Source organism: Dendrobates tinctorius, unplaced genomic scaffold, assembly GCF_039654945.1.
Source record: "Dendrobates tinctorius isolate UK_male_01 unplaced genomic scaffold, ASM3965494v1 ptg000114l, whole genome shotgun sequence".
Taxonomy (NCBI): Eukaryota; Metazoa; Chordata; class Amphibia; order Anura; family Dendrobatidae; genus Dendrobates; species Dendrobates tinctorius.
This window is the reverse complement of record NW_027361782.1, coordinates 1254773-1398951: the sequence shown is the minus strand read 5'-3', so window position 1 is coordinate 1398951 and position 144179 is coordinate 1254773. Positions and strand designations below refer to the sequence as shown.

Sequence of the window (144179 nt, the reverse complement as noted above, 5' to 3'; positions counted from 1 at the left end):
CAACCTGGGAGAAGACAATCTTACTCTCTCGTCCAAGAGTGTAGTGGCACAGGTGCTGGGCATGCCGGAAGAAGTGATGCAACTGGGGTCCATCCAGCTGGCAGTAAAACAAGGAGACCCATGGACTGTAGCTGTTACCATGACCCCGGAGCACTCGCCTGGAAGTATGAAGGAAGGGCTTCAGCTCCTGGAGCAGATGCGGGCTGATTTAAGATAGTAACATAGTAAAATAGTTAGCAAGGCCGAAAAAAGACATTTGTCCATCCAGTTCAGCCTATATTCCATCAGAATTAATCCCCAGATCTACGTCCTTCTAAAGAACCTAATCACTGTAAGATACAATATTGTTATGCTCCAGGAAGACATCCAGGCCTCTCTTGAACCCCTCGACTGAGTTCGCCATCACCATCTCCTCAGGCGAGGAATTCCAGATTCTCACTGCCCTAACAGTAAAGAATCCTCTTCTATGTTGGTGGAAAAACCTTCTCTCCTCCAGACGCAGAGTATGCCCCGTTGTGACTGTCATCTTCCTTGGTATAAACAGATCCTCGGAGAGATATTTTTATTGTCTCCTTATATACACATGGTTATTAGATCGCCCCTTAGTCGCTTTTCTAGACAAAATAATCCTAGTTTTCCTAGTCTCTCTGGGTATTGTAGTTCACTCATCCCCTTTATTAATTTTGTTGCCCTCCTTTGTACTCGCTCTAGTTCCATTATATCCTTCCTGAGCACCGGTGCCCAAAACTGTACACAGTACTCCATGTGCGGTCTAACCAGGGATTTGTACAGAGGCAGTATAATGCTCTCATGTGTATCCAGACCTCTGCTAATGCACCTCATGATCCTGTTTGCCTCAGCAGCTGCTGCCTAGCTCTGGCTGCTCCAAGTAAGTTTATCATTAACTAGGATCCCCAAATCCTCTGTGTCAGATTTACCCAGTGGTTTACCGTTCAGTGTGTAATGGTGATATTGATTCCTTCTTCTCATGTATAACCTTACATTTATCAATGTTAAACCGCATGTGCCACCTTTCGGCCCAAGTTTCCAACTTATCCAGATCCATCTGTAGCAGAATACTATCTTTTGTATTGACTGCTTTACATAGTTTTGTATCATCTGCAAATATCGATATTTTACTGTGTAAACCTGCTACCTAATCGTTAATAAATAGATTGAAGAGAATAGGTCCCAACACCGACCCCTGCGGTACCCCACTGGTCATAGCGATCCAGTTAGAGAATATACCATTTATAACCATCCTCTTCTTTCTATCACTAAGGCTGGTTTCACATTTGCGTTTTTTTGTCCTTGAAAAAAACGCATACGTGCGCATGCGTTTTTTCCCCCTATATTAAACATGGGTGCGCATACCTGCGCGCTGGCATGCGCACGTATGCGATTTACATGCGCTGCGTTTTTTTGGGGTGTGCGTTTGTATTTTACAGACGCTACATGTTGCATTTTTTGGTCCTGCAAAAAAGCGCATGCGCACGTATGCGCACGTTTTGCGCTAAAAATGGCTATTATAGCCTATGGATGCGCATACGTCCACTATTTCATCCTTCTTCTCCACTAGATATCTGAAACTCAACATGGACAAAACAGAATTCATCATCTTTCCCCCATCTCACGTGACCCCCCCTACGAACCTATCAATTACAGTAAATGACTGCCCACTCTCCCCAGTCCCACAAGCTCGCTGCCTCGGAGTAATCCTTGACGCTGATCTCTCCTTCAAACCACACATCCAAACCCATTCCACTTCATGCCGACTTCAACTCAAAAATATTTCACGCATCCGTTCATTCCTCACCCAAGAATCTGCAAAAACCCTAGTCCATGCCCTCATCATCTCTCGCCTTGACTACTGCAACCTCATGCTCTGTGGCCTCCCCTCAAACACTCTCGCACCCCTCCAATCTATTCTAAATTCTGCTGCCCGACTAATCCACCTGTCCCCCCGCTATTCCCCAGCTTCTCCCCTCTGTCAATCCCTTCACTGGCTCCCAATTGCCCAGAGACTCCATTACAAAACCCTAACCATGACATACAAAGCCATCCACAACTTGTCTCCTCCATACATCTGTGACCTCGTCTCCCGGTACTTTCCTGCACGCAACCTCCGATCCTCACAAGATCTCCTTCTCTACTCCCCTCTTATCTCCTCTTCCCACAATCGCATACAAGATTTCTCTCGCGCATCACCCCTACTCTGGAACTCTCTACCACAACATATCAGACTCTCACCTACCATCGAAACCTTCAAAAAGAGCCTGAAGACCCACCTCTTCCGACAAGCCTATAACCTGCAGTAACCACCGATCGACCAAACCGCTGCACGACCAGCTCTACCCTCGCCTACTGTATTATCACCCATCCCTTGAAGATTGTGAGCCCTCGCGGGCAGGGTCCTCTCTCCTCCTGTACCAGTTATGACTTGTATTGTTTAAGATTATTGTACTTGTTTTTATGTATACCCCTCCTCACATGTAAAGCGCCATGGAATAAATGGCGCTATAACAATAAATAATAATAATAATAATAATAATAATACGTGCGCACTGGCATGCGCATGTATGCGTTTTTTTAGCGCTGCGTTTTTTTGGTGGTGTCCACTTGTTGTACTAGTTATAAACTTCTAAAGTCAAAAAAAAAAAGTCTATATAAAGGAGGTGCCTGCCAAAACTCTGCCACTACTACACTGACAGATTGGAGAGTAGACAGTCACCAAGGAACCCATCTTCTATCAGCGTCAAGAATGTGAGTATATTACATTATATGCCTGTCCTTTTAAATTATGTATGTACTAATGATTTTTATTATTTTTACATGCAGTATGTCTTCAGAATCCGAATATTCCCCATCGCGGCAGGAATTGGCGCAAGCAAACCGTGAGGTGATTATTTTCGTGCATCTGGTAAGTATATCTGCTGCTACTCCAAATCTCTTACGTTTTTTTCAACTTTTTTAAGACATCATCATCATCATCTTCTGCGGACGGGACTACTGAGGGCGAAGAGCAGGAGCAGCGAAGCCAAGTCCCGGTGGTGATACGGAATGTATGTATCAAATGATTTGTAATGTTCTTTATTTTTTATCTTCTATTTTTACTCTTTTTTATGTTTCTTTTTTTTGTAACTTTTTATTCAATTTAAATTTGATTATTCTAATGAATGTGTTTTGTCTAGGTTCCACAACGGGATGAAGACGTCTACCTGGATTATGAGCAGCTCATCAGCCTGGTCCAGGAGCGTGCGCCGTTGTGGGACAGCCGTGACCGGCTGTACAAGGACAATGTGGTGACCCGGCGGCCGCGGTGGGACAGCGCCACAGCATCCTCCAAAAAGGCGTTTAGTGAGTATTTCCCTGCTCTGTATTGTGCCGCAGTGACTGTTGTCCTTGACGGCACTGTTGGGTTTCGTGCTAGGTATATTCTAGCAGGAAACCCAACAGTGTCATCGGGCTCTACAGTGACTGCTTTGAGTATTGTATTGCTATATTGTGCCGCAGTGACTGTTGTCCTTGACGGCACTGTTGGGTTTCGTGCTAGGTATATTCTAGCAGGAAACCCAACAGTGTCATCGGGCTCTACAGTGACTGCTTTGAGTATTGTATTGCTATATTGTGACGCAGTGACTGTTGTCCTTGACGGCACTGTTGGGTTTCGTGCTAGGTATATTCTAGCAGGAAACCCAACAGTGTCATCGGGCTCTACAGTGACTGCTTTGAGTATTGTATTGCTATATTGTGCCGCAGTGACTGTTGTCCTTGACGGCACTGTTTTTTTTTTCCCAACAGTGGACAAAGTCCGAACACGTTGGCGTTCGATCAAGGACCGCTTCAACAGTGATGTTCGTGCTGAGGGCCAGGTTCGCAGTGGATCTGCGTCAAGGACCAGAACTAGATACCGTCACTATCACGCGTTGCAGTTCCTAAGACCGGTCCTTGCCACGAGATCGTAAGTATTATAAATTTTGGGTTTTTATTTTTATTAATCTGTGTTTTTCTAATCCACAGCTGATGCTTCTTGTAAAGGCATGGTAGTAATGATTTTCCTTTCTTCCACAGCACCTGGAGCAGCACCCTGCAACCTGGCCCTGGAGCGGTCCTTCCTCGGACGTCCTCTGACCCGTCCCAGCCATCCGACAGCCAGGAAGCACCTTGCAGGTCAGCCACACACACAGCTGGTGACCAGGAAGCTGGGCCATCAGGTGTTCCCCTGTCCCAGGTCTCTGCCACTGGTTATGCGGGCACTACCCGCCAGCGGCAGAGGGCCTTGGACAGGAATGTCTTGCCCGAGTTTATGCATTTGAGCGAGGCCTTTAATTCCAGCCTCAAGTCGCTGTCCGACAGAATTGAAAGCGGTTTTGCACTCATGGAACGTGGTTTTAACCACTTTGAACACCGCTTCAATTCTGTAGAACAGCGCCTTGACCGTCTGGAGGCCGACCTCAACAGACCAGCACACCATTTTTTTAGTAAGATTGAAAAGGGCATGGCGGAACACCTTAGTCCTGAGCAACAGCTGAATGTGCTGCAGGCCTGCAACAATGCTTTCTTGCAGGCTATGCAGCATAATCGGTACGGTCAGCAGTCAGTGGTGTCATTTCCACCTGTGCCACCATTGACTCGCTTCACCTCACTACCGACTTGTGCTGCATACCACTGCACGGACACCTCTATTCAAAGCCAGGACACCCACCGTTACACCACCACAAGTCTGAGTGCAGCTGGTCACTTCACCGACACCACCATGGCAAGCGCTGCTCCTGTCTGGAGCACCACCGCCACTCCCATGCATGCGTGGAGCTCAGCCACCACTAGGCAAACATGGAACAGCCCTGCCGCTACAACAACATGTAGTAGCCCTGCCACCACCACTCCGCAAACCTGGACCATCACTGCCGCCACCAGTCCTCCTGCAAGGACGAGCACTGCCAACCAAGAGCAGCAGCAGCAGCCACCTCAGCAGCAACAGCAGCCACCTCAGCAGCAGCCACCTCAGCAGCAGCCACCTCAGCAGCAGCCACCTCAGCAGCAGCAGCAGCCACCTCAGCAGCAGCAGCCACCTCAGCAGCAGCAGCAGCCACCTCAGCAGCAGCAGCCACCTCAGCAGCAGCAGCAGCCACCCCAGCAGACGGGGGACCTACACTCAATATTTGCCCCAAGTTCAAGGCGAAATCAATCAAGGCGGGCATTGGGCCAAAGTCGGTCCAGGCACACAAGCCTACGGCGACATGCCATTACAACAAATGTACCTGAACAGATTTCCTCTCCTCCAAGTGTTCCTAGTTTAATTCCCTTAACTGGACTACCTTCCCCCACAAGTTTTGTTTCCCCTTCCCCTCAAACACCGTCTTCAACTGCAAGTGTTGCATATTCCCTGCACACCCCCAAATTGAAACCATCTGCCCCCAAACGCCGGAAAAAATAATTTTTTGGTTTATTTTTGTGATTAAAAATAAATTTACATTTGTGGTTCACCATTACACCATTACCATTTCATTAATGTTGTTTGCGCCGCTCACACACACTGATGGGTAAATACATGTTAAAAACCAACCCAAGGCCTAGTATAGTCATATGTGAAATAACACGGACTAGTATAGTCATACCAAGGCCTAGTGTAATAACTCGAGTTTTACCAACTTGGATCTGGTTTCATGAAAAACAAACTGTTGAAACTTGTCTAAAAAATAAGTTTCTTTCTTAAAAAGTTTCACCAGTTTGTTTTTTGTGAAACAAGATGCTAGTTGGTAAAAATCGAGTTATTACAGTAGGCCTTGGTATGACTATACTAGGCCGTGGTATTTCACATATGACTATACTAGTAGGCCCAAGGCCTACTATACTTATATTTGAAATACCACGGCCTAGTATAGTCATTCCAAGGCCTAGTGTAATAACTCTAGTTTTACCAACTAGAATCTGGTTTAGAATCTGGTTTCATGAAAAACAAACTGTTGAAACTTGTCAAGTTTCACCAGTTTGTTTTTCGTGAAACAAGCTCCTAGTTGGTAAAAATCGAGTTATTACAGTAGGCCTTGGTATGACTATACTAGGCCGTGGTATTTCACATATGACTATACTAGTAGGCCCAAGGCCTACTATACTCATATTTGAAATACCACGGCCTAGTATAGTCATTCCAAGGCCTAGTGTAATAACTCTAGAAACTTGTCTACACTACCACAATTTTAAATAAAAGTTGGAATTGAGCTGATTACATTCATCCACTCAATGCTGACTTGTATTCCCCATTGACTTTCATTGGGGTTGGGTTTTGAGGGTTGGGTTTTGAAAAAATCACATACTTTTTTATCAACTAGTTGGACAATTTTCTCTTGAAAAAAATTGGTTTCCTGATTCATGGCCTGCAGCTTTGCTCGTTCCAATATATTTCACGCAGACTAGCAATGCTGCATTTTAACTCATATGTGTATTTACCTGCCCAGGTGTGTGAACATCAAAAAATTCAGTTATACATGGGAAGTTTTTTATTTAATTGGAGTTTAAAAAATATAGTGCACTCAGTAATGGTATCAAATAAGGTTTTTTATTACCATAAACAAACAAAAACATTACACCATTTCATCTTGCCAGTGCACCCGTCCTACATCAGAAATAAAGTAGGCCGCAAATTGGTCCCTCATTTGGCCAACTTCAACGGATGACCTGAGAGTGTGCTGAGTGAATTCAGGCAATGGGTTAGGAGCATCATCGTCCAGTTCAAAGGTCGGGTGCTCTTTAGCCATCACAAAGTTATGTAGAACCACACAGGCCTTCACCACCTCATCGACTGTTTCAAGTTTAAGATTAATGGCCGTGCCCAGAATTCGCCATCTGGAGACAAGAATCCCAAAAGCACACTCGACAGTTCTTCTGGCCCTGGTCAGCCTGTAATTAAATATTTTTTTGGTGTGGTCCAAGTCCCGGCTGGAGTAGGGTTTCAGTAAGTTTCTGCACATTTGAAAAGCCTCATCGCCAACCATTACAAAGGGCAGTGGCGGAGCTTCGGTGTGAGGAAGAGGCCGTGGCATAGGGAAATTAAATTGGTTGCCATACAACCTCCGGCCCATGTCTGAGTTTTTAAAAGCCTGTGAGTCATTACCACGGCCAAATGCTCCAATGTCCACTGCTACAAACATACATCCGGCATCCGCAATGGCCATGAGTACTATTGAAAAGTACTTTTTGTAATTATAGTACTCAGATCCCGTTCTTTTGGGTTTGATGATCCGTATGTGTTTACCATCAACAGCTCCCAAACAGTTGGGAAAATTGCATACTGTCCAGAATTTGTCAGCAATTTCCATCCACTTTTCAGCGGTGGGCAGGGGCATAAATTCTGGACAAAGAACATTCCAGAGAGCCCGGCAGGTGTCAGCAACAATTCCAGACAAGGTAGAGATTCCAATACGGTACTGGAAGTGTAGTGAGGATAGGGTTTCTCCAGTCGCCAGGAATCTGTGAACAGACAAAGAAGTAAAATTAATATTTATGTATATTATTTTAAAAAACTATAAAATAAAATATTAGTACATTCACGAAAACTAATTACCCAAGCTTTTGAATCCTAAATTTAAAAAAAAACCATCAGACCGCACCCCTTGGTTTTTAAATATTACATACCGTAATGTCACCTGTAGCCGTTCCTCAGGAGGAATCGCACGACGGAGCTGTGTGTCCTGTCTCCGGATGGATTGTTGGACACGAGCAAGCAAATCCCTGAAACTTTCTGGGGACATCCGGATATAATCTGTAAATTTCTCCAGGTTTGCCTGGAGCTCGCTGTAGAGGGTGTGGTATGCCCCACGGCTCTCCCGGAGTTCAACAATCGGATGTATCCACATACGCCGCCGCTGCCGTCTTCGCTGCCTCTCTCTCTTCCTTTGTTCATGGCAAGCAACTGCATACGCCTGAGCCATCGCGATGTCCAAATCCAAGCTGAAGTGAAAACTCTTCCAGCGCAGATCCATGGTCACGAGAAGAATCAAGCAAATGTGAAGAATACTGTAGACAGGGTCTATATATTAACATACCACACCCACAATGAAGTCCCATTGGTCTTGTGTGTTGTTGAATGTTTTTTTTTTCTTTTTTGGGGGGTTTTTCCAAAATCTGTAAAAAAACGCAAACGCACAAAAAACGCATACAAACGCACAAAAACGCTGCGTTTTTTTCCTGCATGCGCATAAAATGCTTGAAAAAAACGCAGCGTTTGTATGCATTTGTATGCGTTTTTTCAATGCGTTTTTTTGCGCTAAAAACGCGCTGGAAAAAAAAGCAAGTGTGAAATTAGCCTAAACCAGTTACTTACCCATTTACACACATTTTACCCCAGACCCAGCATTCTCATTTTGTGTACCAACCTCTTGTGTGGCACGGTATCAAACGCTTTTGAAAAATCAAGATATAACACGTCCAATGACTCACCTTGGTCCAGTCTATCGCTTACCTCTTTATAAATGCAGATTAGATTTGTTTATGAGGAATCGCTCCTGTCAAACCAATGCTGATAAGGCGTTAAACAATTATTTTCATTGAGATAATCCAAATAATATATATGGCCTATAATTTCCAGGTTCACTTTTAGAGCCCTTTTTGAATTTTGGTACCACATTTGCTATGCGCCAGTCCTGTGGAACAGACCCCGTTGCTATAGAGTCCCTAAATACAGTCATATGTTAAAGTTTGGGCACCCCTATTAATGTTAACCTTTTTTCTTTATAACAATTTTGGTTTTTACAACAGCTATTTCAGTTTCATATATCTAATAACTGATTCACTCAGTTATATTTCTGGATTCAAATGAGGTTTATTGTACTAACAGAAAATGTGCAATCTGCATTTAAACAAAATTTGACCGGTGCAAAAGTATGGGCACCTCAACATAAAAGTGACATTAATATTTCGTAGATCCTCCTTTTGCAAAAATAACAGCCTCTAGTCGCTTCCTGTAGCTATTAATGAGTTCCTGGATCCTGGATGAAGGTATTTGTGACCATTCCTGTTTACAAAACAATTCCAGGTCAATTAAGTTTGATTGTCGCCGATCATGGACAGCCCGCTTCAAATCATCCCACAGATGTTCAATGATATTCAGGTCTGGGGACTGGGATGGCCATTCCGGAACATTGTAATTGTTCCTCTGCATGAATGCCTGAGTAGATTTGGGGCGGTGTTTTGGATCATTGTCTTGCTGAAATATCCATCCCCTGCGTAACTTCAACTTCGTCACTGATTCTTGCACATTATTGTCAAGAATCTGCTGATACTGAGTTGAATCCATGCGACCCTCAACTTTAACAAGATTCCCGGTGCCGGCATTGGCCACACAGCCCCAAAGCATGATGGAACCTCCACCAAATTTTACTGTGGGTAGCAAGTGTTTTTCTTGGAATGCTGTGTTTTTTAGCCTCCATGCATAGCGCCTTTTTGTATGACCAAACAACTCAATCTTTGTTTCATCAGTCCACAGGACCTTCTTCCAAAATGTAACTGGCTTGTCCAAATGTGCTTTTGCATACCTCAGGTGACTCTGTTTGTGGCGTGCTTGCAGAAACTGCTTCTTTCGCATCACTCTTCCATACAGCTTCTCCTTGTGCAAAGTGTGCTGTATTGTTGACCGATGCACAGTGACACCATCTGCAGCAAGATGATGCTGCAGGTCTTTGGAGGTGGTCTGTGGATTGTCCTTGACTCTTCTCACGATTCTTCTTCTCTGCCTTTCTGATATTTTTCTTGGCCTGCCACTTCTGGGCTTTACAAGAACTGTACCTTTGTTCTTCCATTTCCTTACTATGTTCCTCACAATGGAAACTGACAGGATAAATCTCTGAGACAACTTTTTGTATCCTTCCCCTGAAAAGCTATGTTGAATAATCTTTGTTTTCAGATCATTTGAGAGTTGTTTTGAGGAGCCCATGATGCCACTCTTCATAGGAGAATCAAATAGGAGAACTACTTGCAAGTGGCCACCTTAAATACCTTTTCTCATGATTTGATACACCTGGCTATGAAGTTCAAAGCTCAATGAGGTTACAAAACCAATTTAGTGCTTCAGGAAGTCAGTAAAAAGTAGTTAGGAGTGTTCAAATCAAGAAAATAAGGGTGCCCATACTTTTGCACCGGTCAAATTTTGTTTAAATGCAGACTGCACATTTTCTGTTAGTACAATAAACCTCATTTGAATCCAGAAATATAACTGAGTCCATCAGTTATTAGATATATGAAACTGAAATAGCTGTTGCAAAAACCAAAATTGTTATAAAGAAAAAAGGTTAACATTAATAGGGGTGCCCAAACTTTAACATATGACTGTATAAGAAATAATGGTTTGTCTATTACATTACTTAGTTTTCTTAGTACTCATGGGTGTATGCCATGTGGACCCGAAGATTTATCTATTTTAATCTTATTTAGCCGGTTTCGCACCTCTTCTGGGGTTAGATTGGTGACCCTTAATATAGGGTTTTCTTTTTCTCTTGGCATTTTATCTAGCATTTTATTTTCCACTGTGAATACCGTGGAGAAGAAGGTGCTTTCCTCGTCATCTACAACCATTCTTTCCTCACAATTTTTTAAGGGGCCTACACTTTCTCTTTTGATTCTTTTACTATTGATATAGTTGAAAATCAGTTTGGGATTAGTCTTACTCTCCTTTGCAATGTGTTTCTATTTTTCCTTTTTTGGCAGCTTTAATTAGTTTTTTAGATAAATTATTTTTCTCCCTATAGTTTTTTTTAGAGCTTCAATGGTGCCATGCTTTCTTTTTACTGTTAATTGCCCCTCTTACTTCTTTGTTTAGCCACATTGGGTTTTTCCTATTGCTTGTCCTTTTATTCCCACAAAGTATAAACCGCTTACAGTGCCTATTTAGGATGTTCTTAAACATTTCCCATTTATTTTCTGTATTCTTATTTCTGAGGACATTGTCCCAGTCAACCAGATTAAGGGCATCTCTAAGCTGGAGATACTTTGCCTTCCTAAAGTTCAGTGTTTTTGTGACTCCCTGACAATTCCCCCTTGCGAAAGACAAGTGAAACTGCACAATATTGTGGTCGCTATTTCCTAGATGCCCGACGACCTGCAGATTTGTTATTCTGTCAGGTCTATTAGATAGTATTAGGTCTAAAAGTGCTGCTCCTTTGGTTGGATTCTGCACCAATTGTGAAAGATATTTTTTCTTGGTTATTAGCAGAAACCTGTTGCCTTTATGGGTTTCGCAGGTCTCTTGTTTCTCAGTTAGTATCCGGGTAGTTAAAGTCCCCCATAACAAGGACCTCATTATGGGTTGCAGCTTGATCTATCTGCCTTAGTAGTAGACTTTCCATGATTTCTGTTATATTTGGGTGTTTGTGACAGACCCCAATAAGAATTTTGTTACTATTTTTGCCTCCATGTATTTCGAACCTTTATGGACTTGACATCCTCATTCCCTTTACTAATATCCTCACTTAAAGAGGACTTTAGACAAGACTTTACATAAAGACAAACCCCTCCTCCTCTCTGATTTTTACGATCCTTTCTAAACAGACTGTAACCCTGTAAGCTAACTGCCCAGTCATAGCTTTCATTTAACCATGTCTTGGTTATTCCCACTATGTCATAGTTACCTGTAGATATCTGATGGGACTCTCACCGCAACAGGTGCAACTTGTGGAAGTTGCACTGGACCGTTACCAGGGTTTCATCGCCCGTCATGAAGATGACTTAGGGTGCACTACAGCCATAACTCATGAGATACCCACTGCACCAATCCGGGAGAGATATCGGCAGATCCCACCTCAGATGAACAAGGAGGTGAAGGAAATGTTGGCACACATGCTGCAGGGTGGAGTCATACAGGAGACTTAGAGCCATGGGCAGCTCCCATCGTTCTAATTCGAAAGAAGGACGGGACCATGCATTTTTGTGTTAACTATAGGTGACTGAATGCCTGAACGGTGTGTCAGACTCCTATCCCCTATCTAGAATTGAAGAGTCGCTTTCTCATCTCTGGATCTGGCCAGCGGCTATTGGCAGGTGCCCATGACTGAACACGATCAGCCGAAGACAGCGTTCATATTGCCCATGTGATTGTTTGAATATAATCAAAGGCCCTTTTCCTGACCAACGCTCCTGGGACGTTTCAGCGATTGATGGAAAGATGCTTGGGGGATCTGAACTTTAAAGCTCATCTAGTTGCACGATAACATTGTCTACAGCCACCTTTGAAGAACACCTCCAGCGGTTGGAACAAGTGTTGAGTCGATTACAGAAGCACAGCCTGAAAGTGAAGCCACAAAAATGTCACCTGTGAAGACAGTGAAGGACGTTCGGGTCTTTCAGGGGCTTACTGGATACTACCGAAGGTTCATGAAGAATTTCACTCGCATCACTAATCCGCTGCAGGAGCTGTTAAAAAGAGTACTGTCTGGCTCAAGAATCGGACCATTCAGTGGGAATAGCCAGGAAGAATTCTGAACCCTGAAGATGGCCTTGACTGAGGCCCCAAAACTTGCCTATGCAGACTTCTCCCAGCCCTTAATTCTACACACTGATGGAAGTCTACACAGTCTGGGGGCCGTGCTATCACAAATGCAGGAAGGGAAGGAACGAGTGATTGCCTACACGAGCCTGTCCCTTCATGACTCGTAACGGAACCTGGACAACTACAGTTCCTTCAAGCTGGAATTGCTGGCATTAGTGTAGGCGATGACCGCAAAGTTGACCGAATACTTGTCAGGATCCGAAGTCTTGGTTTGCACAGCTAACAATCCCCTGGCCCACCTGGAAAATGCAAAACTGGGGGCCTTGGAGCAAAAATCGGTGGCCCGCATGGCAAAGTATCACTACAAGATTGCATATCGGGTACGAGCCGAGAACACGCATGCTGATGCTCTGTCAAGAGTAACCCATGAGCAACCTGGACCTGACCGAAACAGAGTTGGAGGCAGAAGATATTCCTGGTTTTCGGGACCTCGCAAGGTCTTTGGCCGTGATGCAGGGACAGATTGGAGAGGCGTCTGAAGAGCAGGTGCTGGGTCGTCTGGGTGCAACTTCAACAGGAAAATAGGGAACTTGCCCAATTGAGACAGTGGGTGGCCTTGAAGTGACTCCCCAGCCAGAGTGAAAGAGACACTCTGTCTCAGGGAACTCTGCAGATTCTCAGGCAGTGGGAGAGACTCCAGTTAGAGGACATCTTGCTGCATAGAAAAGTGCAGTTGGTACTAGAGTTGGGGGTCACCTGGTGACCCAGAGAAGTTGATCTGTGCAGTGGCTACGGAGGCCCATGAGAGAGGAGCTCACTTTGGCCCGGAGACGACGTTCCAGTCGTTATAGAAGTTGGTATACCACCCCTGATTGAAGACTGCAGTCGAAGAGGCCTGTCAGCAATGTTGGAGCTGTGAACTGGTTAAACCTCCGGAGCAGAGAGCTCCCACACAGACCATCGCGACTTCTGCCCCCTTGAAGTTATTGATGATTGACTACTTGGCCGTGGGACCAACTCATGTCAGGAATGAACACTGGTGATGACCGACCACTTTACCAAGTTCGCTGTGGTAACTAAAACTCGAGATCAGATTGCCGAGTCAGCCGCAGAGGCTATCTGCCAAGACTTCATCCGGGTGTACGGTTGACCGAAGGGAATTCATTCCGACCAAGGTGCTTGTTTTCAAGGTCGAGTGATGGAGGAGTTTCATTGTCTGTCCCAGATTGAGAAGTCCAGAATGACACCCTATCATCTTCAGGGGAATGGAGCCTGTGAACGCTTCAACCGGATGCTAATTCAGATGTTGAGAACATTGGAAGAAGATCGGAAAGTACGATGGCCTGAGTACGTGGCTGAATTGGTCTGGGTGTACAATAACCGAATGCACAGTACAAACCGGATACACTCTGTATACCCTACTGTTTTGGTGAAAAGGACAGGAGCTTACAGGCTGGAATTGGATCTAGAAGAAGACTACCCACAGAAGTGGGTCCACGAACATAGAGATTGGCTGCAGACTCTCCACCAGCTAGTTAAGACTAAGTTCCGGGAACTCGAACATCATGAAGCGGCACCCATTCGAGGGACAGCTCGTAAGTATAAACTTGAAAAAATAGGAAAAGGGGAAATGGATTTGTGCTCAACAAAAATAGTCCTGTAAGCCGGTCATGCCTATGGATCAAATGGCTGACAACCATGTGTAGCAAATATAAGAAGAGAAGGAAGATCTGGTACTGAAGACTTGCTAAAATCCACAGGATTTTATCAAGCCTTCAGTGCCAGATCTTCTTTCTCTTCTTATGACAGCTCGTAAGGCCGGAGATCGAGTGTTAGTTCGAGACATGCAATTTAAAACATTGATGGGGAAAAACTCTGTATCGAGTTAAATGGCGAGTTGGATCCAATGGGCCAGTGCATGAAGTTCAACCAGAAGGGGAAGTGGCGCCTACTCGAATAGTCAACTGTAGCATGTTGCTTGTCACAGGATCCTGAAGAAGAGACACCACTGAAACGCTCACTCCCACGGGCCCCGACTGTGATGAAGAAGAACCACTTGCCTCGTTCTCAGACTTGGATAGTCTGCTGCCTGCCAGTCCAAGTGAAGTGCGTAGGCCTGAAACTCCAGAGGTGGCTGATTCATTGGGCCCAGACATGCTCCGGTCTTCTAACCCTCAACGTGAACTACACCGTACTGAGCGGACAACATCTGGAATACCTCCCAATAGTTATGAACAAGACCATTTATTTGGCAGCGAATTGTTCAAGAAATGGAAGAGTGTCAATGTCTGTTGAAATAACTCTTGCCCGTGGAATGGCGAGAAGGGGAGTGTAAGGAGGAAGACCAGGCTGTGGGTACCTGTATTGAGCCGGGTCCAGAATTGTTGAGGCTGCGTCCCATATTGCCCAGGGGAAATAGGGGACCGGACAGGCCCCATGACCTGGGAAGAGGGGGTGTGTTTAAACCGGAAGCAGAGCTGAAAGCGCGTGAAGCCGCATTCAGTTTCCCGCCATCAGGGAAAGTGCAGGAGGGTTAGCAGTGAGCTCCACACCCAGAACAGCAGCGCCATGACGTACTGCAGCCGAGATCTCCTGGACACTCCAGCGGGGCAAGAGTAAGACCGCACTCGTGCAGGGAAATGTGAGTCGGTTACAGGACATTAACCCCTTCCTGACATCCGACGTACTATCCCGTCCACGGTACCCGGGCCCGTATGACCGTGGACGGGATAGTACGTCGGGCCCTTTAATGCGATACCACGACTAGTGTTGAGCATTCCGATACCGCAAGTATCGGGTATCGGCCGATACTTGCTGTATCGGAATTCCGATACCGACTTCCGATATTTTTTCAATATCGGAATTCGGCATCGGAATCGGAAGTTCAAAGTTGATTGACAGACTGACGTCATCATGATGCGCGGTGTGTGCGCATCATGATGCGCCGTCATTTCGGGCCTTCCGGGGGTCTCTGCCGGCCTGCCGGGGGGCTGTGCCGGCCTGCCGGGGGGCTGTGTGGACTGCCCGGGGTCTGTACCGGCCTGCTGGGGGGCTGTGCTGGCCTGCCGGTGGTCTGTGCACCCTGTGGGGGTCTGTACCGGCCTGCCGGGGGGCTGTGCCGGCCTGCCGGTGGTCTGTGCACCCTGTGGGGGTCTGTACCGGCCTGCCGGGGGGCTGTGCCGGCCTGCCGGGGGGCTGTGCACCCTGTGGGGGTCTGTACCGGCCTGCCGGGGGGCTGTGCCGGCCTGCCGGGGGGCTGTGCTGATGTCCGGGGGTCTGTGCAAGCATCGTCCGATGGGACTACAAGTCCCATCGGGCGATGCCTGCTACCATGACAGTGATTGACACATTAGCCAATGATGGGACAGTAGTAGTCCCATCATCCGGCTAATGTGTTAAATGTTAAAAAATAAAAATAAAAAAAAATAAAAAATACTACATACATACTACATGCATGCTACATACATACTACATGCTACATACATACTACATATATACTACATACATGCTACATACATACTACATGCATGCTACATACATACTACATGCATGCTACATACATGCTACATACATACTACATGCTACATACATACCACATACATACTACATATATACTACATGCATGCTACATACATACTACATGCTACATACATACCACATACATACTACATACATGCTACATGCTACATACATACTACATACATGCTACATACTACATACATACTACATACATACTACATGCATACTACATGCATGCTACATACATACTACATGCTACATACATACCACATACATACTACATACATACTACATACATACTACATGCTACATACATACTACATATATACTACATGCATGCTACATACATACTACATGCTACATACATACCACATACATACTACATACATGCTACATACATACTACATATATACTACATGCATGCTACATACATACTACATATATACTACATGCATGCTACATACATACTACATATATACTACATGCATGCTACATACATACTGCATGCTACATGCATGCTACATACATACTACATACATACTACATGCTACATACATACCACATATATACTACATACATACAATACATTCATACAATACATACATAGACATACAGTACATATAACATAGAGTAACATACTTACCAATACTTGTCACATTGTTCCCCGAAGCCATTGTGTTTTCCGGAATAAATATTAACATAACAAACCACAAAAATACTCACCCACGATCCGAAGCAGTCCACGAGTGTGTCCCACGACGATCTTGGGTAGAGAACTGCAGCATCAGATGATGCTGCCGTTCTCTACGGGCTGCAGGAATCCAATGACGGAAGGTAGGTATCCTTCCGCACTGTATTCCTCCGCCACTTAAAAAAAAAAAAAGTCCCTAGTCTCACTTTATGCCATTGCTGCGTGGGAAATTCCCACACAGCAATGGCATAAAGTGAGACTAGGGACTTTTTTTTTTAAGTGGCGGAGGAATACAGTGCGGAAGGATACCTACCTTCCGTCATTGGATTCCTGCAGCCCGTAGAGAACGGCAGCATCAGCTGATGCTGCAGTTCTCTACCCAAGATCGTCGTGGGACACACTCGTGGACTGCTTCGGATCGTGGGTGAGTATTTTTGTGGTTTGTTATGTTAATATTTATTCCGGAAAAGACAATGGCTTTGGGGAACAATGTGACAAGTATTGGTAAGTATGTTACTCTATGTTATATGTACTGTATGTCTATGTATGTAGTATGTATGTAGTATATATGTGGTATGTATGTAGCATGTAGTATGTATGTAGTATGTATGTAGCATGCAGTATGTATGTAGCATGCATGTAGTATGTATGTAGTATGTATGTAGCATGTAGTATGTATGTAGTATGTATGTAGTATGTATGTAGCATGCATGTAGTATATATGTAGTATGTATGTAGCATGTAGTATGTATGTAGCATGCATGTAGTATATATGTAGTATGTATCATGTAGTATGTATGTAGCATGCATGTAGTATATATGTAGTATGTAGCATGTAGTATGTATGTAGCATGCATGTAGTATGTATGTGGTATGTATGTAGCATGTAGTATGTATGTAGCATGCATGTAGTATATATGTGTTATGTATGTAGCATGTAGTATGTATGTAGTATGTATGTAGTATATATGTGGTATGTATGTAGCATGTAGTATGTATGTAGCATGCAGTATGTATGTAGCATGCATGTAGTATATATGTAGTATGTATGTAGTATATATGTAGTATGTATGTTGCATGTAGTATTTATGTAGTATGAATGTAGCATGTATGTAGTATGTAGTATGAATGTAGCATGTATGTAGTATGCATGTTGTATGTATGTAGCATGTAATTTTTTTTTTTTTTTTACATTTAACACATTAGCCGGATGATGGGACTACTACTGTCCCATCATTGGCTAATGTGTCAATCACTGTCATGGTAGCAGGCATCGCCCGATGGGACTTGTAGTCCCATCGGACGATGCCTGCACAGACCCCCGAAGCCTGCACAGACCACCGGCAGGCCGGCACAGCCCCCCGGCAGGCCGGCACAGCCCCCCGGAGCCTGCACAGCCCCCCGGCAGGCCGGCACAGCCCCCCGGCAGGCCGGCACAGCCCCCCGGAGCCTGCACAGCCCCCCGGCAGGCCGGCACAGCCCCCCGGCAGGCCGGCACAGCCCACCGGAGCCTGCACAGACCACCGGCAGGCCGGCACAGACCACCGGAGCCTGCACAGACCCCCTGGCAGGCCGGCACAGCCCCCCGAAAGGCCCGTACAGACCCCAGAGAGGCCCGTACAGACCCCAGAGAGGCTGTACAAGGGCAGGAAAGGGTTTTTCTTATTCCGATACCGGAAGTCCCATAGACTTGAATGGGACTTCCGGTATCGGAATCGGCGATACCGATACTTTTTTTAAAGATCGGCCGATACCATCCGATACGATACTTTGAAGTATCGGACGGTATCGCTCAACTCTAACCACGACTAAAGTCGCGGTGATCGCATTAAAATTCCGACGCCATCTCACCTTACAAAAGATGGCGTCGGCATCCCGGGCTGCGATCCCGCCCCCCCGGCATCCAGAGCGCTGTGATTGGCTGTTCAATTCTGAACAGCCAATCGCAGCGTTTCTCATTGTTTCAGCCAATCAGCTTGGCTGAAACAATGATGTCCTAGGCTGGGATCGAGTACTGATGTACTCGATCCTAGAGCCGGTGCCTGATCGATCGCGCCAATCGCAGTGCACAGTGGCGCTATATCGCCGCTGTGCCCTGCCAGTACCGGCCGGATCGGTGCTATATTAGCACCGATCCTAGGCTGGAGCCTGATGCAGGCCCAGCAGGGCCTGCAGGAGTTGGCTGGCACGATCGATTAGATCGGCGATCGCGACAACCACAGGGCACAGCTGCGGTCACCATGTGACCGCTCTGTGCCCTGCTAGTGACCTGGGCATGACCTGCCTAGTAATCGGAGCGGTGAGCTCCGATTCTAGGCAGTTGCCATGGTCACCAGGCAGATCAGGGATTGGTAGGATCGATGTAATCATTCGATCCCACCAATGACAGGTCACAGCAGCGATGTGACCGCTCTGTGACCTGCCCCCTGACCTGCCTCTGACCTGTCTGCAGGGGTCCTCACTCTAGCTGAGGATTCCTGCAGAGAGGTCGGACGCAGCAAGAGCTCCTGTGCTGGGTATTGTGGTGCCACAGCTTGTAGCATCACAATCCCTGCAGAAGAAAGAAGAAAGAAGAAAGAAAACTACAACTGTAAGTGCTAATTGATCCCTGATCCCCTGCCCAATCTATCTTCACCCCCCAATCTATCTTCACCCCCCTCTTACCCCCCTTCACCCCCCTTTTACCCCCCTCCACCCCACTTTTGCGCCACCTCCATGTTCGCAGTTCACCGATCAACACTCGAGCTCGCTTTTTTTTCTTAGCCCCCTTTGCGCCACTTCCGTACACCCATCCCGCAGCCGCAAAAGTTGGATAAGTGACACACGTCACTTATCCAAGCTTGTGCCTGCCATTTTTCATTTTTTTCACCCCCCTTTGTGCCACCTAACTACAACCCTAACTGTTGATCCCTGCCCAATCTCTCTTCATCCACCCCAATCCCCCCATCCCCCTTCCCCCTATTTTTACCCCCCTCATCCCACTTTTGCGCCACCTCCGTGCGCAGCCCCCGAGCGTTGATTGGTGACGCAGTTCACCGATCAACACTCGAGCTCGCTTTTTTTTCCTTAGCCTCTCCGTACACACATCCCGCAGCTGCGAAACTTGGATAAGTGACACAGTTCACTTATCAGAGTTTGTGCCTGCCGTTTTCCTTTTTCTTTTTTTTTTTTGCACACCCCCCTTGCGCCACCCCGTGCGCACATCCAGCAGCCTAGTTTTGATAAGTGACACTTATCAGCTAGGGCCTGCTGTTTTAGACTTTTTTCCACAGCTTTTTCTTTACAGAAAGTTTACACCAATCACTCCCCCCCTCACGTACACATACAGTTTTCAATAAAGTGTACACCCAAGCACCATATTTACACAAAAATGTCATCAAATTCATCCCAACAGCGCTATTCAGTGGAGGAGGCATATGCTTTACTTGCCTCTGACACTGATAGCGATTTGGATGGCGATCCGACTTTTCTTTATTTTTCGGATTCTTCATCCTCTTCTTCTTCCTCTTCCCCCTCCTCATCTTCCTCCTCAGGTCCTGCGGAACAGCCATGCAGACGCTCCAGGACAGAAGATGAGGCAGCACCCACCATGCCCGCAGCTGACCCAGTGCTCCCCGTATGGACCTCGCCCCCCGAAAATTACGAGCCACTGATTCCTGATTTTGTGGCAGAATCAGGAATCAAGTTTGACACCACCGGCCTCACAGAAATTGACTTTTTCAAAGTCTTTTTCTCTGAGGATTTTGTTAACCTCATGGTGGAGCAAACTAATTTGTACGCTCATCAATTTTTGGAGCAAAACCCGCGTTCAACATTTTCAAACTGGTCTCCTGTAGACGCAGTTGAAATGACGCAGTTTTGGGGCCTGGTCCTCCATATGGGGATACTGAAGAAGCCGGAAATTCGGCAATATTGGAGTGATGATATTTTATACAACACTCCAGTGTTCCGAATGGTCATGGCCCGGACGCGTTTTGAGGCCATCCACAAGTTTCTGCATTATACTGATAATGCAGAGTGTCCCGCACAAGATGACCCCAACTTTGACCGTCTGTTCAAAGTTCGGCCGGTCATCGAACACTTCAACAAAAAGTTTGCTGAAGTGTACGTGCTCCAAAGGGAAATCTGCGTGGATGAGTCCTTGGTTCACTTCAAGGGAAGGCTGCGATTCCGTCAATACCTGCCCAGTAAGAGGGCCAGGTACGGAATCAAACTCTATAAGTTGTGTGAGAGTACCTCAGGGTACACCCACAAGTTTAGAGTTTACGAAGGGAAGGACACCCGGATTGAACCCCCTGAGTGTCCTCCTTTCCTGGGAGTGAGTGGGAAAATTGTGTGGGATTTGGTGCACCCACTGCTGGATAAAGGTTATCACCTCTACACTGATAACTTTTATACCAGCATCCCACTCTACAAATCCCTCTCTGAGCGACGTACCGCAGCTTGCGGTACTGTCCGCAAAAATCAGAGAGGCCTCCCGAAGACGCTACTTGGGCAGATGCTCCGAAAAGGTGAGAGCAGAGCCCAATGTAGCGACCACCTGCTGGTGGTCAAGTACAAGGACAAGAGAGATGTCCATCTCTTGACCACCATACACAGTGATGGCAGTACCCTCTGCACTGTACGGGGTACCTCTACACAGGTCCTCAAACCAACATGTGTAGTGGGGTACAACAAAAACATGGGGGGAGTTGATCTCTCCGATCAACTCCTCCAACCGTACAATGCATTGAGGAAGGCCAAGGCGTGGTACAAAAAGCTGGCCGTGCACATCGTCCAAATGGCAATGCTCAACGCATTCCTGCTGTCACAATGTGCATGCCCCAGCGATACGGCGTACCTTCATTTCCAGGAGGTAGTGGTTAAGGCCCTGATGTTTGGCGCTCAGGAAGGAGCGGGCCCCAGTACTTCTGGTACTGAAGGTGCTCGTATTGTCCCAGGTCAGCATTTTCCGGGGGTGGTCCCGCCAACCCCAAGAAAAGGTAAGCCGCAAAAAAGGTGTCGAGTGTGTTACAAAAAAGGAATACGCAGGGACACCTCTTATCATTGCGACACCTGCCCCGAAAAACCTGGCCTGTGCATGAAGGATTGCTTCAAATTGTACCACACCTCCATGCGCTACTAATTTACATTAGATTAGTTGGGGGCACATCTAGATTTGTTCTTTGGGGGTCTAGTATCCAAAATGATGTCATATGTGGGTTTTTTTTCCTGTTTAGGCACATCAGGGACTCTGCAAATGGAACATGACGCCAGCAGACCATCAAAGTCTGCATTCCAAAACAACACTACTTCCCTTTCGAGCCCCGACGTGTGCCTAAACAGTTTTTTCCCCACATGTGGGGTACCAGAGTACCCAGGACAAATTGGACAACGACTTTTGGGGTCCAATTTCTCCTGTTACTCTTGGGAAAATTAAAAATTGGGGACTAAATGATCATTTATGTGGGAACAAAACAGGATTTTATATTTTCACGCCTGGGCATTATAATCTTTAGTGAAACACTTGGGGGTTCAAAGTGCTCACCAGTCACCACACATCTAGATAAGTTCCTTAGGGGGTCTAGTTTCCAAAATGGGGTCACTTATGGGGGTTTCTACTGTTTAGGAACATCAAGGGCTTTGCAAATGGAACATGACGCCCGCAGACCATTCCATCAAAGTCTGCTTTCCAAAACGTCATTACTTCCCTTTCGAGCCCTGACGTGTGCCCAAACAGTAGTTTTCTCCGACATGTGGGGTATCAGGGTACTCAGGACAAATTGGACAACAATTTTTGGGGTCCAATTTCTCCTGTTACTCTTGGGAAAATTAAAAATTGGGGACTAAATGATCATTTATGTGGGAACAAAACAGGATTTTATATTTTCACGCCTGGGCATTATAATCTTTAGTGAAACACTTGGGGGTTCAAAGTGCTCACCACACATCTAGATAAGTTCCTTAGGGGGTCTAGTTTCCAAAATGGGGTCACTTGTGGGGGGTTTCTACTGTTTAGGAACATCAAGGGCTCTGCAAATGGAACATGACGCCCGCAGACCATTCCATCAAAGTCTGCTTTCCAAAACGTCATTACTTCCCTTTCGAGCCCTGACGTGTGCCCAAACAGTAGTTTTCTCCCACATGTGGGGTATCAGGGTACTCAGGGCAAATTGGAGAACAACTTTTGGGGTCCAATTTCTCCTGTTACTATTGGGAAAATTAAAAATTGGTGACTAAATGATCATTTATGTGGGAACAAAACAGGATTTTATATTTTCACGCCTGGGCATTATAATCTTTAGTGAAACACTTGGGGGTTCAAAGTGCTCACCACACATCTAGATAAGTTCCTTAGGGGGTCTAGTTTCCAAAATGGGGTCACTTGTGGGGGGTTTCTATTGTTTAGGAACATCAAGGGCTCTGCAAATGGAACATGACGCCCGCAGACCATTCCATCAAAGTCTGCTTTCCAAAATGTCATTACTTCCCTTTCGAGCCCTGACGTGTGCCCAAACAGTAGTTTTCTCCCACATGTGGGGTATCATGGTACTCAGGACAAATTGGACAACAACTTTTGGGGGTCCAATTTCTCCTGTTACTCTTGGGAAAATTAAAAATTGGGGACTAAATGATCATTTATGTGGGAACAAAACAGGATTTTATATTTTCACGCCTGGGCATTATAATCTTTAGTGAAACACTTGGGGGTTCAAAGTGGTCACCACACATCTAGACAAGTTCCCTAGGGGGTCTAGTTTCCAAAATGGGGTCACTTGTGGGGGGGTTTCCACTGTTTAGGCACATCAGACACTCGTCAAATGCGACATGGCGTCTGATCTCAATTCCAGCCAATTTTAGGTTGAAAAAGTCAAACGGGGCTCCTTCCCTTCTGAGCCCTGTCATGTGCCCAAACAGTGGTTCCCCCCCACATATTGGGTATCAGCGTACTCAGGACAAATTTGACAACAACCTTTGGAGTCCAATTTCTCCTTTTACCCTTGGGAAAACAAAATATTGGGGACTAAATGATCATGTTTGTGGAAAAAATATGATTTTTTATTTTCACGCCCGGGTGTTATAAACTTCTGTGAAGCCCTTGGGGGTTCAAAGTGGTCACCACACATCTAGATAAGTTCCTTAGGGGGTCTAGTTTCCAAAATGGGGTCACTTGTGGGGGGTTTCCACTGTTTAGGCACATCAGACGCTCGTCAAACGCGACATGGCGTCCGATCTCAATTCCAGCCAATTTTAGGTTGAAAAAGTTAAACGGGGCTCCTTCCCTTCTGAGCCCTGCCATGTGCCCAAACAGTGGTTCCCCCCACATATTGGGTATCAGCGTACTCAGGACAAATTTGACAACAACCTTTGGAGTCCAATTTCTCCTGTTACCCTTGGGAAAACAAAATATTGAGGACTAAATGATCATGTTTGTGGAAAAAAATATGATTTTTTATTTTCATGCCCGGGTGTTATGAACTTCTATGAAGCCCTTGGGGGTTCAAAGTGGTCACCACACATCTAGATAAGTTTCTTAGGGGGTCTAGTTTCCAAAATAGGGTCACTTGTGGGGGGTTTCCACTGTTTAGGCACATCAGACGCTCGTCAAACGCGACATGGCATCCGATCTCAATTCCAGCCAATTTTAGGTTGAAAAAGTCAAATGGGGCTCCTTCCCTTCTGAGCCCTGCCATGTGCCCAAACAGTGGTTCCCCCCCACATATTGGGTATCAGCGTACTCAGGACAAATTTGACAACAACTTTTGGGGTCCAATTTCTCCTGTTACCCTTGGGAAAATAAAAAAATTGTTTCTAAAATATTATTTTTGTGACTAAAAAGTTAAGTGTTAATTTTTTCCTTCCACGTTGCTTCTGCTCCTGTGAAGCACCTGAAGGGTTAATAATCTACTTGAATGTGGTTTTGAGTAGCTTCAGGGATGCAGTTTTTAGAATGGTGTCACTTTTGGGTATTTTCTGCCATATAGACCCCTCAAAGTGACTTCAAATGTGAGGTGGTCCCTAAAAAAAATGGTTTTGTAAGTTTTGTTGTAAAAATTAGAAATCGCTGGTCAAATTTTAACCCTTATAACTTCCTAACAAAAAAAAATGTTATTTCCCAAATTGTGCTGATGTAAAGTAGACATGTGGGAAATGTTATTTAGTAACTATTTTGTGTCACATATTTCTCTGTTTTAAGGGCATACAAATTCAAAGTCTGAAAATTGCAAAATTTTCAAAATTTTCGCCATATTTCTGTTTTTTTCATAAATAAACGCAAGTTATAGCGAAAAATTTTTACCACTAAAGTGAAGTACAATATGTCACGAGAAAACAATATCAGAATTGCCTAGATCCGTTGAAGCGTTCCAGAGTTATAACCTCATAAAGGTACAGTGGTCAGAATTGTAAAAATTGGCTCGGTCATGAACGTGCAAACCACCCTTGGGGGTGAAGGGGTTAAGTTGCAGTCCCCTCTGCTGGACAGCCTGCACCAGCCCACGCTTGATAATGGGATCTCTGCAGCTCTTTGCTTTAGCTGCACAGGCTTATGGACTAGGGGCTCAACTGGCATAACCAGAGACCGCCCGTTGCCACCAGAAGTTGGACCGTTAGTTGTGGGACTCCATCTGAGGACACTACGCTTGCCGTTGCCGATACTACAACCCCCAAAGGATCATTTGCGGCTGCGAAACCTAAGGACACAATAAGTTTGATAACTGGACTGCTGTTATATTATAATTTTCTCTTGCAATTTAACTGTTGTCTCTCTGCAAGGAGTCTCTTTTGTTCCAAATTAAATTGTTAATCTGTTAACCCTTGCTCTGCCTCCATTGCATTACTGCATCCCGCAACCTGCTTACAACCGGATCATACCTATAGAGATCCTGGCTAATGACATGTACAAATACAGATACTGGTTGATGACCGGATCATACATGTACATATACAGATACTGGCTGATGACCAGATCATACATGTTGTAACGTTCCACACTGCCTGTGGATGGGGATTACTCACTTTGCAGGTCTTGGAGGTAAACTCTGGCACACTCAGGGTTAAAACGAGTCCATGCGGTTTATTATTCATCAGTATGCAGCAGCCATTATACTGTCTCTTACACATTCAGCTTTACCAAAATGAACACAGTCTCTCACTGACCCCAGTCAGCATAACACGAACTCCGTTCTATTACCTGTTGGTGTCAGCCACACAGGTTCTCGACTGCCTCTTATCCGCAGAGGTATCCCATAAAAATCAATACACAGTCTCTTCCTCACAAATACTTCTCACTGACCCTGGTCACCATAACTCACGGTTGTCAAGACCGTTACCTGTTGGATCGGCCACACAGGTTCTCGGATCCCTCTTATCAGAGGTATCCCATAAGCATCACTTCAAACACAGTCTCTTTCCAACCCCGATCAGCATAACATGGACTCCATTCCGTTACCTGTTGGCCATGCAGGTTCTCGGATCCCTCTTATCTGCAGAGGTATCCCATAAATCTCTCTCACTGACCCCGGTCAGCATAACTCATGGTTTTCAAGACCGTCTACTCCTCTGGCTCAGACTCGTCAGCTCTGCTTCCCCAGGCTATGCGATGTCCAGCCTGGAAACATGGGAGCTCTGTGCTGACAGACTCCCAACACACTCGCTCACATGTGCAACACACCTTCCTTAGATAGTTGTAACCACTCCTATCACATGGCGAGTTACATGATCATGAACTCATCACAGGTCCTCAAAATTCACAACCACACACATACCTTCAGGTAAAATGGGGTACAGTGAGCCCTCCTCACCCCGGAAGGAGGTAAATGGGTAGCACGACCCTCCCAACTCTCAGAGCTACCCGTAGCCCAGACCCAAATGTGAACAAAAACTGCTTAGAACTTACAGTGCCTTGCAAAAGTATTCGGCCCCCTGGAACTTTTCAACTTTTTCCCACATATCATGCTTCAAACATAAAGATACTAAATGTAAATTTTTGGTGAAGAATCAACAACAAGTGGCACACAATTGTAAAGTTGAATGAAATGTATTGGTTATTTAAAATTTTTGTGGAAATTCAAAAACTGAAAAGTGGAGAGTAGAAACGAGTCGAAAAAATTCAAAAGTCGCCGACTTTCGCCAAAGTCGCGTTTCAAAAGATGCTTTTGCGCCCTTTTTCAGCCAATCAGGAAGAATGGACACTGTGGGCAACGTGATGACATAGGCAGCGGTTACCACCATGTTTGTGAAGGGCATGCAAGTGATTGGCTTGCTTTGTGTGGCGTCACAGGGGGTATAAAAGGGCGTGCATGCCGACCGCCATGTTACTTATGCTGATCTCAGAATAGGGAGAGCTGCTGCTGATTCTGTAGGGAGAGCGTTAGGCAGGGAAGATGATACCAAAAACTACTTCTGCTGCTAGCGATTTTGCCTGTACAACACCAGTTACTGTGCAGTGCAAGGGGAGGCTATATTTTGGTGCATCAGCTCTGTTGGTTATTAAGCTGCCTTTTAAGGCTCCCTGATAGCTGTATTGCTGTTTTCACACTGCTGAGCAAGCTGCTTTTTTCAAAGCAATCCAAATTTTATTGTTTTGTTCTGGTGAGTTACTGAGCGTTCATTTTTTCACACACCGTACAGCAGTGTACGCTCCTCACACAGTAGCGTGTACCAGCTGTTATCACGGCCAAATTGAAGCTGTGTGTGACTCTATAAGGAAAAGCCGAGGAGTTTGTCCGTTCTTACAGACCTGCACACTAGGGAGATTCCAATTCTGCCCAATTCTACAGTCATATGTAAAAGTTTGGGCACCCCTATTAATGTTATCCTTTTTTCTTTATAACAATTTTGGTTTTTGCAACAGCTATTTCAGTTTCATATATCTAATAACTGATGGACTCAGTTATATTTCTGGATTCAAATGAGGTTTATTGTACTAACAGAAAATGTGCAATCTGCATTTAAACAAAATTTGACCGGTGCAAAAGTATGGGCACCCTTATCATTTTCTTGATTTGAACACTCCTAACTACTTTTTACTGACTTCCTGAATCACTAAATTGGTTTTGTAACCTCATTGAGCTTTGAACTTCATAGCCAGGTGTATCAAATCATGAGAAAAGGTATTTAAAGTGGCCACTTGCAAGTAGTTCTCCTATTTGATTCTCCTATGAAGAGTGGCATCATGGGCTCCTCAAAACAACTCTCAAATGATCTGAAAACAAAGATTATTCAACAAAGCTTTTCAGGGGAAGGATACAAAAAGTTGTCTCAGAGATTTAACCTGTCAGTTTCCACTGTGAGGAACATAGTAAGGAAATGGAAGAACACAGGTACAGTTCTTGTTAAGCCCAGAAGTGGCAGGCCAAGAAAAATATCAGAAAAGCAGAGAAGAAGAATGGTGAGAACAGTCGAGGACAATCCACAGACCACCTCCAAAGACCTGCAGCATCATCTTGCTGCAGATGGTGTCACTGTGCATCGGTCAACAATAGAGCGCACTTTGCACAAGGAGAAGCTGTATGGGAGAGTGATGCGAAAGAAGCCGTTTCTGCAAGCACGCCACAAGCAGAGTCGCCTGAGGTCTGCAAAAGCACATTTGGACAAGCCAGTAACATTTTGGAAGAAGGTCCTGTGGACTGATGAAACAAAGATTGAGTTGTTTGGTCATACAAAAAGGCATTCTGCATGCGCTGTATTGTTGACCGATGCACAGTGACACCATCTGCAGCAAGATGATGCTGCAGGTCTTTGGAGGTGGTCTGTGGATTGTCCTTGACTGTTCTCACCATTCTTCTTCTCTGCCTTTCTGATATTTTTCTTGGCCTGCCACTTCTGGGCTTAACAAGAACTGTACCTGTGTTCTTCCATTTCCTTACTATGTTCCTCACAGTGGAAACTGACAGGTTAAATCTCTGAGACAACTTTTTGTATCCTTCCCCTGAAAAGCTATGTTGAATAATCTTTGTTTTCAGATCATTTGAGAGTTGTTTTGAGGAGCCCATGATGCCACTCTTCATAGGAGAATCAAATAGGAGAACTTCTTGCAAGTGGCCACTTTAAATACCTTTTCTCATGATTTGATACACCTGGCTATGAAGTTCAAAGCTCAATGAGGTTACAAAACCAATTTAGTGCTTCAGGAAGTCAGTAAAAAGTAGTTAGGAGTGTTCAGATCAAGAAAATGATAAGGGTGCCCATACTTTTGCACCGGTCAAATTTTGTTTAAATGCAGATTGCACATTTTCTGTTAGTACAATAAACCTCATTTGAATCCAGAAATATAACTGAGTCCATCAGTTATTAGATATATGAAACTGAAATAGCTGTTGCAAAAACCAAAATTGTTATAAAGAAAAAAGGTTAACATTAATAGGGGTGCCCAAACTTTTACATATGACTGTATATACACCTTGTAGTTAGTCATACACTAGGCAATTTATGCCTGTCATATTGCGGTGTAATCTGTCCTGGGCCAGAGACAATAGTTCAGCGGCCAAATTGAAGCTGTGTGTGACTCTGTAAGAAAAAGCCGAGGAGTTTGTCCGTTCTTACAGACCTACACTCTAGGGAGATTCCAATTCTACCCAATTCTATATACACCTTGTAGTTAGTCATACACTAGGCAATTTCTGCCTGTCACATTGCGGTGTAATCTGTCCTGGGCCTGAGACAATAGTTCAGCGTCCTCCAATCTACAGTGAGCTTCAAATTCTCACCAATACTATATACATCTTCTGCCTTCTCATACACCAGCCAATTTCTGCCTGTCACATTGCGGTGTAATCTCTACTGGGCCTGAGACAATAGTTCAGTGTCCTCCAATCTACAGTGAGATTCAAATTCTCACCAATACTATATACAGCTTCTGCCTTCTCATACACCAGCCAATTTCTGCCTGTCACATTGCGGTGTAATCTCTACTGGGCCTGAGACAATAGTTCAGCGTCCTCCAATCTACACTGAGTTTCAAATTCTCACCAATAGTCTATAGACCCATACCTTGTTTTACAGTACCATATAGCTGTTGTTATTTCGGGTACCTTTTTCAAAAAAATGAAGAAGCATGGTGGAAGAGGCCATGGAAGTGGGCAGGGGTTGCCAGCTGGTCCTGATGGTGGTGTTGGTCGTGGTGCTTCTGCTGGTTGTGGCAAAAGCACAATAGCACGTAAGGCAGGAGGTGGCTCCACAAGGCCTCGTAGGCTCCCTTTTCTGGGAGTAGGTAAACCGCTTTTAAAGCCGGAGCTTCAGGAACAAGTTTTGGCTTACATTGCTGACACAGCCTCCAGCTCTATCGCCTCCTCTTCTGAAGTTTCAAAAAATAAAAGCACTGCGTCGTCAGTGGAGGCTCCTGGTCAGGAACAACACCTTTCCTTGTGTTCTTCACCCCTACCAAAAGTGAAGGATGCGGCAGGCCACACTACAAATTACTCCATGGAGCTCTTTTCTCATATCATGCCTGGGTTATCAAGTCAAATCGTGAATTCCCCAGTCCAAGATGAATCTAACATGGAGTGCACTGATGCACAGACACTGCTAGATTTATCTGCTGGTACATTCACTCAGAGGACTACATTATCCTCGAGTGTACTGAGCCAGAATCTGACCCTGATGAAACTCAGGTGCCCCTTCCCGCATACTATACCACCATACACGGTGACACAGAGGAAGGTGCACATGACATTGAAGAGGAGGTGATGGATGACCCAGTTGTTGACCCAGATTGGCATCCATTGGGGGAAGAGGGTGCCGCTGACAATAGCTCAGAAGAGGAGGAGCATCCGCAGCAGGCATCGACATCGCAACAGCTGTTATCTGGCAGGCCCGGAGCAGTCCAAAAACGGGTTACAAAAACCAAAAGAGTTGCAGGACAGCTTGGCCAGACGGTCAAAATAGCACAGCGTGTAAGGCCTCAAAATGTCTTCCATAGTAGGAAGAGTGCAGTGTGGCACTTTTTTGAACAAAATCCTAATGATCAGGCAAAGGTCATCTGTAAGAAGTGCCAAAGACCTTTAGCCGAGGGAAAAATCTGAGAAATTTGAATACCAGTTGCATGCTTAGACATTTAACCACCATGCACTTGCAAGCGTGGACGGACTACCAAACCTCACGTACCATATGTGCAACTGCTCCCAAAGAAGGTAGTCAGCAATGCTACATTGTTTCCCCCACTGTAAGCCCACCGGTTAGCACACCACCAGCAGCAAATGTTGAGGTGTCGTCGCAAGGCCAAAGCAGTCAGGGAATCACAATGTTATATCAACGAAAACCGGATTACTTACCGGTAATACTCTTTTGTAGAGTCCACGACAGCACCCACTGAGAGAGGGGATCCGCCCCCGGAACAGGAAACCTACAGAGAGATAAATGGGGCGGTCCCCCTCGCTCCCTCAGTTCGTGTTACCGAGAACAACGGAGGAACCGCCATACATGTTTTAGTCAATTTGTTTGGGCGATTCATCTATCTTACCCCTATGTAGCTTTTTTTTTTTTTTTTTTGTGTTTACTAAGTTTAATCACATATCTAACTTAACTCATAATCTCCACCACCAAGGAGACCCATGTGTGAAAAATTTATACGGGAGGGAAGTGAGCGGGTGCTGTCGTGGACTCTACAAAAGAGTATTACCGGTAAGTAATCCGGTTTTTCCTCTTCGCCACGACAGCACCCACTGAGAGATTTTCAGAGATAATCACTTGGGAGGGCACACAGTGTTAAGGACTGATCTACCAAAGGTTAGATCCTCGGTAGAGGACAAATCTAGTCTATAGTGACTATAGAAGGTAGATGGAGAAGACTAGGTTGCAGCCTTACATATTTGTTCAATTGGGACGTTTGCTCTCTCGGCCCAGGAGGATGATATGGCTCTAGTAGAGTGCGCCTTAATCCCCAGTGGAGGGTCTTCTCCTTTTGCCAAGTATGCCATTGTGATCGCATCTCTAATCCATCTGGATATCGTGCCTGATGTAACCGCAGACCCCTTCCTGTTGCCCTGGAAGGAGACAAAAAGAGACCTACTCTGCCTCCAGGGACTGGTCCTATCTAGGTAGGCTAGCACTACTCTTTTCACATCTAAAGTGTGATATTTCACCTCGTCTTGTGTTGACGGGTTCTCATAGAAGGAAGGTAGGTATATCTCCTGAGATCTATGGAATTTCGTTGCTCGTTTTGGAAGGTAGGACGGGTCTGTCTTTAAAATCAGACTGTCTCGTGTTATTGACAGGAATGGAGGGTCTACTGACAGAGCGTGAAGGTCACTCACTCTTCTAGCCGATACTAAGGCTACTAGCGTGGCAGTTTTTAAAGTGAGGCACTTAATTGATGCTGTGTTTATGGGCTCAAATGGTGCCTGAGTGAAAGCATCCAAAACTAGAGTAAGGTTCCATGCTGGTAGCTGAGGAATATGCACCGGTTCCGAGCGTTGACAAGCCGAAATGAAACGGGTCACCCATCTATTTGCTGCCACGTTATAGTTAAATAGGGCTCCTAGGGCTGACACATGGACCTTTAGAGTGCTAACCGAGAGCCTTAATTCTCGGCCTCTCTGCAGAAATTCTAGAATGGCCGTAATAGGTATTTTCCCGGCTAGTTTTGCTGGGTGAAAGGCCAGGAACTTTCTCCACACTTTAGCATATATTTTCGTTGTGGATTCTTTCCTACTTTGCAGCAGGGTATTGATTAGGTTCTTTGAGAAACCTTTCTGCCTTAGTAGCTCCCTTTCAAATTCCAGGCCGCTAGGTGCAGGGCTTTGGCCTGTGGATGGTAGCAGGGTCCCTGCGAGAGAAGATTCTGGTGCAGCGGCAGGATCCACGGGTCGGTTACTGACATGGCTCTCAGCCATGAAAACCACGGCCTCTTGGGCCAAAACGGGGCTATCAAGATGACCCTCGCCCTTTCCTGCCTTATCTTCCTGACTACTGTTGGTAGTAGAACCATTGGAGGGAAGGCATAGGCTAGCTGGAATGTCCAGGGTGCTTGGAGGGCATCTAGAATGTCTATCTCTGGTCTGCCCCATTCTGACGCTATCATTTCGAAGACGTGCCTGCTGAGGACCCACTCGCCCTGATATAGGGCTTGGCGACTGAGATAGTCTGCTCGGGAGTTGTCTACTCCTCTTATATGGAGTGCTGACAAGGAGAGAAGATGTACCTCGGCTATTTCCAGGATCTTTCTCGCGATAGACATCAGTGGCACTGACCGCGTGCCTCCTTGTCGGTTTATATAGGCCACTGTGGTGGTATTGTCTGTCTGGATTCTTACGTGGGCGCCCCTTAACTGCGGGAGAAAATGGGATATCGCATAGAAAATTGCTGTTAGCTCCTTTACATTAGAGGAGAACTCTATTTCATCATTACGCCACCAGCCTTGTACCATGTGCTCCTCTAGGTGGGCCCCCCAACCTAAGGGGCTTGCATCCGTGGTGAGTATTTTGGAGGGAGTCACCCACCATTGCACCCCCTTCGATAAATTGGAAGGATTTAACCACCATCTTAGGGATTCAACCACCTCGGGCGATAGGGACATCTTCCCCTCCAACCGCCCCTGCAGTCTATCTGTTTCCTGCAGAATAGCCCACTGTAGTTCTCTGGAGTGGAACTGGGCCCATTGCACCGCTGGAATGCATGATATCAAGGACCCCAGCAAGGACATACCCTGTCTTAATGATATTACCGGTTTTCCTGTAGTATTCCGTATCTTATTGATTATGGATATCACTTTGGCGTGCGGCAGAAAACACTCCTCAGCCACGGAGTCTACTTGTAGGCCTAGAAACCTCTGACAGGTTACTGGTTCTAGCCTAGATTTCTCCCAGTTAATTAGCCAGCCTAGTATTTTTAGGGATGAGATAATCTTAGTTATTCTGGCTTCGCACTGTGAAACAGACTTTCCTACTATGAGTAGGTCGTCCAAGTAAGGGATCACTAGGGTGTCATTCAGCCTTACATACGACATCACCTCCAGCATCAATTTTGTAAATACCCGAGGAGCCATGGATAGCCCAAATGGCATTGCCGCAAACTGGAAATGCTGAATCCGACCTCTGAACCAGACTGCTACCCGCAGGAACCTCTGGTGCCCCCGATATATGGGGAGATGGTAATAGGCGTCCTTTAGGTCCAAGACTGCCATATAACACCTGGGGAGCAAAAGTTTTATTGCAGACTTTATCGACTCCATCTTAAACGACCTCAGCTTTAAGAAGGTATTAAGCTTCTTTAAATTTATTATGGTCCTAAAAGAGCCATCTGGTTTGGGGACTAAAAATAGAGGAGAATAAAAGCCCATTCCTATTTCGTCCTCTGGGACCTCTACCAGGACCTGTTTAGTTAGCAGTACTGCAATCTCCATCTCCAGTGCTTCCTGCTGTGTCCCGGACTTCATAGAAGTCAATAGGAAGGAGTTCGGTGGATGCCGAACAAATTCTAATTTTAGGCCTGATGACACAATATCTATGGCCCATGGGTTTGATGTCACCTTCTCCCATTGGCGGCTGAACTTCAATAGCCTGCCACCTACCGGTGTAATGGTTTTATCGGGATCTGTCTCCCCTGAAGGGACGTTTCCCGAATAGGTTGCCCCTTTGTTTGGGGTCTTTATTTCCCCAGCGGTCCTGGGGCCTAAAGTCCTTCTTTTTACCAAATGGCGGCTTCCTGTAGGCCCTCCTGTTGAACGGAACATACGGGTTAGGAAAACCCTTCTTCCTCTCCCCCGCTTTTGTCAAAATCTCATCCAGTTCCGTGCCAAACAGGTACTTACCCTGGCAGGGTATAGCACACAGTCTAGTTTTTGTTTGTGTGTCTCCTTTCCACCCCTTCAACCATAAGGCCCGCCTGCCAGCATTGGTCAGTCCTGCCGCTCTAGCCGATAACCGGAGGGAGTCTGCGGAGGAGTCGGAGAGGAAAGCCACTGCTCCCTTAATGAGGGGCATAGAGGAAAGGAGTCTGTTCCTAGCTAATCCATTCTTAATATTGTCCTCTAAGTCATTCAGCCACACCAACATTGATCTAGCCGTGCACGTGGCTGCTATTGCGGGCTTAAAGGCTGCCGTGCATGCTTCCCAGGATCTTTTAAGGAATGTATCGGTTTTACGATCCAAAGAATCAGCCAAAGTTCCCGAATCCTCTACCGGTAAGGAGGATCTACGAGAGGTAGAGGCCACTGCCGCATCCACCTTGGTGGCTCTCGACCAGGCTGTTAAGTCCTCATCGTCAAAGGGATACTTACGCTTTGACGTTAAGGGGAGGAAGGTTCTCTGACCTTGTTTCTCCCACTCCCTTTTCACTAGCTCTTTTACAGCTGGGACCACTAGGAATGCCCGGACCTTTCTACGGGAAATGCCGGCAAACATTATGTCTTGAGGGTTCTTGGGGTCCTTACTCTCTGGCAACCCCATGGTATTCCGGACAGACTTCACTAAATTACTGACACTGTCCGTGGGGAAGCACGTCTGGTCCTCGTCCTCTGAGGAAAGGTATTCCTGGGACTTATCGGAATCTAGATCCCCGGTTTCTGATGGCGACTTTGACGCCAGTGAGACTCCTCCTCTTGGCGAACACATTTCTCTCACAGAGGAGTGGCCCCCCAAACTACTGGTACCGCCTAAGGCCCGTAGCTCCTCTCTTATCATTGCCCGGATATCCTCCTTTTTCCATGAGGATTCCTCCTGTAAGGCCTCCTCAATACAGGATTGGCATAATCTCTTAGGGTGGCCGTCTGGGAGGGGCTGAGAACATAAGGCACACTCTCTATGTTTCGCCTTCTCCGTTCTTTTAGCCTAAAGGGGTATGGACCAGAAAAGAAGGCCATCAATTATTTATTCTGACCAAAAACACTCACCAGTGAGTCTCGTCAGTAACTACCGGCTGCGGTGTCCGCGATCCAGGCTGAGGCGAGGCATGGGACGATTTCTTCTCTTTGCGTTTTTTCCTCTAAGGGCTCATCCTGCCTGGAAGGACCACTGGATTCCTTCCTGGAACTGCCACTTTTCCTGGTGCTATTGCTTCTCCTTGTAACGCTGCTCTGTCTACTGCCATGTAGGGATTCCACTGGCTGACCTAACGGGAGTGAAGCTGGGTCATCTAAGGACGACATGACTGTGCACTAGCGCTGTGTCTGTGGCTTCCTCTTAAAGCCTCGCTATAGCTGCTCCACTCTATTTTTTTTTTTTGTCCACCATTTTTTTTTTTCCTCTCACTGCGCATGCGCGGGCGCTGTCCCGCGGTCTCTGCCTGCTGTCCTGACCCCGGAAGTCCTCTACCGCTTCCGGGTTGCCTCACCTGGGGAACGCTTGGTCGCACGGCCGGCGCTGCTCACCGCACATCTGCGCCCCGCCATCCACGGGGTCCTGGTCCATTAACCCCTGCCGCAGGTACGATTCCCGGTGGCGCTGCTCAGCACAGCGCTCGAGCTCTTCTGCCTCGGGGGGGGCGTGCGGCCCAATATGCCCATATGGCACTTTGTAATGCGCCTGCTCCCTCGGGGGGGTATAGCCATGTCCCTCTCCCCTATTGAGCCTTGGCACCACTGTCACCTCCGGCCTCACCTGCATTATCAGCTGTGGGGGGGGACATACACCTCTCTGCCCGATGCTGCCTCCAGTCCTGGGGCCCCTGCTGCTCATATTCTGCACGCAGGCGGCTACCAGACCAGGAATCCTCTTCTGCGGGTTCCTATCCAGGAACAGGAAACCAAAACTGAGGGAGCGAGGGGGACCGCCCCATTTATCTCTCTGTAGGTTTCCTGTTCCGGGGGCGGATCCCCTCTCTCAGTGGGTGCTGTCGTGGCGAAGAGGAAAAGACTGAATCTAGGCCATCAAAAAGAACACCAACTCCATCACCATCATCAACCCTCTCTCAGTCCGCCATGTCCACCGCTAGTTCCACGATATGCAGCTCTCAAGTCCAGCTCACCTTACCAGAGACTATGAGTAGGATAAGAAAGTACTCATCCTCTCATCCGCGTACACTGGGTTTGAACGCCCACATTGCCAAACTAATCTCGTTAGAGATGATGCCCTACCTGTTGGTTGAAAGCGCAGCTTTCCGCCAACTTATGGCCTACGCAGTACCACGCTATGACCTAATTTTGTGGCAGCCATAACCCTTTCAAAACTCAGACACATACCTTGCTTGGCTCACACCTTGAACCTGGTGGTGCAGTGCTTCCTCAATAATTATCCAGAGTTAAAAGGCCTGCTCCATAAGGTTCGAAGACTGTGCTCGCACATCCGCCGGTCGCCGGTACACTCCAGTCGTATGCAGAAGCTGCAGCGATTGCTCCACCTTCCCAAGCACCGCCTAATTATCGACGTTGCAACAAGATGGAACTCCACCCTGCACATGGTTGAGCGGCTGTGCGAACAGAGGCAGGCCATAATGCATTTGTGGGAGGATACACGGGCAGGCACTTTGAGGGCAGACATAGAGTTGACAGGTGTGCAGTGGTCGAAGCTGAAAGACCTCTGTAAAGTCCTTCAGTGTTTTGAGGAATGCACATGGCTGATAAGCACAGACGATGCCATCATAAGCATGAGCATCCCACTTATGCGTCTGCTCATGCAAACTTTGATGCACATTAAGGAGCAGGCGTCTGCAGCCGAGGTACATGAGGAGGAAGAGGAGGAGGGAAGCCTTGATGACAGTCAGCCATTGTCTGCCCCGGGACCTCTCCTGGACGAGGTGGAGGAAGAAGAGGAAGAGGAGGAGGAGGAGGAGGATGATGATGGGGATGATTATTTAAGGGAGGAGGATGCTTCTCGTGGGGCAAGAGAAAATGTTGGCGTGGCAAGGTCTGGTACAGGGTTTGTGCGTGACTGGAGGGATGTGGATTTGCCTGAAAGTGCTCCTCCACCCAGCACTCGCAGTGCATCATTGATACCGGGAACATTGGCCCACATGTCAGATTATGCCTTGCAGATCCTAAAAAGGGACCCCCGCATTGCCAAAATGATGAACGATGACTACTACTGGTTGGCCAGCATCCTGGATCCACGCTATAAAGGCAAATTCCAAAACATAATGCCACAGGAGAACCTTGACCTAATATTGGCTAACAAACAAGCAACTCTGTTAAACCGGTTGGTTGAGGCATTCCCAGCACACAGCAGCGGTGATGGTTCTCACACGAGCTGTAGGGGCCGGGGGCAGCTTGGAAGAGGTGTTCGTGGTGCACACATCAGAAGTGGCGTTGGAGACAGGGGTTTCATGACCATGTTGTGGACTGATTTTTCAAGTCCCGCTCACACGACTGGTAATACTGCATTGATTGAAAGTGACAGGAGACAGCAGTTGTCAACTATGGTTACAAACTACTTCTCGTCCCATATCGATGTTCTTCCTCACAGGTCATTCCCATTTGACTATTGGGCCGCTAAACTGGACACCTGGCCTGAATTGGCACAATATGCCTTACAGGAGCTCGCTTGCCCAGCTGCAAGTGTGCTATCAGAAAGAGTCTTCAGTGCAGCTGGATCAATCCTGAAAGAAAAAAGGACCCGTCTGTCGACCCAAAATGTCGATGATCTAGCCTACATTAAAATGAACCATGCATGGGTTTCCAAGGATTTTGTCCCACCTTACCCTGATGACACATAGGTTGCCAGAAAAATGGCTTGTTTTGGTCCACTACTTCCTCGGACTTGACCAATTTCGCCTTTAGCAGCAGCTGAATGTCCCAGATCAACATATGCCATTTTGTAAACCTCCCTAACTGGGCTGCCTCCCCCCCATGGCCGGGGTCACCACCTAGCGCACACAACCGTGCGAGTGCTGTTGCCCTGGACAGGTGGGTAGGCAGACTCTTGGGCGCGGGCACTGGCACAGGGTCCCTCACAGTGCAATCAAGTGTCTCTGACGGTCGGGGTGCACACCCGCCATCAGACACACCGCCGTACTATGAGGGGCCCAGTGCCAGTACCGACACCCACGAGTGTGCCCCCCTTGCTTGGGCAGGGCCACAGCATTTGCAATGTTTACCTCTCTCTGCTCCTCCGCTGTGTAGTCTGGGCTGTCAAATCCTTCACTGGGACTGCCACTACAAATTTGTTGAACTGATAGATGATGGTTAAGACGTAGCTATGCCCTGTCCCGCTGGCAGGGATCTATCTTCAGATGATCAATGGCTTCCATTTCTTATGGACGTCGACTCACAATGACATGCAGTAGTGGTTTATCATCAGCTTTCACAGTTTTCCTACTCACAGACGTGTGACATTCCGGCGCACATTTTTAAATGTGCCCTCTCATGCCAATCCCATAGAATCACCTACGGCCTGTGGCTTCTGTCTTTTGCACTCCAAAGTTACGTGACAGATCATGATAGGCAGTGAGCAACATGTTTACATCTCTCCCTGTGATAAAAATTTGATGGAGATGAGTAACGCTGATGGGATCAACGGTACTGCGATACAGCAACACTTTCTTCACAAAGTTATGTTTTCACTGTCTCCACACACAAATTAATTGAGGGTCAGCATCGCCTCTGAGAATTGTGACGGAAGTTTTTCCCGTGATTATTAATTCCTAGATTTCTGCAATCACTAGACTTTATGTCAGTAATTGTATGCATCTCATTTCCTATTGCGGAGAGGCTGGACTGTCTTACTGAGACAGAAATATATATGAAGATTTAAAAATACCACCAAAAGTGTATACTGGTGTACGCTTCAAATACATTTCCTTTTTTCTACTTTTTAGATTGTTGTCTAATCCATACTGAGAACACGGAGATTTTAAATGTTTAAACTATGCTATATATACCTGCTATCCAGTGATAATGTACCCTTTCTCACCTTTGTCCAATCACGTCTAATCCATACTGGGCCTGAGACCGTCTGAGCCTGCCTCCTGATCTATAGACATAGGTTTTTAATGTGTAAACTATGCTACATATATACGTGTTATCCGGTGAAACTGTACCCTTTATCAACTTTCTACAATGTTGTCAAATCCATACTGGGCCTGAGAATGGCTGCCGAGCTGTTAAGCAAGCTACAGCACCAGTGGTTTGGACACGTAATTTTTTCATTTTGTCAGGAATGCTGGTTAGGCCTAATTCCGTATTTGCGGTTGACCTGCACTTACTGGGAAATCATCGTTCGCGGGGAATAATTGGAATCCCAGATCCCCATCACTAACGGTGTTCAGCGGGTTATCAGCACCTGTAAGCGACAAAAGCTGGTCCTTTCAGTGTAGAGCGCATGTAGTCCCGGACATGTAAGGGCATGATAGACCTGTTATTGCTCGATCTCATGTGCCAGAGCCTCGCGTATCCCTCTAGTAAGCTTGACGCGTACCGCGGGGGCATGCCGGAGTCTCGGTTGTTAACGGAATAAAGCTGAGAAATCACTAGCACAACTACAAACGGACATACCACACCACACACAGAATCGACAAAGCTTGCAATCTGTCCATCTTTTCTGTAGCTTGTATGGTTGTGGTTTCCCGGGTGGAGTCCAATTAAGCCACAGGCTCCACTCCTGGTGGTGCCCTTCTGGACATTCATTTAAGGTTCAGCTTTGCAATCATACAGCCCCCGGAAACCAAACACTTTGCCTTCATGGACGCAGTTTGGAGGTTCGTGGGAATAACGCCGCCCCATCGGCAGTTGGCATAATTTATTGGTGGGAAGTCCGACTGTATAAGATCTTGTTCGATATCAGAATTTTTTTTTTTTTGGTTTGTATTTTACATTTTTATTCCAGCCTTTCTTGACTTCATAAGGGCATGACAAGCCTATATCTGTGTCTCCTCCACCTCCTCCTTTTACTCCTCCACCTCTTTTCTAAATATAGTTGCCCTTTTCCATATGTTATTTTTGTCTTCTGAGCATTTTGTCTGCTTTGGGACACCTTTAAAGGTGTTTGGTAATTGTTTTCTATGTGTTTGTATGTGTTTGTCTGCCATTGTTTCAATGGGGTTCGACAGTGTTCTTCGAACGTTCGACGAACATTCAACGAACTTGCCTCCTGTGCAACGAACCAAAACACTAGCGGGGTGGCTCAACACTACTCCTGATATATAGAAGTACATTGTTAATGTTTAAACTATGCTATATATACCTGGTATCTGGTGATACTGTACCCTTTCTGCCAGGAAGTCCTCCTCCAACCAACACTCTAAGTGTATCATTGACACCTGGAACATTGTCCCACATGTGTGATTATTTCTTGCGGATCTTCTTGTTATATTGTGGTGTGATCCATCCTGAGCATGTGAGTGTCTATGGGTTACTCCTGCAATTTAGATGTACATTTAAAAATTACCCCAACACTGTTTACAGCTCTACGCTTGTGATACATTACCCATTTACTACTTGTTATATTCTGGTCTAATCCAAACTGACCAAGTGAGAGTTATTTTCTGACTGTGGAAATAAATACTGAAATTGACAACAATGACACCTACACTGTGTACAGCTGTAGTCTTGAGATCCATTACCATTTTACGGCTTTTTAGATTGTGTTGTAATCTAATACTGAGCCAGAGAGTGTCTGTGTGTGCCTCCTCAAATATCTACGGAGATTTAGAATGTTTAAACTATACTATATATACTTGCTATCTGATGATACTGTACACTTTGTCTAATTTTTATATTTTTGTCTAATCCATACTGAGCCTGTGAGCGTCTCTGTGTGACTGATGGAATATATTGGGAGATTGACAATTATCCTTTGACTGAATAGAGCTGTACGCTTCTGATACACTGCCATATATCTGATGTTATTTTGGGTCTATTTTCTGAAAAATTTTGAAGTTTGGTGGAAGAGGCCGCGGACGTGGGGGGGCCAGCTGGTGCTGATGGTGGTGGTGCATCTGCTGGTAGTGGCAAAAGCACAATAGCAGCTAAGGTGTTGAGACTGCGTCATGGTCTGGCTCAGGAACGCCTGGAAGGCTACCTTTTCTGGGAGTAAGTTAACCGCTTTTGAAGGCGGAGCATGAGGAACTGGTTTTGGCTTACATTGCCGAAACAGATTCCAGCAAATATGCCCTCCTCTTCTGAAGTTTCAAAAAATGCAAGCACCGAGTCATCAAGTGCTGGCTCCTGGTCAGGAAGAACCCCTTTCCTTGTGTCCTTCACCCCCACCAAAAGTGAATGATGCAGCAGGCCACACTTCACATTAGTCCATGTAGCTCTTTCTATCATACCATGCCTGGGTTATCAAGTCAAATCGTTGTATACTATGAGTTATTTTTAATGGTTTCAACACTCCAATTAATTAATACCAACTATTGATATAGTTTCAATCAGTTATACTCAGCTCTTTGAACCTTCCTAGAAGGTCATTGAAACTTGTTTCAACAAGATGGTCAAATTGTCCAAGCAGAGCAAATAACTGGCTTACACTTATCTACCAACAAAGGACCTTCATTGCCATAATTAGGTTATCTTGTGCTCCAAAGCCCCTCCTCAAGCTTGCTGTATTTTTGCTATGTGGCACACAGGATGCCCCCTCTAGCTTCTTGTATTATATACTGGTTAAAACAGGTATTGAGGGGAAGTGTCTATAGCCAATGGACAATAGTCTTGTGACATCATTCCCCACATGGTGGGGCTGGACACACCTTTTTAGCTGGACATTTTAAAAGAACTAGGACACATGTGCTCAATCTCTCTCTTGGCTCATGGAGGATGACTGGTCGACGTCTATCTGAATAATGTAACGTATGAATAATGCTTGTTTCTGATTAATGCATTTGTATTTATAGTTTTATATTGTTTATTATTTAATCTTATCATTAAGTAAATCAATTTAGTAAATTCAATTCTTGTGTGAGCATTTTCTTATTCATCACAATCCATTGGAACCCTTACAATACAAATTGGTGTCAGAAGCGAGATTGTTTTGAATAAAAATGTTTGCAAAATTGAATAAGTTTGTTAAGAGTAGGAAAGCAGTTGAGAGTAGTGTCAGATCTTTGCCAGAATGGGTGTTACCAGGAAAGTGGACCCCAATGGCACAGGAATGTAACAAGTATATGGAGGGACAGCAGTTATCAAATCCCCAGGAAGTGGCTGCAAAATTTGATCTCTCAAGTTTTGATGCAAAAGAGCAGAAAGCTGCAGCAGCTGTTGGATGGATTTTTGTGCAAGTGTGTCAAAGCTTACAGATGGAGATAGATGATTTGCGTTTAGAGCTGCATACAGCTATAGAGCAAAGGATTAGCTTGCAATCAGCCTTGAGAGACCAATTGAAACAGCATGACAATATGCAAAGGAATATTGAAGCTTATGTAATGAAAAATGTGAATAAGAATAGGCGCAGGAGGAGACAGCGGCCAGTGTCAGATAATTGTACTGCACAGATTAGAACCATGATTGCACATGAGAAATGGTCAGATTTGCTAGAATGTGATTTCTGTAACAGTGAGACAGATGAGGAAGAAAAGCAAGCCAGACCGATTGTGACTACTAAAACTAGGAGAGAAGTCACACAGCGTAGTGGAGATAGGATGGATGCAGGAAACACAGCTACAGGAGCAGAAGCTTCAATGACCGAAGTAACTAGGAATTATACAGCTGGAGAATTAACAGAATTAGCTACCAGGTACAGGCAGCAAGCAGGAGAACCTTTGTTAGCATGGATTCTCAGATTATGGGATCAGGGAGCCGATACTATAATCTTGAACCGTCTTGAGGCAGTAGGACTTTGTAGTATTTGTACTGATCCTATGGTGCGTCTAAAAATGAGACGTGCAAGGGACTCTACAGAGACTTTCTCTTTGTTGCATTTGGTGAGGGATTCTGTGGCACAAGTGTGTGACTCTCCCATGGAATTAATACCACAGACACGATGGGAGACTCTTGCAGATGGAGTTCAGAGATTGAGAGAAATTGCATGCATAGGTGGCATAACTCGCAATCCTGTGCCAGATCTGAATGATCACTTTGCTGTTGTTGAGGATTGGAAGGGACCAGATGCTGCAGTATTGACAGTATTGATGAAGAATAAGTTCATAGAAGGTGCCCCAGCGTCATACAAAGCCCCATTGTTCACTATGTTCAGTGCACTTATGGGAAATTCCACTACTGTCTACACAGCATGCAATCTAATCTCCCAGCTATCAGCTCTAGAGAGAGCAAAAAATAGTACAGTAAAGAGAGTAGATCAAGAAAGGAGAAAAGAGGATGATACTCAAATTAGAAAGAGCAGGACGGAGTTGTTTTGTGACCTGATAGCTAGTGGGGTTCCATTCCAGGAGATAGATGGGATCTCTACAAGTGACCTGTTGAGGAGATGGCAAGATCTGAGGAGGAAAGGTAAATTGCAACTCGCCAGACCCAAGAGGGTGGCGACAAATGAGACAGGGGGTTGGAAAGATAGAGGTGGGACACCTGATGGAGGCATGCAAAGCCCCCACTGTAACCGCCCCTTGCACTCTTCCAATACCATGGCATACTACACCCCCAGCCAAGATTCCCTCCTGGACTAATTATAAAAGTAATTGAATATCCCTGAAAATTGTTGTTTGAACAGTTTTGCCATTTTTTGATGTCTAATGATGTTTGTTTTTATTCTAGAGTTTTTTTATGAGAAATACTCCTGTGAGCATACTGTGACGTATGCGCTGGCTGATATATGAATTGGGTTTGATCTTGGTGATGCATAAATGTGCATTCCTCACCTGAGGGTTTGTAATAGACCTTGATGTTTTAAAAGGCAAAAGACCACAGCAGATATAAGATGATTCTGTATGTGGGAGCCATTGTGAGAGAAATCTACAAGGCAAAGATGGAGTGACCGTACAGACAATGAATTTAAGACTGACCTAAAGTTAGATGACTGATAATATACTGGGGGGTTGACAAGATAAATAGATGACTTATTTGTACTGTGTTTGTCTTTGTCACTGTATGTGCTTTGTGTATTTGTCATGGATATCCCTTGATAAAATTGGTTCACAACCAAAGAAAAAAATCCATGTGGTATTTTTATTTTTATTTTTTATTTGGTATATTTTTATGAGCTCATTTTCTGAATTCATTCTTGGTTTTTAAAGGAATTGTTTTTCCTCTTTTCAGTCAACTACATGTTGGATTGGGGTGTGGGGTGTGTAATTAACCTTTTGTTTGTTTGCAGGAGTGAAAGAAGAAACCTTGGCCATTTAATTAACATGTAAATACAGTGCACAGTAAATTGTTCATTCCTGCAGTAGTAAAAAAGGAGTCCATCCACCTAATATAAGATTATATTTTATGACTTATTTTTGAGTTTTAACATTTTTTATTTTTTGGGAGCTCCCATGCAAATTGGGTTTTGAAGAATATACATGTTAAATGATTTCAATGAATGCTAGTTTGTTAATGTCTTGATATAGCTTTGTTCACCTTAACCTGAGTCATACAATGCAAATGTGTGGGTACCCAAAGTGTGTGTTTGTCTATATATAAATGAGAATCTCTCCTGCTTACTGAATGAGTGCATTAGGTTTAGCCAGAGTATGTGTTGATGTAATGTGTATATTATTATGTAAAAATAATAATTTGCTAGAATTGGGTTAATAGCAAATTGGTTTGGGTTCGGTTTTCCTTAACGTGTAATTGTACTGATTCTGATTAGTAGTAACATTATTTTGTGATCTCCATGAACATAATTGTACTTGTAATTATGATCATCGTTCTTATGCAAATGTGATTGACATGAATTTGATGTGTTTGATCGGTGTATAAGTCCATACAAATATGATATATATTTTATGTAGTATTATTATCTAGAGTAGAAATATTTGCTACAGTAGAAAATTTCAATGGTCATTCTGGGCACAATTTGGACCAACAAACCTACGGTAATTTTGTTTGATTCATTTGATCAAGGGGTGGAAAACAAGCCACCAGGACTGAGTTAATTTGGACTGTTGCTTTGGACTGAGTTAGCTCTGCCAAGACTTTGGAACTTCACTTTCCCTCAGTGCAGGCTGTGTCTTGTGTGTAGACTGAAGATGTCCAATTGAGCGATGAGACTGAGCCCAGATGCTGCTAAAGCGTCACCAGGGTGAATAAGGTCCTGACCAGCGGCAGCAATAGAAGATAAAGGTACTCTTATGCTCAGCCATGGACACCTGCATTTCCCTCACCCATTGCTTTGGAGAAACGAGGGGTTAATGTCATGAAGGGCAGGGACAGATTGCTCTTTAGAGTCTGTTCTTTTGCTAACCAGGGAAAGTAGTGAAGTCACCCCAAAGTGATGAGGGCATAATAATCCCCGTGCTTCCCTGCAACAGAGACCCATTTAAAAATTGCGGTCAAGAAGATCCGAAGAAAGAAGATTTCTACAGACATTTGATATTTCAGTACCTGTTGGTCCAATGTTGTTTTTGTTCCGTTTTAAGCCCAGGATGTTATTTTTTACCAAAGCGGTTTTCTATTGGTAGCAAATAAATAAAATATATATATAAATGAGCAATGCAAATAATGAAAAAATGGTATAGTTTAGTGGCAGGTTAATTAATTAAAGTGATTGAAACCAAGGGGTGGAATGTATACTATGAGTTATTTTTAATGGTTTCAACACTCCAATTAATTAATACCAACTATTGATATAGTTTCAATCAGTTATACTCAGCTCTTTGAACCTTCCTAGAAGGTCATTGAAACTTGTTTCAACAAGATGGTCAAATTGTCCAAGCAGAGCAAATAACTGGCTTACACTTATCTACCAACAAAGGACCTTCATTGCCATAATTAGGTTATCTTGTGCTCCAAAGCCCCTCCTCAAGCTTGCTGTATTTTTGCTATGTGGCACACAGGATGCCCCCTCCTCTAGCTTCTTGTATTATATACTGGTTAAAACAGGTATTGAGGGGAAGTGTCTATAGCCAATGGACAATAGTCTTGTGACATCATTCCCCACATGGTGGGGCTGGACACACCTTTTTAGCTGGACATTTTAAAAGAACTAGGACACATGTGCTCAATCTCTCTCTTGGCTCATGGAGGATGACTGGTCGACGTCTATCTGAATAATGTAACGTATGAATAATGCTTGTTTCTGATTAATGCATTTGTATTTATAGTTTTATATTGTTTATTATTTTATCTTATAATTAGTGTTGAGCATTCCGATACCGCAAGTATCGGGTATCGGCCGATACTTGCTGTATCGGAATTCCGATACCGACTTCCGATATTTTTTCAATATCGGAATTCGGCATCGGAATCGGAAGTTCAGTTGATTGACGGACTGACGTCATCATGATGCGCGGTGTGTGCGCATCATGATGCGCCGTCATTTCGGGCCTTCCGGGGGTCTCTGCCGGCCTGCCGGGGGGCTGTGCCGGCCTGCCGGGGGGCTGTGTGGACTGCCCGGGGTCTGTACCGGCCTGCCGGGGGGCTGTGCCGGCCTGCCGGTGGTCTGTGCACCCTGTGGGGGTCTGTACCGGCCTGCCGGGGGGCTGTGCCGGCCTGCCGGGGGGCTGTGCTGATGTCCGGGGGTCTGTGCAAGCATCGTCCGATGGGACTACAAGTCCCATCGGGCGATGCCTGCTACCATGACAGTGATTGACACATTAGCCAATGATGGGACAGTAGTAGTCCCATCATCCGGCTAATGTGTTAAATGTTAAAAAAAAAAAAAAAAAAAAATACTACATACATACTACATGCATGCTACATACATACTACATGCATGCTACATACATACTACATGCATGCTACATACATACTACATATATACTACATACATACTACATACATACTGCATGCTACATACATACTACATACATACTACATGCATGCTACATACATACTACATATATACTACATACATACTACATACATGCTACATACATACTGCATGCTACATACATACTACATACATACTACATGCATGCTACATACATACTACATATATACTACATACATACTACATACATGCTACATACATACTGCATGCTACATACATACTACATACATACTACATGCATGCTACATACATACTACATACATACTACATACATACTACATGCATGCTACATACATACTACATGCATGCTACATACATACTACATATATACTACATACATACTGCATGCTACATACATACTACATGCATGCTACATGCATGCTACATACATACTACATGCTACATACATACCACATATATACTACATACATACAATACATTCATACAATACATACATAGACATACAGTACATATAACATAGAGTAACATACTTACCAATACTTGTCACATTGTTCCCCGAAGCCATTGTCTTTTCCGGGATAAATATTAACATAACAAACCACAAAAATACTCACCCACGATCCGAAGCAGTCCACGAGTGTGTCCCACGACGATCTTGGGTAGAGAACGGCAGCATCAGATGATGCTGCCGTTCTCTACGGGCTGCAGGAATCCAATGACGGAAGGTAGGTATCCTTCCGCACTGTATTCCTCCGCCACTTAAAAAAAAAAAGTCCCTAGTCTCACTTTATGCCATTGCTGTGTGGGAAATTCCCACACAGCAATGGCATAAAGTGAGACTAGGGACTTTTTTTTTTTAAGTGGCAGAGGAATACAGTGCGGAAGGATACCTACCTTCCGTCATTGGATTCCTGCAGCCCGTAGAGAACGGCAGCATCATCTGATGCTGCCGTTCTCTACCCAAGATCGTCGTGGGACACACTCGTGGACTGCTTCGGATCGTGGGTGAGTATTTTTGTGGTTTGTTATGTTAATATTTATCCCGGAAAAGACAATGGCTTCGGGGAACAATGTGACAAGTATTGGTAAGTATGTTACTCTATGTTATATGTACTGTATGTCTATGTATGTATTGTATGAATGTATTGTATGTATGTAGTATATATGTGGTATGTATGTAGCATGTAGTATGTATGTAGCATGCATGTAGTATGTATGTAGCATGCATGTAGTATGTATGTAGCATGTATGTAGCATGTAGTATGTAGCATGCATGTAGTATATATGTAGCATGCATGTAGTATATATGTAGTATGTATGTAGCATGTAGTATGTATGTAGCATGCATGTAGTATATATGTAGTATGTATGTAGCATGTATGTAGCATGCATGTAGTATATATGTAGTATGTATGTAGCATGTAGTATGTATGTAGCATGCATGTAGTATATATGTAGTATGTATGTAGCATGTATGTAGCATGCATGTAGTATATATGTAGTATGTATGTAGCATGCATGTAGTATATATGTAGTATGTATGTTGCATGTAGTATTTATGTAGTATGAATGTAGCATGTATGTAGTATGTAGTATGAATGTAGCATGTATGTAGTATGCATGTTGTATGTATGTAGCATGTAATTTTTTTTTTTTTTTTACATTTAACACATTAGCCGGATGATGGGACTACTACTGTCCCATCATTGGCTAATGTGTCAATCACTGTCATGGTAGCAGGCATCGCCCGATGGGACTTGTAGTCCCATCGGACGATGCCTGCACAGACCCCCGGAGCCTGCACAGACCACCGGCAGGCCGGCACAGCCCCCCGGCAGGCCGGCACAGCCCCCCGGAGCCTGCACAGCCCCCCGGCAGGCCGGCACAGCCCCCCGGCAGGCCGGCACAGCCCCCCGGAGCCTGCACAGACCACCGGCAGGCCGGCACAGACCACCGGAGCCTGCACAGACCCCCTGGCAGGCCGGCACAGCCCCCCGAAAGGCCCGTACAGACCCCAGAGAGGCTGTACAAGGGCAGGAAAGGGTTTTTCTTATTCCGATACCGGAAGTCCCATAGACTTGAATGGGACTTCCGGTATCGGAATCGGCGATACCGATACTTTTTTTAAAGATCGGCCGATACCATCCGATACGATACTTTGAAGTATCGGACGGTATCGCTCAACTCTACTTATAATTTATTAAGTAAATCAATTTAGTAAATTCAATTCTTGTGTGAGCATTTTCTTATTCATCACAATCCATTGGAACCCTTACAATACAATCGTGAATTCCCAAGTCCAAGATGAATCAGACATGGAGTGTGGGTGGCCAGCCAGGGCAGTGGGGTTAATCGGTACCGGGCCGGTGTCTCACAAGGATGTGTCACGGTGGTGGTGACCCGTTCCGTGGCCCTGGGCGTCCATGCAAAGGGGTGAATTACATTTATAGGTCAATGATACGTGACGCCACCTGTGGTTTCTGATTAGATTGACCAGCGCTGCAGTGTCGCTTCTCTGGGACAGATGTTGTGGTGCAGCTAAGATGTAGAAGCCCTGCACAGGTAGGACCATAGTCGCAGGGCAGATGAAAGAGTTGGTAGATGGTGTGCAGTGCAGGATGTAGCAGAGCCGTGCGCCAGGCGCAGGAGAAAGATGACAGACACAGTCGTGCAGTTCCTTTACCTGTACTTGGTAAGTGCCATCCAGGACCCAGAGTACAGATGGAGAAGGAGTTGGTCAGCCTGGAAGCCAATTTCGAATTCTCTCTCTGCAGATAGGTAGTGTGGCCTCCGTTCTAGCGTTTATCTGAGGTACTCGCAGTGCTGAGTTCAATGAAGTTCCCCCTGTTGACTCTCTTTTGGAACTTTCTCGTATGGCAGGCAGCCATAGCCTTTTCCTTCTGGCTCCCACACATCGATGCTGGGGCCTCCGAGCCTTAGTTGGGTACAGAGCATTAACAGCTGCTACTTCCTCTGGTTTCTGCTGCAGGAACGTCAGTGTCCCTACAAACTCGGAGACCGGAATCCGGACCATGCGCTCCAGCTAGGAGTGAGCCTTAACTCTGCTCATCCTCCAGCTCCCCTTCTCACGTCCACACACTTCCCCTTCCCTGCACAGAGTGCCCTAACTTACCTCCTCCCGACCACAGAGAGCAGCTCCTCAGCAGTCAGGTTCAGAGGTATCCCTGCTGGCCTGGAGTGGGAAATGTGTTGTGTGTTTGTTGAACTGCTAGAGAGATCCTTCGTTGCTCCCAAGCATGACATCACACTCCCTAGGAGGAAGGTAATGCCACTGTGGCGACCGTACTCCTGGGGACACCACAAGTGCACTGATGCCCAGCCACTGCTAGATGATTCTGCTGGTACATTGACCCAGACTACTACATTCCCCTCACACTCTACACAGCCAGAATCTGACCCTGAGGAAACTCAGGTTCCCCTTCCCGCATACTATACCACCTTACAAGGTGACAAAGAGGAAGGTGCAGGTTCCTTGAGCAGGTGGGGGGCATACTCATGGGCAGCGGCAAGTGTTTCTGCTGGTGGGAGGGCCCACCCCGGGCCCCCCACCCACCATCAGACACACCGCCACACACCGCCGTACTAGGAGGGGCCCTGTGCCAGTGCCGTCGCCAACGAGTGGGCCCCCCCTGCTTGCTCCGGATCACAGCACTTGCAAAGTTGAAATACTTATCTCTCCCTGCTCCACCGCCATGACATCTTCTGCATGTCCTGACAGTGATATTCTGACCAGTGAGCGCAATGACATCACGTCTGTACGCCCTCTGCCTAAACAGCCAAGTGCAGTGAGATGGAAGATGGGGACGACGAGAAGTCCAGACTAGTACAGGGATTCCCTAGCGAGGAGACTTATTTGAGGAGACTTATTTAATTGTTTTCAATGTTGGGACAGCAATTTTTGGGGAGCACTATACTCTGGAGAATGATATATGGGGCCCACCATACACTGGAGCATTCCAAAGGTGGACATCGGACACTGAAGCAGCATTTACAGGGCCCATTATACACTGGAGCATTAGAAATGGGGCCCATTATATATGGAGCATTATTTGGGCCCATAAGACAGTGGAGCTTCATCCATGAGGACCAACATATACTGCAGCATTATGTGGAGCTCATCATATACTGTTTCAAACATTATATGGGACCAATGATTCTGTATGGAGAAATATATGGGCCTCATTACTCTGTATAGCGCACTATGCGGTGCCCATAATACTGTATGGAGTAATATACTGTCCGTTTTTGGAGCTATTGGAGAATTTAAAATCGATATCAGTCATGAGATGTAAAAAGTGCAGTATTTTTCATTGTACTATACCGCTATTTCTCTACCGTATCGGAGCATCACGAGTTGTGGTATGTGTTAAAGGGGCGCTCTTTGGCCCAGGGCACATGAAAACCTGGAGGCAGCCCTACCCCTCCACAACGTTAGCCAAATAACCCCCAGTTTTCAGTGCGTAACTATTATTATGAAGTAAATTAAGGTTGACAAGCTTCAGTAATAAAAATTGATGTTTTTGCCATTCAAATGGGCACTGTAGGTGTGTTTAATGTCCTCCACTCCCTGCTGACTTTGCTTCCCCATTGACTTGCATTGGGTTTCGTGTTTCAGTCGGCCTTCGACTTTTCACTATAATCGGCCGATTTCGTTCGACCCGACTTTTGAGAAAGTCGGGTTTCATGAAACCCGACTCGACCCGAAAAAAGGCAAAGTCGCTCATCTCTAGTGGGGAGTGCAATATTATTCGGACGCTTTACTCTCAGTGCAGCAAACTCACTCCAGAAGTTCATTTTGGATCGCTGGATGATCCAATGTTGTCCTCAATGACTAATGATGATAAATATAATCGACCTGTGTTTAATCAAGTCTCTGTATAAATGCACCTGCTCTGTGATAGTCTCAGAGTTCTGTTTGAAGCACAGAGAGCATCATGAAGACCAAGGAACACAACAGGCAGGTCCGTGATACTGTTGTGGAGAAGTTTAAAGCCGGAATTGGATATAAAATGATTTCCAAAACTTTAAACATCCCAAGGAGCACTGTGCAAGTGATCATATTGAAATGGAAGGAGTATCATACCACTGCAAATCTACCAAGACCCGGCCATCCCTCTAAACTTTCATCTCAAACAAGGAGAAGACTGATCAGAGATGCAGCCAAGAGGCCCATGATCACTCTGGATGAACTGCAGAGATCTACAGCTGAGGTGGGACAGTCTGTCCATAGGACAACAATCAGTCATACACTGCACAAATCTGGCCTTTATGAAAGAGTGGCAAGAAGAAAGCCTTTTCTCAAAGATATCCATAAAAAGTGTTGTTTAAAGTTTGCAACAAACCACCTGGGAGACACACCAAACATGTGGGAGAAGGTGCTCTGGTCACATGAAACCAAAATCGAACTTTTTGGCAACAATGCCAAATGATATGTTTGGAGTAAAGGCAACACAGCTCATCACCCTGAACACACCATCCCCACTGTCAAACATGGTGGTCACAGCATCATGGTTTGGGCCTGCTTTTCTTCAGCAATGACATGGAAGATGGTTAAAATTGATGGGAAGATGGATGGAGCCAAATACAAGACCATTCTTGAAGAAAACCTGGTGGAGTCTGCAAAAGACCTGAGACTGGAACAGAGATTTGTCTTCCAACAAGACAATGATCCCAAGCATAAAGCAAAATCTACAATGGAATGGTTCACAAATAAACATATCCAGGTGTTAGAATGGCCAAGTCAAAGTCCAGACCTGAATCCAATCGAGAATCTGTGGAAAGAGCTGAAAACTGCTGTCCACAAACGATCTCCATCAAACCTCTCTGAGCTCGAGCTGTTTGCCAAGGAAGAATGGGCAAGAATTTCAGTCTCTCGATGCACAAAACTGATAGAGACATACCCCAAGCGACTTGCAGCTGTAATTGCAGCAAAAGGTGGCGCAACAAAGTATTAAGTTAAAGGGGCTGAATTATATTGCACGCCCCACTTTTCAGTTTTTGAATTACCACAAAAATTTAAAATAACCAATAAATTTCATTCAACTTCACAATTTTGTCCCACTTGCTGATTCTTCACCAAAAATGTACATTTGGTATCTTTATGTTTGAAGCATGATATGTGGGAAAAAGTTGAAAGTATTAAGTTACGTACCGGTAACGGTATTTTTTGGAAGCCCATGACAGCACCACGAGAGAGGGGATCCGCCCTTCAGGAACAGGAAACCTACAGATACAAAAGGACGGCACCTCTCCCACGCATCAGTTGGATTACAGAGCTTGAGAGGCTACCATGGTTAGTACACAACATATAATATATACAACCTATCTATCCTATTTACCAAAAAAATATTTTTATACCATCTCCCACATACGGTAAATTCGTGATCTTCTGAAGGAGTGCACCCCTATATGTGAACAAGGGAGGGAACTAAGGGTGCTGTCAAGGGCTTCCGAAAAATACCGTTACCGGTACGTAACTTAATACTTTATTCGGACTCCCATGACAGCACAACGAGAGAATTACAGAGATGTAAACTAATTTAGGGAGGGACTACAGCCTGCAGCACCGTTAGCCTAAAGGTGAGATCTGATGAGGCACCCATGTCTAACTGATAGTGGTTAAAAAAGGTGGAAGGAGATGACCAGGTGGCCGCCTTACATATCTGGTCAATTGACACTCCCGATCTCTCTGCCTCAAGATGATGCCATGGCACGAGTGGAATACGCCCTCAGGTTCTGTGGAGCCGGACCGCCACCTGCTGTGTAGGCAAGAGAGATAGCCTCCCTAATCCACCTCGCTAATGTGCGCTTTGACACTCTACACCCTTTCCTGGGACCTTGGAAGGATAAAAATAATGTGTTCTCCCTCCTCCAAGGATCCGTGGCTGCTAAATATTTAAGTAGGCATCTCTTAACTTCTAGAGGCTGATGTTTTTGTTCTTTAGGATTGGGTGGATTAGGGAGGAAGGAAGGCAGAACTATCTCTTGTGTCCTATGAAAATCAGATGCTACCTTGGGAAGGTATGCCGGGTCTGGCCTTAGGATTACTCTATCCTGTAAGAATTCTGTGTAAGGGGGCAATCTGGAAAGTGCCTGTATGTCGCTTATTCTACGTGCAGATGTTATTGCTACCAAAAAGGCTGTCTTAAGTGATATCATCTTTAGTGAAGCAGAATCCAGAGGTTCAAACGGTTTTTCTGTCATGGCTGTCAGGACTAAATTTAAGTCCCAAGGTATACACCTATCCTTGAGTATGGGTCTCGATCTTGTAACTGCCTTAATGAATCTCGCCACCCAAAGGTTGCCGGCAATGTCGCATGCAAATAGGGCCCCTAAAGCTGAAACCTGTACTTTTAATGTACTAGTGGAAAGGCCCAACTCGAGACCCCTCTGGAGGAATTCCAGAATCTGTTTTATGGGTATTCCATCCCTGACATTAAACTCAAAAGGTGGACAGGAATCGCCTCCAGGTTCTAGCATAGATATCTGTGGTGGTTTCTTTCCTGCTTTTTAGGAGGGTATCAATTACATTTTTTGACAATCCTCTATCCTTCAATAGTGTCCTCTCAAACACCATGCCGTGAAACGGAGTCCCGCTACTTGTGGGTGGTTGACTGGCCCCTGGCAGAGGAGATCTGGAAGGTTCGGCAGTACCCAGGGATCGCTTACTGACATGGTCCTCAACCATGCAAACCAGGTCCTTCTGGGCCAGAAGGGGGCAATTAATATGACCCTTGCCCAATCTTCCCTGATCTTCCTCACTACCAGAGGTAGAAGGTTCAAAGGTGGGAAGGCATATGCCAGCGAGAAGTCCCATTTTATTAGGAGGGCGTCCACTGCCAGTGGATTTTCCCTGGGATTTAGGGAGCAGAAAGTTTTTTCCTTCCTGTTTTCTTTGGTGGCAAAGAGATCCACCTCCGGTTGACCCCATATGTGGACAATCTGGTTGTAGATATCTGAGTTTAAAGCCCATTCTCCTTGCTTTAGGGCCCTGCGGCTTAGAAAGTCTGCCTTCATGTTGTCTTTTCCCCTGATGTGGAGCGCAGTTAAAGATAGAAAAAAATGTTTCCGCTATTTGAAGGAGACGTTCCATTATCCGCATCAGGGCGTCGGAGCGGGTTCCACCTTGGTGGTTGACATAGACTACTGCTACCTGGCTGTCCGAGAGTATCCTCACATGATGGCCCTGTAGATACATAATGAGTTTTATAACGGCCAACTCAATCGCCAGCAGCTCCCTCTGGTTAGATGAGGTCTCAGCATCGGAGTCCCACTGTCCCTGTACCACTATGTCCCCCATATGGGCCCCCCAACCCAAAGGACTAGCGTCTGTGGTTACTACGCGGGCTATCTGCATCACCCAGGGCACCCCTGAGGCTAAGTTTCCGTCATCGAGCCACCACCTAAGAGATGTAATAGTAGAGGGGCTTAGCAATACTTGACCCTGCAAGGAGCCCTCTAAGGTTCTGCTATTAACCAGAACGTCTTTCTGAAGGGCCCTAATGTGGAGTTGTGCCCACTTGACTGCTGGGATACATGAGGTTAGGGAGCCTAACAGGGACATGGCCTGCCTGAGGGTCATGGAGGGTTTATCAATTGCCCGAAAAACCTGCTGCTGTATCTGCTGTAATTTATCAACAGGTAACAGACACTGCTGAGTTTCTGAATTTAACAGCAAGCCTAGAAACTTCTGGACCCTTAAGGGCTGAAATCGTGATTTCTCGTAATTTATTATCCACCCGAGGTTCTCTAATCTGGACTTAGCTTTCTATATCTGGGATAGACAATGGCCCACCGAATTTCCCACAATCAAAAAATCATCTAAGTATGGGACAATTAAGATGTCAACTTCCCATAAATGAGCCATAACTTCGGCCACTATTTTTGTAAATACCCGGGGCGCTGCTGAGAGACCAAAGGGAAGGGCTCTGTATTGATAATGACGGGTTATACAGTCTATTGAAACCGCCACTCTCAGGAACTGCTGGAAATCTGCGTGGATAGGCACATGATAGTATGCATCTTTCAAGTCCATGACTGCCATAAAACACCCTTCAAACAGCATCTTTATTGTTGAATTGATGGACTCCATTTTAAAGGTGCGATTAAACAAAAACTCATTAAGGAAACGTAAATTAATAATCGTTCTGAATGTTTTATCCGGTTTTTGGATTAGGAATAAGGGAGAGTAGAACCCTCTTCCTCTCTCAGATTCTGGAACCTCTATCAGGATGTTTTTCCGGCACAGGTTCAAGACCTCTGCTTCTAAAGCCGCTTGTTCGAGTGGTGAAGATCTTAAGGGTGTTGGTTTAAAGGTATCCCGTGGGACTTGAGAGAACTCCAACCTGAGCCCGGTGGATATCACATTCCGCACCCAGTCACTATTGGTGACCTGTAACCATGCTGGGAGGAAGGATGACAGTCTACCCCCCCACGGGAATTGCTAGTCATTGGTTCTGTCTCTTCCGTTCTCTCGACGAGCGCCTGAACATGAAGCCTGTACCTCTTCTCCTTCTATCCTCCCATCTGGGACGGTCTCTATTAGGTGAAGGATTGCGCCTTCTCCCTTGACCAAATCTCCTTCTATTAAATGGACGTCGGTAAGATGCGGATCAAAGATTTGGGAATTTTTTCTTATCATCCCCGGCCTTCTCCAGCAGTTCGTCCAGGACTGCACCGAACAAGTATTCCCCCTCACACGGGATAGTACAGAGTTTCGCCCTGGATTGAATATCTCCCGGCCAGCACTTTAGCCACAGGGCTCTCCAAGCCGCAGTAGAGAGTCCTGCTGCCCTGGCGGCCATTCTTACTGCATCAGCCGAGGCATCCGCTAGGAAGGCTGCGCCCTCCTGGATTATTGGTAGGGCTCCAAGAATTGTCTGCTAGACGTTCCTTGCTTTAACTGCGACTCTAACTGGTCCAACCAGACCATCATGGACCTGGCCGTGCATGTTGATGCTACTGCTGATCTTAAGGAACCGGCTGCCATCTCCCAGGTATTTTTAAGGAAGGTATCTGCCTTACTGTCTAGAGGATCTTTAAGGGACCCCATGTCCTCAAAGGGTAGTGAGGATCTTTTTGATGCCTTTGCAATGGCTGCTTCTAATTTGGGGGCCTTGTCCCAAGTATTCACTGTCGGATCATCAAAGGGATATCTACGCTTGAGGGCTGGTGGTAGCGACCCTCTTTTATCTGGCTTTTTCCACTTTCTGCGGATCAGATCCTGAATCTTTTCGTTTAATGGGAAGACTCTTCGCTTCCTCTGCTCCAGCCCCCCGAACATGACATCCTGCATGGATAACTGAGGCTTCGGCTCCTCCACCTCCATTGTCCCTCTGACTGCTTTTATTAGCTTATCTACTCGGTCAAGCGGCAGGCAAAACCGACCAGAGTCCTCTTCTTCTGAGGAGGACGAGGGAGATGAAACATGGGAGTCCTTACTTCTCCTCCACTCTGTCGAGGAATCGGACTCCAGCGGGAGCTCACCCCTTAAACTTTCTGATTGGGACAGGGATTTTAGGGTTTCCTTCATCTCTGCCCTGACTATATCCCTTAAGCACGCAGCTACCGCGGGCGACTCCTCCGCCACTGTCTGCTGGATACAGGGGGGACACAACCTTTTGGGGCATGAGTCTGGTAACGGGCTTGCACAGAGTGCACATTCCCTGTGTTTGGTTTTACTCGTAGCTTTCTTCCCCTAGAATAAAGCACAGAAGGAGGCCCCGTCACTGAGTGAACATTCACGAAGATCACTTACCAGTGCCACAATCAAGTACCGGAGAATGAGGGTGATTTTTCTCAGTCGATGCTCCTGTCCGCCTAGAGGAGCCTTTATGACTGGATTGGTCACTTCGTCCCGCACGCTCCTTACTGTCACGGGACTCTTTCTTCTTCTGTTTGACCTGCCGAAGGTCATCCAGGGGCGACAGTGATGATTGTCACTGCTGCCGCCATTGCTGCTGCTTTTGCTGCTGCTGATGCTGCTCCTGATCGCTCTCCATTACTGCTCGCAATAATGTGGCCAAGGCAAGGCACCCATCTAGGGTCCTGCCTATATACCCCTCCTCCGGACAGATTTTCCTCCTGCCGCGCCCTCCCCTAATAGGGCACCCCTCCCCAGCTGGCGCCGCTCTGGGCAGGAGAACCGGCGCTTACCGGCGTCCTCCCGATGGGCGCCGCCATCTTGGGTCTCTGCACCTGCGCAGTGTCGCCGAACACCCGGAAGCGCCACCAGGCTCCGCCCCCTGACATCACGCGGGACACCCGGGCGCTCCACTATGGAGCGCTCCCCGGCCTCAGCACCCCGCAGCCGCACTGGCCCCCCTGACCAACGCGATTGCACCGCCGGAGCTGGGAGCCCCCGGGGGGCATACTTACCGGCGGCGGCTTCTTCTATGGAGATGGACCTCCTCCGGACGCCGCTCCCTGCTGTATACGCCACCGCCGTGCCACCCATCCTGGGCCACCGTGGCATCCTCCAGGAGCTCCGCACCAGGCCGAGGTTAGAGACCTCCTCGCTACCTGCACTGGCCGGCCGGCCTGGGATCCGGTATTTCGTCTGTAGGATCCCGTCCCCTCAGGAACAGGAAACCAACTGATGCATGGGAGAGGCGCCGCCATTTTGTATCTGTAGGTTTCCTGTTCCTGAAGGGCGGATCCCCTCTCTCGTGGTGCTGTCATGGGAGTCCAAATAAAAGTTCCAGGGGGCCGATTACTTTCGCAAGGCACTGTACGTACACTTAAGAAAAAACACTCCGGGCTACATCACAGGGAGATGCCATCCCTCTGATACATACCTCCCATAAACTATACGGCCATTAGTATCGCCACAATGTACATATACAGCTATTATCTGCTGTGCATCCTGCTATCTTAATCTGAGAGAGGTTTCAGACCCACCAACTCCCTCTTCATCTGCTTTTCTAGTCCAGCATCACTTGTTTGCCTGTGCAACATAACCCATTGTCAAAATCGGGGAGTCACGGCTGGTCCCAGCTACCCACCCTCCTCTCAGAGGCTTCACAGCTGGGCTCAGCTACTCACTCTGAGGGGTGTCACCGATGGCAACAGCCACATCACTCACCCTCGATGAGTCAAGGTTGGTCCCGGCTACCCACCCACCTCAGGGGCGTCACGGCAGGCAATGGCTACTTACCCTTGGGGCGTAACTGCTAGCCCCGGTCAACCCTCAGGGCAGTCATGGCTGGCGAGGAGAACTCGAGAGATCACGGCTGGCATCACCTACCTACCCTTGGGAGGAGTCACGGCTGACCCCTGCTACCCACCCTCAGGGGCATCACGGCTGGCCCTGACTACCTTCTGGAGAGTTACAGCATGCCCCGGCTACCCATCCTTGGGGGCATCAAGGCTAGCTCCGGGTAGCCTCGGGGGAGTCAAGGCAGGTGCTGGCCACTCACCTTCGGGGAGTCATGGATGGCTCCAGCTACTCACCCCCAAAGGTGCGACACAGCAGGCGCCAGTTAACCCACCCTCGGGGGCATAACTGGCCCCGGCTAACCTCGGGGCTATCATAGCTGGCCACAGCTACCCTCGGGGGCGTCACAGCTGGCCACAGCTACACACCCTCAGGGAGTCACATCTGGTGTCGGCTACCCACCCTGGGGAACGTCATGGCTGGTCCTGGGTACCCATCCCTTTTGGAGGCATCATGACAGGCGCTGTCTTCTCACCCTCAGGGGTATCATGGCTGGCCCCGGCTACCCTCGGGGAGTCACGGCTGGTGATGGCTACCCTCAGTTGGGGGCGTCACAGCTGGTGCGGGCTACCCACCCTCGGGAGAGTCAACGCTGTCCCCGGCTACCCACCCTCTGGGGTGTCATGGCTGGCCCCAGCTATTTTCGGGAGAGTCACAGCCAGCACCAGCTACCCATCCTTGGGGCATCACAGCTGGCCACGGCTACCCACCCTCGGGGGTGTCACGGCTGGCCTTGGCTACCCACCCTCGGGGGCGTCACGGCTGGCCCCGGCTACCCACCCTCGGGGGTGTCACAGTTGGCCTTGGCTACCCATCCTCGGGGGCATCACGGCTGGCCCCAGCTACCCACCCTCTGGAGCGTCACGGCTGGCCCCGGCTACCCACCCTCTGGAGCGTCACAGCTGGCCCCGGCTACCCACCCTCTGGAGCGTCACAGCTGGCCCCGGCTACCCACCCTCAGGGGCGTCACGGCTGGCCCTGGCTACCCACCCTCAGGGGCGTCACGGCTGGCCCCGGCTACCCACCCTCGGGAGCGTCACGGCTGGCCCCGGCTACCTATCCTCAGGGGGGTGTAATCAAGGGGGGGATCTGTATAACGACACCCCATCCAAAACAGAAGGGGGTCTTTCAAGCTGCGAGATAGTAGGAGCCTCCAGGGTCACTTACGGCTCTCCCTATTTGGGTCAGTGGAGCGAACGCCCTCTGGGAGCAGCCAGGATAGCGCTCAACTTAATAGCATTGAAAGCAAATTTATTGTAGTACAAGAAAATGTTTTGGTCTGATGCGACCTTCTTCAGTTACTATTAAGAAAAAGTAAGTAGTATAATAAAAATAAATGAATAAAGAAAAGAAATAACATGATAGTAAAATGTCTATCACATATAAATCAAAATAAATATAATGAAAGTATATACAGTACATAAATGCGGTCATATTTAGGAGAAGAGTTCATTCAATGCGTGAGGTAGATAGCCGGGTATACCGCACTATCCTAAAAAGCCCAGAGCAATGGGAAATGGTTGATTGGGGAACATACATAAGATATGGAACGTACTGTGCTGTACTTAACATGCAGAGTGTATAGTTACATCTGATGGGTAATTGGTAGAATTCTTTAATATCTTTAAGGCAATAGAAAAGTAAGGTAAGTATAGTAGTTATGGAGGATAAGCTGGTGAAAAAAGCGCACTTACTTCAGAGGTCCGTGTTTGAGCCTGTGGGTCAGGTGTGGTACTATGGGATATCAAGGAACATGGCTATTACGTTAAGTAAGGATAGTATATAGTGCCGCAAAACTAATCATAGGAGTGTGTTAGGGAAAAGATTTAATCCTTTTCAGAATTAGATGGTGTGGTATGGTAGATACATTGATGATACCCTAATTATATGGGGGGGGGGGATGTATCTGCCATACCAAACTATATCCAATATTTAAATTCTAATAGCTACAATATCAAATTCACATATAGGTTGGACGTAGCAAATATATCTTTTCTGGATTTGGATTTAATTGGTGTTGATAGAGAAATCATTTCTACAAAAACGCACCACAAACCGTTCAGTGGGAATACCTTTCTACATGCCACTAGTAGTCATAGCAAGCATACCATCAAATCAATACCAGTGGGTGAATTCACAAGGGTAAAACGTAATTGTAGTAATAATGAGGATTTACATAGTGAAATTGAATATGTTTCTAAAAAACTAAGAAATCTCAAGTACCCACAATGGACCCTGAACAGAGCGCAAAAAATTGTAGAAAAGAAAAACCATGCAGAACTGATCACATCTTCAATTGGTAAAAATGATTCACAAATTAACAATAAACCATACATATGTTTTCAATTTAGTCCACAGTTCCCAAGTATCAAAAAAATCATTAAAAGATATTTGCCTATTCTATATGAAGATAATAAGTTGGCAGAAATTTTAGCTTCAGGTATTAACATAGTCTCAAGGAGGGCACCTACATTGGGTAATAAGTTGTCACCCAGTTTATTTTTCTTAAATTAAACAAAAAATCCAAAAAAAAACTTGGCTGGGAACTACTAATTGTAAGACTCGCAAACATGCACATGTTACCAAGGATTTCTCCAATGCGGACGATACAACTAAATTTAAAATCAAACATTATATCAATTGTAATTCATCTAATATAATATATAAAATAGATTGTAAAATTTGCAAATTATCATACATTGGTTGCACCTCAAGAAAAATGAAGGTGCGAATCAGAGAACATTTGTATGACATTTATAATACAAGTAATATGAGTCGTAATGTATCAGCTGCATCTCAGGACTTTATAACACACCGTGCTCGTAATACTGCTAGTTTTCAGGTACAAGGAATAGATCAGGTTAATATACTTTTTCGTGGGGGGCATTCTAAACGACGCCTTTTAACCAGAGAAGCTTTTTGGATTTATCATCTTAATACTCGATTCCCTAATGGTCTAAAGAAACGCAACGATCTAATGCTTCATTATTGTTAAATATATTGGTTTTTTTTTGTTTTGTTTTTTTATACAAGTGTTTCTGTTATTGGTTGTTTTTAATAGCAAAGGACTTTTTTGACATGTCACGTGACTATATATCGTAATGCCATTGGAGAAATCCTGCTATAAAAGTATATCGAAGGGTGAACTTCCTTATGGCTTTGAGAAAGATCGTTCTGATCGAAACGCGTTGCCGTGTCCGTGGCTATGGCACATATATGGAGAGTTTCTGTATTTTAAATTGATGAAATAAAGAAGAAATGATTTTACGTAGCTGGAACAAATCTTTTCCCTGATTCATCTCCACGTCTGTCTATACGGAGTTCCGAGTTCTGCGGTGGTTACTGGTGAGCTGGCTTTTTTTTCCTTTATATTGTTCTCATAGGAGTGTGTTACCTTAATCCGCATAAAGATAGGGCATCCGTGCCACTGGACGGGGTGTCCACCGCTAGTCTAAACAATATAGTGTGCCGTGAGATTAAAAAGAAAAGATGGGCGGTACTAGCTCATTGGCGGCCAATGGGGTGTTAGTTCCGGTGAGCCGGAAGTGACAAACCGGAACAAGATAGTCATGCGTTACACGGTATACAGGCTGTGCGTTCCAGCTTAAAAAGAAATAACTCAAAATAGGATGTTATAATGGCATGAAAAACAGTGCGGTTATCTTTAATAATGACGTGAGACTAGAATGGGTATTCAAGAAGCAACTTGTGAGCAAAAATTGTGAGCGTAATATACCGTTGTTAACTACAGAGGGCGGGTATATGTCAGAATGCGTGTTACCATAGGAGAATCGCACATACCGACCCCAATGTACAGTGGTTGTAGAAAGACGAAAATAAGGTGAGGACAGGATGAATAACATTATTAGGCTATATATATATATATATATATATATATATATATAGCATAACAAATATATAGCTACAGGATGTCTCTTTGTCATACCTTTCCTGGAAGGTAGTGTTTCTTGTGGCTATAACTTCAATCAGGCGGATCTCGGAGCTGGCAGCTCTATCCTGCCAAGCCCCGTTTCTGATTTTCCACAAGGATAAAAGGTGGTCCTCAAACCAGCTCCTCCTTTTCTGCCGAAGGTCGCTTCTTCGTTTCACATTAATGAGGATATTGTCTTGCCCTCTTTTTGTCCAGCACCGGTACACCGTGTGGAAAAGGCTCTTCATATGTTGGACCTGGTGAGAGCTCTCAGGAGGTCTCGGACGGCACCCTTTTGTCAGACAGACACGCTGTTCGTGCTCCCCGAGAGGCGCAGGAAGAGACTCGTTACCTCAAGATCAATCATAGCCAGGTGGATTCGTTTGACTGTTCAGGAGTCTTACCGCATCAGAGGTGCACTGGTTCCAACAGGGATCAGAGCGCACTCTACTTGGGCAGTGGGCGCCTCTTGGGCTCATCAGCACCAGGCATCGGCGGAACAGGTTTGCAAGGCAGCAACCTGGTCCAGCCTGCACAGATTCGCCACTACAATATCCATAATCAGGCTTCAGTAGACGCGAGCCTGGGTAGGAGGATTCTCCAAGCAGCGGTGGAGCACTTTTAAGACAGGAGGTGCATGTAGCTTGAACCTTCCAGGTGTGGTGGTAAATACGTGCTGAGGCAGGCTTCCGGGCGCTAACCATTGTAGCGACCACATTGTGGCCGAACCCAGCCTGGGTTAGAATCCAAGATTCAACGGCCAAGCCGTCAAACACAGGGCCCCTGAGCTTGGGTGGTAGATTGGGCCCTGAGAAAGAAGGTCTGGGCGCTCTGGCAGGCGCCAGGGGACGTCGGCGAGTAGCTGCACTAGGTCTGCCTACCACGCCCGACGAGGCCAATCTGGGGACAGCAGAATCACTGGAACCCCTTCTGCCTTGATCTTCTTGATGACTCTCGGAAGTAGTGGCAGCGGGGGAAATAGGTATGGGAGGCAAAACTGGTTCCATGGCAGAGCCAAAGCATCCACGGCAATTGCCTGCGGGTCCCGGGACTGAGCGACAAAAGCGGGCACCTTGGCGTTCACCCTGGAGGCCATCAGGGCCACATCCGGCGTTCCCCAACGCTGGCAAATTTGCCAGAAGACCTCGGGGTGTAGTGACCATTCCCCAGACGTGAGACCCTGCCAGCTGAGGAAGTCTGCCACCCAGTTCTCTACGCTCGGGATGTGGACTGCCGATATCGCCGAGTGGCTTCTCTCGGCCCAGTGATGAATGTGCCCTACCTGTCATGTCGGACGCTGTTCACACCACAGCGTCCGGCAGGCAGAGGTAGTTCCACCTCCAGCCACTATAGCCTCAGTGGCGCCGGCCTGATCTTCAGGCTCTCGGGGGTTAATCCTGCTGGAGACCAGGTTGGATGGTTAGTCACACCCACGGTCTTTAAATAGTCATGCTGGCCTATGGGCGTCGCCGATTATAGCTTGTGTTTCATACCAAGTGGTTCCGGTCTGGAGTGGAGGTGTTGCAGAGAGAGAGATTCGTATCTGGTGTCGTATGATCCGTCGTTATCCTTTCTCCTTCCCATATTTGTGTTTAGTTGTGCCCTGTTCACATTACTGTATATTCCTGTGTGTGTGCGGCGCAGTGCAGTTTAAGTTCTCCCTGTCTGTCTTTATTTGTGTGGGGGCTTTGGTGGTGTGTCTCCTCACTGGGTGGAGGGTGGAGGGTTAAGTGCAGGGCTGAGCAGGAGACAAGGAAAGGTTGGAGGCTCAGGCATTTGCACCATCAGCAAAAACCCTGGGTTGAGGGTCAGACAGGGTTTCCCCTAGTTATAGGGACATCACAGGGCCCCCGGGTATTACAGCCTTAGTGGGACTAAGCCCCACGTGACATTATAATCGGCCCACATTTTTTCAGGAGTCCATGGATCCATTAGATTCCATAACCCGCCAGTTGGCGGCGCTGTCCTTACAGGTCTCCGAGTTGAAAGGGGCAGTTCAGCAGCAGGGCCTGGTAGTAGCGAAGGTACAAACGGCATCTGCAGGTATCGGTGCAGAGCCGAAGTTTCCGCTGCCAGAACGTTTTTCAGGGGATCGCAGCAAATTTGTTGTATTTCGGGAGGCCTGCAAGTTATACTTCCGCATGTGCCCTATCTCCTCAGGTAATGAGGCCCAGCGGGTAGGGCTGGTGTTGTCATTACTGAGTGGTGACCCCCAAGCATGGGCATTTTCCTTACCAGCTGACTCTGCTACATTTCTTTCTGTTGATAATGTTTTTTCTGCCCTCGGACTCATTTATGATGATCCTGACCGACTGGCTCTAGCGGAATCTAAAATCCGCGCCCTCCGCCAGGGGGAGCGCTTGGCAGAGGACTATTGTTCGGAATTTCGCCGCTGGGCCGTAGACACACAGTGGAATGACCCAGCGCTGCGGAGCCAGTTTATGCATGGGGTGTCAGGGAGGGTTAAACAGGCCCTCCTGATGTATGAGACTCCGGCATCGTTGGAGTCTGCCATGAGTTTGGTGATACGTATTGATCGCCGTTTTCGTCAGGGGGCACAGGAGACGCTACCTCTGGGGGAAAGCAGAGGTGCAAGTGTGGTTGAAGTAGATGAGTCCCCTGAACTTATGCAGATTGCTGGCGTGGCACAGGTTAAGCGTCGCGCTCCGGGATTCCGGAAGCCCGGGGCATGTTTCTACTGTGGTAAAAGAGGTCATTATATTAACGTTTGCCCGGTACTACCTAAGAGGGTCACATCGGCGGAAAACTGTTAAGCTCAGAGGGTATGGAGGAGACCCAACTGAGCGTATGCATATCCTCCATGATGGTATCTCAATGTATGCTCCCTGCCAAGGTTATTATCGCGGGCAGAGAGCTACCAATATCAGTGTTTGTGGATAGCGGTTCCGCCACCAATCTCATAGATGAGGAGTTTGCACACACCGCCGGGTTTAAGATTGAAAAACTTCCTCACCCGATACAGGTGGTGACCATTAATGCTGTTCCCCTCCCTCAAGGGGAGATTACGGAGTTTGTGGCAGAGGTGAAACTCCACATTGGGGTCCTACATTCTGAGTCGGTTACATGTAGGGTCCTCCGTAATCTCCCAGCACAAATGGTCCTGGGTTTTCCATGGTTGTCCAGACACAACCCGGTAATTGATTGGAAAACTCAGGACATAGTACAATGGAGTGGTTTTTGCCAAGACAATTGCTTGGCCACATGTGTGTCCGCCGTGACGCCCAGCCTGCCGGAGGCTTTGCAGGATGTCGCAGATGTTTTCTCTGAGAAGGGTTGCTCAGAACTGCCTCCACATAGAGCCTATGACTGTGCGATCAGGTTAAAACCCGGGGCCAAATTACCTAAGGCCAGGATGTTTAATATTTCTGGTCCTGAGAGACAAGCTCTGAAAGACTACATCGCGGAGAGTCTGAGCAAAGGACACATCCGGCCTTCGTCCTCGCCTGTAGCCGTGGGGTTTTTCTTCATTAAGAAGAAAGATGGGGGGGTTACGCCCGTGTCTGGATTTCCGAGAGTTAAACCAGATTACTATCCGTGATCCTTACCCTATGCCGTTAATCCCGGATTTGTTCAACCAGGTAGCGGGGGCGAAATGGTTTTCCAAGCTGGACCTCAGGGGGGCGTATAACCTCATAAGGGTCCGTCAGGGGGATGAGTGGAAGACGGCGTTTAACACTCCTGAGGGTCATTTTGAGAGTCTGGTTATGCCGTTTGGGTTGACCACCGCGCCTGCCGTTTTCCAACATTTTATTAATGATGTATTTGCTCATGTCCTGGGGAGATTTGTGATTGTATACCTGGATGATATCCTCATTTATTCTAGCGATCGGGACACTCATTTGGAGCATGTCAGGCAGGTGTTACAGTTGCTCCGGGAGAACCAGCTCTATGCTAAGATGGAAAAATGTTTATTTTTTGTCCAGGAGTTGCCCTTTTTGGGATATATTGTGTCCGCAGCCGGGTTTAAAATGGACACCGCTAAGGTACAAGCGGTGCTGCAGTGGGAGAGGCCGGAGAGTCTGAAAGCACTCCAGCGGTTCCTTGGGTTTGCGAATTATTATAGGAAGTTTATAAAACACTTTTCGACTATCGCCAAACCGCTCACGGACATGACAAAAAAGGGTGCGGATCTGGCGAACTGGCCTGAGGTGGCTATACGTGCCTTTGAGCGTCTGAAGAATAGTTCTGCTTCAGCCCCCATTCTGGTACAACCAGACGTGTCTAAACCTTTTGTGGTGGAGGTTGATGCATCGGAGGTGGGAGTGGGGGCAGTACTGTCTCAAGGCTCGCCCTTGAGCGAGATGCATCCATGCGCCTACTTCTCCAAGAAGCTGTCGCCGGCCGAACGGAATTATGATATCGGCAACAGGGAGTTGTTGGCCACCAAACTGGCTTTTGAGGAATGGCGACACTTCTTGGAGGGGGCGGCTCACCAGGTCACAGTCATCACCGACCATAAGAATCTGCTCTATCTGGAGTCGGCCAAGCGTCTGTCTCCTAGGCAGGCTCGCTGGGCATTGTTTTTTACTCGTTTCAATTTTCTGGTGACTTACCGTCCCGGGGCTAAAAACACCAAGGCGGATGCTTTGTCTAGGTGTTTTCCGGGGGGAGAACCTCGGGAAGAGCCGGTACCCATCCTCCAGAAAGGGGTAGTGGTCTCGGCTCTCACGACGGAGGTAGAGGCGGAGATTGCCGAGGCCCAAGAGGAGGTACGACCAGGACTTCCCACCAACAAATCATTTGTACCCCTGCATCTTCGGCTTAAGGTGTTGAAGGAACACCACGACTCGGTACTGGCTGGTCATCCAGGGGTGAGGGGCACCTTAGAGCTGGTATCGCGTCGTTTCTGGTGGCCCAAAATCCGGCAGGACGTGGTCTCATACGTGGCAGCTTGCATCACGTGCGCTAGGGCTAAGTCACCCCGTACCCGTCCTGCTGGCACGCTACAGCCTCTGGGGGTACCCAATAGGCCATGGACAGAAATCTCCATAGATTTCATCACTGACTTGCCAGCCTCGGCGGGGAACACGGTCATCCTGGTGGTGGTTGACCGTTTTTCAAAGATGGCGCATTTTGTGGCGTTGTCTTCGTTGCCCAATGCTAAGACGTTGTCTCAGGTATTTGTGAAGGAGGTGGTCAGACTCCACGGAGTACCATCGGACATAGTATCTGATAGGGGTACGCAATTTGTAGCGAGGTTTTGGAAAGCTTTTTGCTCACGTTTGGGGATCAAGTTGTCACATTCATCGGCGTTTCATCCACAGTCTAATGGACAAACTGAGCGCATGAACCAAAATCTAGAACAATATTTACGATGCTTTGTGTCCGACAACCAGGAGGAGTGGTCTACTTTCCTTCCTCTGGCCGAATTCGCGTTAAATAATCACCACCAAGAGTCATCGGGAGAGTCTCCATTCTTTTGTGTGTACGGTCAACATCCTCAGTTTTGTACCTTACGTCAGGATGACTCTGGGGGTGTCCCGGAGGAGGATCAGCTAGGAGCCCAAGTGTCATCAGTCTGGAGGCGGGTGAAACAGCGTTTGTTGAGCATGAGTGCCAGGTACAAACGGGTGGCTGACAGTAGACGTGTGCCAGGTCCGGACCTGTGTGTGGGTGAATGGGTGTGGTTAGCTACGAAGAACATAAGACTCAAAGTTCCATCTTTAAAACTGGGTCCAAGGTTTATTGGGCCTTTTAGGATTTCTGCCATCATTAACCCAGTGGCGTATCGGTTGGAACTTCCTGCGGTGTACAAGATACACAACGTGTTTCACAGAGCTTTATTGAAAAAGGTGGTAGGCTCTGTGGACGTGACGCCGATGCCACCTCCAGTCATGGTGGATGGCGATTTAGAATTTGAGGTCGCTAAGGTAGTGGACTCTCGAGTAGTACGCCGTACTCTTCAGTATTTGGTGCACTGGCGGGGGTATGGTCCGGAGGAGAGGTCTTGGGTTCCAGCCTCAGCCATACATGCGGATCGGCTGGTCAGTTCTTTTCACCGTCGTCATCCGGACAAGCCGGGTCCTATGAGTCTTGAGGGTCCGGAGGTCGCTCGTAGAAGACGGGGTAATGTCATGTCGGACGCTGTTCACACCACAGCGTCCGGCAGGCAGAGGTAGTTCCACCTCCAGCCACTATAGCCTCAGTGGCGCCGGCCTGATCTTCAGGCTCTCGGGGGTTAATCCTGCTGGAGACCAGGTTGGATGGTTAGTCACGCCCACGGTCTTTAAATAGTCATGCTGGCCTATGGGCGTCGCCGATTATAGCTTGTGTTTCATACCAAGTGGTTCCGGTCTGGAGTGGAGGTGTTGCAGGGAGAGAGATTCGTATCTGGTGTCGTATGATCCGTCGTTATCCTTTCTCCTTCCCATATTTGTGTTTAGTTATGCCCTGTTCACATTACTGTATATTCCTGTGTGTGCGCGGCGCAGTGCAGTTTAAGTTCTCCCTGTCTGTCTTTATTTGTGTGGGGGCTTTGGTGGTGTGTCTCCTCACTGGGTGGAGGGTTAAGTGCAGGGCTGAGCAGGAGACAAGGAAAGGTTGGAGGCTCAGGCATTTGCACCATCAGCAAAAACCCTGGGTTGAGGGTCAGACAGGGTTTCCCCTAGTTATAGGGACATCACAGGGCCCCCGGGTATTACAGCCTTAGTGGGACTAAGCCCCACGTGACACTACCTCGCGCATGGCTGCTCTGCTGCGGGTGCCCCCCTGATGATTTATGTAAGCCACAGCCGTGGCGTTGTCTCATTGAATCCGGACGGGGCGGCCTGCTAGAAGGTGGTGAAACTTTTGCAGAGCTAGCCGGATCGCTCATATTTCTAACAAGTTGATCGCGAGGTGTGCCTCCTGCGGCAACCACAGTCCCTGTGTCGTGTGATGGCGAAAAACCACTCCCCAGCCGAGGAGGCTGGCGTCGGTTGTGACCACCAGCCAATGGTCTGGGGGAAAAAGGTTTGCCCTGGAGAAGGGGGGAACTGATTGTCCACCACCCGAGTGCCTGTCTGACCTGCATGGACAACTGGAACTGGCAATTGAGAATGGGTTTTTGTCCCAGGCTGACAAGAGGGCATGCTGCAGGGGTGAAGATGGAGCTGGGCAAACGGAACCGCTTCCATTGCTGCCACCATTCTTCCTACGACCCTCATGCAGAAACGGATGGTATGAGGGACTGGTTAGCGAAGTATCCGGACTCCCTGCCGGAGAGCTAGAGCCTTGTCCTGAGGGAGAATTACCAACCCTCGGGACGTGTCGAAGATCATCCCTAAGAAGGAAATCCTCTGAACTGGAACAGGGGATGATTTCTTCAGATTGACCAACCACCCTAAGCAGGAAAGAGTATCTAGCGTGATGCTGACACTCTCCTCGCATGCCCGAAATGAAGGGCCCTTGACCATGAAGTCGTCTAAATAAGGAAAGACTATGCCCCAGGAGTGCAGGATGGCCATGACGACCGCCATGACCTTTGTGAACACTCTGGGAGTGGTGGCCAGCTCGAAGGGTAGTGCTGCGAACTGAAAATGTAGGACATTGATGGCGAAGCGCAGAAACCTTTGGTGCGGGGGAAAATGGGGATGTGTAAGCAGGCGTCTTGGATGTCGATAGAGGCCAAATATTCTCCCCGGCTATGACTGAACGGAGAGACTCCATCTGGAAATGTCTGATCCTGATACATTTGTTCAGGAGCTTTAGGTCCAGAATGGGCCTGACGACTCCGTCTTTTTTGGGGACCGTGAACTGGTTGGAGTAGAACCCCTGAAATTTTTCGTTCTCCGGTATGGGAACAATGACTCCGTTGTGCTGGAGCATTTCGATGGCCTTGAGTAAAGCCCTTGCCCGGGCAACTACCTTGGGAGGACGGGAAAGAAAAAACAGTCTTGGGGGGTACTTCACAAATTCTACCTTGTACCCCGAGGACACCAGCTCTCTTACCCATGTGTCGTGTGTGGCAGAGACAGGTGTGGTGAAACCAAAGTAGGCGACCGCCTACCTTGTTGGTGTCTCCCTGAAATTGCCTCAAGTCATTTGGCTGAAGATCTCTGGGACCTAGGTCCCCTTGATCTGGGCTGGTGGGTACGCATTCTCCCCAATGGGTTAGTTATGAGACCTGCCGATCCCTGTCCTGGCTGGGACGACCTGAAGCGGCGGGATTGGTCACTGCAGCCCACCCGGGTTGCGAAAGGACCGAAACCGTGCCTGAAGTTGGTAACGAAAAGGCTGTTTGACCCTTTGCTGAGGGAGAAAACTGCTCTTTCCCCCTGTGGAGTCAGAGATGAGCTGATCCAACTTCTCTCCAAATAGGCGACCGCTCTGATAAGGCAAGGAAGTCAGGGATTTCTTGGAGGTCGAGTCGGCCCGCCATGTCCTCAACCATATAGCCCTCCTAATGGAGATCGCATTTGAGGCAGCGAGTGCCGCGCAGTTGGCCGCATCCAAAGATGCATTAAGTAGTCTCCGGCCAACATGATTTGATTTGTGATCTCTGATACCTCTGCTGGTAGGTCCATACTCTGCAAGGCTTTGTTCAATGATTCTGACCAAGCAATCATGGCTTTTGCTACCTAAGTTGCCACGAACGAGGGGGAGAGTGCTGAACCGGATGCCTCAAACACTGAGCGAGCAAGGCTCTCTATGAGGTCAGTGGGATCCTTGATAGAGGCCAAGCGCGACACGGGTGGATCTACCATTGGGGATTCTGTCCATTTTTCACGGGGATCAGGGGGACCGGGCACCTCGCTTCGAGCGCCTTCTGGCCAGAGAAACGCTTGTCTGGCCGTTCCCTTTGTTGTTACACTAGGTCCTCAAATTTGGGGTGAGAGCTAAATACTCTATGAGGCCGCTTTACTCGCTTAAATGACACCTTGTGACCTGAGGACAAGGTGGAATCATCTTCCATCCCAAGAGTCTGGTTGACGGCCTCAATGAGACTGTCAATTGTTTCCCGGTACCCTGGAGTACCAAAATCAAGCAGCTCGTCCGAGCTGTAATCTGAGCTTTGCTCGTTATCGACTACTGGTGAAGGAAAGCGAGAGGCAGAGCTTATGGATGCTGAAGCACCGGGAGACGCTGTGTGGGTTCGTTTCCCCCACGTCTGCCTGGAGTGAGAGCAGCTCCTGTGAGGTGGAGGACCCCTCTAAGACAGGCGAGCCGCTATCCCTGCCCCTATCGGGGGCTCGAAGGGACTCAATTGCTCTCATAAGCGATGCCATGGACTGCGACAGAGACAGGGTCCATTTCGGGGGGCTGGATACACTCGGATCGGTCGCATGGGAGGGCTCCTGGGTACGTTCGGAATCGCAAGCTTCACAAATTTGCTTACTTTGCGCATGTGGGAAGGCGGACCGACAGAAGGTGCACGCAACGTACAGAAACGTGTGTCTTATCTTTTCTGGACATGGTTGCCCTGCTAGGTGATATGCCTGGGGGGGTGCAAAAAAAAACAAGGACAGTGCAGGCACCCTAACTCCATCTTCCCTGTAGAGGATGAGGAGAGGGACCGTCCGCCACCTTCCATCACTGCAGTCTGGCATTGGTGATGCAGTGTGGCCGCACAGACTATTCCTAGGCCTCTGTACAGCCTAGGGTTTCAATACCTTAGGGTGGTCAGGGCTCAGTCCGGCATCATGTCCCACGTTGCGGGAGAGGATACGTGGAGGCGACACTCGAAAGTGCTCGCCCGTTGTTGGTTTGGGGAGATCGGACCCTTTCAATAGGGTCTGTCGCCCCTGTCTCATCTTCATGGGAAAAAAAAAAAAGTCTGGGAAACAAAAAAAAAAAAAAAACGACGTGTGCCTCCAACGGACCCTAAGCAAAAACTGGTTTCGCCTGCAACCGAGGTGTGGGTGTATACTGCGGAGATGACCTTTTTTTCCCATTCACTTAGTGTCAGCCTCCTGGCGGCAGTAGCATATACCCACAGTCCTGTGTCCCCCAATGAGGCAAAGGAGAAAGACATTTTATTATCATGTTACTTTTCTTTATTCAATTATTTTTATTATACTACTTACTTATTCTTTGTAGTAACTGAAGGTCGCATCAGACCAAAACTTTTTGTTGTACTACAATAAATTTGCTTTCAACGCTATCGAGTGCTAGGTTTTATGCTTATTACTACATGGTTTGTGGACCTAACCTTAGCACAATCTACTAGTTGTGCTCACAGTGTTTTCCTATTAGCGTTTACCGTGTCAGACATCACAGGATCCTGCATCTTCTTTCCTCGAATCGAAAGTCAGGCGGCCTCATCCACAGTGGCCCTTGCCCTCATGTGGCTGCCGTCATGTGGCAGGGGGATCACGGCACCCGCTGCGATAGTTGTGGAATCTATGTACAGGACACATCGGCAGGGAAATCCTCGATAGTCTGACAATGATCGGGTGGCTTCAGAGAAAAACTAGCTCTGCTTGTTGCCATCCGTTCACATCCTAATGTCTACATAAGAGAACCCCTTTATAGTTCTCACAGGGGTGAAAATTATTAAAGGGGCATTCCACAATGTGTGAATAAAGTCTAGCAATTTCATTACGAAGCTAAAAAACCGCTAGGTTTCGGTCTCCTCCTTTTTCCATCATTTCTGCTTGCAGTCAGTGAATGGAAACAGTAAATATCCTGAGCAGATCCCGCTCACACAGGTTCACGTGTGAAGGCTGAAGTTCTGGCACAATGTGACAGTGAGGAGATGTAGACAGGTTCGGGGTGTGCAATGTTTCAAGTCGCTGACCAGCAGCAGAGATGTAGGACGGGTAAGTGTGAAGCCAAGGCGGCCAGTGATCGGCCTTTGTTATATGTATGCCAGAGACGTCAGGAACGCAGAACCCTCGCCCCAGGTTTTACCATTGCGCCGTGAATGACGGATTGTCCAGACGTCAGATCAGTATTTTTTTAGTTGTATTTCTGCTTTTTTAGCACCCGTACAATAAAACTGTACCATTTACAATAAAAAGAAAAATCTCAGTTCAAAACAAGTTAAAGTGGCGCGTGTTTGACGGCGCGACACGCGGCGGCGCCCCCCGACACAGGAGGAGCTCTTGTGACTTTAGTTTTACTTTTCCTTTCCAGGAAGCGAACACTCACACATTTTTTTTGGATTTTTTTTCTTTTTTACTTTCACTCCAAATTGCATTTCGGTTTTTAAAATTAGCATTTACTATAAAAAGTACGAAGCGTTGGATGAAGCGGGAAGAGGAGCCCTGAGGACAATCACACACATTTCCTCCTCCCCGGTCTCTAGCCATGCGGTCTATGATTTTGCCACGGACTGAAGCATCTAGTGGTGCTGACGTGGACTGATGAGCGTGACCACGTCCGGCGGTCGTCCCCGTCAGTGCGAGTCCCTGGTCGTCCCTACAGCCTCCCCATGTGACATGTTCTCAGTAGGCGCGCATAATGCTTGGAGCCATAGGCCACGTTCCTGCAGGTCATGTCTGCTCAGCCCTGCTCCCGTGATCCTCATTGTCACCATCACCGGTTTTGCAGTATATATGTCATAAATGGACTGATTGCAAAGAAAAGGTGAATGTTTCTTCTTGGCTGTATGATTGTCTACCCATCAGGTCATCCATTGTGTCGTTGGATGAACCAGTGCATTACTCACAGATGTCCGAATGTAGCCAGACATGGCGGATGGAGGTGATCTAGGAGATCCCGGCGTCCATCCTCTGACCCTGTGCGTATAATATCATCCCCACAGTAGAAGCATAGAACAGATGAGCCATGGCAGGTAGATGGGAAACAAGGGCACAGCCAGCCGCGGCATTCACCGATGCGGGCGCTGCAGGAGCCGTTTTTTTTCTCTCTTGGTTATTGCCTGTGATGCAACTGAAGGGTCTTGCACGCAACTTCTCCTTGTCTGTCAGCTGTCGACACTCTGAAATTCCACAGCGGAGCCCAGGAGCCTCGCCAGTTCTGGCCCGTATTTCACCAGCTCTACCATTTCTCCGCAGTCTTGCGGCCAGTAGTCCGTGCCCTCAGTGGGCGTCAAGATCTGGCTAGTGAACACCTGTTGAGTGAACTCTTTCTTTTGCATGCTGACAATTTCAAAGTTGGGATATCGCGCCTGGAAAATCCGGGAGGATAACTTCAGCCGCTTCAGCACATCGGACGCCAGGAACCAGTTACTGGGTCTGTGAAGAAAAAAGGAGAGAAGACAATCAGGAGCGAAGAGAAAAGCGCAGGGCCACACCGCTCTCCTCCTGGGTTACATGGACATTTTCAGAATTTATGCTTTGCTGCTGACAATCATTTAACCACTTCTGTGCCAGGCTCCATTGCTCCTTCAAGACCAGACACTGCTATATGTATGAGCTAAAGATACTAATGGTGGGATTTCATATCATGATCAGACAGATGCAGCTCGATGGGTCGTTGTGTAATGGCCTGACCACAGACATTATTACCACGGTTCTCGGCAGCACATCCTGGTTATACAGGGCAAGGCGATGTTCTGCTGAGAAAGTATTAAAAAAGCTTGAAAATGAATGCATCAGAAGAAGGAGTGTTTCGCTTCTTCATCAGGTGTTGCAGTCTTGTTAACATGGCATGATCATCAGGAAGTGAAAGCTCCCCGATGATCGGCCCATCTAACTAAGCCTTACTCAAACATAGAACTAAAGACCCCATAAACAGAATGATGGCAGCTGATCCAGCTGATAACGACGGAGGCGGCCAACTAATGTGTATAGGGGCCCCGGAGAGATGATTGTCGGGGAGTTAAGGATCTACAGTGTGTGATTTCGGACTATCGATCCTCTTGTTCTCCCAGCGGTAAGATGGCATCCAAGATGTCGGACAGCAGCTAACCTTAAGGAAAGGAAGAACCATCTAAAGCAGAACTGGGCAGAGTTCGGCCCACATATGGCCCTGATGTTCCAGTGTGGCCCATGGGCAGAAACAGCCAAAGGCCTGAAGACAGTGGCCCACAGGCCTCACTATCCCCTTCGCAGCCTGCATAATCCTATCACCACTATCTGCAACCTCAGGATGCAATCAGCAGTGAGTACATTGGTGCAGGATGGAGCCGCCGGCTCCTTCTTCCACAAATCAGCGTGTGCAACTGAAACAGCAGATGCGATGATGTCACTACATCACGTCTGATGTGCAAAGAGTAAGTGCATTGGAGAACGAAGCCGTACAGCAATGGGAGCAAGATGTTTTGTTTACTTTTCATGTGCGGCCTCAAACTGTAAACGGGAGGCTGCATGGGGCCTCATACTGTACACTGGATGTTATGGGGGCCTCATACTGTACATATGGGGGGGGTACTTTGTGAGCTCATACAATCTATAAGGTTGGGGCTCTATGGGCAATGTTTGTCTGTACAATGAATGCCAAGAGTCTGTGATGCCTCCAAAACAAAATCCATTAAAGGGTTTCTGGGTCGGACATGGGATTCGGCCATATGCTCACCGACAGGAGTTCGCTGGAATAGTGGTCATGTGATCGCTCATTTGTAACATAGTAACATAGTTATTAAGGTTGAAGGGAGACTTTAAGTCCATCTAGTTCAACCCATATCCTATCCTAACATGTTGATCCAGAGGAAGGCAAAAAAAACCCCATGTGGCAACAGTAAGCTTCACATTGGGGAAAAAAATTCCTTCCCGACTCCACATACGGCAATCAGACTAGCTCCCTGGATCAACGCAATATTAAGGAGACTAGTGTATATACCCTGTAATATTATACTTTTCAAGAAAGGCATCCAGTCCCTTCTTAAATTTTAGTAGTGAATCACTCATTACAACATCATATGGCAGAGAGTTCCATAGTCTCACTGCTCTTACAGTAAAGAATCCGCGTCTGTGAGTATGCTTAAACCTTCTTTCCTCCAGACGTAGAGGATGCCCCCTTGTCCCCGTCACAGGTCTAAGAGTAAAAAGATCATTAGAAAGGTCTTTGTATTGTCCCCACATATATTTATACATTGTAATAAGATCACCCCTAAGCCTTCGATTCTCCAAACTAAATAACCCCAAGTGTAATAACCTGTCTTGGTATTGCAGACCCCCTAGTTCCCTAATAACCTTGGTCGCTCTTCTCTGCACCCGCTCCAGTTCAGCTATGTCTTTCTTATACACCGGAGACCAGAACTGTACACAGTATTCTAAGTGTGGTCGCACTAGTGACTTATATAGAGGTAAAATTATGTTCTCCTCATGAGCATCTATGCCTCTTTTAATGCATCCCATTATTTTATTTGCCTTTGCAGCAGCTGCTTGACTCTGGCCACTAAATGTGAGTTTGTCGTCCACCCATACACCCAGGTCTTTTTCAGTGACTGTTTTGCCCAGTGTTTTACAATTAAGCACATAATTATACAACTTGTTCGTTCTACCCAAGTGCATGACCTTACATTTATCCCCATTAAAGCTCATTTGCCATTTATCAGCCCAAGCTTCTAGTTTACATAAATCCTCCTGTAATATAAAATTGTCCTCCTCTGTATTAATTACCCTGCAGAGTTTAGTGTCATCTGCAAATATTGAAATTCTACTCTCTATGCCCCCTACAAGGTCATTAATAAATATGTTAAAAAGAAGCGGGCCCAAAACTGACCCCTGTGGTACCCCACTGCTAACCGTGACCCAGTCCGAGTGTGCTCCATTAATAACCACCCTTTGTTTCCTATCCCTGAGCCAGCTCTTAACCCACCTACACATATTTTCCCCTATCCCCATTGTTCTCATTTTATGTATCAACCTTTTGTGTGGCACCGTATCAAAAGCTTTTGAAAAGTCCATGTACACCACGTCCACTGCATTCCCTTGGTCCAGTCCGGAACTTACCTCTTCATAAAAGCTTATCAGATTAGTCTGACAGGAACGGTCTCTTGTAAACCCATGTTGATATTGGGTCATAAGGTTATTCTTCTCCAGATACTCCAGTATAGTATCTCTTAGAAAACCCTCCAGGATTTTACCCACAGTTGAGGTTAAACTTACTGGCCTATAATTTCCAAGTTCAGTTTTTGTCCCCTTTTTGAATATTGGCACCACATTTGCTATACGCCAGTCCTGTGGTACAGACCCTGTTCTTATGGAATCTTTAAAGATTAAAAATAGTGGTCTATCTATGACTGTGCTTAATTCCTGCAGTACTCGGGGGTGTATCCCATCCGGGCCCGGGGATTTGTCAATTTTAGTGATTTGTAGACGCCGCCGTACTTGTGATTGACATTCTGGCGGTCACATGCCGCTACTTGAGCAGTCATGTGACCAATGCTCCAGCAGGAATCAGTGGAATCCTGAAAGTGGTAATAAGGCAGAATCACATGACCAACCCAAAAAACCCTTTAACATCATGTGACCAGGGATCTAGTTCAACGGCTGGAACTTAGCTTAGTTATTACCTAAAGAAAGCAAAAAAATAAGACTGGTCAGTGGTAGTGCTACCCGTACAGGGCGAGAGTGCTAGTGGTACAGGACGGGATTATGTCCCAGACTCGGCGGGAGTGTCGCCTCGATACGGCGGGAGTGTTACATAGAGCTAAGTCTTTACTACTGACAAAAGAAAACGTCACCTCTGCCAGTCTCTACTGGTAACAGCAAAAGGCTTTTCCAGGATTACATTTTTTTATATATACAGGTGCTTCTCACAAAATTAGAATATCATCAAAATGTGAATTTCAGTTCTTCAATACAAAAAGTGAAACTCAGAGTCATTACAAATAGAGTAATCTATTTCAAGTCTTTATTTCTGTTAATGACGATGATTATGGCTTACAGCCAATGAAAACCCAAAAGTAATTATCTCAGTAATTTAGAATAATTAACAGAACATATCTGCAAATGCTTCCTAAGCCTTTACAAAGGTCCCTTAGTCTCTTTCAGTAGCTCCGCAATCATGGGGAAGACTGCTGACTTGACAGATGTCCAGAAGGCAGTCATTGACACACTCCACAAGGAGGGTAAGCCAAAAAAGGTCATTGCTAAAGAAGCTGGCTGTTCCCAGAGTGATGTATAAAAAACATATTAATGGAAAGATGAGTGGAAGGAAAAAGTGTTGTAGAAAAAGGTGCACAAGCAACAGTGATAGCCACAGTCTTGAAAGAATTGCTAAGAAAAGGCCATTCAAAAATATTGGGGAGATTCACAAGGAGTGAACTGCTGCTGGAGTCATTGCTTCAAGAGCCACCACACACAGACGTATCCAGGACATGGGCTACAAGTGTCACATTCCTTGTGTCAAGCCACTTGTCAAGGATTTATTTGTCTATCCCATTGCTGACACAAATATGTCAGGAATTAGGGGGAAGGGGGATGGGGATTGCCCCAATTGTCATTAATTTATATATTGTATATATGGTTGGGTGATATATAAATTCCCACAACTTGTGTTGTTCTGGTTCTGGTTAGGAACTTGCAGCTCTCTGTGTCCCCTTACCCTCAGGTCAGTCAGGAAACTGCACCTAGGTTAAGTAGTCACCGGAAAAGCTGCCTGGTCGCGTCCTGGCTATCGGGCACTCTGCAGTGAGGGCGGTATGTATATCACCAGTCTCAGGCAGGAAATACACACATAAACCTCTGATCCGTCACTTACAGGGTTTCCCAATACCACTAGGACACTCTGCTGCCACCAGTTCCTTGTTTGAGGGCCTTCCCAATGTCCATCAGCACAGCTTCCTAGCTGGCACTCCTGGCATCCGACAACCCCCCCCCCCCCCCAAATGAGCACCTCATCTTTATGCTTTTTCTCTTGCTGACCTCACTAGGTGGGCTGAGCTAGGGGATGTACGCCCCTTTTTTAAGTTAAAACTTTCTACTTGCTGTGGGGCTCATAAAGTGACGGCAGGGGTTTGTATTTTCTCTTACAAAATTATCTTTAACTTAAGACCAAACATGATGTCTCTGTGTGGTGCTGGAGGTCAAAAACCCTTTTCCTCGGTTTCTGGTGACTCTAGATTTTGTAAAATGCTGTTGGGTGTAGTTTTAATTATACAGATTCTGAAAATATATGTTTCCTGTTAGGAATCTGTGTCCTGCCATACTTATGCAGAGATCCAGATCCTCACATTTGTCTCCAGAGGCTAAGTCCTTTCAGCCAGCTTCTGAGCATGCTCATGGAATGAGCTCCCATTGGAGTTCAGGAGTCAGGTGCTCAGGTCCTGCTCCTGATTCCATTGGTTCAGCTCAGGGCTCTGGAGATTACCGGAAGGTCCCGCTCACTATAAAAAGTGCGCATGGCTGTTCCGCCATGCGCTAGTATTTCTCATACTTGCTGCTGTGTGTTTGGTATGGATGCTTGGACTGGTGGATGACTTATTATGAAACCCCTTCCCTCTGATATTACGATTGTGTGAGTGATTGGGCAGCCGCCAGTAGCAGCGCTAGCGCCAGCGCGCTCCAGCTATACCTTTTCAGCAGCTAAGCGTCTTGCATTGCGCCAGCGTCTTTGCAGCGCCTTGCTTGCGGCTCTGTTCACGCCACGCTGCGGTTGCAGCCTTCCGGGTGTTCGCAGTTGTGACACCTCGTACCTTATTTTTTACGGTAGGTCTAGAGGGGATAGTCCTGGTGTTTAAGGCTATTTCTGTGACCTTTATTACCGTGTCCACATCGCTGAAGTCTGTGACTCTATACAGACTCAGCGGTATTTATGTTTTCGTTGGCAGCTCTGTGCATATAACAGTCTGCTTTAGTGCACGGAGTGCAGCTAAAACCCTGTGCACATTACCGCCTGAGTGCCCTGCCTCTTTTAGCAGCGGTTACCCCATCTACCGCACGGTGGACCCCGAGCGGTGAACGCACTTTATTTTAATTTTATTTAGTGCGTTCCATCGCTCTTAACAGTTTCCTTCCTCTAGGATTATTATGTGTTATTAAATTTGAGTTTGAATAGACAAAGGAGAGTTTACATCCAAGGGGATGCAACAGGCAGCCCTGGATGGGTGCTTCGGTTACTTAAATAATAGCTCATATTTTCCTGACACCACTCATGACCAGAAGCATCTTAACTGGGGCAAAGAGAAAAAGAACTGGACTGTTGCTCAGTGTTCCAAGGTGTTTTCAGATGAAAGTAAATTTTGCATTTCATTTGGAAATCAAGGTCCCAGAGTCAAGAGGAAAAGTGGGGAGGCACACAACCCAAGCTGCTGGAGGTCTAGTGTGAAGTTTCCACAATCAGTGATGGTTTGGGGAGCCATGTCATCTGCTGGTGTAGGTCCACTGTGTTTTATCAAGACCAAAGTCAGCGCAGCCATCTACCAGGAAATTTTAGAGCACTTCATGCTTTCCCTCTACCGACAAGCTGTTTGGAGATGGAAATTTCATTCTCCAGCAGGACTTGGCGCCTGTCCACACCGCCAAAAGTACCAATACCTTTTTTTACAAACAACAGTATCACTGTGCTTGATTGGCCAGCAAACTCGCCTGACCTTAACCCCAAAGAGAATCTACAGAGTATTGTCAAAGAGGAAGATGAGACACCAGACCCAACAATGTAGACAAGCTGAAGGCTGCTATCAAAGCAACCTGGGCTTCCATAACACCTCAGCAGCGCCACAGGCTGATCGCCTCCATGCCACACCGCATTGATGCAGTATTGAGTGCATTTACGGAACATACATTTCAGTAGGCCAACATTTCTGATTTTTCAATCATTTTTCAAGCTGCTGTTATAAAGTATTCTAATTTACTGAGATGACTTTTGGGTTTTCATTGGCTGTAAGCCATAATCATCAGCATTAACAGAAATAAACACGTGAAATAGATCACTGTTTGTAATGACTCTATATAATAGGAGTTTCACTTTTTGTATTGAAGAACTGAAATAAATTCACTTTTTGATGATATTCTAATTTTGTGAGAAGCACCTGGACATTCATAGACCTGTTCAGCTCAAAAACAAGCAACTTTACCACCGCCTTTCTCTGGGCACCCATGAAGCTGCCCCTCTCTGCTGCCGCTGTAAATTCACTTTACACTTGTGCTGTACCAATACAACGGAGTCGGTCTCAGTGAGATACAGATACAGACGGACCTGTGGAAGTTCAGGTTCTGGTATGCGTCCAAAATGTTATTTTAAAATTTGGTTCAGGTACCAGAACTGTACCCGAACTTGATCCAGAACCCTAACCTCATTGAAAACAATGGGGACCTGGACCTCTGATCTGGAAAAAAAATCTCTTTGCTTTGGACTTCTGGGAGAATCCGTGCTCGGCGTTTAGCACCAGATACTAACTGTCCGGTACAGACCCCTAACTCTTAAGTTCAGGTTTGCTCATCTCTAATAAAGAATAGAGATACTACAATTTACCACTAGAGGTCAGTGTTTTCACAATCCTGAATATCCCTCAGTGTATTGCAAGAATACAACTCCCATCATGTTCTGCAACACTCCGCCCGCTGCTCAAGACTGAGCTACCACCCGCACACGCCAGGCTTCAGAGCTGACAATCATGGACAGAACACCGAGGAGCTCAGAGACAGAGAGAAGACGAGTCCATCAGAGGAGATGGTGGCAGGGACCCTTTTTGACATCTGCTTTTCTGCCCCAGACTCCATTATAAACTCTGTTTTCAATGTAATTTAGTCTCGGACACTCACTGCGCCCCTATAGCCGCAGATTGTACAGACTCCCAGGAGTCGTTTCTGCTTCAGCAGTCCTGGGTCCTGCTGCCCCTGGCTGTTATTACACAGGGATGATACTGCTGCTGTGTAATGGGAATATAAAGAGGGTTCGAGTGTCTGCAGGTTCAGGAAACAATCAGAAGCTTTTCCAAGAAGAGAAGTTTTGTAAACTCCGATGTAAAAGCTGCGATTGTAACATGAAGCCCGAGGAGCGGCGCCATGGATCCCACGATGCTCCCAGGCAGACATCATACACCGGACTCGAACCCCCAGTTGTCTTCTATGTGGGCAGCCCGTCACCCCCCCAGCCGTCATCTATGTGGGCAGCCCTTCACCCCCCAGCTGTCTTCTATGTGGGCATCTTGTCACCCCCCAGCCGTCATCTATGTGGGCAGCTCATCACTTCCTAGCCATCCTCTATATGGGTATCTTGTCACCCCCCAGCCGTCCTCTATGTGGGAACCCTGTCACTCCCAGCTGTCCTCTATCTGGGCAGCATGTCACCCCCACCCGTGCTCTATGTGGGCAGCCCGTCACCCCCCCAGCCGTCATCTATGTGGGCAGCCCTTCACCCCCCAGCTGTCTTCTATGTGGGCATTTTGTCACCCCCCAGCCGTCCTCTATGTGGGCAGCTCATCACTTCCTAGCCATCCTCTATATGGGTATCTTGTCACCCCCCAGCCGTCCTCTATGTGGGAAGCCTGTCACTCCCAGCTGTCCTCTATCTGGGCAGCATGTCACCCCCACCCGTGCTCTATGTGGGCAGCCCCGAGCTCTGACTTACCCGCTGTTCAGTGAGATGTGCAGGTTGTAGCAGGAAATGAGCGGCGAGTCTGAAAACTCAAACAAGAAATCGTCTTCCTTCGGCTCCTCGCCCTCCGGCTGCTCTGTACAAGCGTCAGACGCGTCTAGGAGGACATCATGGCCGATCTCATCCTTTGGATCTAGAAGATAACAAGTATGGTGAGGACTCCAGTGCAGTGGCAGCCTTCAGTGTCAGACCACGGCAGCAGGGTATCAGGATATATTGGGACAGGCAGTTCCACTGCCGGAGACTGAGGACACATGAATCTTCATGGCCTCTTCATTAGATATCAATATGGAGAGGGTTCAGCCTCTGATAGTATAGGGGCACTCCAGCAATCAGGACAGGCGAGAGCCCCGGGGCCCCTGCAGAAGTTACATGCAGTCCCATTTGTTGATGTCGTACATGAAGGGACCACATTACACCAGTTATATTGCTGTATACATATGTTGGACTCTGCTGGTCCAGGGCCATCGTCCGTATTCATATCACCACGAGCCATGTACAGTGGCATGTAATACTTTGGGTGCCCTTGGTCAAAATTACTGCCATTGTGAAAAGTTAAGCAAGTTGAAGATAAAATGATCCATAAAAGGCCTAATGTTACAGATGACGCGTTTCGTTTGTATTTTGGACAAAAAACATATATTGTACGGCAGCGCTTACCGAGTGTGTTGGGGGGGACACTCGCTTGGCAACGGGATTAAAGCACACAGGCACAGTTTCTCACATAAACAGTCTTATTTCGGTTTATTCAACAATCATAAACCGCACCACGCATAGTCCATTACCTTACATCCATTGAACACGAGTCGACATTAAGTTTAGTCTCTAAACACGCTGGACAATACTCCGTCCAGTTACCGTGGGTGACTGCACTGTTCATTAACTGACCCCATACTCTGGGTTACCCTCCAGGAGCTCCGGCTCCACACACTGACTCCTTGTCAGTCCTAGGCTCCCAGAGAAGCGGTCTAACTGTGATCACTTTCCTGGACGGCGGACTTGCTCCACAGGCCAAACACGATAGTTCCAAACCCTCAGAAGGACAGTAGCTTCCCCAAAACAGTAGCAGTCACAGGCTCTGCAGGTCCATGGCATCACCATGTGCTCCTCAGAAATTTGGTCCACAAACACATAGGACCTTCCAACACAGAGACCTTCAGGACCTTACAACACTGATCATGTGACCCAAGCCACAGCCACATTATGTAGCTGAAACCACCCCCCCATAGGTGGGAGGTGTGTGTGTGGTTAGCCAGTCCCCCGCCCAGCTCTGGCTAACCCTGTAAGCCCCCCTTATAATGAAAACAAGGCTCGTAGGACTACAGGTCCCAGAGCAACATTACTGGCTTACAGCACAGAGGACCTCCTCTGCGACACATACCGGCCATTTACAATAATGCCGGTCACTGTCTCACAATATTTATAAATTTTAAAAATTACAAAAAGGAGAATGGGGTGATGAGAAAGTTTGGGCACTCTGCATGACTAGTACAAAGTAGCAGCCCCTTTTGAAAGTATCACAGCTTGTAAACACTTGTAGCCAGACAAGAGTCTTAATTCTTGTTTGAGGGATTTTCATCCATTCTTCCTCAGATTCCCAGGTCATCTTGCATCCTCTGCCATTCTGAAGTCTCGCCACAGATTTTCAATGGTGTTCAGATCAGGGGACTGTGACGGCCATTGTAAAACCTTCATCTTGGGCCGTTAGAGGTAATCTATTTTGGATTTTTACGTGTGTTTAGAATCATTCTCCATTTGTAGAAGCCATCCTCTTTTCACCTTCAGCTTTTTACAGATGGTGTTATGTTTGCATCAAGAATTTGTTGAAATTTCACCAAATCAATTCTTCTCTCTACCCATGAAATGTTCCCTGTGCCATTGACTGCTACACAACACGAAAGCATGATTGATCCACCCCCATGCCTAATGGTTGGTGAGATGTTCTTTTCCTGAAATCCTGAGCCCTTTTTTCTCCACACATACCTGTGATCATTGTAGACAAAGAGTTCCATTTTAACTCATTGGTCCACAGGACTTGTTTCCAAAATGCATCAGGCTTGTTTAGATGTTTTCTCGCATACTGAAGCTGAAATCTATGGTGAGGATGCAGGGTTTTTTTTTTTGTTTGTTTTTTTTTTAAACCATAAACTTTTTATTAACTTTTAAATAAAGTCATATTTAACACCCAATTAGCCTTCAGTCATTGTACATTTCTGATGACACTTCCATGAAGGCCATATTTGTGCAGGTGTCTCTGAACAATAGAACATTGTACCACAACTCCAGAGTCTGCTAAACCTTTTTGGAGGTTTTTTGCAGTCAAGCAAATGGTTCCGATTTGCCTTTCTAGCAATCCTATGAGGAGATATCACTAGGGGTATGTGCACACGTTCAGTATTAGGCAGCGCTTTGGACACAGCACGTCTGCTGCGTCCAAAGCGCTGCCGGCTATTGAACGCAGGTGATTCCGCATGTGTTCATTGTACCGCGCAGGATTACCGTCCTATACATTGTACAGGTGATATTTATCTTGAGGAGATTCGAGTCTCCGCAAGATAAATAGACATGCTGTGGTCTGGAAAGACGTGCCACATGTTCGTCTATGCAGGGAAGTGCAGGTGTCTGAGCATGTATAGTGGACATGGGATTTCTTGACATCCCATCCACTTTGCTGTAACATCTGGACCGCAGCGTTTATGGACCGTGGAAACAACCTAAAAATTTTCTTGGTCTTTCAGACCTTATCTTGACCTTCACTGCAACTGGTAAATGCCAATTCTTAATTACACTTCACACTGAGGAGTGTGCAACTTGAAGACTATTTGCTCTTATACATATACACCATTTTCAGAGTGCCAAGCAGATTCTTAGAAGAACACATGGTTGCTGGTTTTTGGCACAAGGTTAGAGGAGGCTGGGTTTTATAAAGCTGGGAAATTTGAATCATCTGGCCTTTCCTAATGATGATAGAGAACATAGTAATGGCTGGGCCGTACAATACAAGCAATTGTTACCATCAACCATTCATGTATCCCCTATTTCCTCATAGATTGTAAGCTCTAGTGATCGGGGCCCTCACTGCTCCTGTATCTGGTAATCGCGGCCCTTGCTCCAAACTGTATCTGGTAATCGTGGCCCTCACTGCTCCGGAACCGGGCCCTCACTGCTCCGGAACCGGGTGATCCTGGCCCTCACTGCTCCTGAACCGGGTGATCCGGGCCCTCACTGCTCCTGAACCGGGTGATCCGGGCCCTCACTGCTCCTGAACCGGGTGATCCGGGCCCTCACTGCTCCTGAACCGGGTGATCCGGGCCCTCACTGCTCCTGAACCGGGTGATCCAGGCCCTCACTGCTCCTGTATCTGGTGATCCGGGCCCTCACTGCTCCTGTATCTGGTGATCAGGGCCCTCACTGCTCCTGTATCTGGTGATCAGGGCCCTCACTGCTCCTGTATCTGGTGATCAGGGCCCTCACTGCTCCTGTATCTGGTGATCAGGGCCCTCACTGCTCCTGTATCTGGTGATCAGGGCCCTCACTGCTCCTGTATCTGGTGATCAGGGCCCTCACTGCTCCTGTATCTGGTGATCAGGGCCCTCACTGCTCCTGTATCTGGTGATCAGGGCCCTCACTGCTCCTGTATCTGGTGATCAGGGCCCTCACTGCTCCTGTATCTGGTGATCAGGGCCCTCACTGCTCCTGTATCTGGTGATCAGGGCCCTCACTGCTCCTGTATCTGGTGATCAGGGCCCTCACTGCTCCTGTATCTGGTGATCAGGGCCCTCACTGCTCCTGTATCGGATGATCAGGGCCCTCACTGCTCCTGTATCGGATGATCAGGGCCCTCACTGCTCCTGTACCTGGTGATTTATGTGATTACTGTTATTCTGTAATGTCCCCTCTAATGTACAGTGCTGTGCTGAAACCTTAATCAAAGTCATCTGAACACACAGTTCTCCAGGGGTACGGAACATTTTTCACCAGCCCATTTTCCTTTTTGTAATTTTTAGTGTAAGAGCTGAGGTGTCATCTGTAACTTCAGGCCTTTTAGATTATTTCCTCTTCAACTTGCATAACTGTTTACAATAACAGTAATGTTGGACAGGGGTGCACATATGTTTACGTACCACTGTATATATAACAAGTCTGTCATGGTCCTGGGTTTCCACCCATATAAGAGGGGGCACCCAGGAAATTATCATCCTGGAGGGCCTGGAGACATTTACAAATGAGGGCAGGTAGTGCCTGAGAACAGGGAAGCACCCTGCGTCTCTGGGGGGGGTGCGAAGCGAAGGACAAGCTGCTACCAAAGAACAATAGAGGGGACCCGTGAGAAAGCAGTAGACGCCGCGTACAATGATGAAGACACTCACCTAATACCGAGCTGCTAAAGAAGTCCCAGGAGGCCCGCGGGTCCCCATCACAACGGCCTCGCAGATCAGAGAGGTAATCTACAAGGTGAGAAACAGCAGGGACGTAATATGTCTATCTTTTTGGGCGTTCAATCTCGACCCAAAACTTGTCACAGCGGATGGTTCGCTACAATTGCATCCAGCCTAGATAACCCTATGAGCCTTTGCTACAACGTATCAGTCTGGAGTCCAAGAGTCTCTAAGCCAGATACAACGGCGTTCAACCGCCGGACGTAAACAAAAAGTTATTTACTGACAGCAAGCAGAGAGCGTGTTGGTCATTGTAGTATGCCCACCCAGCTGGGAGTATTGCAAGGACAAATAAGTGAAGCCTTACCACTCAGAAACATCCTCATGGTTTCGCTGCTGGCCAGCTTCATGGGCGTCTGGCCGGAGTATGTGGCCAGGGTGGGGTCGGCCCCGTAGGAGAGCAGGAGCCACACAGTTTCCAGGTTGTCATTGACCACGGCATCATGGATGGGCCTGGCACAAAGAATAACACATGGGGTGAGAGCGATGCAGAGATTGGGCCGGCAGAGGACATTCCCCATCAAAATTTCTCTATTTATAGGTATCCAATTAGGCCGGACCTCTCCGCGTCTGCTCTGATGACTCTCTAACCCTCTAGAGAACATCGTCCATGTGGGGTGCTGCAAGCAGTCTATGGAAAGCAGGGGGGCCATGTTGGATCATTCCCAGGGTGGACCCTGGAGGCGACTTCATACTTTAATGTAAATTCACAGGAAGAAAACAGGGCTCAACTCCTCTCACCTGGTCCCGTCCTGTGCGCTGCAGTTCACATTCGCTCCATTCTCCAGCAGGATCCGTAGGATGGACGTCCAACCACGGGCACAAGCTTCGTGCAGGGCAGTGTACCCCGCATTATCCCTGTGGTTGATGTCACCCTGGTCGCGTTGTAGACAGTACAGTACAACATCCTAAGGGGTAGAATCAGACATGACAAAGCGATCAGCGAGAAGGGAGGAAAGGGCAGTGAGGAAGAGACGGCGCCGCTGGGGCCGAAGAGACGGCAGAGGCATGGGACGAAAAGACGACGGCAAAGAGGAAGAGGCGGAGAAGAAGAAAAGGAGGCGTCGGCAAGGAAGAAAAAGAGGCGGCGGCAAGGAAGAAGAAGAGGCGTCGGCAAGGAAAAGCACGGAGCCAACGGCAAGGAGAAGAGGAAGGGGGGATGTCGCTCTGGGAATGCCAGCGGGGGGGGGGGGGGGGGGGGGGGTTTGGGTAATGTGAAGAAACCAGACTATATCTTAATTACCCAGATGACTATGTTTTTGCAAACCGAGAAGAATTGACTTTTTACCTGTATATTGGCTTGTGGATTTAAGTGTTTATTTCTGGTAAGTCAAGAAGACAGACTTGCAAACTGATATACCATTTAACATACTGTGTAAGTCTGTAATGGTGACTTGTAAATAGTCTGCGTTTATCTTTGTTTATTGATAAGTGCTGATAGGCTAATTGTGTATTGTGGCGCCCCCAGGAGTATGGTCGCCACAGTGGCTTTGCCTTCCTCCAGGGGAGGGTAATGCCAGGCTTGGAGGCAATGATGGGTCTTTCTCGCAGTCAATCTATGCATGCAACACAGTTCCACTCCAGGCCAGCAGGGGGAGCTCTGAACCGGGATTAAGGGGAGGAGTGCTCTCTGAGGGCTAACAGGAAGGAGTGGGCAGTTAGTCTGCGAAGGGTGAAGTGTGCAGACGTGTGGAAGGAGCGCTGAGATAGAGCTGAGAGGAAGAGCTCATCTCTGGAGAGAGCGCATGAACTGGAGCCTGGTCTCTACGGTTGTACGGATACTAACGGTCCTGCAACAGACACCAGAGGAGTAGGAGGCTTTAAATGCCCTACTCCCATCTAAGACTTGAGGGCACAACAGCAGCTTGTATAGTGAGCCAGGACTCAGGAGAGAGGAGTCCCCGAGATAGGCTACAGCTGCCTGCCATGCAAGTAAGGTTTTTGAGAACATCTGTGAGGAGGAACTCCAGTGTAACTCAGTACTGGGAGTACTTCATTCGAATAAGCACTAGTAAGGAGACTACACAACCCATCTGCTGAGAGAGAATCCCTGAGTTGCTTCCAGGCTAGCCTGCTCCGTTACCATCTGTAATCAGGACCCTGGACTGCATTTATCAAGCAAAGGTACAGAAATTGCACCCCGCTGTGTCTTGTCTGCTTCCTACCTTTCCAGCACTGCTACATCCCCGTGCCAAAAAAATCTACACTGCCCTGGGACTACAGCTTCACCTGTGGGGAGCTTTTACATCTTTGCTGCACCATTCCATCAGTCCCAGCGGATCTGCATGCAGCGTCGGCTGAACATCTCACTTGCCGAACACCACAGGTGGCGTCACAAACTATTCCATTAACTATAATCCACCATCTCCATTTCCCCATTACTTGGGCACCCAGGGCCACGGACCGGGTCACCGCTGCTGTGACACATCCCCCTGACACCGGCCCGGTACAGAGTACCCCACAGCCCTGGGAGGGCGACCCATGTATTGTATTCTGGAACCAGTTTGTTGACTTTGAAAGTAAAGAGTGAAAAGAATGTGAGAGTGGACTGAAGGACACTGGGTAATTCTAAAAATAGCTTACATGCCTCAGGTATAAAAAGACTCAAAGATCTCATCTCTCCAACTGAAGTAACACATAGCTACCAGCTGGACATTCTGCAAAACACCCAACGGACGAGAGTCAGGACTGCAGCCAATTCATCATGGCACCATCACGAGGGACACGGATCTAAGATTCTATAGGAAAAAACCTAGGGGTTTTTGGCAGATCTAATCCAGTGACCATCTCTGAACCATGGATATGTTTGGAGAAAGCCAGGTTTTTGGGACCCGCCAGTCGCCTGGTTCGATGGAGATAGTCGGATAAGCCAGGTGGTGACTTCCGTGTCAACTGGCTTTGGAAAGTGTACGGACTCTATGGACTGTTCTCTGCCATCTCCTTACGCTTGTTGCTTTCTCTTCTCTGTGTGTGTATCACAGGTGGAATGGCGACCCTGGGAGCTCGAACATAACATCTATCATTATCTTGGCGAGTCAGCGGAAGGGTGAGACCCTGTAAGATGCACCATCTTGGGGTAATCACTAGGATTGTTCTGTTTGCAATTGGGTGCTGTGGTTCAATTAAGTATTGCCACACTGGTTTACCCTAACCCTGCGTTGTCTGTGTTGTGTTTGCCCACGTGGAGAGAGAGCAGGAAGTTCAGAGGTATGAGCCCTGGTCCATGCAGTCTTGCTAAACACAGCCGTGCCAGCGGATGAAAGCGCCCACTGACCCCTTTTTCTTCACAGGGACGTCACTCTGGGAGAGGCGGGGGGAGGGCGTCGCTCTGGGAGTGGTGGCAGGGGGACGTCGCTCTGGGAATGGCGGCGGGGGGACGTCAATCTGGGAATGGCAGGGGGGACATTAACCCTTCACATGTTTGTAGTTCTCTATTGTGTTTGTTTTTATTACTTCTCCCCAAGCAGAGAGGAGCCATACTTCGGTCACACCGGTGGATCCCCACTTGCACCTCTCAATCTCTCACCTTGTATCCCAACCGTGCCGCTCGCTGTAGTAGGGTCTCTCCAGCATTTTTATTCACAATGAGTCTCCGGGCTTCAGGGGGCATGTTTTGGCTGCACAGGGTGTCACATGAGCCCAGACTGCTGGTCCGACGAGAGCTGCAGGGGGTTCCTGGCTGACAGCTCTTCCGGGGAGATTTTGTGGGAGTGCTTCTGGGAGTCAGGCTGCTCCGCCAGCCCCGTCCCTACAGTAAGAAAACAAGATGGATGATGAGAAGAAATAATGGTAATATGCCAGGCGTGCCGGAGGCCAGACACCAGCACTACTGCACATCAGAAGCAATATTTAAGGCCGCCGTCTACCGATGCCCTCTATAGAGTCTCCTACCTTGGCCTCCTCATCTCTGCCGCCCCGGAGATGTTTTGCCTTGCACTTGCGTTTTCCAGAGGGTTTTTCCAGAATCTGTAAGGGCGAATCCTCAAGGCTGAAGTTTCTGGGGTTGCTCAGACTCTGGTTACTCTGCAGGATCTCACCGGCTTCGTCTGTTGAGATTTTTCTCTTCCGGAAATCTAAAATTATAAATAAAGCAGTATGAGCAAAACTGGGAAAAGGAAGAAAAAAAAAAAAGAAAAGAAAAGGTTTCTTAAGAAAGTTCCCCTCAAAGGTGAACGACTTGTCAGCTTCTGTGCACCAGTTTCATCAATTTAGTGGCCCCATAGTAGGCTATAAAACCTAAAAAGAGTCAATATACAGTGGCAAGTAAAAGTTTCGGTGTCACTGATCAAAATTACTGTTATAGTGAACAGGAAAGCAAGTTGAAGATGAAATGATCTAAAAGGCCTAAAGTTACAGATGACACATTTCCTTTGTATTTTAGGCAAGAACTACACTCACTGGCCACTTTATTAGGTACACCTGTCCAACTGTGTGTTAAGACTTAATTTCTAATCAGCCAATCACATGGCGGCAACTCAGTGCATTTAGGCATGTAGACATGGTCAAGACAATCTCCTGCAGTTCAAACCGAGCATCAGTATGGGGAAGAAAGGTGATTTGAGTGCCTTTGAACGTGGCATGATTGTTGGTGCCAGAAGGGCTGGTCTGAGTATTTCAGAAACTGCTGATCTACTGGGATTTTCACGCACAACCATCTCTAGGGTTTACAGAGAATGGTCCGAAAAAGAAAAAAAATCCAGTGAGCGGCAGTTCTGTGGCCGGAAATGCCTTGTTGATGCCAGAGGTCAGAGGAGAATGGGCATACTGGTTCGAGCTGATAGAAAGGCAACAGTGACTCAAATTGCCACCCGTTACAACCAAGGTAGGCAGAAGAGCATCTCTGAACGCACAGTGCGTCGAACTTTGAGGCAGATGGGCTACAGCAGCAGAAGACCACACTGGGTACCACTCCTCTCAGCTAAGAACAGGCATCTGATGGCTACTTTCAGCAGGATAATGCACCATGTCATAAAGCTCGAATCATCTCAGATTGGTTTCTTGAACATGACAATGAGTTCACTGTACTCAAATGGCCTCCTCAGTCACCAGATCTCAATCCAATAGAGCATCTTTGGGATGTGGTGGAACGGGAGATTCGCATCAGGGATGTGCAGCCGACAAATCTGCGCCAACTGTGTGATGCCATCATGTCAATATGGTCCAAAATCTCTGAGGAATGCTTCCAGCACCTTGTTGAATCTCTGCCACGAAGAATTGAGGCAGTTCTGAAGGCAAAAGGGGGTCCAACCCGTTACTAGCATGGTGTACCTAATAAAGTGGCCAGTGAGTGTATATACCATATATTTTAATTTTTTACACTTTAAAAATTACAAAAAGGAAAATGGGCCAATGCAAAAGTTTGTGCACCTTTGGAGATTTGTGTGCTCAGATAACTTTGACCAAGTTTCAGACCTTAATTATCCTGTTAGGGTTATGGCTTATTCACTATCATCGTTGGGAAATTTGCATTGCCTGGCCTTTCCTAGCTTTATAAAACCCAGCCTCCTCTAACCTTGTGCCAAAAAGCAGTAGCCATGGGTTCTCCTAAGCAGCTGCCTAGGACTCTGAAAATGGTGGAAGCTACAAAGCAGGAGAAGGGTATAAGAAGATAGCAAAGCGTTTTCAAGTTGTGCTTTCCTCAGTTCAAAATGTAATTAACAAATGGTAGTTACCAGGAACAGTGGAGGTCAAGATAGGTTCTGGAAAACCAAACAAGGTTTCAGTGAGCGCTGCCTCATAGGATTGCTAGAAAGGCAAATCGGACCCCCCTTCCCCGCTTGACTGCAAAAGACAGATTTAGCAGGTTCTGGAGTTGTGATACAATGTTCTACTGTTCAGACAAATCTGTACAAATACGTCCTTCATGGAAGGGTCATCAGAAGAAAACCTCTCCTGCGTCCTCACCATAGAATTCAGCTTCTGGAGTATGCAGAAGAACATCTAACCAAGCCTGGTGCATTTTAGAAACAAGTCCTGTGGACCAATGAGGTAAAATAGAAGTCTTTGGCTACAATGATCACACGTATGTGTGGAGAAAAAAGGGCACAGGATATCAGGAGAATAACATCTCGCTAACCATTAAGCATGGGGGTGGATCAATCATGCTTTCGTATTGTTTTGCAGCCAATGGCATGGGGAACATTTCTAAGATAGAGGGAAGAATGGATTCAATGAAATTTCAACAAATTCTTGATGCAAACATAACACCATCTGTAAAAAGCTGAAGGTGAAAAGTGGATGGCTTCTACAAATGGATAATAATCTTAAACACACGTTAAAAGCTGAAGGTTTTACAATGACCCTCACAGTCCCCTGATCTGAATACCATTGAAAATCTGTGGCGAGACGTCAAAATAGCAGAGGATGCAAGACGGCCCAGAAATCTCCAAGGAAGAATGGATGAAAATCCCTCAAAAAAAAACTGAAAGACTCTTGTCTGGCTACAAAAAGCGTTGACAAGCTGTGATACTTTCAAAAGGGAGTGCTACTAGGTACTAACCATGCAGGGTGCCCAAACTTTTGCATAGGAAAATTTTCCTTTTTGTATTTTTTAAAGTGTAAAACATGAAAAATATATTTCTGGTGGGCCTAAAATACAAAGGAATTCCAAGTCCTCACTAAAATGTAAAGTGCAGCGAAATATGTTGGCGCTATAGAAATATAATGATAATAATAAATTTATTAGCCATAACCCTAACAGGCTAATTAAGGTCCGAAACCTTGGTCAAAGTTATCTGAACACACAAAGCTCTAGTGGTGCCCAAAATTTTGCATCAGCCCATTTTCCTTTTTGCAATTTTTAAAACGTAAGATGATGTGTCATCTTTAATTTTAGGCCTTTTAGATCATTTCATCTTCAACTTGCTTAACTGTTCAAATGACGAGAAGAACAGACAAGGAAGGTCACATAAAAGCAAGAAGAATAAACATGAAACGTCACCGAACAGCAAGGAAAGATGCGGAATGTCACCAAACAGAGAGAAGAAAGGCCACGAAACATCACCAAACAGTGAGAAGAACAGATGTGGAACATCCCCGATCACAGAGAAGAAATGATGAGGAACGTCACCAAACAGCAAGAAATACAGAAGTGCAACGTCAACAAGAACGTCCACAAGAAGAAAAAATGCAGAACGTCACCGAAGAGCGAGAAGAGCAGACGCAGAACGTCACCGAAGAGCGAGAAGAGCAGACGCAGAACGTCACCGAAGAGCGAGAAGAGCAGACGCAGAACGTCACCGAAGAGCGAGAAGAGCAGACGCAGAACGTCACCGAAGAGCGAGAAGAGCAGACGCAGAACGTCACCGAAGAGCGAGAAGAGCAGACGCAGAACGTCACCGAAGAGCGAGAAGAGCAGACGCAGAACGTCACCGAAGAGCGAGAAGAGCAGACGCAGAACGTCACCGAAGAGCGAGAAGAGCAGACGCAGAACGTCACCGAAGAGCGAGAAGAGCAGACGCAGAACGTCACCGAAGAGCGAGAAGAGCAGACGCAGAACGTCACCGAAGAGCGAGAAGAGCAGACGCAGAACGTCACCGAAGAGCGAGAAGAGCAGACGCAGAACGTCACCGAAGAGCGAGAAGAGCAGACGCAGAACGTCACCGAAGAGCGAGAAGAGCAGACGCAGAACGTCACCGAAGAGCGAGAAGAGCAGACGCAGAACGTCACCGAAGAGCGAGAAGAGCAGACGCAGAACGTCACCGAAGAGCGAGAAGAGCAGACGCAGAACGTCACCGAAGAGTGAATCAGAAACATCAACGAACAGCGAATGTGGAATGATAATTACTGCACTGCAACAAAATGATGAAATAGTACAGCAAAGTCACAGATAGAAATGCTCTGACACCAAAGGGCAATATCCAGTGTCCTCCCGTCCCCGGGCAATATCCAGTGTCCTCCCGTCCCCGGGCAATATCCAGTGTCCTCCCGTCCCCGGGCAATATCCAGTGTCCTCCCGTCCCCAGACACCTCCCGTGTCCACCCGTCCCCAGACACCTCCCGTGTCCTCCCGTCCCCAGACACCTCCCGTGTCCTCCCGTCCCCAGACACCTCCCGTGTCCTCCCGTCCCCAGACACCTCCCGTGTCCTCCCGTCCCCAGACACCTCCCGTGTCCTCCCGTCCCCAGACACCTCCCGTGTCCTCCCGTCCCCAGACACCTCCCGTGTCCTCCCGTCCCCATACCCCTTCTTACGCACACCACAAAGTTTAGCAGATGAGAACGATCAGCAGATTGCTGACTGATGTGTACTGGCAGCTTTAGGGTGAGCTGCCCTTGGACCCACCTGTCCGTGCCCTCCTCCGACAACAGTACTGAGACACTTCCTCCTCCTCTTTTTCCGTCAGATACTCCCCGTTCTGGTATTTCCGGTTCTTCTGTCTCCGCCTCTTTCTCCGGCGTAATAAACCATCCTCTTCACCATTATTGTCCTGCTCTCGCAGACTCTCTGTGACAGTGTCTAGACCCCTGCTGGACAGTTGCCAGGAGTCCTGAATTACTGGGGTGATGAGCTCGGGCTCAGGCTCCACTTTGATGGCTGTGTACTTGCGAGGCCGGCCTGGTTTGCAGTTCTTCCGCAGCTTCCTTCTCTTATAGGGGATGGTTGCCTCATCCTCCCCTTCCTCAGTCCGGACATCATCTACTGTGGGTCCAGTGTCCGAGAATCCGTAAGATCCTGCAGAAAAACAGAAGTAAAAAGGGTGATGCCATGCAGCTCGGCACCAATACAACCACAAACTGCAGCAACAAGAAGGACAATACACATATATATCAGAAGATGCGTCCCTGCTGCTACCATTCTCAGGGTCCAGGGAGTCATTTGATAACCCGCGGCTGCCATTACAGCCCACATGGAATTGCGGCCCGTTCCAAAACTGTTGTAATAGAGTCCTATTGGGTACATCCATCCTTTACTTCTGAGAAGCAGGATGACAAAAAAAAGAAAGGAAAAGGAAAAGCAGGCTGCGTTCACCTCGCGAGTGCCCGCCACTCCCACGCTGATGACATGATGCACAGCACTGCTACACTCACGGGCAGGTACAGCTCGTCATCACTCAAGGCATCAGCGCTGGAGCTGCGTGGGAGTTACATGTGCAGTAAGGTGAGTATTTTTTGCCTTTGAACAACCCCTTTATATGCAGCCATCCCGCAGCGACCCTGGATCACAGCCATCCCGCAGCGACCCTGGATCACAGCCATCCCGCAGCGACCCTGGATCACAGCCATCCCGCAGCGACCCTGGATCACAGCCATCCCGCAGCGACCCTGGATCACAGCCATCCCGCAGCGACCCTGGATCACAGCCATCCCGCAGCGACCCTGGATCACAGCCATCCCGCAGCGACCCTGGATCACAGCCATCCCGCAGCGACTGAGCAAATTTTGGTATTTAGTATTTACCAGGGATTTTATATTTTGATGATCGCGAGGGAAGGAATGAAAACTCGACGACGTTCAGCTGCACGTTCGGATTAAGACTTAACAGTAGCCCCTGCGCAACTGCCAAGAAGGTGGAGAAAATAAAAAGTCTCTGATTTTAAGTAGATAAAAGTGTCGCAAACCGCAGGTGATTGCGCTGCATTATCTGTTTCGGCCGAGAACACTGGAACAGCCGATAAGAAGGGCAGTGCCCATCCCCCACTGCTGCATCGTTACCTGTCTGACTGCGGGTTCGTCTCTTTAACACGACTGGGATGAAGTCTTTGAAGCGGTTTTTGGATTTTCTCTCTGGCGTGGCTGTCGGGAAGGGAGAGCACAATGAGAGGAAAGCAAGAAAGGAACAAAGCTTAATTTAACGGGCAGCAGAGGAAGAGGCCAGCAAACAGGGGTCTAGTGCCATCATAGCCAGAGCCCAAAAATGCCCACTGGTCTATACAGGTAAAGGGGAATTCTACTTTTAGCAGGCCAGAATAACATGGGTAGGGGCACAAGCCACTTTGTTTTTTGGGGGGTTTTATTTTTAAGTAAATGACAGGTCTGTGCAGAATTTCTGGTAAGGCTGCGGTATCTGAGTCACAGGGGCCATAGCGGTGTAATACCCCCAGCTAAAGCTGAGACTTATGCCAGTAATCACCAGCTGCCATACTGCACAGACTTCAGACAAGAAACCTTACTAGATACACAGGAGGATCTAGGAGGAGCCGGCACCCAGGAAGACCCAGGATGGTGCCGGCGCCTAGGAATACTCAGAAAGGTGCCTGCGACTAGGGAGACCCAGGAAGTGCTGACACACAGGAGGAACGGGCAATCAGGGAGACCCAGGATGGTGCTCACACACAAGAAGAACTGACGCCCAGGGATATCTAGTTGGTGCTGGTGCCTAGGGAGACAGAGAGGTACCAGCGACCAGGGAGACCCAGGAGGTGCTGACACACCTGACAGGAGGAATAGACACCCGGAGAGACGGCGGCGCCCAGGGACACCCGGAGAAACGGCGGCGCCAGGGACACCCGGAGAGACGGCGGCGCCCAGGGACACCCAGAGAGACGGCGGCGCCCAGGGAGGTGGCGGCGCCCAGGGACGCCCAGGGAGAACTAGGGAGGTGCCGGCGACCAGGGAGACTGCAGCGCCAAGGAAGTCTCAGAGAGGGAGACTACAGAGAGATGCCAGAGAGATCCAGGGAGATTCTGGCGCACAGGGCCACGGAGACGCAGAGTGAAGTGCTGGCGTCCAGGACTAAGGAGATCGAGGGAGGTGCCGGCACCCAGAGCCAGGCAGACCTAGGGAGGTGTTGGCGGTCTGGAAGACCCAGGGAGGTGGCGGCGCCCAAAGTCAAGGAGGAGCGGGCACCCAGGGAGGTGCCTACATACAGGGCCAAGGAGACCCAGGAGGTGCTGACACACAGGAGGAACCGGCATCCAGGGAGACCCAAGATGGTGCAGTCGCCTAGGAAGACCCAGGGAAGTGCCAGCGACAAGGGAGACCCAGTAGGTGTTGACACACAGGAGGAATCAGCACCCTGGGAGACCCAGGAAAGTGCCATCGCCTAGGAAGACCCAGGGAGGGGTCGGCACACCACGCCAGAGAGACGCAGAGTGAAGTGCCAGTTCCCAGGAAAGGGCCGGTACACAACACAAGAGACGAAGAAGTGGAGTCAAGGGCCAGAGAGACCAAGGGAGGTGCCAGCACCCACAGCCAGGAAGACACAGGAGCCCAAGGAGGTGGCGGCGCCCAGGAAGACCCAGGAGGTGGCAGCGACTGGGAAGACCGAGGGAGGTGGCAGCGCCCAGAGCCAGGGAGAACTGGCAGGTGCCAGCGACCAGGGAGACGGCGGCGCCCAGGAAGACCCAGAGAGGGAGATTACAGGGAGATCCAGGGAGATGCCGGCGCACAGGGCCATGGAGACGCAGAGTGAAGTGCTAGTGTCCAGGGCCAGGGAGAGTGAGGGAGGTAGCCAGGGAGGTGTTGGCGGTCTAGGAGACCCAGGGGGGTGGTGACGGCCAGGAAGACCCAGGTAAGCAGCGACGCCCAAAGCCAAAGAGGTGCAGGCACCCAGGGAGGTGCCGACGAACAGGGCCAAGGAGTCCCAGGGAGATGCTGGCGCCCATGGAGACACAGAGGTGCCGTCGTCCAGATCCAGGGAGCGTCCCAGGAAGTGACGGCTCCAAGAGCCAGGGAGACCCAGGGAGGTGTCATCTCCCAGAGCCAGGGAGACCCAGGGAGGTACCAGCACTGGCGTCCAGGCAGGTGCTGGCTCCCAGAGAGAACCAGGCAGGTGTCGACACCCACAGCCAGGGAGACACCAGACCCCAGGGAGGTGGCTGCACCCAGGAAGACCCATTGGGGTGGCAGCTGCCAGAGAGACCCAGGCAGGTGGCGGCTCCCAGAGAGACCCAGGCAGGTGGCGGCTCCCAGAGAGACCCAGGGAGGTGCCGACACCCAGGACCAGGGAGACCCAGGGAGGTGCCGACACCCAGGACCAGGGAGACCCAGGGAGGTGCCGACACCCAGGGCCAGGGAGACCCAGGGAGGTGCCGACACCCAGGGCCAGGGAGACCCAGGGAAGTGCCGGCACACAAGGAGATCAATGGAGATGTCGGCCACACGGCCATGGAGACCCATAGTGACATGTCGGCGCCCAGAGCCAGGGAGACCCTAGAGGTGCAGTCATTCGGAATGTGCCCACGCAAAGGAAAACCCAGGATGCGGCCACGCAGAGGAGGACCCAGGATCTGTCCACATCCACAAGCCATTTAGTAATTGTGTAGGGGGAGCTTTGAAGACCTCCAATGTTGAAATCCCCAGGAGCCATCCTCACATCCAGCAATCACACACTTGTATTTTGCAGATGTAGTCTACAACCTTGGATGTGGATTCTGATCACTTGCTCCAATGGGTAGATTCCTTGTGTACTGAACTACAACTCCCAGCAACCTGTGCTGACTGCACCTCATGTGAATACCGCCATATCATGAGCTAATGTTGTAACAGTAGGAGAGCGGTGAACATTAGCAGCCCCTCAGACGGGAAGTATAAATGTAGTCACAGGAAGTGCCGGTATCAGCCACGACTGCTGCCTGTTGTGTAATATCCTCCCATCAGCTCACAACCTGCCATCATCTAGAAAACCAAGGTTCCTGGAAATACAGGATGCATCCACACCAATGGTAGGAGATGGGATTCCTGGCATCATAGGCGGCAGATTTAAGCTGTCCCTGTAATTAGCCATTCTCCCCAATATGCAGTGTGTAGGACTACACAACATATGTCAGCATTCAGATACTATGCCCTCTATTAGCCAACAGTAGCAACACTCGATAAAGATGACGGACAGCTAAAGGCCATGAGAGGAACTAGTCTAGGACAAGATGTCAATGAAGCCATGATAACCCCTGGCACCAACAGATGGCGTTGACAACATTGCGCACTGCCTTCAGGGCCGCTGAAAATAAAGGACGCGTCCATCTGCAGCATCGCCCGATACCCAGGGCGGGGCAGCGAGCGACTCACAGGGCGGGGCGAGCGAGCGACTCACAGAAAAACAAAATGACGCATGGCACAGAGCAGAGGATCGGATCCTGATGAATCAATTGTAAACATAAGACAAATACATTTTTTAGCCCACTTAAAAAAATAAATGAGAATAATCAAAGAAAAAAAAAAAAAGTGTCCTGGTGAGAAGTCTGAGCCAAGAGACAGCAGTGCGAATCCAGATGTGTGGGGACCACCCCTCCGAGGCAGGTGTCCAGGGACCATCCTTCTGGATCTTTGTTGTGGTCAGAGACACTCATGAGTATTCATCTATAATATGAAATACAATGTACACTCACCTCCAACAATATCTGCTGTGACAAAATAATGAAGTCTGCAGCCGACTAGTGGCCGTCAATAGGCTGCAGCGGTCACATGACATAACAATGTCACATCACCCACAGGGAACAGCGGCGCTGCAAAAGGCGAGTATACATTGTGCTTATTAACCCTTTAAAAATATTCCTGCTCCTTTCCATTCTCTGTACAATGCTACAAGATCAGATGTCTCCAGCCTGAGACCTACTCGCCCAAGCATCTCACCTGGGTCATACTCTGGGTCCAGAGGTTCGCTCTTTATGGCTCTTCTTCGCCGCCGGACTATGGAAATCACTGGATCCTGCTTCGATTTCAGGCTTGTATGTTCTTTATTCTCAAGATTTGAGTCACACGAAGGTCGCTTACCCTGAAAGAAAAAGAAGATAGATCATATACAAAAGGTCAAAAACAGATCGTATAGAAGAGATTATATAGGGATAATATAGAAGGGATTGTATAGGAGAGATTATATGGGGATCATATAGATGGGATCGCATAATATAGAAGGGATCGTATAGAAGAGACTATATGAGACAAAGATAGAACTTTTTGGTGATAACTCTAAGCGGTATATGTGGAGAAAACCAGGCACTGCTCATCACCTGCCCAATACAATCCCAACTGTGAAACATGGTGGTGGCCGCATCATGCTATGGGGGTGTTTTTCAGTTGCAGGGACAGGACGACTGGTTGCCAGTGAAGGAAACATGAATGAAGCCAAGTCCAGAGATATCCTGGCTGAAAACCTCTTCCAGAGTGCTCTGGACCTCAGATTTGGCTTAAGGTTCACCATCCAACAAGACAATGACCCTAAGCACACAGATAAACCCAATTGAGCATCTCTGGAGAGACCTGAAAATGGCTGCCCACCAACGATCACCATCCGACCTGACGGAACTGGAGAGGATCTGCAAGGAAGAATGGCAGAGGATCCCAAATCCAAGTGTGAAAAACTTGTTGCATCATTCCCAAGAAGACTCATGGCTCTACTAGCTAAAAAGGGTGCTCCTACTCAATACTGAGCAAAGGGTCTGAATACTTATGACCATGTGAGATTTCAGGTTTGTTTTTTTTAATAAATTTGAAAAAATTTCTACATTCCTGTTTTTTCAGTCAAGATGGGGAGCAGAGTGTACATTAACCCCTTCACCCCCAAGGGTGGTTTGCATGTTCATGACCGGGCCAATTTTTACAATTCTGACCACTGTACATTTATTAGGTCATAACTCTGGAACGCTTCCAATGGATCCCGGAGATTCTGACATTGTTTTTTCGTGACATATTGTACTTCATGTTAGTGGTAAAATTTCATTCAAATAACTTGCGTTTATTTGTGAGAAAAACGGAAATATGGCGAAAATTTTGAACATTTCGCAATTTTCCAACTTTGAATTTTTATGCCCTTAAATCACAGAGATATGGCACCCAAAAAACTTGATAACTAACATTTCCCACATGTTTACTATACATCAGCATAATTTTGGAACCAAAATTTTTTTTTGTTAGGAAGTTATAAGGGTTAAAAGTTGACCAGCGATTTCTCATTTTTACAACACCATTTTATTTTTACGGACCACATCACATTTGAAGCCACTTTGAGGGGTCTATATGATAGAAAATACCCAAAAGTGACACCATTCTAAAAACTGCACCCCTTAAGGTGCTCAAAACCACATTCAAGAAGTTTATTAACTCTTTAAGTGCGTCACAGGAATTTTTTTGAATATTTAAAAAAAAATGAACATCTAACTTTTTTTCACAAAAAAAGTACTTCAGGTTCAATTTTTTTTATTTTATCAAGGGTAACAGGAGAAATTGGACTGCAAAAGTTATTGTGCAATTTGTCCTGAGTACGCTGATACCTGATATGTGGGGGGGAACGACTGTTTTGGCGCATGGCAGAGCTCAGAATGGAAGGAGCGCCGTTTGACTTTTTCAATGCAAAATTGTCTGGAATTCAGATCGGACGCCATGTCACGTTTGGAGAGTCCCTGATGTACCTAAACAGTGGAAAACCCCTGCAAGTGACCCCATTTTGAAAACTAGACCCCCCAAGGAACTTATCTAGATATGTGGTGAGAACTTTGAACCCACAAGGGCTTTACAGAAGTTTATAACGTACAGCAGTACAATTAAAAAATCATATTTTTTCCACAAAAATGATCGTTTCACCCTCAATTCTTACTTTTCCAAGGGTAACAGGACCCTAAAAGTTATTGTGCAATTTGTCCTGAGTACGCTGATACCCCACATGTGGGGGTAAACCACTATTTGGGCGCATGGCAGAGCTCGGAAGGGAAGCAGCGCCATTTGACGTTTTTGGCTGGAATTGAGATCGGACACCATGTCGCGATTGGAAAACCCCTGATGTACCTAAACAGTGGAAACCCCCCACAAATGACACCATTTTGTAAACTAGACCCCCCAAGGAACTTATCTAGATGTGTGGTGAGAACTTTGAACCCCCCAGTGCTTCACAGAAGTTTATAACGCCCAGGCGTGAAAATAAAAAATTTGTATTTTTTCCACAAACATGATCAATTAGTCCCCAATTTTTTTATATTTTCCCAAGGGTAACAGGAGAAATTGAGCCCCAAAAGTTGTTGTCCAATTTGTCCTGAGTACGCGGACGCCCCATATGTGGGAGAAAACTACTGTATGGACACACGTCGGGGCTCGGAAGGGAAGTAGTGACATTTTGGAATGCAGACTTTGAGGGAATGTTCTGCGGGTGTCATGTTGCATTTGGAGAGCCCCTAATGTACCTAAACAGTGGAAACCCCCCACAAATGACCCCATTTTGGAAACGAGACCCCCTAAGGAACTTATCTAGATGTGTGGTGAGCACTTTGAACCCCCAAGGGCTTCACAGAAGTTTATAATGCCCGGGTATGAAAATAAAAAAATCGTATTTTTTCCACAAACATGATCAATTAGTCCCCAATTTTTTCATTTTCCCAAGGGTAACAGGAGAAATTGGACCCCAAAAGTTGTTGTCCAATTTGTCATGAGAACGCCGATACCCCATATGTGGGAGAAAACTACTGTATGGGCACACGTCGGGGCTCGGAAGGGAAGTAGTGACGTTTTGGAATGCAGACTTTGAAGGAATGGTCTGCGGGTGTCATGTGCGTTTGGAGAGCCCCTGATGTACCTAAACTATTGAAACTCCCCACAAGTGACCCCATTTTGGACACTAGACCCCCCACGGAACTTATCTAGATGTGTGGTGAGCACTTTGAACCCCCCAAGTGCTTCACAGAATTTTATAATGCTCGGACGTGAAAATAAAAAAATCTTTTTTTTCCACAAAAATGATATTTTTGCCCCCAATTTTTTATTTTCCTAAGGGTAACAGGAGAAAACTGGACCCCTAAAATTGTTTTGCAATTTGTCCTGAGTAGGCTGATACCCTACATGTGGGGGTAAAACACTGTTTGGGCGCATGTCAGAGCTTGGAAGGGAAGGAGCACCATTTGACTTTTTCAACTCAGAATTGGCTGGAATTGAAATCAGACGCAATGTTGCATTTGGAGAGCCCCTGATGTGCCCAAACAGTGGAAACCCCCCAATTCTAACTCCAACCCGAACCCAAACACACCCCTAACCCTAATCTCAGCCCTAGCCCTAACCCTAGCCCTAACCCTAGCCCTAATGGGAAAATGGAAATAAATACATTTTTTTATTTTATTATTTTTCCCTAACTAAGGGGGTGATAACGGGGGGTTTGATTTACTATTTATGGCGGTTTTTATGTTTGGCGGCTGTCGCACGCTAAAAGACGCTTTTTATTGTAAAAATAGTTTTTGCATCACCACATATTGAGAGCTATAATTTTTCCGTATTTTGATCCACCGAGTCATGTGAGGTCTTATTTTTTGCGGGAAGAGTTGACGTTTTTATTGGTACCATTTTCGGGCACGTGACATTTTTTGATCGCTTTTCATTCCGATTTTTGGGATGCAGAATGAACAAAAACCAGCGTTTCATGAATTTCTTTTGGGGGGGGTGCGTTTACACCGTTCCGCGTGCGGTAAAATTGATAAAGCGGTTTTATTCTTCGGGTCAGTACGGTTACAGCGATACCTCATTTAGGTCGTTTTTTTATGTTTTGTCGGTTTTATGCAATGAAAACTACCGTATTTTATATAAAAAATAATTATTTTTGCATCGCTTTATTCTACGAGCTATAACTTTTTTATTTTTTCGCTGATGATGCTGTGTGGAGGCTCGTTTTTTGCGGGACAAGATGACGTTTTCAGCGGTACCATGGATATTTATATGCATCTTTTTGATCGCGCGTTATTACACTTTTTGTTTGGCGGTATGATAAATCATTATTTTTTGCTTCGTTTTTTATTTTTATTTTTTAAGGGGTTCGCTAAAGGGGTTAACTAATGAGTCAGTTTTATAGGGCGGGTCGTTACGGACACGGCGATAACTAATGTGTACTTTTATTGGTTTTTTTTTTATTTTCAAAAAATGGATTTATTTGGGGGAATATTTTTTTTTTTTTGTAATTTATTTGGCGATTTTTTTTAAATTATTTTAACACTTTATTTTTATTTTTTTTTTACTTTATTAAATAGTCCCAGGTGGGACATCACTGTTCTGTGACAGATCACTGTGACAGATCAGCGATCTGTCACAGGCAGTGCACAAGGCTTCCTCATGCCAGCGCTTTGCAGGCACTGAGGAAGCCAGCTTCCTGCAGGCCCCCGAAGGCCCCGTCGCCATCTTGGAAAGGAGCCCCCGGCAGCAGCGCTGCACATTGCGCTGCCGTGGGGGGCTCAGGGAAGCACGGAGGGAGCCCCCTCCCTGCCGATGCTTCCCTTTAACTCCCGGTGTGTAAGGGGTTAACTTGTCGGGGGCGGTCCGTGACCGCCCCTGACACATTGTGCCGGGTGTCAGCTGTGATAATCAGCTGACACCCGGCCGCGATCAGCGGCGCTCACCATGTGGGCGCCGCTGATCGCGATAGACGTACTATCCCGTCAATGGGCATAGGGGCCGGGTCCCATGGACGGGATAGTACGTCGGATGTCAGGAAGGGGTTAATGAGAAAAAAAATGAACTTTTTTGAATTTACCAAATGGCTGCAATGAAACAAAGAGTGAAAAATTTAAAGGGGTCTGAATACTTTCCGTACCCACTGTATAAGAAAGGTAAGATGGTGGATTCAGGCAGGCAACTACCGTCCAATAAGCCTGACATCAGCAGTGATATACGAGGGTATTATAAGAGATGACCACAGAAATACACTGCTGAAAAAAATAAAGGGAACACTTAAAACACAGTATAAAACTCCAAGAAAATCAAACTTCTGTGAAATCAAACTGTCCACTTAGGCCTGTTTCGCACATCAGTTTGTTCAAATCCGTCAAAATCCGCCGTTGAGCAAAAAAACGGATCCGCCATTTTGCTTGGCGGATCCGTTTTTTTCCCATTGAGTTGCATTACCGGCGGATCTTGACGGATGGCCATCCGTTCGATCCGTAAATTTTTGCGTCCGCCGACATGCCTGAACGGAGCATGCAACGTTTTTTCGGCGGCCGGATCCGCATTTCACATTGCGCTCGCCCGCATATTTAACCCTAAACCCTGTTCTGGCGGCAAAAAATCTCTCTCTCTCTCTCGGCAGTGGTTCCTTTAAAATTCTTCCTTCGACGGATCCGTTAAAATAACGGTCCGGTGACAAACGTTGACATCAGTACAAGAACGGATCCGTTGTCCGCCATTTTAGCGGATTTTAACTGAAGCAAAAAATTGATGTGTGAAACAGGCTTTAGGAAGCAACACTGATTGACAATCAGTTTCACATGCTGCTGTGCAAATGGAAAAGACAACAGATGGAAATTATTGGCAATTATCAAGACACCCTCAATAAAGGAGTAGTTCTGCAGGTGGGGACCACAGACCACATCTCGGTACCAATGCTTTCTGGCTCATGTTTTGGTCACTTTTGAACGTTGGTTGTGCTTTCACACTCGTGGTAGCATGAGACGGACTCTACAACCCACACAAGTGGCTCAGGTAGTGCGCTCATCCAGGATGGCACAACAATGCGAGCTGTGGCAAGAAGGTTTGCTGTGTCTGTCAGCGTAGTGTCCAGAGGCTGGAGGCACTACCAGGAGACAGGCCAGAACACCAGGAGACGCGTGGAGGGGGCCGTAGGAGGGCAACAACCCAGCTGCAGGACCGCTACCTCAGCCTTTGTGCAAGGAGGAACAGGAGGAGCACTGCCAGAGCCCTGCAAAATGACATCCAGCAGGCCACAAATGTGCATCTGTCTGCACAAATGGTTAGAAACCGACTCCATGAGAATGATCTGAGTGCCCGATGTCCACGTCTCCTGGTGTACTGGCCTGTCTCCTCGTAGCATCTACAGCCTCTGGACACTATGCTGACAGACACAGCAAACCTTCTTGCCACAGCTCGCATTGATGTGCCATCCTGGATGAGCTGCACTACCTAAGTCACTTGTGTGGGATGTAGAGTCCATCTCATGCTACCACAAGTGTGAAAGCACAACCAACGTTCAACAGTGACTAATACATCAGCCAGAAAGCATTGGTCTGTAGTCAGCCACAGAACCACTCCATTATTGAGGGTGCCTTGATAATTGCCAATAATTTCCATCTGTTGTCTATTCCATTTGCACAACAGCATGTGAAATTGATTGTCAGTCAGTGTTGCTTCCTAAGTGGACAGTTTGATTTCACAGAAGTTTGATTTACTTGGAGTTATATTCTGTTGATTAAGTGTTCCCTTTATTTTTTGAGCAGTGTATATTGTAGATAATATAATAACTGAAAACCACCATGAATTCATGAAGGATAAGTCGTGGCTGACAACATGTTGGGTTGTTATAATGAGGTAAGCGCAGATCTGGAAATTGGTCGCGCGCCTGATTTATATGGATTCTGATCCTGTTACACATAACAGCCTTATACTGAAGCTCCAGAAGCCGGGACCGGGGGTAACTATATGCAGATGGGGGAAAGGAACTGGCGAAAAGAAAGGAAGCAAAGTCATCATCAATGAAAATGTTCTCTAAATGGGATACAGTCGACAATGGGTACCGCGGGGGATGTGCCGGGAGCAGTGTGTGTGGGGGGGGGGGGGGGAGCGGAGGGTTTGCGTCGGCAGCAGCAGGGGAACCGCGGGTATCTGCGCCAGGAGCAGTTTGGACTTGCGAGAGAGACGTGGACAGGATCATCATATACAAACCTCCTCCAGGGCTTCTCTGTCACGATATCTACACCCATAGACATTGATATGCAGAAAGTATATAACCCCCACATCTGCCTCCAGTGGCTTCTCTGTCCTCATCTACATCCATAGACATTAATGTGAAGGAAAGAATGTGACCCCCACATCCACCTCCGGGGGCCTCTCTACTCATTTACATGCATAGATATTAATATCTAGAAAAGTATGTGCCCCCCACATCTACCTCCAGGGGGCTTCTCACTACTCATCTACATCCATAGACATTAACATGGAGAAAATATATGCCCCCCATATCCAACTCCGGGGGCTTCTCTGTCCTAATCTACATCCATAGACACCAATATGGAGAAAAGTATGCGCCCCCCACATCCAACTCCGGGGGCTTCTCTGTCCTAATCTACATCCATAGACACTAATATGGAGAAAAGTATGCACCCCCCACATCCACCTCCGGGGGCTTCTCTGTCCTCATCTACATCCATAGACATTAAAATGGGGAAAAGTATGTGCCTCCCACATCCACCTCCAGGGGCTTCAATGACCTCATCTACATCCATAGACATTAATATGGAGAAAAGTATGTGCCCCCCACAGCCACCTTCGGGGGCTTCTCTGTCCTCATCTACATCCATAAACATTAATACGGCGAAAAGTATGTGCCCCCCACATCCATCTCCGGGGGCTTCTCTGTCCTCATCTACATCCATAGACATTAATATGGAGAAAAGTATATGCCCCCACATCCACCTCCGGGGGCTTCAGTGACCTCATCTACATCCATAGACATTAATATGAAGGAAAGTATGTGCCGCCCACATCCACCTACGGAGGCTTCTCTGTCCTCATCTACATCCATAGACATTAATATGGAGAAAAGTACGTGCCCCCCACAGCCACCTTCGGGGCTTCAATGACCTCATCTACATCCATAAACATTAATAAGGAAAAAAGTATGTGCCCCCCCACATCCACCTCCGGGGGCCTCTCTCTCCTCATCTACATCCATAGACATTAATATGGAGAAAAGTATATGCTCCCCAACATTCATCTCCGGGGGCTTCTCTGTCCTAATCTACATCCATAGACAATAATATTGAGGAAAGAATGTGCCCCCCACATCCACCTCCGGGGACTTCTCTGTTCTCCATCTACAATCATAGAAATTAATATGGAGAAAAGTATGTGCCCCCCACATCCATCTCAGGGGCATCTCTGTACTCAATTACATCCATACACATTAATATGTAGAAAAGTATGTTCCCCCCACATCCACCTACGCGGGTTTCTTTGTCCTAATTTACATCCATAGACAATAATATGTAGAAAAGAATGTGCCCCCCACATCCACCTCCGGGAGCTTCAATGACCTCATCTACAACCATATACATTAATATGGAGGAAAGTATGTGCCCCCCACATCCACCTCCGGGGCTTCTCTGTCCTCATCTACATCCATAGACATTAATATGTAGAAAAGTATGTGCCCCCCACATCCACCTCCGTGGGCTTCTCTGTCCTAATCTACATCCATAGACAATATGTAGAAAAGTATGTGCCCCCCACATCCACCTCTGGGTGCTTCAATGACCTCATTAACATCCATAGACATTAATATGGAGAAAAGTATGTGCCCCCCACATCCACCTCCGGGGGCTTCTCTGTCCTCATCTACACCCATAGACATTAATATGTAGAAAAGTATGTGCCCCCCACATACACCTACGGGGGCTCCTCTGTCCAAATATCTACATCCATAGACAATAATATGAAGAAATGTATGTGCCCCCCACATCCACCTCCGGGAACTTCAATGACCTCATCTACAACCATAGACACTAATATGGAGAAAAGTATGTGCCCCCCACATCCACCATAGACATTAATATGGGTAAAAGTATGCCCCCCACATCCAACTCTGGGGGCTTCCCTGTCCTCATCTACATCCATTGACATTAATATAGAGGAAATTATGTGCCCCCCACATCCATCTCCAGGGGCTTCAATGACCTCATCTACATCCATAGACATTAATATGGAAAAAAGTATGTGCCCCCCACATCCACCTCCGGGGGATTCTCTGTCCTCATCTACATCCATGGACATTAATATGGAGAAAAGTATAGGCCCGCCAACATTCACCTCCGAGGGCTTCCCTGTCCTCATCTACACCCATATACATTAATATGGGGGAAAGTATGTGCCCCCCACATCCACCTCCGGGGGCTTCTCTGTACTCATGTACATCCATACACATTAATATGTAGAAAAGTATGTGCCCCCCCACATACACCTACGGGGGCTCCTCTGTCCAAATCTACATCCATAGACAATAATATGTAGAAATGTATGTGCCCCCCACATCCACCTCCGGGGACTTCAATGACCTCATCTACATCCATAGATATAAATATGGAGAAAAGTATGTGCCCCCCACATCCACCTCCGGGGGGCTTCAATGACCTCATCTACATCCATAGACATTAATATGGTGAAAAGTATGCCCCCCACATCCACCTCTGGGGGCTTCCCTGTCCTCATCTATATCCATGGACATTAATATGGGGAAAAGTATGCCCCCCACATCCACCTCTGGGGGCTTCCCTGTCCTCATCTATATCCATGGACATTAATATGGAGGAAAGCATGTGCCCCCCACATCCATCTCCGGGGGCTTCAATGACTTCATCTACATCCATAGACATTAATATGGAAAAAAGTATGTGCCCCCCACATCCACCTCCATTGGCTTCTCCTCATCTACATCCATAGACATTAATATGGAGAAAAGTATAGGCCCCCCACATCCACCTCCGGGGGTTTCAAAGTCTTCAACTACATCCATAAACATTAATATGGGGAAAAGTATGTGCCCCCCACATCCACCTCCGGGGGCTTCTCTGTCCTCATCTACATACATAGACAGTAATATGGAGAATAATATGTGCCCCCCACATCCACCTTAGGGGGCTTCTCTGTCCTCCTCTACATCCATAGACATTAATATGTAGAAAAGTATGTGCCCTCACATCCACCTCTGGGGGCTTCTCTGTCCTCATTTACATCTAAAGACATTAATATGGAGGAAAGTATGTGCCCCACATCCACCTCCAGGGGCTTCTCTGTTCTCATCTACATCCATAGACTTAAATATGGAGAAAAGTATGGGCCCGCCAACATTCACCTCCGGGGGGGCTTCCCTGTCCTCATCTACATCCATAGACATTAATATGGAGAAAAGTATATGCCCCCCACATCCACCTCCGGGGGCTTCAAAGTCTTCAACTACATCCATAAACATTAATATGGGGAAAAGTATGTTCCCCCCACATCCACCTCCGGGGGCTTCTCTGTCCTCATCTACAGGCTGCCACGAGAAGTGGTGAGTTCTCCTTCAATGGAAGTCTTCAAACAGAGGCTGGACAGACATCTGACTGGGATGATTTAGCGAATCCTGCTTTGAGCAGGGGTTTGGACCAGATGGCCCAGGAGGTCCCTTCCAACTCTACGATTCTATGATTCTATGACATCCATAGACATTAATATGTAGAAAAGTATGTGCACCCCACATCCATCTCCGGGGGCTTCAATGCCCACATCCAATTCCAGGGGCTTCTCCTCATCTACATCCATAGACATTAATATGGAGAAAAGTATAGGCCCGCCAACATTCACCTCCGGGGGCTTCTCTGTCATCTACATCCATAGACATTAATATGGAGAAAAGTATTTGTCCCCCCACATCCACTTCCAGGGGCTTCTCTGTCCTCATCTACATCCATAGACATTAATATGTAGAAAAGTATGTGCCCCCCACATCCACCTCCGAGGGCTTCTCTGTCCTCATCTACATCCATAGACATTAATATGGAGAAAAGTATATGCCCCCCACATTCACCTCCGGGGGACTCTCTCTACTCATTTCCATCCATAGACATTAATATGTACAAAAGTATGCGTACCCCACATCCATCACCGTGGGCTTCCATGACCTCATCTACATCCATAGACATTAATATGGGGAAAACAATGTGCCCCCCATATCCACCTCCAGGGGGCTTCAATGACCTCATCTACATGCATAGACATTAATATGGAGAAAAGTATGTGCCCGCCACATCCACCTCCGGGGGCTTCTCTGTCCTCACCTACATCCATAGACATTAATATGTAGAAAAGTATGTGCCCCCCACATCCACCTCCAGGGGGCTTCAATGACCTCATCTACATCCATAGACATTAATATGGAGATAAGTATGTGCCCCCCACATTCACCTCCGGGGGCTTCTCTGTCCTCATCTACATCCATAGACATTAATATGGAGAAAAGTATAGGCCCTCCAACATTCACCTCCGGGGGCTTCTCTGTACTCATTTACATCCATAGACATTAATATGGAGATAACAATGTGCCCCCCACATCCACCTCCGAGGGCTTCTCTGTCCTCATCTACATCCATAGACATTAATATGGAGAAAAGTATATGCCCCCCACATCCACCTTCGTGGGCTTCAATGACCTCATCTACATCCAAAGACATTAATATGTGGAAAAGTATGTGCCCCCACATCCACCTCCAGGGGGCTTCAATTACCTCATCTACATCCATAGACATTAATATGGAGAAAAGTATGTGCCCCCCCACATCCAATTCCAGGGGCTTCTCCTCATCTACATCCATAGACATTAATATGGAGAAAAGTATATGCCCCCCACATCCACCTCCAGGGGGCTTCAATGACCTCATCTACATCCATAGACATTAATATGGAGATAAGTATGTGCCCCCCACATTCACCTCCAGGGGCTTCTCTGTCCTCATCTACATACATAGACATTAATATGTAGAAAAGTATGTACCCCCCACATCCACCTACGGGGGCTTCTCTGTCCTATCTACATCCATAGACATTAATATGGAGATAACAATGTGCCCCCCACATCCACCTCCGAGGGCTTCTCTGTCCTATCTACATCCATAGACATTAATATGGAGAAAAGTATATGCCCCCCACATTCACCTCAGAGGGCTTCAAAGTCTTCAACTACATCCATAGACATTAAAATGGAGAAAAGTATGTGCCCCTCACATCCACCTCCAGGGGGCTTCAATGACCTCATCTATATCCATACACATTAATATGGAGAAAAGTATACGTACCCCACATCCATCACCGTGGGCTTCCATGACCTCATCTACATCCATAGACATTAATATGGGGTAAACAATGTGCCCCCCATATTCCACCTCCAGGGGGCTTCAATGACCTCATCTACATCCAAAGACATTAATATGTGGAAAAGTATGTGCCCCCACATCCACCTCCAGGGGGCTTCAATTACCTCATCTACATCCATAGACATTAATATGGAGAAAAGTATGTGCCCTCCACATCCACCTCCACGGGCTCCTCTGTCCTAATCTACATTCATAGATTATAATATATAGAAATGTATGTGCCCCCCACATCCACCTCCGGGGACTTCAATTACCTCATCTACATCCATAGATATTAATATGGAGAAAAGTATGTGCCCCCCACATCCACCTCCGGGGACTTCAATTACCTCATCTACATCCATAGATATTAATATGGAGAAAAGTATGTGCCCCCCACATCCACCTCCGGGGGCTTCTCTGTCCTCATCTACATCCATAGATTATAATATGTAGAAATGTATGTGCCCCCCACATCCACCACCGGGGGCCTCAATGACCTCATCTACATCCATAGATAATATGGAGAAAAGTATGTGCCCCCCAGATCCACCTCCGGGGGCTTCTCTGTCCTCATCTACTTCCATAGACATTAATATGTAGAAATGTATGTGCCCCCCACATCCACCTCCGGGGGCCTCAATGACCTCATCTACATCCATAGACATTAATATGGAGAAAAGTATGTGCCCCCCACATCCACCTCCGGGGGCTTCAAAGTCTTCAACTACATCCATAGACACTAATACGGAGAAAAGTATGTGCCCCCCACATCCACCGCCGTGGCCTCCAATGACCTAATCTACATCCATAGACATTAATATGTGGAAAAATATGTGCCCCCCACATCCACCTCCAGGGGCTTCTCTGTCCTCATCTACATCCATAGACATTAATATGGAGAAAAGTATGTGCCACCCACATACACCTCCGAGGGCTTCTCTGTCCTCATCTACATCCATAGACATTAATATGGAGAAAAGTATGTGCCCCTCACATCCACCTCCGGGGGCCTCTCTCTACTCATTTACATCCATAGACATTAAAATGTAGAAAAGTATGTGCCCCCCACATCCACCTCCAGGGGGGCTTCTCTCTCCTCATCTACATCCAGACAATAACATGGAGAAAAATATATGCCCCCCACATCTAACTCCGGGGGCTTCTCTGTCCTTATCTAGATCCAAACACATTAATATAGAGATAAGTATGCGTCCCCCACATCCACCTCCGTGGGCTTCAATGACCTCATCTACATCCATAGAAATTAATATGGGGAAAAATATATGCACCCCACATCCACCTCCAAGGGGCTTCAATGACCTCATCTACATCCAAGACATTAATATGGAGAAAAGTATGTGCCCCCCACATCCACCTCCGGGGGCTTCAATTACCTTATCTACATCCATAGACTTTAATATGGAAAAAAGTATGTGCCCTCCACATCCACCTCGGGGGGCTTCTCTGTAATCATTTACATGCATACACATTAATATGGAGAAAAGTATATGCCCCCCCCGGGGGCTTCAAAGTCTTCAACTACATCCATAGACACTAATATGGGGAAAAGTATGTGCCCCCCACATCCACATCCTGGGTGCTTCAATGACCTTATCTACACCCATAGACATTAATATGGGGAAAAGTATGTGCCCCCCACATCCACCTCCGGGGGCTTCTCTGTCCTCATCTACATCCATAGACCTTAATTTGGAGGAAAGTATGTGCCCCCCACATCCACCTTAGGGGGCTTCCCTGTACTCATTTACATCCATAGACATTAACATGTAGAAAAGTATGTGCCCCCCACATCCACCTACGGGGGCTTCTCTGTCCTCATGTACATACATGGACATTAATATGGGGAAAGTATGTGCCCCCCACATCCACCTCCAGGGGGCTTCAATGACCTTATCTACACCCATAGACATTAATATGGGGAAAAGTATGTGCCCCCCACATCCACCTCCGGGGGCTTCTCTGTCCTCATCTACATACATAGACATTAATATAGAGAAAAGTATGTACCAACCACATCCACCTCCAGGGGCTTCTCTGTCCTCATCTACATCCATAGACATTAATATGGAGAAAAGTATAGGCCCCCCACATTCACCTTCGAGGGCATCTCTGCCCTCAACTACATCCATACACATTAATATGGTGAAAAGTATGCGTCCCTCACATCCACCTCCGTGGGCTTCAATGCCCTCATCTAGATCCATAGACAGTAAATATGGGGAAAAGTATGTGCCCCCAACATCCACCTCCAGGGGGCTTCAATGACCTCATCTACATCCATAGACATTAATATGTAGAAAAGAATGTGCCCCCAACATCCACCTCCGGGGGCTTCTCCGTCTTCATCTAGACCCATAGACAATATGGAGAAAAGTATGCGCCCCCCACATTCACCTCAGGGGGCTTCAATGACCTCATCTACAACCATAGACATTAATATGGGGAAAAGTATGTGCCCCACATCCACCTCCGGCGGCTTCCCTGTCCTCATCTACATCCATGGACATTAATATGGAGGAGAGTATGTGCCCCCCACATCCACCTCCGAGGGCTTCTCGGTACTTATTTACATCCATACACATTAATATGTAGAAAAGTATGTGCCCCCCACATCCACCTCCAGGGGCTTCAATGACCTCATCTACATCCATAGACATTAATACGGAGAAAAGTATGTGCCCCACTCATCCACCTCCGACTGCTTCCCTGTCCTCATCTACATCAATAGACTTTAAAATGGAGAAAAGTATCTGCCCCCCACATCCACCTCCGGAGGCTTCAATGACCTCATCTACATCCATAGACATTAATATGGAGAAAAGTATGTGCCCCCCACATTCACCTCCGGAGGCTTCAAAGTCTTCAACTACATCCATAGACACTAATATGGGGAAAAGTATGTGCCCCCCACATCCACCTCCAGGGGGCTTCAATGACCTCATCTACATCCATAGACATTAATATGGAGAAAAGTATGTGCCCCCCAACATTCACCTCAGGGGCTTCCCTGTCCTCAGGTACATCCATAGACATTAATATGGAGAAAAGTATATGCCCCCCACATTCACCTCCGAGGGCTTCAAAGTCTTCAACTACATCCATAGACACCAATATGGAGAAAAGTATGTGCCCCCCAGATCCACCTCCGGGGGCTTCTCTGCCCTCAACTACATCCATACACATTAATATGGTGAAAAGTATGCATCCCTCACATCCACCTCCGTGGGCTTCAATGACCTCATCTACATCCATAGACATTAATATGGGGAAAAGTATGTGCCCCCAACATCCACCTCCAGGGGGCTTCAATGACCTCATCTACATCCATAGACATTAATATGGAGAAAAGTATGTGCCCACCACATTCACCTCCGGGGGCTTCAAAGTCTTCAACTACATCCATAGACATTAATATGGGGAAAAGTATGTGCCCTCCACATCCACCTCCGGGGGCTTCTCTGTCCTCATCTAGACCCATAGACAATAATATGTAGAAAAGTATGTGCCCCCCACATCCACCTCCGGGGGCTTCAATGACCTCATCTACATCCATAGACATTAATATGGAGAAAAGTATATGCCCCCCACATCCACCTCCAGGGGCTTCAAAGACCTCATCTACATCCATAGACATTAATATGGAGAAAAGTATGTGCCCACCACATTCACCTCCGGGGGCTTCAAAGTCTTCAACTACATCCATAGACATTAATATGGGGAAAAGTATGTGCCCTCCACATCCACCTCTGGGGGCTTCTCTGTCCTCATCTACATCCATAGACATTAACAAGTAGAAAAGTATGTGCCCCCCACATCCACCTACGGGGGCTTCTCTGTCCTCATCTACATACATAGACATTAATATGGAGAAAAGTATATGACCCCCAACATTCACCTCAGGGGCTTCCCTGTCCTCATGTACATCCATAGACATTAATATGGAGAAAAGTATGTGCCCTCCACATCCACCTCCAGGGGCTTCTCTGTCCTCATCTAGACCAATAGACAACAATATGTAGAAAAGTATGTGCCCCCCACATCTACCTCCGGGGGCTTCAATGACCTCATCTACATCCATAGACATTAATATGCAGAAAGTAAGTGCCCCTTACATCCACCTCCGGGGGCCTCTCTCTACTCATTTACATGCATAGACATTGATATTGAGAAAAGTATGTGCCCCCCACATCCACCTCCGGGGGCTTCAATGACCTCATCTATATCCATAGACATAAATATGGAGAACAGTATGTGCCCCCCGCATCCACCTCAGGGGGCTTCTGTCTTCATCTAGATCCATACACATTAATATGGAGAAAAGTATGTGCCCCCCAACATCCTGCTCCGGGGGCTTCTCTGTTCGCCATCTACAACCATAGACATTAATATGGACTAAAGTAATTCTCCACACATCCACCTCCGGGGGCTTCAATGACCTCATCTACAACCATAGACATTAATATGGAGAAAAGTATATGCCCCCCACATCCACCTCCAGGGGCTTCAATGACCTCATCTACATCCATAGACATTAATATGGAGAAAAGTATGTGCCCCACTCATCCACCTCCGGGGGCTTCTCTTTCCTCAGCTACATAGACAGTAAAATGGAGAACAGTATGCGCTCCCCTACATCAACCTTCGGGGGCTTCTCTGTCCTCATCTATATACATAGTCATTAGTATAGAGAAAAGTATGTGCCCCCCACATCCACCTTCGGGGGGCTTCACTCTCCTTCTCTTCATCCAGACAGTAATATGGAGAAAAGTATGTGCCCCCCAAATCCACCACCGGGGGCTTCTCTGTCCTCTTCTACATTAAGACATTAATCTGGAGAAAATTATGTGCCCCCACATCCACCTCCAGGGGCTTCTCTGTCCCCAATCTACAGACATTAATCAGGAGAAAAGTATGTGCCCCCCACATACAACTACAGGGGCTTCAATGTCCTCATCTACATCGATAGACAGTAATATGGAGAAAAGTATGTGCCCCCCCCAAATCCACCACCGGGGGCTTCTCTGTCCTCTTCTACATCCATAGACATTAATAAGGAGAACAGTATGTGCCCCACACATCTACCTCCGGGGGCTTCACTGTTCTCATCTACATCCATAGACATTAATATGGGAAAAGTATGTGCCCCCCACATCCAACTCCGTGGGCTTCAATGACCTCATCTACATCCATAGACATTAATATGGGGAAAAGTATGTGCCCCCCACATCCACCTCCAGGGGCTTCTCTGTCCTCATCTACATCCATAGACATTAATATGGAGAAAAGTATGTGCCCCCCACATCCACCTCCAGGGGTTTCTCTGTCCTCATCTACATCCATAGACATTAATATGGAGAAAAGTATGTGCCCCCCACATTTTACATCATAAACATTAATATGGAGAAAGTTTGTTCCCCCCACATTCACCTCCATGGGCTTCAATGTCCTCATTTACATCAATAGACCTTAAAATGGAGAAAAGTATGTGCCCCCTACATCCACCTCCAGGGGCTTCTCTGTCCCCCATCTACAGACATTAATATGGAGAAAAGTATGTGCCCCCCACATCCACCTCCGGGGGCTTCTCTGTCCTCATCTACATCCATAGACAGTAATATGGAGAAAAGTATGTGCCCCCCACATCCACCACCGGGGGCTTCTCTGTCCTCATCTACATCGATAGACATTAATCTGGAGGAATGTATGTGCCCCCCACATCCACCTCCAGGGGCTTCTCTGTCCTCATCTACAGCCATAGACATTAATCTGGAGAAAAATATGTGCCCCCCACATCCACCTCCGGGGGCTTCCCTGACCTCATTTACATCCATAAACATTAATCTGGAGAAAAATATGTGCCCCCCACATCCACCTCCGGGGGCTTCCCTGACCTCATTTACATCCATAAACATTAATCTGGAGAAAAGTATATGCCCCCCCACATTCACCTCCGGCGGCTTCCCTGTCCAAATCTACATCCATAGACATTAATATGGAGAAAAGTATGCGCCCCCAACATCCACCTCCGGGGCTTCTCCTTCCTCATCTACATCCATAGAGATTAATATGGCAGAAAGTATGTGCCCCCCACATCCACCTCCGGGGGCTTCTCTGTCCTCATCTACAGCCATAGACGGGCAGCACGGTGGCTCAGTGGTTAGCACTGCAGCCTTGCAGCGCTGGAGTCCTGGGTTCGAATCCCACCAAGGACAACATCTGCAAGGAGTCTGTATGTTCTCCCCTTGTTTGCGTGGGTTTCCTCCGGGTACTCCGGTTTCCTCCCACACTCCAAAGACATAGTGATAGGGAATTTAGATTGTGATCCCCATCAGGGACAGTGATGAAAATATGTGCAAACTGTAAAGCGCTGCGGAATATGTTAGCGCTATATAAAAATAAAATTATTTATTATTATTATAGACATTAATATGGAGTAAAGTATGTGCCCCCCACATCCACCTCCAAGGGCTTCTCTGTCCTCGTCTACATCCACAGACATGAATATGGAGAACAGTATGTACTCCCCACATCCACCTCCGGGGGCTTCTCTGTCCTCATCTACATCCATAGACATCAATCTGGAGATAAGTATGTCCCCCCCACATCCACCTCCAGAGGCTTCACGGTCTTCATCTACATCCATAGACATCAACCTGGAGATAAGCATGTCCCCCCTCATCCACCTCCAGAGGCTTCACTGTCTTCATCTACATCCATAGACATTAATATGGAGAAAATATGTGCCCCCCACATCCACCCCCGCGGGCTTCTCTATCCTCATCTACATCCATAGACATTAATCTGGAGAACAGTATATGCCCCCCACATCCACCTCCAGGGGCTTCAATGTCCTCATCTCCATCCATAGACATTAATCTGGAGAAAAGTATATGCCCCCCACATTCACCTCTGAGTGCTTCCCTGTACTCATCTACATCCATAGACATGAATATGGAGGAAAGATGTGCCCCCCCCACACATCTACCTCCAAGGGCTTCTCTGTCCTCATCTACATCCATAGACATGAATATGGAGAACAGTATGTGCCCCCTACATCCACCTCCGGGGGCTTCTCTGTCCTCATGTATAGACATGAATATGGAGAACAGTATGTGCCCCCCACATCCACCTCCAGGGGTTTCTCTGTCCTCATCTACATCCATAGATATTAATATGGAGGAAAGTATGTGACCCCCACATCCACCTCCAAGGGCTTCTCTGTCCTCCATCTACATCCACAGACTTTAATATAGAGAAAAGTATACGCCCCCCCCACATCCAATTCTAGGGGCTTCTTTCTTCTCCCTAGACATAATGGAGTTGCTCTTCTGCAGATAGAACGGCTTTCAATCTTCTGGGGTTTGTATAAGATTTTGGAGGCGTCTGCAGGGATTTTTGTTCCTTCATCCAGGAGATCATTTGCGGGGTCAGACCCTGGTGTTGTCGGGAGGCCAGGATCACATTCTCAATTATTGGAGTTGGATACAGTCGAGGACTGGGCTCACGTTCTCACCAGGCCCAGACTCCATCGGTCACGGCACAGGACATGTCTCCACTACTACGGGCCGGAGTGTGGCTTGGACCCACTCTCCGCACCTCTGGCTACCATCGCACGTTACTGGAGTGAACATCCCCTCTACGAGCTTCTAGCCACAACCACATGATCTCTCTACATCACCCTGATTAGTCACAATCTCCTTCACGCCGTCATTACGACATTGAAGGACCACAATTAAGAATCTGCCTATAACTTGGAGCAGTAGTCAGCCATATTGGAAAGGTTGAATATGCAAATAAAGTCCGTGGAGCCTCATTTAAGTGATATTGGAAAGGTTGGCAGGCAGCATATCACTAGAGCATGATTCACATTACCTCTGCTCCTATCCTTCCAGCCCAGCCTGCCGTTCAGCTGACATTTATTTCCATGGATTTCAGGACACAGAAGGGGTGAAGTAATATGGCCACAGCTGGTTCTGGATCTACATACAGTGCCGGTTATGGGGCCACAACAAACCTGGGGCCAGTCCTAGGACCATGCAGTCTCCACCTAATGTTTCCTCTTACTTTATGGTGGCTAATTGCAGGCTACCCTATAGCCACAAGGTCACTAAGTCTTACCGTGAAGGGTCCACCCCTGGCGGCAGCGCAATTTTCTGCTGCCCACCAGACCCTGTACCCCTCCCCAGTCAACCATTTATGGAGCGAGAAGGCATTAGTGCAAGAATGGCAATTCACACGTCTTCCACCAGTGCCACTCACCTTTCTCTTGTGCGATGGCGCCAAGCTTCTGTCCACGTCTTCGCCTTTTCCTTTACCCCTGGCCTTCTGGGCTGCTGGCTTGGTTGGTGTGACCTCTTCTAGGCGCTTTGACCGACCTCGTACACCTGGCTCTTTCTTTACCTTAGCTTTGACTTTTGTGATTGGTGGCATTTCCACAGGCGACCATGATGGACTGCTCAAGGATGGCAGGCAACCAAAATTCTCGTCATCGTCCACCCTCTCAATCTTGACTTTGCTCAGGTCGACCTCCTGCACACAATGCTGGCTGTCCTGGAGAGCATGTGCTTTTTTGAGGCCACGCTTGCGATGCACTGGCTGATCTGGCGATATGTCGCTCATGATGTCGTTTTTGTTGCCCTCCTGACTAAATAAAGGCAGGCATTGTCCACTGTCATTTCTCTGAGCCATGGTCAGGGGGTTGTTAGTCATGTAGGAGGCCAAAACTTTGTTTTTTGGCTTTGTGTCCCCCAGTGTCTTTCGATTGCAACCGAGCTTAGGTGGCTGGACCTTTTCGTCTTTGCAGTTTGACTTGTGGGGTGGTGGGTGTAACGAGGCGCTCACGTCAGACGCCTGCTTACCATCCGCACTGCTGTCCGTGTCAGCAATGCCGGACTGGATGTATAGCGCAGCATTTCCTGCAGCAGGTTTTGGTGCAAGCAATGTTTTGTTTGTGTGAGTTTTCCGAGGCTTAGAAACAGACTCACAAGTCTTTGCATTAGCTAGGGGGTCCTGCTCGTGGGCCGCTGCTGGCGTCATTGCAGGCTTTTGCTGAAAACTTAGTGTAGAATCTCCTGCACTTTTCTGAGGCGTCACCTTGGATTCTGCTGGAAGGATGCTGGAAAACAGAGTGAACTCACTGATGGGCAGTCTCTGGTGAGAGCCTTGGTTTGCGGCTGGAATGCCGATGGACAGCACCGACGTCTGATGGTATGGAGACCAACTAATGGGCAGAACCTGAGAATTGCTGGGCTTCCCATTTAAGGGACACTTGGGGTGCGCTGACCCTTGCCCAGGTAACGTCCAATCCTTAGAAGAACACAGAGAGTTCACTGTCAAAGGACGTCCATGATGCCGCTTATCTGTGGGCTGCTGGCCATCTACGCCAGGCTGGCTAGTTTTCTTGCCACATGACCCTGAGATCTTTGGCTCTCCCTGGTCAATTATGGATATTGGCTCCTGTTTTGCCAAATGTCGTGAGTCTGAGGTGAGGCTCAAGCTAGAGTCTTTGTTCAGCAGCAGAGAGGCCGGCACCGGGTTGGCCACCCCAACATAAGTGCCAGGTATAGTACTAATGAGAGCGGCAGAACTCTTCATCCAAGGTCCAGATGTTCCAACGATCTGTGGTGACAGCTGATCTCCGTTTCTTATAAAGTCTGGGAACACCACCAGTGGAGGTACTCCCCGGAGGTTCTGGCTAACACTGCTGCTGGTGAAGCTGACTGTGGCCGGACTGAGGGTGCTAGAATCAGCCCGGGACAGAACGGTGGACAGTGAGGCTTTCCCACTGGTGTGCACTGGGGTTAACACTGGCATTGGTGGTGTCTTACGTTGGTTAGGAGGAACATGTTTATGACGGTGAGACTTAGAGGACAGATCCAAAGGCATTTCATACGAGTCCTGGGGAGACAGCATCTCCCTTTCTAATTGCGGAGGAGACTTTAGTGGGGAGACTGATGATGACGAGGAGGAATCATTCTGTGGTTCTAGGTTAGGAGTTCTGGAGTAGGAGGCGAGGGCGACACTGACAACGGGGATGGTGGGGTGTGCAGACAGAGTCTGCAGAGCTGACAGGGTAGAGGCGGATGCATCAGTACAGACAGGCGGCCCATCCACAGCAGGGGTCATATTGCTCTTAGTGAGGGAAGCAGAAGGGTTGGCCGCGCTCGCTGGCTTAGTCATCTCTGCAGAGACCACTTTAGTGTCTGTTGTCAGCGGCCTTCCCAGTGGCGACGCGAATGTGGGCGACTGCAGCTCAGAAGGAGCCCGCAGAAGACATTGCTCTGACAAGGCGTGATGGGGCATAATGGGAAGGGTCAGAGTCGACGTCACCCCAAATGTGGTGGGCAAAGTAGTCACACTTAGGGGTTGTCCACAGTTGGGGGGCGGAATGTACACTAGAGGTTGACTTGGCGTCAAAACGGCGCCGGGTGGGAAAGAAAGAGGAAGCTTCTGCACATTGGGGACCTGAGTGGTGGGAAAGCAGATTCTGCTCATAGTAAAGGGAAACGCCGAGGAAACGACAGCGTGTGACGCATCCACCGCCGGGCCGGCCATCTGTATTCCGGGAGCCAGGAGAGCAGAGTCAATGTCGGAAGGCCGGGCAGCGGGGGCCTCAAGCCCTGCAGCTTTGTCTTGTGCCGCAGGCCTCGCAGGTTCACCCTTCTTACTGTGCCTGGTTGGAGCAGCATGGATCGGATTCTCCGTCACTTTTGTGACCGCTTTACCCTTGGGCAGGGACAGATTATTACAAGCTTTAGAAGGAGAGACAGTGCCGGCTGCCTCTGGTTCTGAACCATCTGGCGGCTTGTCCTCTGGTTTCTGCCCAGTCTCCACCTGTGTAGCACCGACCTCCTGCAGCATCAGGGCATCACTTTGGTTGGGTGCAGGTATTAAATCCACCTGAGAAAGAGAAAAAAAAAATAAGCAGCATGTCCTGGAGCGGCAGCACAGCCCAGAGTCCCAGGGGTCACGTCGGGCCAAGAGCGCCCAATCACTGCACAGATTTACCATCAGCAGGGTGTTAATGTAACCACTGAGGCTGCAATCCTGCAGGGGTAACAATTGCTCCTGTCCATCATCACCGCAGCCCGACATGCTATTCATACACTAGAACGTCTACAATGGATGGCGCTCACCTCCTACGGCTCCTCCTCTGCCGCTGTGTGACGGATGGTGGATGGGAAAATGTCCTGCACATGATGCGCACCCAGTGTCCCCAACAAACTACTACGTTACCGGTGTGCGATGGGGCCCCTGCTGCAGTTTTGCACTGTGCAGTTAGCAGCAGTCCATGCACCCATCCCACCCGCTTCGCCGAATCAGCAGTCTCACCGGGAAAAAATGGCACAAACAAAACTGAAAATACCACACATGGCAGCCACCGGGAGGAGACGGCCAACCGGGAGGAGACGGCGCAGATCTGAAGGTCACCCAAAAATGGAAACTACATTTCCCAAACCTCTGGATTTATTTAGTCTGGAGGATGAGCCACTTGTCAATGTTGAAGACTGGATGTGTATGTACAGTGGGCGTAAAAAGTCTAAACACCCTTCTGCATAACCCAAGATTTTGTCATGTAAAATAATCCTACCAAGAGGAATCATTTCAGAACTTTTTCCATTTTTAATGCTGCTATAAACTGTACAATCATTAAGAAACAAACTGAAATTATTTGGAAGGGACAAAATACAAATGGCAAAACTATAATAATGTGGTTGCTTAAGTGTGCACACCCTGCTATAATTGGGGCTGTGGTTGTGCTTAGAATCAGCTAATCACATTCCCCATTTTCACCAGAGAAACTGTCGCTGCTGCAGGATGATTTTCCTGACAGTTTCTGGTTTGTAAACAGCTGACAACACAACAAAGGATCTCATTGTGGAAAGTTGTCAGTCAGGAGAAAGTACAAAATACCAAGGCATTACCTCCATTATGGACACTGTCAAGATGTCATCAGGATGGGGCTGACATTTGACACAACAGTGACATTACCCAGAACTGTTCGTTGCTCTAAAACTGATCAAAAGACAAGAAGAAAATTGGTGCAGGAGGCTGCAAGAGGCCGACAGCAACATTAGAGGAGCTGCAGGAATTTCTGGCCGGTCCTGGTTGTGTCCTGCATGTGACCACAATCTCCTGTAGTCTTCATATGTATGGCCTGTGGGGTCGGGGAGAAGACGGAGCCTTCTCTTATCTATAAAACGTCCAGGCTTGGCTATGTGCTACCAAAACCTCCATCACATCTGCCAAAAGCACGTGGGGAACGTGTGATGTCAAGGTGGAGGGATTTATTAACAGGCCAAGTATCAGTCAGTCAATTTTACATCAGAACCTTCCGGCCTCTGATATAAAGTTGAAGACAAGGAGGAATTTAACCTTTCAGCGACAACACCCCTAAGTGACCTCTAAATCACCAAAAGAATAGATCCTCAAGAAGATGGAACTTCTGGAATGGCCAAGCCCCAACCCAGACCTGAACCCAAGTGATGGCCGACTAAAAGGGGGAAAAAAAAAAAGGTCTCAAATCATTCTTCTTGGTAGGATGCTTTACATGACAAAAACCTGGAGTTTCATCAAAGGTGTGTAGACTTTTTATGTACAGTTTGAATTTTATATTGTATACAGTGCCTTGAAAAAGTCTTCATACCCCATGAGCTTTCCAATATTTTCCCGCATTACAACCACAAACGTAAAGTGAACCTGTCAGCAGGATTTTTGTAAGTAAACTACAGGCATTGTCATGTTGCCCCTGTTATATTGATTAACATGATACCTGGGGTGGTTCTTCTGTAATTAGTGTTAAGCCCCCGTTACACACTGCGATATCGCTAGCAATATCGCTGTAAAGTCACCGATTTTGTGACGTTACAGCGATATTGCTAGCGATATCGCTGCATGTGATACTTACCTCCGACCCGCTCCCACGCTGATTATCGCTGATCGCGCGAGAAGCTGCTGGACCATTCCTCGTCGGTCACTTCCTGCGGCGCTTCCTGCTGTGACGATGAGCGACGCGTGGAGCCGGGCGGGAGGACGCAGGATCGCCGCGTCTGACAGGTAAGTAACGATCCCCGTCCCTAGCGATGTTGCCGGTGAGATCTGCCTGTGTGGCAGCTCACTAGCGACTACCTAGCGATTCACCAGCGATCCTGACCGCGTCATATCGCTGGTCGGGATCGCTGGTGAGTCGCTAGGTGTAACGGTACCTTTAGTTTGCAGTTAATGATATGCCTAGGGCGTGACTGTGGGCGGATCTTGGTGTTCTAGGCCAGAGAAACCAAGGAATAACCTGCCACAACCCAACCACACCCTCACACTATTTGTGCTCCACGGCGGGACTGTGGGCAGAGTCTTATCTTCCTGCTCTAAGCCAAAGACCTGCCCACAGGCCGCCCTGATGCACAGTCTGTCTCTCTCTGATGAGGAAAAGGTCTGTGCTTCGGGGCGGCCTGTGGGCAGAGCTGTTGTCGGCCTGTGGGCAGGTCTTTGGTTTTTCTGGCTTAGAGCCGGAAGATAAGACTCCGCCCACAGTACTGCCCCGGAGCACAAACAGTCTGTCTTTCCCTCTGATGAGAAACATATTTGTGCTTCGGGGCAGCCTGTCAGCGGCCTAGGGGGTGGGGCTGTTCCAGGCTGTGGGCAGGTCTTTCCTTGGCTTCTCTGGCTTAGAGCAGGGAGATAAGACTCCACGCACAGATCCACCCCGGAGCATGAGCATATCATTAAACTTCTAACACTGATTACACAACAACCATAAAACAGATTTCTTCACCCCAGGTATCATTTTAGGCAGTATAACAGGGGCAACATGACAATGCCTGTAGTTTACTTACTAACATCCTGCTGACAGGTTCACTTTAAATGTATTTTATGGGGATTTTATGTGACACCAACACACAGTAGCAAGCATTTGTGACGTGTAAAGGAAATGATAGAAGGTTTTCTAATTATTTCAAAAATATAAATCTGAATCAGTGAGGCGCATTAGTAATCAGCCCGCCTGTAGTCAGATGCCCCTAAATATAATCCTGAGTGCCCAATCTTCTCCAAAAGTCACATCTGTGTGTGATTTCTTCTCAGTATAACTACAGATGTTCTGTGAAGGCCTCTGAGGTTTGTGTGAGAACATTAGGGATCAAACAGCATCATGAAGAACAAAAGGAGCCCACCAGACAGGTCAGGGATAAAGTTGTGGACAAGAGGAAAGCAGGGTAAGGTTATTTAAGAAAAAAAATAACCCAACCTCTGAACATCTCACAGAGCACTGTGCAATCCATCATCCAAAAACGGAAGGCGTATGGCACAACTGCAAACCTACAAGACATGGCTGTCCACCTAACCTGACATTTCAAGCAAGTAGAGTACTAACTAGAGAAGCCGCTAAGAGGCCCACGACCACTGGAGGAGCCGCAGAGATCCACAGCTCAGGGGGATAATCTGTCCACGGGACAACTATTAGTCGTATACTTCAAAAATTCGTCCTTTATGGAAGAGTGGCAAGAAGAACCCAGTTTTGAAAGCAACAGGAAGTCCCATTTGCATTTTGCAAAAAGTTATGTAGAGGACCCAGGTGAGACCAAAAGGGGAACTTTTGAGCTAAATGCGAAACACCAAGTGTGACAGAAAACTAACAATGGACACCTGAAAACACCACTCCCACCATCACTCATGGTGGTGGCTTTTCTTCAGCAGGGGCAGGGAAGCTGGTTAGACGTGATGTGAATATGGATGGAGATAAATAAAGGGAAATCCTGGAGGAAAACCTGACAGAGGCTGCAGAAGACTTGAAACAGAGGCATAGATCCACCTTTCAACAGGACAACGACCTTAAACATTCTACGAGATACAATGAAGGGTTTAGATAAGAGCATATTCAGGGGTTTAAACGGCCCAGTCACTGTCCAGACCCAAATCCCAGAGAATCTATGACAGGACGGGAAAATTACTGATCACAAAAGTCTCCATCCAATCTCACTGAGCGAGACCGAGTGTGCAAACAAGGAACAAAATGTCACCAGTACACTTGCAAACCTGGAGACAAAGATCCCAAAAGACTGCAGCAGTGACTGCAGAAAAAGGTGGTCCTATAAAGCATTGACTCAGGGGTTGAATACAAATTCACAATGTTCAGATTTATATTTGTAAAATATTTATAAAATCCTGCATAGTTTCCTTTACACGTCACTAATCTTTTCTACTTTGTTTTGTTGCCACAAAATCCCAATTTTCAAGGCACTGTATATACACACGAATGGTCCCGGATAGTCGGCACAGGGTTGAGTGCTGCATGTATTCCTGCATGTTCGCAGCGCCACCAATGAATCCAGTGGCAGCTCACCTTGGGGAGGATAGCGCTCACACAACGGTCGTCAGATCCCAGGGGCTGGGCACTGCTAGTCTTGGACTCCTCATCAGACAGTGTCGTCCTCCTGTTCAAAAACAAAGTAAAATATCACAGTGAGCAATGGCAACCCATCAGTCCATGACATGGCCGATGGCAGGGTTCAGTACTGACACTGAGTGGCATAAACCAATGACCAATACTACAGCCTTTCCTCTACATAACCCCGGGCTCCTCGGAATCAGAGCTGTCACTACGGCCCGTGATCCAGCTGCCGTCACAGACGGTCACGTTTGATAATAGATTTAGGAGCCAGTTATGAGGCAATGGGACTCTCTGTGCCCAGGTGTGTTATCACATTCAGGCAGGATCTCTTCTAGAGGGACAGGAAGGACAATGTCCGGTTCCCAGGGATAGAAGGTTGAGAGTGACCGCTTACCTGTCCTCGCTAATGCCGCACATAAGCACGCGGTCAGTGCTGGTCCAGTTGTGCACACCACCAAAGAGTGGGGCAGCTGATATCATGGCAGGTGATGGCACCCCTGGAGCTGCTGAACGAGTCCGCAGCCCCCCGGCCTCCCTCCACGGCGCCCGATGTAGAGTCCACCTGCAAACAAAAAGGGCATGAAGAAAATACCAATCTGAATGAGGCCGGAGAGGCTCGTAGCCCCTTAGTATGGCACAACATGCTTCCCCGGCTCCAGAACCTGTCCACCGATTACAGAGTGAATGTGTGGCCGGGCGTTAGCGCCTGCTGTGCGGCCAGGCCGGGGTTCAATACCTCTCTGGCCGGGCGGCCAGGTCAGGGCTCAAAGCTCGCCGTGCGTGTTGCCAGGCCCGGCACCACACATCCTGCTTCTCTCGCTGACATGTCGCTGGCCTCTCGGCTTAATGCTGGATGAATTAATGATGAGATACGAAGCTCCATGTAAATTATTATTAATCAGGAGATTCCACTGAGCAGATTTCAGCACATACAGAGGCCCGGAGCAAGGGAAAGTGTACAAGAAAGCAGAGTGTGCAGCGGCACACAGCGCCTGACAGTAGCAGTGCCTGCCATGGGATCGCTTAGGTCTCAGACGTACAGGGGCTGCCACGGACGCACTCCGGTCTGGTCCCAGACGTACGGGGGCTGCCATGTGCGCGAGACCATGTGTGCATGACCGTCCTGGTCATTATAAGGGGACAATTGAGCAGTTGCCAGGACTTTAGCGCTCAGCCTGGAGACACGGGAGGTTTCCTCCTGCAGTTTTGCCTGGAGTGGCAGCAATCCCCGCACTCATCACACAGTCCTGAGGAGGCCCCCAGAGCGAGCAGGAGAGGAGCACAGCCCTCACGGAGAGCAGACACAGGACGACCAGCGCGGGAACCAACACTGTGTACAGCACACAGGATGGCTGATACTTCTAGTATACTTCCTCCAAACTTTATTCAATGGCATCAGCACAGGAAAATCAGGCTCAAAATTACATGCCCCAACCTGAGGCCACCGCACACCGTCTGGTCTGCAGATAGATACGGCACACAGAGTACACCACACATCCTCCATCAGTGTCAGTCTTTACTGTCATTCTGAAATTCTGTACCTGCAGCATCCGGTAACCGAGTATTATGTGCGACCTCAGGAAGGAACGCTGCTACGGTCCTATTGGGGGGTAGGACCCGAGACCGCGCAGGGAAGTGGGGGTCACACGAAAGCGCCATAGATGAACGTGGGTGAGTAGGGTCACACGAAAGCGCCATCGGTGCACGCGGGGGGTGGAGTGGGATCACACGAAAGCGCCATCGGTGCACGCGGGGGGTGGAGTGGGAGTGGGGTCACACGAAAGCGCCATCGGTGCACGCGGGGGGGAGTGGGGTCACACGAAAACGCCATCGGTGCACGCGGGGGGGAGTGGGGTCACACGAAAACGCCATCGGTGCACGTGGGGGGGGGGGGGGGGGAAGTGGGGTCACACGAAAGCGCTGAGGTGCATGCGGGGGGGGGGAGTGGGGTCACACGAAAGCGCTGAGGTGCATGCGGGGGGGGGGGGGGGGGGAGTGGGGTCACACGGCCTTGTGGAATAGTTTGCTGCTAATTATTGTAGATTGAGGGATCTGGGATAAGAAATGCTTTAAGGCACCTTGAGCGCAGCATCTGTCCACATTACATAGGTCTTCTGTGCGGTGACTGTGGCCCTCCCAGTACACGGGACTGCTGGGCGGTGACTGAGGCCCTCCCAGTACATGGGACTGCTGGGCGGTGACTGAGGCCCTCCCAGTACATGGGACTGCTGGGCGGTGACTGTGGCCCTCCCAGTACATGGGACTGCTGGGCGGTGACTGTGGCCCTCCCAGTACATGGGACTGCTGGGCGGTGACTGTGGCCCTCCCAGTACATGGGACTGCTGGGCGGTGACTGTGGCCCTCCCAGTACATGGGACTGCTGGGCGGTGACTGTGGCCCTCCCAGTACATGGGACTGCTGGGCGGTGACTGTGGCCCTCCCATTACATGGGACTGCTGGGCGGTGACTGTGGCCATCCTATTACATGGGGCTGCTGAGTGGTGACTGTTGCCATCCCATTACATGGGACTGCTGAGCAGTCATCTGTCCGCATTGCACTGTGAGCTATCAGTACGTATTGCAGGCCTGCAGGTCACGCTCTCAGCTCAGTGTGACAGTCTTGCCCGGACACGGATGGTGTTCTGTCACATCCTCCTGATGGCCTGCATTCCACAGGCAGAATACAGGCTGCCGCATATAGGAAGCTGAATGGCTGGAAATCGCCCCCAGTGTCTCCTATCACTGGTCACAAGAACCACTCGTCACAGCCTCACTATGCTGATGAATTTTCCCTACCAGACTGGACAACACTGTAGCAAACCTTCAGCTGTGAGAACTACCAGGAGATGCAAGCAGAGATCTTTAAAACAGCAAGGAAATGAGGCGCAAAGAATGAGCAGTAGACTGAACTGCCCCTTTAAAAATATCTGCATATGGAGAAGCAGGGATGTTGCTGGAAAGCTCAACCAAAAGGACAGCAGCACTGCGGGTGAGCGGAGAACCGCAAGCGATCACACGGATCCTTCATGTTACAGGTTCGTTGCCTCCCTAGATTCAATGGATCAGGCTCCAGGGAACCTTGCGCAGCACCAAGTGCTCCAATGAGTGGATCAGAGCTCCAAGTGACGACTGGATCCCGTGAGAGCAGATCTCTGCGCACAGTGTGGCAGCTGTAATAGCAGGGCTCATGTCTGCTGTGCACCAGCCCATCCATACAACACACACACACACAACGCGCTGCTCATACACTGAAAACCGAGAACGGACAAAACCTGGCATATTCCTACCCCACGTTATCCCATGTCTGCAACAGACGGGTGGGTGAGGAAACCCAGGACCAGCAGGATCCCCTAATAATGACCCCGTCTCTATGAGACACTACAGGGCCCAGGACGCAGTCTACGGGGCACACTACTGAGCACAGGCAGCCCAGGAAGCAAGTCTATGGGGGACACAAATGGGCCCAGGACACACGTCTCCAGAAGACACTACAGAGTATAGGCAGCCCAGGACACACGTTTCCAGGGGACATTACAGGGCCCAGGACGCAGTCTCTGCAGAACAATAATGAGAACAGGAGGCCCAGGACGCACGTCTCTGGAGGACACTACTGGGCCCAGGACGCACGTCTCCGGGGGACACTACAGAGTATAGGTAGCCCAGGACACACGTTTCCAGGTGACATTACAGGGCCCAGGCGCAGTCTCTGCAGAACAATAATGAGTACAGGAGGCCCAGGACGCACGTCTCCGGGGGACACTACGGGGCCCAGGACGCACGTCTCCGGGGGACACTACCAAGTATACGTGGCCCAGGACCCACGTCCCCTAGGGACACTACAGGGCCCAGGACCCACGTCCCCTAGGGACACTACAGGGCCCAGGACCCACGTCCCCTAGGGACACTACAGGGCCCAGGACCCACGTCCCCTAGGGACACTACAGGGCCCAGGACCCACGTCCCCTAGGGACACTACAGGGCCCAGGACCCACGTCCCCTAGGGACACTACAGGGCCCAGGACCCACGTCCCCTAGGGACACTACAGGGCCCAGGACCCACGTCCCCTAGGGACACTACAGGGCCCAGGACCCACGTCCCCTAGGGACACTACAGGGCCCAGGACCCACGTCCCCTAGGGACACTACAGGGCCCAGGACCCACGTCCCCTAGGGACACTACAGGGCCCAGGACGCACGTCCCCTAGGGACACTACAGGGCCCAGGACGCACGTCCCCTAGGGACACTACAGGGCCCAGGACGCACGTCCCCTAGGGACACTACAGGGCGTACTTCTCCGGGGGGACACTACCGGGCACAGGCGGCCCAGTACACACGACTCCAGTGGACACTTCTGTGCACAGGTGGCCCAGGAAGCATGTGTCTGAGAAACACTGCCGATCACAGGCAGCCCAGGAAGCACATCTCTGGGAAACTCTACCAGTTGCTGGTGGTGCAGTTTGCGTGTCTCCGGGAAATACCCAACGAGCACAGGAAGCCCAGGAGGCATATCTCCGGGAGACACTACCAAGCACAGACGTCCCAGGACACATGTCTCTGGGGGAAACTAACGAGTATAGGCGGCCGAGGACGCACACCTCTGGGGGACACTTCTGGGCCCAGGACGCACGTCTTCGGGGAAGACTACCGAGTACAGGCACCCCAGGATGCATGTCTCCGGGAAACACTACTAGGCTCAGGAAGCACGTCTCTGGGGTACACCAACGGGCCCAGGGTGCAAGTCTCTGGGGGACATTACTAAGTACAGGCGGCCCAGTACGCACATCACAGAATCAAAGAATGGTAGAGTTGAAAGGGACCTCCGGGGTCATCTAGTCCAACCCCCTGCTCAAAGCAGGATTCACTAAATAATCTCAGACAGATGCCTGTCCAGGCTCTGTTTGAAGACTTCCATTGAAGGAGAACTCACCACCACTAGTGGCAGCCTGTTCCACTCATTGATCACTCGGGGGACACTACTGAGCACAGGCTTACCAGGAGACACCATGTCTCCGGAAGACATTACTGAGACAAGGCTGACCATGACGCACGTCTCCAGGGGGCACTACTGGGCCCAGGAAGCACGTCTCTGGGGGGCACCAAAGGGCCCAGGCGCACATCTCAGGGGGACACTACCGGGCACAGGTGGGCCAGGACGCGCTACGCCTCTGGGGGACACTACTGAGTTCAGTCGGCCCAGGATTCACATCTACGGGCGACACTAACGGGCCCAGGACAAACATCTCTGAAGAACATTACCGGACCTAGGACACACGTCTCCAGAGAACACTACCAGGACGCACATCTCTGGGGGATACTACCAGGCACAGGCAGCCCAGGAAAGAAGTGTCTGAGAAACAAAACCAATCACAGGCAGCGCAGGATGCACATCTCCGGGAGACACAACCAAGCACAGACGGACCAGGAAGCACATTTGCGAGACACTACCGAGCACAGACGGCCCAGGACGCACATCTCCGGAGACACAACCAAGCACAGACGGCCCAGGACGAACATTTCTGAGACACTACCGAGCACAGACGGCCCAGGACATACATCTCCGGGAGATACTATTGAGCACAGGCATAGAGAGCCTACAGATTTTCATTTAGGACTCAATTAGCTAGGCCGCTCTCTCTCCTAACTGGCTGACATTAACAGAAGGGATCATTACAATCCCTAAAACACAGTTTCTGTCCTCAAACATTCAGTTGTTAGATGTGACTCAGGATCAGTAATGTAATGTATGTACACAGTGACTGCACCAGTAGAATAATGAGTGCAGCTCTGGGGTATAATACAGGATGTAACTCAGGATCAATAATGTATACACAGTAACTGCACAGCAGAATAGTGAGTGCAGCTCTGGGGTATAATACAGGATGTAACTCAGGATCAGTAATGTAATGTATCTACACAGTGACTGCACGAGCAGAATAGCGAGTGCAGCTCTGGGGTATAATACAGGATGTACTCAGGATCAGTAATGTAATATATGTACACAGTGACTGCACCAGCAGAATAGTGAGTGCAGCTCTGGAGTATAATACAGGATGTAACTCAGGATCAGTAATGTATCTACACAGAGACTGCACCAGCAGAATAGTGAGTTCAGCTCTGGAGTATAATACAGGATGTAACTAATAATAAGTAATGTAATATATGTACACAGTGACTACACCAGCATAATAGAGAGTGCAGCTCTGTATCATATAATACAGGATGTAACTCAGGATCAGTAATGTAATGTATGTAAACAGTGACTGCAGCAGCAGAATAGTGAGTGCAGCTCTGGAGTATAATACACGATGAAACTCAGGATCAGTAATGTAATGTATGCCGCTCTGTCACATGGTAGTAATGACAGACAGACATGGCGGGGTCAGATATTATACACCGGTGACTCCTATTACAGGACGACGATGGTATCAGGAGCTCCGCACCAACGGCCGCTCTGTCACATGGTAGTAATGGCAGACAGACATGGCGGGGGCAGATATTATACACCGGTGACTGCTATTACAGGACCACGCTGGTATTTAGGAGCTTCACACTACCGGCCGCTCTGTCACATGGTATTAATGATAGACGGATATGGCGGGGTCAGATATTATACACCGGTGACTCCTATTACAGGACCACGATGGTATCAGGAGCTCCGCACCAATGGCCGCTCTGTCACATGGTAGTAATGACAGACTGGCATGGCGGGGGCCAAGGTTACACACTGAGGGATTTCAGGTGTTGTCCTGACACAATGGCCGCCACACACAAGGGGAGGACGGATATGGATCAAGATTATTCCAGCGGTTTGTTGCCGGTTCGGGTCAGGACTCCGCTGGGTGTCAGCAGGATGAGTCGCTGCCATCTCTAGTTCTCGTTGTTCCTGGTGTAGGTGGTGATACCGCCGGTAATGCCAGTGACGAGGGGCCTCCTGGTGAATGTTGTCCTCTGTGTCCCCATCTTCTATTCTTCACACTGACAGGGAGGAGGGGACGGCACCTCCAGTTTTATGTCCAGAGGTCGCAAGGTCACAGCGATTAGCAGAAGCTGCTGCTTTTCCTCAACCCAGGTCAGGGCCCTGAATGGCCGCACTAAGCTGCGATTACACCACGGTTACTGCAAGTCCAAATGACTGCACCCAGGCGAGGACCCCCGCTAGAGCAGAGGACCCTCACTAGAGCCGACATCAGGAGCCGCGTCTCAGCAGCACAACATTTTGCAGAGTTGCAGCAGCAGACGCTCCACGCTGTGACTGGCAGGGAATATCTAAGCTGCATGTTGCAAGCTCTGCACACACCGAGAGCTGCATCCTGGAGTCACCGCATAAGGCTGCATACGACTTCTCACCCCAGACATCTGGCGTCAGAATGTCGTACCAAGACACATTACATGCTTGGACATTTCAACTGACACCAATCTGATGCACAAGTGCAGCTTACAGCTCTGTTCACACACATATGGAAACTGTCTCCAGTCACAGACATCAGATTTTTGCCTCACCGCTCAACTTTATTCCCCACATGCATCCCCATACGGGGTGACCCGGAGACAGCGGCAGAGAGGAGCGGACAACAGGGCAGCGCGGCAGAGCGAGGAGCGGACAACGGGGCAGCGCTAGGAGCGGACAACGGGGCAGCGCTAGGAGCGGACAACGGGGCAGCGCTAGGAGCGGACAACGGGGCAGCGCTAGGAGCGGACAACGGGGCAGCGCTAGGAGCGGACAACGGGGCAGCGCTAGGAGCGGACAACGGGGCCGCGCGGCAGAGCGAGGAGCGGACAACGGGGCAGCGCGGCAGAGCGAGGAGCGGACAACGGGGCAGCGCGGCAGAGCGAGGAGCGGACAACGGGGCAGCGCGGCAGAGTGAGGAGCGGACAACGGGGCAGCGCGGCAGAGTGAGGAGCAGACAACGGGGCAGAGCGGCAGAGCGGGGAGCGGACAAAGGGGCGGCGCGGCAGAGCGGGGAGCGGACAAAGGGGCGGCGCGGCAGAGCGGGGAGCGGACAAAGGGGCAGAGCGAGGAGCGGACAAAGGGGCAGAGCGAGGAGCGGACAAAGGGGCAGAGCGAGGAGCGGACAACGGGGCAGAGCGGCAGTGAGGAGCAGATAATGGGGACCATTGCCCATGTGAACACAGCCTAACCAGTGACAGGCACAAACACTGGCACAGATGGGCCCAAAATGAAATTCTGTTGCGATGAGCCTCCTCATCATGGGGTGCGATACTGAAAAAGTGACAATTACACAGATCTGCCCCCCAATCCTTGTATCTACAGGACAGAAACACCAGTGGGCATTCATCTCTCCAGATACATTCAGTGCTACAATAAGAGCGGCTGCATGTGAATGATGCCCAGCATTCTCCCTCTGTACACAGACGGGCGGGATCAGCGCTGAGACTCCCCCTCTCCACACGGCTCTGATATCTGTGCTGCTGCCTACTGGGCTGATCACGTTCCCACCACTACGTCGTAAAGGATTCCCCTTTAAGGGTCTGTGCACACGCTGCATTTGTTGCGTTTTTTCTGTAAATTTTTGTCACAAAACCTAAAGGTTTTTTCAAGTACCAGTGAAGTGAATGAGATGTCCGAAGTCTCGTTCATATGTTGCTTATTCCCTCCTTGCAGATTTGCAGAAGCTTTCATTCCACGTTGTGTCAATTTTTTCAGCATTTTTTCTGCAGATTCCACAGTTGTGAGTGGAGAAAAATCTGCACCAAAACCGCATGAAAACCAGGAAAAAAAACGCAGCAAAACGTACGGATTTTACACTGCGTTTCTCCTGCCAAGAGATGAAGAATTTCTTGCATCAAATACTTACCATGTGCACAGACCCCAAGAACGAGCGGAGGCCACAGAGCAGCCACCGGAGAAAGTGCTAAGCTCCCGAGGTCTCCTGTCATCGGCCCCCAGACTGAGCCGCCGGCACATCAGAATCCCCGGCACGGGCCGCACCACCTGTGAGCTCACAGCTGATTGGACACACGCAGTCAGCTCTGCAGCCGTGTGACCGAGAGGGAGACGATTCATACAGCGCAAGGACAGAACCCACAATAAACCAGACGTTCTCAGCTGCTCAAAGGGATGGCCACTGTCATGGGTAGCGACGATGTGAGCGAGGGCGACGCAGAGGGGTGACGTACGATGCAGAGGGCTCCGCGGAATACTCCACAGAGGGGCGACATACGACACAGAGGGCTTCACAGAAGGGCGGCATACAACGCAGAGGCCGATGCAGAGGTGTGACATACGACGTAAAGGGCTCCGCAGAGTGCTCCACAAAGGGGCGACGTACGACGCAGAGGGCTCTGCAGAAGGGCGACGTACATCACAGAGGGCTCCGCAAAGGGGCGACGTACGACGCAGAGGGCTCTGCAGAAGGGCGACGAACGACGCAGAGGGATCCGCAAAGGGGCTCCGCAGAGTGCTCCACAAAGGGGCGACGTACGACGCAGAGGCCGATGCAGAGGTGTGACATACGACGCAGAGGGATCCGCAAAGGGGCTCCGCAGAGTGCTCCACAAAGGGGCGACGTACGACGCAGAGGCCGATGCAGAGGTGTGACATACGACGTAAAGGGCTCCGCAGAGTGCTCCACAAAGGGGCGACGTACGACGCAGAGGCCGATGCAGAGGTGTGACATACGACGTAAAGGGCTCCGCAGAGTGCTCCACAAAGGGGCGACGTACGACGCAGAGGGCTCTGCAGAAGGGCGACGAACGACGCAGAGGGATCCGCAAAGGGGCTCCGCAGAGTGCTCCACAAAGGGGCGACGTACGACGCAGAGGCCGATGCAGAGGTGTGACATACGACGTAAAGGGCTCCGCAGAGTGCTCCACAAAGGGGCGACGTACGACGCAGAGGCCGATGCAGAGGTGTGACATACGACGTAAAGGGCTCCGCAGAGTGCTCCACAAAGGGGCGACGTACAACGCAGAGGGCTCCGCAGAAGGGCGACGTACATCACAGAGGGCTCCGCAGAAGGGCGACATACATCACAGAGGGCTCCGCAGAAGGGCGACATACATCACAGAGGGCTCCGCAGAAGGGCGACATACATCACAGAGGGCTCCGCAGAAGGGCGACATACATCACAGAGGGCTCCGCAGAAGGGCGACATACATCACAGAGGGCTCCGCAGAAGGGCGACATACATCACAGAGGGCTCCGCAGAAGGGCGACATACATCACAGAGGGCTCCGCAGAAGGGCGACATACATCACAGAGGGCTCCGCAGAAGGGCGACATACATCACAGAGGGCTCCGCAGAAGGGCGACATACATCACAGAGGGCTCCGCAGAAGGGCGACATACATCACAGAGGGCTCCGCAGAAGGGCGACATACATCACAGAGGGCTCCGCAGAAGGGCGACATACATCACAGAGGGCTCCGCAGAAGGGCGACATACATCACAGAGGGCTCCGCAGAAGGGCGACATACATCACAGAGGGCTCCGCAGAAGGGCGACGTACATCACAGAGGGCTCCGCAGAAGGGCGACGTACATCACAGAGGGCTCCGCAGAAGGGCGACGTACATCACAGAGGGCTCCGCAGAAGGGCGACGTACATCACAGAGGGCTCCGCAGAAGGGCGACGTACATCACAGAGGGCTCCGCAGAAGGGCGACGTACATCACAGAGGGCTCCGCAGAAGGGCGACGTACATCACAGAGGGCTCCGCAGAAGGGCGACGTACATCACAGAGGGCTCCGCAGAAGGGCGACGTACATCACAGAGGGCTCCGCAGAAGGGCGACGTACATCACAGAGGGCTCCGCAGAAGGGCGACGTACATCACAGAGGGCTCCGCAGAAGGGCGACGTACATCACAGAGGGCTCCGCAGAAGGGCGACGTACATCAGAGGGCTCCGCAGAAGGGCGACGTACATCACAGAGGGCTCCGCAGAAGGGCGACGTACATCAGAGGGCTCCGCAGAAGGGCGACGTACGACGCAGAAGGCTCCGCAGAAGGGCGACGTACGACGCAGAAGGCTCCGCAGAGTGCTCCATGAGGAACAACGCAAGACGAAGAGGTCTCCGCAAAGGGGTAACAAACAACACAGAGGGTCGACGCACGACGCAGAAGGGCGACGTACGACGCAGAGGGCTCTGCAGAAGGGCGACGAACGACGCAGAGGGATCCGCAAAGGGGCAACAAAGAGGGCTCCACAGAGGGGCAACGTACGACGCAGAGAGCTCCGCAGAGTGCTCCATGAGGAACAACGCAAGACAAAGAGGTCTCCACAAAGGGGTAACAAACAACAGAGGGTCGACGCACGACGCAGAGGAGCGACGCAGAAGGGCGACGTACGACGCAGAGGCCAACAAAGACGGGAAACGTACGACGCAGAGGCCGGCGTACGACGCAGAGGGCTCCGCAGAAGGGTTCCGCAGAAGGGCGACGTACGACACAGAGAGCTCCGCAGAGTGCTCCATGAGTGGCAACGTAAGACGCAGAGAGTTCCGCAGAAGGGCGGCGTACGACACAGAGGCCGACAAAGAGGGGAAACGTACAATGCAGAGGCCGACGCAGAGTGCTTCATGAGTGGCGACGCAAGACACAGAGGGCTCCGCAAAGGGGCGACACACAACAGAGGGCTTCAGAGTGTCGAACTATGACGCAGAGGCCGACAAAAAGTGACAACGCACGATGCAGAGGGCTCTGCAGAAGGGCAACGCACGACACAGAGAGCTCCACAGAAGGGCGACTATGACACAGAGAGCTCCGCAGAGCGCTCCTTGAGGGACGACGTAAGACGCAGAGAGCTCCACAAAGGGGTGACACACAACACAGAGGGCTTCACAGAGGGTCGACGTATGACAGAGAGCGACACAGAGTGCTCCGCAGAGAGCGCTCCACAAAGGGGCTCCACAGAGGGTGCGGTGCAACCAGAGGACCGGATACTATGAGGTGCAACCGGAAGTCCGGCTACGCTGCGATACGGCCCGAGGGTCGGACCCGCAGCGATGCGGCCCCAGGGTCGGACCCGCAGCGATGCGGCCCCAGGGTCGGACCCGCAGCGATGCGGCCCCAGGGTCGGACCCGCAGCGATGCGGCCCCAGGGTCGGACCCGCAGCGATGCGGCCCCAGGGTCGGACCCGCAGCGATGCGGCCCCAGGGTCGGACCCGCTGAGATGCGGCCCCAGGGTCGGACCCGCTGAGATGCGGCCCCAGGGTCGGACCCGCTGAGATGCGGCCCCAGGGTCGGACCCGCTGAGATGCGGCCCCAGGGTCGGACCCGCTGAGATGCGGCCCCAGGGTCGGACCCGCTGAGATGCGGCCCCAGGGTCGGACCCGCTGAGATGCGGCCCCAGGGTCGGACCCGCTGAGATGCGGCCCCAGGGTCGGACCCGCTGAGATGCGGCCCCAGGGTCGGACCCGCTGAGATACGGCCCGTACACCAGCTGTGTGCCACATTACCTCTGACTATAGGAAGACGTTGTGCCGCTTATCGCGACAGCAGTCAGTCCCACCTGGACGGGGTTTCCCCGCGGGTCGAGGGTGGGGATGACGCGGGAGTGACACCAACTCCTGCCAAGTGCCGGCAACACGGAGGTTACCCGCGACACCCGCTGCGGCCGTGCGGCTCCGAGCAGGTAAACACGGAGTTGCGGCGGATGCGCTGCCGGGACCCTCCGCTCCGGGACCCTCCACCGCCGGGACCCTCCGCCGCACGCCCGCCTGTTACCATAGAGACCCATCACCGAGCGCACAGACATCGCTACACCCGAGGGCGAGCCGAGGTGAGCGCCGGGTGTTGTGGGGCGCGGAGCGGCCGCTGGAGCAGCCCCCGGGAGTTCCGGTGCAGCCTGTGCCTGCAGTGGGGAGAGCGGGGCCGAGCTGCAGCTCAGTGGGGGGTTTAAATGTCCGGAGCGTCGGGGACACCCGGGAGGAGGAGGAGGGGAGGGGGAGAGGTCGCTGCTGGACGCACCTGTTCCGTGACTCCGCGATCCAGGACCCGGGGGGGGCGGTGGCTGAGCCGGGTGTCCGCGGCGGCTTCAGCTCCCGGACGAAAACAAGAAGAAGAAGAAGAAGGTTTCGGCGGAGACACTGGCAGCAGCGAACGAAAGCACAGAGCCAGGCCGCGCAGGGCGTGACGGGAAGTGTAGTCCGGACACCGCGCCGCCCACCACTGCCGCCAATGAGGATAAGACTGCACGAGAACTACCAGTCCCAGCATGCACAGCGGGCGTTCGGAGGGGGGGACACAAGAGAGGAAAAAAACGAGCGCAGCGCACACATCCATCCCGGAGACACAGAGGACAGTGGTGTACACAGTGCTGTGCACAGGAGGACAGTGTGTGACACAACTCTACACAGGAGGACAGTGACAACTCTACACAGGAGGACAGTGACAACTCTACACAGGAGGACAGTGTGTGACACAACTCTACACAGGAGGACAGTGACAACTCTACACAGGAAGACAGTGTGTGACACAACTCTATACAGGAGGACAGTGACAACTCTACACAGGAGGACAGTGTGTGACACAACTCTACACAGGAGGACAGTGTGTGACACAACTCTACACAGGAGGACAGTGTGTGACACAACTATACACAGGAGGGCAGTGTGTGACACAACTCTACACAGGAGGACAGTGTGTGACACAACTCTACACAGGAGGACAGTGTGTGACACAACTCTACACAGGAGGACAGTGTGTGACACAACTCTACACAGGAGGACAGTGTGTGACACAACTCTACACAGGAGGACAGTGTGTGACACAACTATACACAGGAGGGCAGTGTGTGACACAACTCTACACAGGAGGACAGTGTGTGACACAACTCTACACAGGAGGACAGTGTGTGACACAACTCTACACAGGAGGGCAGTGTGTGACACAACTCTACACAGGAGGACAGTGTGTGACACAACTCTACACAGGAGGGCAGTGTGTGACACAACTCTACACAGGAGGACAGTGTGTGACACAACTCTACACAGGAGGACAGTGTGTGACACAACTCTACACAGGAGGACAGTGTGTGACACAACTCTACACAGGAGGACAGTGTGTGACACAACTCTACACAGGAGGACAGTGTGTGACACAACTATACACAGGAGGGCAGGGTGTGACACAACTCTACACAGGAGGGCAGGGTGTGACACAACTCTACACAGGAGGGCAGTGTGTGACACAACTCTACACAGGAGGACAGTGTGTGACACAACTCTACACAGGAGGACAGTGTGTGACACAACTCTACAGAGGAGGACAGTGTGTGACACAACTATACACAGGAGGGCAGGGTGTGACACAACTCTACACAGGAGGACAGTGTGTGACACAACTCTACACAGGAGGACAGTGTGTGACACAACTATACACAGGAGGACAGTGTGTGACACAACTCTACACAGGAGGACAGTGTGTGACACAACTCTACACAGGAGGACAGTGTGTGACACAACTATACACAAGAGGAGGACAGTGTGTGACAAAACTATACACATGAGGACAGTGTGTGTCACCATTATACACAGGAGGACAGTGTGTGACACAACTCCACACAGGAGGACGGTGTGTGACAAAACTATACAGAGGAGGACAGTGTGTGACAAAACTCTACAGAGGAGGACAGTGTGTGACAGAACTATACAGAGGAGGACAGTGTGTGACAAAACTATACACATGAGGACAGTGTGTGTCACCATTATACACAGGAGGACAGTGTGTGACACAACTCCACACAGGAGGACGGTGTGTGACAAAACTATACAGAGGAG

At 48.3% G+C, this 144179-nt stretch overlaps 1 protein-coding gene across 4 annotated transcripts; it reads right to left on the bottom strand.

The window, feature by feature from the left end:
* Window positions 1-74353: 74353 nt before the first annotated feature.
* BCORL1 (BCL6 corepressor like 1) lies at window positions 74354-142497 on the bottom strand. Of its 4 annotated transcripts, none has more exons than XM_073589838.1 (14): window positions 142369-142497; window positions 129834-130001; window positions 129392-129482; window positions 122314-124953; window positions 101807-101948; window positions 97949-98029; window positions 96579-96968; window positions 92187-92368; window positions 91822-92043; window positions 89037-89203; window positions 88603-88748; window positions 88227-88304; window positions 83830-83989; window positions 74354-75605 (listed from the first exon to the last, which is right to left on the bottom strand). In XM_073589838.1, exons 2-14 carry the CDS (start codon window positions 129917-129919, stop codon window positions 75335-75337), a joined length of 4656 nt encoding a protein of 1551 aa, XP_073445939.1. In that variant the 5' UTR covers window positions 129920-130001; window positions 142369-142497; the 3' UTR covers window positions 74354-75334. The 4 variants fall into 4 exon arrangements, with proteins under 4 accessions (XP_073445939.1, XP_073445936.1, XP_073445940.1 ...); XM_073589835.1 differs by lacking the exon at window positions 142369-142497 and adding an exon at window positions 141858-142269; XM_073589839.1 differs by lacking the exon at window positions 142369-142497 and adding an exon at window positions 141911-142034.
* Window positions 142498-144179: the final 1682 nt, after the last annotated feature.

Bases quoted from the DNA above. Each gene is read 5' to 3' on its own strand.
- BCORL1 (XM_073589835.1), bottom strand. From the start codon at position 142,156: ATGTCTGTGCGCTCGGTGATGGGTCTCTATGGTAACAGGCGGGCGTGC. The intron at 96,969-97,948 runs GTAACGATGCAG...GTTTTTCTGCAG, and splicing joins ACGAACCCGCAGTCAGACAG to GATCTTACGGATTCTCGGAC. The intron at 83,990-88,226 runs GTGAGTGTCTTC...GTTATCTTCTAG, and splicing joins CTTTAGCAGCTCGGTATTAG to ATCCAAAGGATGAGATCGGC.